The sequence below is a fragment of the Amblyomma mixtum genome, chromosome 2, assembly GCF_055824585.1.
Source record: "Amblyomma mixtum isolate Tamu chromosome 2, ASM5582458v1, whole genome shotgun sequence".
Lineage (NCBI taxonomy): Eukaryota > Metazoa > Arthropoda > Arachnida > Ixodida > Ixodidae > Amblyomma > Amblyomma mixtum.
In genome coordinates this window covers 302,600,351-302,742,789 of record NC_143013.1, presented here as the reverse complement: position 1 = coordinate 302,742,789, position 142,439 = coordinate 302,600,351, and the positions used below count along the sequence as shown (strand labels likewise).

Genomic DNA, 142,439 nt, shown 5'->3' with positions numbered 1-142,439 from the left:
CCCGCGGTGAGCCTGGCGCGGTTCGGGTTCCCCGTGGGTTCCGAGCTGGCCGCGGCGCTGTCCTCAGCGCGCGCAATGTTCGACACCAACCTGCGGGTGCGGGCGCTTTTCTGGAACGAGGTGTCCAACTCGCCCTACAAGGAAGGAGAGACGCTCAAGCAGCCACTGTTAGCAGACACGCTGGAGATCATCGCCAACAGCAGCGCCGCAGCCTTCTACCACGGCAAGACAGCCAGGGCCCTCGTCAGGGACGTCAGAAGCATCGGTGAGGACTGGAGCATTCAATTGATGTGATTTTTATTGTTTCAACGGCAGCTTGGACAAATGGCACCATAGCTAGCGTACTTGGTATGCACAAGGCGGGGTGAAGGATTTCGCCCTAGAGAAAGATGAGAACAAGAACAGAGAAAAGCTTGAACCCACTTCAAAACCAGTGGTACACGGTGGCAGTAGAGATCGAACTAGCACACAAGCCGGATGCCGAAACTCTGTTAGACGAGAACTGCGGCTAGAGGCGAACAAACACCAGAAAATATCCACGCCATATGAGCCGATTTGAAGACGATCACTTGAACTTTAACCTCCTCGGACTAAACTTCTCTAAAGCAGCCTTCTTTTAAGAAGGCTGGTTTGGTTTGGTTTATGGGGTTTAACGTCCCAAAGCAATTGAGGCTATGAGAGACGCCGTAGTGAAGGGCTCTGGAAATTTCGACCACCTGGGGTTCTTTAACGTGCACTGACATCGCACCGTACACGGGCCTCTAGAATTTTGCCTTCATCGAAATTCAGCCTCCGCGGCCGGGACCTAAACCGCGTTTTTCGCAGCAGCCGAGCGCCGTAACCGCTGAGCCACCGCGGCGGGGCCTTTTAAGAAGGCTGAACGAAATGCATGAGCTTTGCTAGCCGCTTTGGTCCCCTAACTTGCGTTGTCAGTTTATTGAACACGGTCATCACGCCATCACCTTGATTTTAGTTCTGACTGCATTCACCGGGAAGCCGCCGCGCAGTCGACATCGAGCAGATCAGTCTGAACAGTTGAGAACGTAGCGTAAATTCTCCTTTCCGCGATGCACAGTGCAACCGCAGTGGTCACTTTAAATTCTTTGCTGTCTTTTCCTGCAGTGCACACACAGTTCGGCTGTAGAAAATGGCAGGGAACTCGTATCAATGCCGGAATTATTCCATACACGCCTTCTGATTGAGCATAGCCAAGGAGATATTGCGTGGGTATAATTGGTGTTTTGAAGACAAACTGGACGGCGCAGGGTCAGTTTGTTCTGGTAAGACGTCAAGTTCCTTCGTTCCAATATGGCTTACCCTTGTACTTGGTGGCACGGGTGGGGTCATCCGACAATCGCCAGATGGTTACGGGGCCATTCCTTCTGCGCAGGCGGCATCCTTACGCAGCGGGACCTGCACGTCTACTCGTCCAAGTGGCGCGAGCCCCTCGAGGCGGAGCTGGTGGACGGCTCGCGGCTGCAGAGCGCCCCGGCGCCCAGCTCGGGGCCCGTGCTGCTGTACGCGGCCGCGCTGCTCAACCGCATGCGCGCCCCGCGCTCGCAGGACCTGCTCTTCCATCGAATGGTGGAGAGCTTCAAGTACGCGTACGCCAAGCTCAACGAGCTCTCCGACGAGGACTTCGTCAGCCTGTCCGCGGTATTTTCTGCTTCTTGCTTTCTCGGCCCTTCCGGTAACCGCGACGAGCTGGACAATAGTCATAGTCGCATGGCGATGCGCAGAAACGACAAGCCGCAGAGCGGCAAGACATGACAGAGGCTTTTGAACCTTTCAATGTGCTTTTTGTTGGGACAGCAACACTACACTAGTCGCCCACCAAAAAATTTCGTGAAGCCGTGGAAAGGTCATACTGCGCATGCGCGAGGAGCAGTGACGTCACACGGCGCACAGTGGCGCGACGCCGCCGTCGCTGCGCAAGTGACGCAGAGGTGCTCGCCAGTTGCGCATGCGCAGTAGCGGCGCATAGCTAGCGTGCCGGGGCCGCCGGCACGCCAGCTGTGCGTAGTGACATCACTTGCTCCTCGCGTATGCGCAGTATGGTCGTGCAAGAGCATGCGAAACGGCGAGACTGTAGGCAATGTAGCTCACTCAACAATATACGGCTACGCGCAGATGTTGCTTTAGCAATCCTCCAGGTTTGACCATAGCTAAACCCCAGCCAATTTTTTAAAGCTCGTTGAATGTCCTACTTCTGCAGTAAAATTACGCAAGAAGAGATGCCTGCACGTTGCGTGGTCCTGCTGTTCGAATGCAAGTGAATATTTGCACAAATATAGCTGAGCATCGGCTCAGCAGTTCGACTTAGTACTAGGGTCAAGGTCTAATTTAAACGACTAATATTTAGGACCATGTGCTAGCAAGGATAATTGTAAGGATTGCTTAGACGCGAAAAATTATTGAAGGAAGTGCAGAACCTCCTTCAGGTTACCTCAAAGCACAGATATATGCCGTGAAATCCAAGAATACAAAGTTCTCGAGCTGACATCGTTTCCGATCAACAGAATGCTCTGCCTGGTGCTTCGCAGAGCATGCGCAGCATCACCTCCCTGGAGCACGTGCGGCGCACGCTGAGCCTGATCGACGACCAGCGCACGTACGACGACCCCCGCCATTACGGCCTGCACCGGCTGGGGCGCATGCAGCACGGATCGTCGCACTTCGCCTTCCTGGGACCCTCGGGGGACGCCGTCTCCCTCACGGGCTCCCTGGGAGAGCAGTGAGCCCACCTTCTTCCCCACATCTTCTTGCATATAGCTTTGAACCGCCGCGGTGGCCTCTGTGGCGTTCACCATGTAAGCACGAGGTCATGTCTTTCATCTATAGCGTTCCGGTGCAGAGGCTCTCACATTTAATTTCACACGTAACCGAAAGACGACTGACCTGTGGGACATGTGAGCCCAGATGTCCGACATCGCCTCTCTTTATAATCTTAGGCTTGTGCTGTCAATCTCCAAATAAAAACTCGCCAAAGCAAAAGTTTCCTGTATCTTATCCCTTTTCCGCTTACTCAAAGCCCTCCTCTTGTGCGCAGCTTCGGCGCGCGGTGCGTGTCCCCGACGTTGGGCGTGGTGCTCAACAACCACATGTCGGAGTTCACGCTGCCGCGACCACAGCTGCCGGGCTACCAGCCCAACGAGAACAACTACATCGAGCCCGGCAAGCGGCCCGTCACCGCCATGGCGCCTGGACTGCTTGTCGACCGGCGCGGCGACGTCGTGCTCGTCATCGGCGCTTCCGGCGGGGCGCGCATCGTCAGCTCGGCCGCGTCCGTGAGTGGCTGCTCTGGATCAAATGCTGTCCGCGGCAGTTTCCTTAAACGGGTGGAATAATGTAGCAGCGTTCAGCGGTTCTATTCTTACCTGTTGCACTTTCTGACAGCAATTCCTTGAACACTACTTGTTCTCTTCTCCATCCCAGAGATGTGCTGTTAGATATATTTATACACAGAAATTCTGGAAAAGCGCATTTTTTCAACAGGAAGTTGTTTATGAATGCATTTTTCTCGCATATAGTAAGACTGCACAATAACAATCAATATATCCGCAAATTCCCCCTCGGCACCTTGTAGTTTTCTCCTATTTAGACTAAAAAACGCACCCATGTTTCTCTATAGCAGACTTTATCCATGCGGGCCCAGAACAAACTATACGGAGAATATTTGCTATGCATCGTAAAATTAGACCGTTCCCATATTTATGTTCATAAAAGTGTCTTAACAATATGCCATAGTTGCCTCGCAATCAAAGTGATGTCAAAGAAAGCTGGACTTCAGTCGATACATGTTGCATGTCTAGCTTCTAGAACTGTTTTTCCTACGGCCACCTTACACGAGCAATCCAGCAAGCGTTACAACTCGGCAGCTACTGCGCGGTCGGATGCTTACCTAACCGCGCTAAAAAGGAGTTGCCGTGTCTCGTGCAGGTGATCCACAACATCGTGCGCCGTGACATGACCGTGCAGGAGGCTATCGAGGCGCCCCGCCTCCACCACCAGCTGCTTCCCAACGTGGTCGTCTACGAGCCGCACTTTTCAGAGGTGCGGCATTCACACACTTATATAGTAACGCCTTCTCCTCGCTTGTCATCGCTACACAAGCGTTCTAGCCACGGGCCTGTAAAATGAATACCGCCAAAAGGTTTCATGTAGAGGAAGAACATTTTTAGAGCGACAGCTCTATTACTACATGTCTCCCAAGGTCAATCTTGATGCGCGTTTGACCTTGAGGCCCCGGAAGGCAGGCAAACCACGTGACTTGCCAAGCAGAGGCGCACCTGCGCGCGCTCGCCGGCTCCTCTGCTCTGATACCACGTGATTAGGAGAGGGCATGCTGGGAGAGGCGCAGCTGCGCGCGCTAGCCGGCTTCGCCGTTGTGATACCACGTGGCTAGTGTAACAGTTGCTACGTCGGCGGTTTCTCCTTCAGTTACGTCATGAATGAAGCGCGCGCCGGACTGTGTGTGTCAGCTCTGGCGCCGCCGTCAAGCCGCGTCCGATCATCCAGTCGATATAGTTCGCCGAGCAGGCGTTCTGCAGAGGACGAGAGCTAAACGATGAACCCGAGGATCAACAAGAAGCTAGACTTGTGAAGCAACGGAGGTATCACCGGGAGAGAAAGGCCAAACGGTTAGCGGTGGAGGCTGCCGCTGCTCATTGGAATTATAATTAGCTCACCAAGCGAAACTGAACTTTCGCTCTGTATAACTAGGTTTTGAAGAGTTAAACTTTAACAATTTTTTTAATTTTCTCCAATTCCAAGTGGTCTAGGAATGTTTCTGCCACCCTTCTGCGAGCACGCAGAGCCTGTGACTAGCCTTGCTAATTCAGCACACACTACCTAGATTAGCAGCGGCAAATATGTGTCGCACTTTTTTTGTTCATGGCGCGAGCTAGTTCTTCCAAAAGGTAGAATGCAAATCTTGAGAAAGGTGACGTAAGGTTCTGATATTTAAATATATGTCTGAGGGCACCTCCACATCATGTGTGCATTCGGTGTGTAGTCCCCGCGACAGGGACAGGAAGGAAGTCTGGTAAGCCGAATATTTCAGTGCATGCCTCTGCAACGTCTCACTATTGCACCAAGCCGGACTCATTTCAGTCATGCATGAAATGGACCCAGAAAAATTCAGCACCATCACACAGAGTACAACCAACGTAACGGGGAGGGGTTGCTCTAAACGTGTAGTAACCTGTTCCGGCATTCATGAAGCTTAGCACAGTTTTATGAAGTAAGAAACTGAACTGCTGGAGTGGACTACAAGTGGATGGCGTGCAAGAATTCCGGGGACTTTTGATCACTTTGAGCGGCATCTTTCGCAGCGCTTGTCCTGAATCTTATGCTCGTTTTCATGCGCCAGTTAACTTTTCTTCAGCTATGTTTCGCAGCCATCATCGCGCTAGAAACCGGACCTGGAATAATTGACGACTTAGTTGTTCTCCGCGTTCATCAGCGAACCAAACTCTATATCGTGTATTCAATTTCCGACTTTGTGTCAGTGCCTGTTCAGAGCATGAGCCAACGCCCTCGTCTCGCAGGAGGTGCTCGAGTCGCTCCGTCAGCGGGGCCATGTACTGAGGCCCATCGACCGGCGACCTGCAGCGGTCAACGCCATTGGCCGCGCGCAAGACCGCGTCATCTACGCGGTCGCAGACTTCCGCAAGGGCGGTATCGTCGACGGATACTGACTACCGGCGCCGGCCTTTTTGAACACTACCCCTGCTTTCCTTTCCATCCTATTAGTCTATTCCTTATTTCCTCCTATAGCCTTTCCTTGTCTTATCTTTCGTGTGCCTGTATCCTCCTTTTACACTTTCCTCAAATCCCTCCGCATGTTCGTCATGGTTCGCATGAAAAAAAGAGCTGTTCAAATGCCTTCGCAAGGACTTCGAACATTTTTTTTATCATTGTTTGATTTACTGTTTATTTGTCTGTTATTTTTTGCGTGACAATTCCCTCGTAGACGCAGTGGCGAAGTTTGGTGATTTAGCGAAAGCATTTATACGCGGCTTGATCATAGTGGTGTAATACTATGCAATTGTTTTCTGATACATTCGTCTGAGATGTTCCACAAAATAAAATTAACTTATGCATTGCACCAAGAATCTGACTCACTGGGTGTGGCGTATGAATGCGAGCAGCTGAACTTCTTGCATGAGTTCAAGCAGAAGTTGCATTAAAAGTCGCATTGCCAAAGCGCAAGTCTTAGATACTGTGGCTACACTAAACGTAACATCGAGGCCCTTGAAATGATTCAACGCAAAGCCGTCCGTTTTATTTTTTCAAAGTATCGTGTAACTGATTCACCAACGACCCTCATGCGAACTCACGGTATTGAAACATTACAGCTGCGGCGGAAAATTCAAAGACTGAAACTACTTTTCTTACTAAAAAACCATAAACTGTCTATGAATGCAGACCCCTTCCTCAAACCTAACACTACGCGCCAAACACGAAATCATCATACACAATCATTAATCCCTTACAGTGCTAGGATTAACGCCTTTAAATACTCATTTTTTCCACGCACCATTGAGGAGTGGAACAGGTGTCCGCCAGATCTCTTAACCAGAGCTGATTCTTTTGACTCTGTTTTCTTCACAGCATTTAATTTGAGAGCCATTTATTTCTACGTTTACTTTTTTGTATTTTGCATCTGAGCCTTGTATTTATTGCTGTATTTTGTGTTACAACTTGTATTTAACATTTTTCAATTTTGCTAAACCTGTTCTTTTTTTCATATATTATGTATTCGCCCCTCCTGCTTGGGCCTACTGTAGGCCTGCAGTATGTTCTAAATAAATAAATAAATAAATAAATAAATAAATAAATAAATAGATAAATACAATGTCGAGTTATTTGCCCTCGGTGAAATGATGTCGTAACAGGAGGAACATAGTGGAATCTCGCGAATTTCAATTCACATTTCGAACTTCGGCATATTCAACTGACTCTCTGGTTCAGTCAACATCTTGCGCAAATAGGGAAGCCTGGTTGGGTTTGTTTTAATTAGAACAAATCTAATACTCCCTTCGAGTTTGAATTATCGAGATAAGTCTGTAGAGCCTTGGCGATCCTTGGCATTTGAATGCGTTCGCATATCCGAGGTCAACACCCGAAATTTCTTTATACACGAGGTTAAGACAATTTGGTTACATTCGTTTGGTTTGGTTTATGGGATTTAACGTCCCAAAGCGACTGAGGCTATGAGGGACGCCGTAGTGAAGGGCTCCGAAAATTTTGACCACGTGGGGTTCTTTAACGTGCACTGACATTGCACAGTACACGGGCCTCTGGAATTTCGCCTCCATCGAAATTCGACCGCCGCGGTCGGGATCGAACCCGCGTCTTTCGGGTCAGCAGCCGAGCACCATAACCACTGAGCCACTTCGGCGACCTAGTTACATTCGTGGTGACATACGAAAGTTCATTGTGTCAAGCACAGCTCGTGACTGCGGTCGACATTTCGACTTGCACCCTCTCTTAATGTTAACACATTAACAACGTTTAAGCCTCCTATCCTGACAAAAATCAGCGGCAGTCCACTGCGAAATACTGCTTCTTGACACCCGCTAACATCTCATTGGCCTGATGTCCCCAGCCCCTTGATTTCACACAACCCAAGTGTGAATCGACTGCTGCCTGCGGAACTAAAAGCTGCGCAGTTTCATAGCTCCACACACGCACTCGTCATATCGTTGAAACCAACGGCATCCTTCTGTAAGGCTTACTCAAAGTTGCAATGCTGCAACATTTCCAGCCGCGCAGACACAACAAGAACATGTTTTTATTCGACGAGAGGAGCTCCGCCCCAGTGGAAGAGAGGGAATCATTTTGCGGCAGCTCCTTTGGCAGAAGCAGGAGCAGGCTGCGGCTGGTCAGTCTGCTGCCAGTGGTCGGGCGCGGTGGCCAGGCAGTGGAACGCGTGCATCCTTGACAGCACGAAGGCCTGCAACAGGAGTAAACGGTGTTCGGACGACAGCTTTTCTAGGACCCTGAGGTAGCTGTGCAGCCCTTACAATTAAACGCCCGAGCTGTGGGCGAAAACTGCGCGTGGAGGTGCGTGCTAAAAAGAATGGAGGAATGAATGAGAAGAAGAGAGGCAAGCCGCCGCTTCACGCTGCTGTCCTATTGCATCCTCTTCACGCTTTTAAACTCTGTCGTCACACTGACCTTTTTTTTTTGGGCAGCCGAGGGGTGGGGGGCGAAGGGGCTCACACTTAACCATAACGCTGCAGCTGATGACTATGTCTGGTGCTGATGGTGATGGGGGTGATGATATAGGCTTGTTATTTCCCACAATGCATATTGTGAACCTAACCTAAAGGGTAATGGCCACCCGAAAAGTCTCCAAAAGCAGAAGTAAAAAATGTACGACCGCGGCACAAAACAAATAACATGAAGCACTCAGCCGTGGAGTCAAAGCACCGCCCCTTGTATACGTAGGCACCTCGTACGGCCGTGACGTCGGTAGGTTCTAATGTGTTTTGTACGCTTGGTAGTGCAAGTACGGGCTTATCGCTGACACTGGTGGTGCTTGCAGTCATGCGACATGCTGGCCATGATTTATAAATACAGATCTTGACCACTGGAACACATGCCGTAAGTAAAAGCCAGTGTCTGATGATTGAATTCATACGCCACAAAATAAACGGCGAGTTAGAAAACAGTGTCACACGATCCAGTAAGTGGCATGCAACTACTAAGACCACGCACAATGGCCCTTATGTGCGCTCGAACTCAAGATAAAACTTATGAGCTCACCTCAGCAAGAAGCCACGATGTCGCGCTGATCACTCTTGTCGTGTGCGAAAACTGCAACACAAGGTAAGCAAGAATGACTCGCGTTGCAATTACGCATGTTTCACAAGCGAACCGTGTAATTTATGCATACTCACCGTGGAAGAAAGGCCGAGAAAGTTCATCAGGTTGTCGGGCTGCATTAAGTTTAAGAGACGGAAGCAAGAGTCATTGGTAGGAAACGAAAAGCTTAGTTTGGTAAAATGGCTTGCATTTCGAGATGGTAAATTTAGGACTTACCTAGGAAATCACTAATGAGCCCAGATATGCACATCTATCCACGCACAAGTGCGCGCACAAACAGTCGAACTCTATGCACTACATACATCAATACGCGCCAATCGTTGTGAGCTAGCGTACAGTGTGGAACGTTGAATAACGTTTGGGTGTCGACACGCGAGACGGAGACGTCCAGATTTCACACAAGCATAACAGCGCACGAGCAGAAAGGAATTTTATATAATAACTATGCCTCAGTATATCTCACAATCCGCTGTCAATAAACACTGCGCACCTGTCAAGGCTGAAGGCTTGCAAACTATTCTGTTTCAGTGCAAGAACCCTTTGCGAGTTGAAGGCAACGTTAAATTATCTAATTCTCTTGCTACGCTCCCCCTCCTTGTTAATGCTGCGTTTTCCAAGATGCCCTCTTCCCTGCTGTCTCTTTATCGTGGATCTAGTTCTATGGATACAATTATTATAGAACCGCTGAAAAAAAAAATTGGCAGTGGTTTAGCTCCCTGGTTAAACCTGGAGGATTGTGTAAGCAACGAGGAGAGAGGCGATGGAGAGCGCGCGGCAGCGGCGGCGGCAGCACCTCTGTGTCACCTGCGCAGCGACGGCGGCGGCGCGAACTGTGCGCCGTGTGACGTCCCTGCTGCTCGCGCATGCGCAGTATGGCCTTTCGTCAGCTCCGCGAAATGGCTCGGTGACTCGCGTAGTGTTGCTTTCGCAAAAATATATTTAAAGGCAGCTGACAGGTATGCGTTCTTCCAAGCTTCTGGTACTCTCGAGGTCACAAGGCATGGCGTATACAGGGTGGCTAGTTTTTGTAGCACAATCTCTCCTCCGTCCTTCAACAAATCTGCTGTTACCTGATCCTCACCAGCTGATTTCCCTCTTTGCATTGCTCCTAAGGCTTTCTTTACTTCCTCCTTCGTTACTCGCGGGATGTCCCATTGCTGTGCTCGACTGCCTCCCTCAGAAACTTGATGATTACATTCGCTACTGTATAGATTTGTGTAGAACTCTTCGGCTAATTCAACTATCTTATCCATATTGCTGAAGAAAAAAGCATACAACAGCTATATCCTACCGGTAGTCACCTATGGGGCAGAAACGTGGAGGCTAACAAAGAGGGTTCAGCTTAAGTTAAGAACAACACAGCGAGCTATGGAAAGGAAAATGATAGGTGTAACGCTAAGAGATCGGAAGAGGGCGGAGTGGGTGAGGGAACAAACGCGGGTTAGTGACATCTTAGGTGAAATCAAGAGGAAGAAATGGGCTTGGGCAGGGCATGTAATGCGAAGGCAAGATAACCGGTGGTCCTTAAGGGTAACGGAGTGGATTCCAAGAGAAAGAAAACGTAGCAGGGGACGGCAGAAAGTTAGGTGGGCGGATCAGATTAAGAAGTTTGCGGGGATACAGTGGCGGCAACTGACAAAGGACAGGTTTAATTGGAGAGGCATGGGAGAGGCCTTTGCCCTGCAGTGGGTGTAGTCAGGCTGATGATGATGATGATGATGACAGGTATGCGACGCTAAAGAGAAATCCCAAACTATGGTTTCACTTCCGTCTGGTAAGAATTGTTCATGACAAAAGCTACAGGCATGCTGCGGACACAATCAGACTGTTGTTGCCCTGGGACGTCGGTTGCAAGGTTCCCATTGTGTCCCTGCAGCTCCAGTGCTCTACACAGCAAGCAAAATGTCTCTAATGCTGTTCAGTGCCTCCAGAGGCCGAGAATCACTACTGGAGTCACATCTCAGGGACTGATCTAGTGACAGAAGCAATGATCGATCCTGGAGTTCTTGGCAAAGGATAGATAGTGCAGATAGCACTGCCTGGTCGCGCAGACAAGAGCTTGCGCTTCTGCAGCGTGCGCCCGTCAAGGTGTTATCTATACCGGTGGTATCAGGAGTAGTTCTTGGAGATCTTCCTTAGAAATCCCTGAGACTGCCGCCTTCAAGAGCACATACAACAGGCCTACCAGCCAGGGCCATGTTACCACCAGCCGACCTCTCCACCTTTTCCTCTCATTAAAAATTCTTTTCTCTCTCTCTCTCAACACCAAAGCTTGATGAGCCAGCCACATCAAAGGGTGCACCTTTTTCCTCACTTTGCACAAGACATAGAGAGAGAGAGAGAAAACTTTTATTGCTCTTTCAAGAGATTCGCGGAGATGAAGACATAGAAGTCATTTTGACATCACGGCTCCTATGTAAAACTGGGATAGCTATGTTATCTTGTTAAAAAAATAATAAAGCGCTTCATCTCACCATGATGACTGTTTCGTAGAGAACGTTTCCATAAGCATAGAGGACGTTGCCGACAGACCGGAGGAGGATCCATGCGAAGGCGACCTTCATTCCCTTTGTCTGGGCCTGCGTTCACAGAGAAAGTGTGCAGCGGTCTTTGTGAACAGGCTTCTAATTTTGAAAACCTCAAAGCCGAGATGAACCCGACATCTCTTATTCGAATTGGCCGTACTATATGCGGGCGGTCATTCCTTTCCAGAAAGTGTAGGCGCAACAATCGGTTAATGTTAACAAGCTGTAAGCGGGAAAAGAAAAAAAAAAAGAAACACAGGATGCGCATGATGTTCTCATTACATTTATCGCGTCGAATTTATACAATCATTTTTTTTATGATGGCAGTCTAGAGGAAACGAGTTAAAAAAGCAACGTACTTTTTTTCTGGCTGCAAACAGTAGCCAGAAGCAGAATTGTAAATAAATGCTCCACTCTTGTAATAACCGCTCTAAGGTTGGTAGCAGGTTGAAAATATAAAAAAAATTTGGTCAGCTAAAGGCTAATAGATCCCGACAAAATTTAACATCACAGTTCCTAATTCTCGCCAACTTTTTCTACTTTTCTTCAAAGACCGAAGTTCGACAAAAATTCGTGCTTAACGAAATAGATTCAAAACAATTGTCTTCAGACAATAAAATTACCAATTCACTACCAACTGAAGATTTCGCCGTGCGTGCTTAATTAATTCGTACTAAAAATGTGTCCACTCCTGCTATGTCTAGCGTATGAGGCAGCAGTATTTGTAAATAATAATAAATGGAAATATTTCCGTGCCCACTTTGGAGAATGAACACGTGCACGTTGCGACTTGCCTTGTTGGCCGACAGGATCCACCAACCGCACATGGACATTGTCATCACGCGCACGGTGGCATTGATACCGGCTCGAAGATACTCTGGCATGGTGTCTGAAATAGAGCCAAGGGGAGCCATTGAGTGACCATCTTGCTCAGTCGTGCCTTACCACACAAAAGACTGCCGTATGCATCACTCAAATCATAATTGGTAATTGGTTCGGATAAGTTTAGATGCTTCTCTGAGCGCACAAAAGTCTCAGAGCATACCTCCGCTTCTGAATTGAATAACTAAAACCCAATTTACTTACGGGTAGCGTCTAGATGCAAAATATATTTCACGTGTTTCCTCGTGTAACCTTGGTGTAACTACGCAGATAACAAGTGCAAGCCGTGATCGGAATGCGTTAGCAAAAATCGGACATATCTTTGGTAATCGCTTAAGCGGAAGCCTCAGTAGTGGTGTTGCCTTAACAAGTCTGTTAAGGCAACAAGGCGATTCAAGGCGCAGTGATTATTAGGCGTAGACAAGCAAGATAAAGTCACCTTCTCGTTTGCAGATTGTTAAACGTGCCTTGCTCTGCCGTCACATTTACTGTACTTAAAGAATGACCATAATTTGTCTTGTGTTCAGTAACTATGTACTCTCAATTTTTTTAGATATCATGCACTGCTCATCATTATGTGCAATGTGCCTGCAACGCAACTGCAAGCTGAATGAATCTGAACAAAGACTTGCAAGTATGCAAGCTTGAAATGCACATCGGTTAAAGGACTTAACCGGCAGTGCGGGAGGCGCTCCAGATGTGACCAGTCGCACGTTTTGATTATCTTCTGGCAGCGCTGACTTAAATGCATGAAACCAGCATGGGTAAAAATAAAGACTCCGTTAAGCCTCCGCACTTCAGTGGACGTGACACACTGTGAGGCTTCCATCCAGTCAATACCTACCTGCTCCTCTCATGTCAGCGATGGTTGCCAGACTGTACGTGGTCTCGCCCACCAGCGCCAGGAAGTTGGCAACCTTGAAGAAAAAGTAAAATAAAATGAAGACAACAGCGAAGTGCAGAGGGAGGACAGGCAGCACCAAAAGTGACTAATTATACCTATTTCAGAAACATCAAGGCAACCGGGTCTTCACGCTGTGCTTTACCAGATGTGGGGACTTGCCCCCGCTTTGTCCCCTTTGGTTTGCTTTCACGCGATGCACCCTCCCTAGCTATACTCCGTTTCATACGTAGCAGGCAACGCTGCGTAGGTTGCTGAAATAGTGCGGCCGCGAAACCATATTACTCCGCTACGTATCATTCGTTCTTATCGAAACTGCGGGCAATGCTTGGAGGAATACAAAGAGCAGTATAAAACGAAGTGGTAGCATTGAAAATCATAGTCGAAGCTGTGAGGCGCTCAGTGTTCGGGCTCTCTGGCCAGAATTTTCACAGAGTGTGAACTACTTTTTGGGCGCGGATTCAGAAAGAGCGATTCGCCTCTACCAACCGCGTACCATACCGCCACGTCTACTTTTTGCTTCTTGAAATTTCGAAGAGTCGCCGGACGAAAATGTGGCAAGAAGTAAAACGAAGTCCAGGAGGTGCCAGTCAAGGCACTTGAGATTTGTCGCTACAAAATATGCTTGTGTTCGCTCTGGTTGTGTGGCGAACTACTTTTTGCGTGCGGACTTCGCCTGCGCGAACAGGCGCGCTAGCTTTGGCAGCGTTGCCTGCTATGTATGAAAGGGAGTATAGTTACTTTAACTAACAATCAAGGGTGTCGGCGGCGCAGCGACACGAGCGCCACTGACGGCGTGATTGCTGCGCTCGCGCGGCAGTATGACACTCCCTATTGGGCTCGGGAAATGGTCGCGCACGGACGTGTCGGCTCGCGCCCCGCTCTCCGACAGCAGGACGAGGCCTAGTGGGAACTTCTCCCGCTAGCTCGTCCCGTCCGGCTCTGGGGTGTCTCCCCTACCCTAGTAAGGGCGAACGTTCGCTCGTAACCTTGCTGGTGATTCCGACGACCTCAATTCCTTAGCGTATTTTGTTGCTAGATGACGTTATTGTTGTTGAAACAATATATGCCTTGTTTGTGTCAGTATGTGTCGTTCCTTTGTTCCCCCTCGGAGTAAAGGCCCGCTGTGGTCGGCGTGCGCTCGGTGGCGCGGGCTATCACGGGGTGGAGTCGGCGGTCTTGAACGGTGACAGCCGTGGTTAGGCGGGGAAAACGTATTTATCCCCACAATTACAACCCCGCACAGTCCATACCAACTACTTTTACGTTTAGTATATCATAGAACAATATCCAGATTACTGAATGCAATTGCTGCGAGTCGTACACAACACAAACACAGTTAACGGGCTCACTTTCAAAGCCTACAGTGCAACACGCGCGGAGGAGATTGCCATCGCTCTGGCTCTCACTAATCCCAAGCCGAAACACATCATCACCGACTCGCGAGGGGCCTGTCGGAACTATGAGTTGGGCTGGGCTCCCCCGCTTGCCTGGCGCATACTGGAATATAGCTGTCGATGCGAAGATCCAGCTCCACGTAACCTGATTTGGGCCCCCGGTCACCAGGGACTCCAAGGAAACGATCAGGCCGCCCGCGCACTCTCTCCCCAGGCTATCTCCCAGTCCTTGGAAGCCTACTCCCAATCAGACAATCTGGTCCTTACATTCAAACACATCACCGATTACTACAAGGAGGAGCACCGGCGCTACCCGGCCCCTTGTAAGGGACTGGATAGCGCTGACCAGCGCCTCATCAAAATTCGCACTAACACTGTACTGTGCCCGGCGGTGCTTAAACATTTCAACACATCCTTTGATGGCGCGTGCCAGTTCTCTGGGGAGGTGGCTGAAACCTTCCACATGGTTTGAGTGTGTCAATCAAACCCATCTATCCCCCCCCCCCCCCAACCCCACCAGAGAGGACTGGGAGGCGGCCCGGCTCGGCTGCCAGAACCTAGACCAAAAAGGCTTGGTTCACCGGACGTGGGCGGCGTTGCTTGCCAATGGGGCCCCGGAATAGGGGCTCCACCTAGTATTGTGAGGGGAAAGGGCAAACGGGGCCTACCCCAATCACCTCTCTGTAAAAATTTAACACCCGATAAATGTTTTTCACCACCACCACCTGCGAGGTCGTTTCCATCATTTAAAGGTTAAAAAACGATGCTTCAAATTAAGCAACAGATGAAGACATACGAGCTATGACAACCACAAGTATAAGTACTGCTACAGTACTAGCGAAGGAGAAGTATTGTCGCCGATTTTTTTCCCCTAACTATATGCACTGCGGCAGCGAAGCTTCACCTTTAAAAACGCGTATTGCAGTTTTCCTTTGCAAAGCTTCGATTGCAGCCAAGCTTTCTTTATTAACGCGCCGCCAGCATGGAAATAGCTCGTGCTGCCTGTAGCAGCTTACTTGCTACGGCGTGACATGCCAAGATCAAATCTTTGCAAAATACAACTGTCAAACTTTTACTCGCCAATGATGTACCTTGGCTATGGGCTACGGCACAGTGGAGAACTCGTGGCTAATTTCGGGCAGCTGGGGTTCGTTAATGAGCACTGAAGCCTTGGGACGCGGGCACTTTTGTATTTTGCGCCGATTGGAATTGGGCTGAGAAAGCCAGGAGTCGAACAGGCGACCTCGTGTTCAATAGCACGCACACAGCCCTCACACCAGGTAACTTGCAATCTGTGTGTGGCCAACTTCGCACTTCATCATCAGTGGAGCTGACTCTAGTGGGAAAGAAAAGCAGCACTTACCCCGTAGACGAAAACAACCAAGCCCACATTGGGCATCTCACAGCAAGTCTCAAAGAACATGATGTGCTCGGTTTTGCTCGTAAACTGCTCTCGAACACAGCCTGCGTTTTCTTCTTCTTCAGCTGGTAGTCGGAATGGAAACAGCTGAACGCTATCCGCTTAATCACCGTTAAATGTTGAGAGTTTCCTTAATTCCGTTTAATTTTAAAATGCATAAGTTCCTGCTGTTATCTTGTGACCACCTTGCGTACTAAGTTCTGCTCTCTTTATTTCGTCTTTGTCTTTCTTTTATTTGCTAGTGGTGTGCATACTACGTACGTTCTGCTCTCTTTATTACGGCTTTGTCTTTTTCTTTTTTTATTTGCCTGTGGTGTGCTGCAAAGGTTCACAATATGTTTTGACCCTAAATAATTCACTCTCTGCTTCCCTTACTTTCTATGAAGTGTTCGGGTAGCGCTGCCGTGAAATCGCGCCGTCAATTTACGCGTTCAGGCATCGGTCTCCTTTGGAGCACAGCACGTGGTGCGTCGCCACAGGAATTTATGCACTGTCTTCACAAAAAAATTACCGACGATTACGTTGCTTCCTAATGCGAAATTTGAGCGCAGCAAATAAGCTGTTTCACCTTTTCGATAGATTGAGGCAAAGAAATCGAGCAACACATGTATGCGCTATCATAGAATTTTTTTTTTATTTTTCACACGTATTCCTTTAACAAAGACTCCACTAACAGTTCTTGACAGTCATGAAGGAAGCTTTGTGGTCGGAGAAATAGAGTGATATATGTTCGAATTGGTACACCAATGCTTGATTCTCAAAGACGAGATCTATACAAGTGCCTCGCGAGGTTGTCACAGCCGTGGGACGCGTTACGAGCGAGAGGAACGGGATGTTCTCCCGCATAAGTGTTAGGAAATTGCTGTTTGTCTTTATGTCAACATTAAAGTCCCCCACTACTAACATCGGTGTGGATCGATGGACGGTTAATGCGAGTTGCAGGAAGTGCACGACGTCTTTCGTGAGTGCGGTAGGGGCGAAGTAGGCAGCTACTACCAGCAAGCCGTTGGGCAACTTTGCGGCGCAAAGTTCGCCAACTTCATGTGACGTGCCAAACATTTCGACTGGTATTGCAGAGAGACCTGTGCGCAAGTAGATAGCGACTCCCGCCGCTCTGTTGTGGTCTCTGCGAGCACCACAGCAGTATAGGAAATCTATGATTTCGAGAGGCTCTTCGGGATCCATCCAGGTTTCAGCAAAGCAAAGTACAGAGGAATGGCGCAGAATGTGATCGTGGTGTACGTCCTTGGCATGTGCGGCAAGGGAGCGTACGTTAAGAATGTGGTTGTGAATGATGAATGAAGTGCTGCCAGCGAATGACGCGTCCATTGGCTGTCTGCGTGTGTTACTGATGTGTGGTTAACATGTTAAGCTTTGCCTGTAAGAGTGGAACGCGACAGCGTCTTGCAACGCTGCCAGGGAGTCCACAGAACGCCATCGCCAATTCGGCTGTACGCCTTGCTGGACGGTAAATTTATTTTTTGAGGAAAGGAAATGTATCTCTCTCGCATATCTGGGTGGACGCCTGCACCTCGCCGTAAGGGAAAGGGGGAAGATGGGAGTGAACGAAGACGCCGTATTAGCTAGACGCGCCTTTGTTCATTCCAAACCATTCAGCTGGCATTACGGAGTGGCTAGCGTGCTCGTATCGCACTCCGGAGACCCTGGTTCGATTCCCCAACTCGACCAATTTCGTTCTCGGTTTTATTGATTTATGCGGTCTAACTAGAAAGGTTAATTAAGCTATTTCATATTTATATTATTGTATTTCTATCCATCGTGTTCTGTCATTAACCTGTCAATTGTTGGAACTGTCTAGGATGTTCGACACAACGTATATGAAACGAGCAACGTCTTACTGAGTGGGGAATTGCGTGGTGGTGGAGGGAACGCGGCTTCGTACTTATCTGTTTTTTTTCAGCAGCGTCTCCTTCCGCGGACGCTGTTGTCGCTGAGGCGCGCGTCTTTCTTTTCTTTTCTTCTGACCTCTTCATTCTCCTCTATATTAATTAGGCTAATTGATTAATTAAGCAATTAACTAAACTCAGTCCAACTTAGTTGCAGCATCACTATACGATCCCTTTGATTGGTTGCATGGTTACTAGCCAAAGTACAATTGGCCCCATTTGAAATTCGCGCACTGTGACGTCACGAGCATTTCGACCAATTGAAAAGCGTGACATTGGGGGCGGAGCTGGTTACGAGGCCGACGCCGACGACGACGCGAAACCCAGGAACGGACGCCAAAGAGCTGCGCTCTAAAAAAAAATTGCATTACGCTTACGAGTGTGTAATGAGAATGTTTGAGCGCTAGCTGTGATGTGAAGGTAAATAATTTTTCAGAAACTAGCCGTGCCACTAGTGGCCCCGTGCCAACTTTGCAGGGGGAGCCATGTCAGCCAGCGCGGTCAGTGTAACACACACACCGCGCCGTTACTTCGCGCCATGCTAACTTGGCGTAACTTGGCGCGATGCCAAGTTCGACGGGCGAGCCATCGCAGCTGGCGCGTTCAGCATAACATAAACACGCCGCGGCGCCTATGGCATGGCAGTAATTTGGCGCGATGCCAAGTTCACCGGGCGAGCCATTGCAGCTGGCGCGTTCGGCATAACATAAACACGCCGCGGCGCCTATGGCATGGCAGTAACTTGGCGCGACGCCAAGTTCACCGGGCGAGCCATCGCAGCTGGCGCGTTCAGCATAACATAAACACGCCGCGGCGCCTATGGCATGGCAGTAATTTGGCGCGATGCCAAGTTCACCGGGCGAGCCATCGCAGCTGGCGCGTTCGGCATAACATAAACACGCCGCGGCGCCTATGGCATGGCAGTAACTTGGCGCGACGCCAAGTTCACCGGGCGAGCCATCGCAGCTGGCGCGTTCAGCATAACATAAACACGCCGCGGCGCCTATGGCATGGCAGTAATTTGGCGCGATGCCAAGTTCACCGGGCGAGCCATCGCAGCTGGCGCGTTCGGCATAACATAAACACGCCGCGGCGCCTATGGCATGGCAGTAACTTGGCGCGACGCCAAGTTCACCGGGCGAGCCATCGCAGCTGGCGCGTTCAGCATAACATAAACACGCCGCGGCGCCTATGGCATGGCAGTAACTTGGCGCGATGCCAAGTTCACTGGGCGAACCATCGCAGCTGGCGCGTTCAGCGTTACATAAACACGCCGCGGCGCTTACGGCGTGGCAGCAACTTGGCGCTCTGGAGAGATCCTCGGTGTGACTGCACCTGCCTTGCGGTAACCGATGAAACACCGTAAAACTGGTGAAAGAACTAAAGTTCTAAAGAAACCTTCACCTTGAAGCTGCGCAAGCTCTCGCACCTTCGTTCATTTGCTTCTTGTTCTCACTCAGTTCCTTTTATTTCCACTGGTTTTGCTCGATTGCCGATCTACGCCCTCCTTTTTTTTGTTTAACTCTATCCTTTGTTATAAGTCTTCCCAGGTTTCTTCCAATCATTACCCTTTTGAGGAGGAACAGCGACTCTGAAAAGCCGGGATGCACCTCGCGAACACATCTTTATTCACAATAACGAAATTTTCGGGGGGAAGTTTACACATGTCTAACATACACAGTGCCGGTAACGGGTTGCAACCTGGCCAGCCTGATTCTCATCTTTATGCGAGACCTTCGACAGGCGCTAGAAATAAACACAACTTTAGAATTCCGCTACGCTAATCAGCACAATGACGAAGAGATCAAATATGGATCCCAATCAGAGTGAAACTCGAGACTCTATCAGCCATGACGCAAAGAATATATAGTATACATGCTGTGCCCAGAATTCTTTTGTATGCGCATAGCCTTGGCTAAATTCCCCAAGCATTCCCCAGGAATTTCTCTCGTATTGTGTGTGTGTGTGTGTGTGTGTGTGTGGGGGGGGGGGGGGGGGATCACCTACGGCACCTTTCGAAGTTCCGCACGTCCACTGCATATGGCTCATCTGCAGGCCCTACGGTCTGGGGTACTTCTAACCAATGCTGTGCATTTCGCCCACACCCTCTGCAACTTCGCGCTGAGGTTTTTCAGAGACGGCATTGCTGTGGACGTTGTCTTTTTTTTGTTTTGTTCTTATTACATCTCTGTTTCCTAAACACAGTTCCCCAAACTGACAACGCATACCACAGGTACAACAAAAGAAATTAAGATAACAAAGCTGAGAAGAATATAAGGCGAGAAGCAGGAGAAGTGACAGTTATACAGTCGCACGTCTACACACGAGCGACCGCAGATATATGCGCGCGACGACAGGGTGTTGGTTCGCTATTTGCCAGCTCTGGAGTGCACAGGGCTCCGCTGCTCGTCGGGGCTGGTGGACGGGGAGTCGGTGGGCGAGACCTGCTGATCGTCTCGCGTCTCCGGCAGTGGCGACTCGAGCGGCGGCTCCGCAGAAGCTTCGTTCAGGTGCTTTGCGTACACGTGCAGACGCGAAAGGATATACACCTGCGAGATCGAGTACGCGTTCGTGACAGCAGGCACAAGCTAAATCATGGGTTGAAGAGTGAGTTATTGGGTGGGTGGGTTAGTGACTGAATTAAAGAGCGATTGAGTGAGTGGCTGAGGAGCGATTGGGTTAGTGAATGGTTGGGCGAGTGCAAGGATGGGTGAGTGAGAGAGGAGGCAACTCCTACATTCAGGCAGAAGAAAAGGCTACAAAACGTGATAACGCGCCTGACTTAGCGAGAGCGCGTGCCTGTCCGCTGGGGTAAACGGATCACTGAGTGGAAAATAAGAAAACACGGTAAATAAATTAGGACAGGAAGAGACTGAACACTAAAACTTAAACTAACAGATACCAGTCAGTGCGCGGAAGACAGAGAATGAGTACGCAAATCAGTGAGACACTGAACCTCACGCTCAGAAAGCCGCCAGCCACAAAGGCGAGGCTAGTTGCATAACAGCATTTTGCATACAAGGACGTTTCCGCGCGTTCCTGTTTTCGTGTGAATCAAGAAAACATCAGGTACAAGTGAAACATAAATAACGAGACAATAGACACGCAAACAAGCATCAAGCTACTCGCAAAACATTAAAATCGTAGTGAATGAGGTACGTCCGTATTGCTTTCGGATGCAAGTGAGTGGATGAGTGTAAAAGCAGGACAGGCGAATACAACAGGCAACACGACACTATTTTGGTAGGTCTGACGAGGAGAGTTGCTGGAAGAAACCGAAAACAGACGCAGCATGAAAATCACCATGAAAATACTTACACCGCCTCAAAATGCAAGCAGTGGAAGCACTTCAAGTTTGGTACCAGCGAAGCCCTCGAATTTCCAGTCTCCCATAAGCGCTAACCACATACTTATGATTCTGGACATTTGGGTCATATCTACCTGTTCGCATATTATCGAAACAGCGTTGACTCTGCATATGCAGTCATGGACAGAATTTTACGGCACGCGGTTATGAGAGTAGATTTATTGCTTCGCTGCCTCCCACCGAATCAGCAGGTATTCATTCTAGCGGTTAAAGCATGCATGTCCTCCTCATCTACCAGAATTTATAGTGAACAGGCTTGCTGTTCATTGATCGTCATTGAAAAAAAAAAAAATGAACATAGCGCTATACGACACGGACAGGCATGAAGGAAGGAAAGTAACAGTAGTGCGTCGCTTATTTTGTGTGTCTGCGTTCTGCACGTGTTTTTTCGTCGTTCCGATCAGCGTGTTTAACGACGAATGAGTGCCGCAAAACAGACCACCTGACCCGATACTACAAGGTCCTTCCTATATTATAAGATGATAAAGACCAACCTCGACGACCAACCAGAAGATCGCGTACCAGACGCGGAGGTCAGTCGGTATCTGCAACAAGGAAGGGATTCAGTAAGTCACCTCATTCGCCGTCCCCATCACGATCGGAATTGACCAACGTACTAACTGGAGGTCATAAGCTGCTAAAATAATCAAATAAATGAAATGTGCAGCAGCTATATCTCCTTCGCTGCAGCGTAAAATAAGAGCATTGTACTGAAGCGTTAAAATATACTTCCCTGAAGACAATAACGTGGCTGAAAAATATCAGAACCCGCACAGCGCTGTCACTACGAATGAAAAGTGGAAATGTGCTTTTTTTATTCTCTGTATAGGAACATAATGCGTTATGTACTACCACAAAATGAAAAGAAAGAACTGCAATTGGCCCTGAATTTGTTTCCAAAGATCGGGTGACGGTTTCCTTACCCAGCTGGCAATCTTAATAACGTTGACAACAGTTCTAGGCTGCAAAGAAAAGGCATGCGCTCGCGTCATGCAGCGTCCGTATGCTCAACATCACTTACTCTATGTAGCCGCTACAGTCAACACGATCAAGCAAAACTGCAGCACTTACTAAGATGAAGAATTCGTAGCACGCAATGGTCAAGGTGAAAATGAAGTTGCCGCAAGTTCTGATGACCATGGCGGAATAGGCGAAGGACATCCCTGGCATATAGTCCTGCGACGATGCACAACCACAGTCAGCTATGAACAATAATACACATGTGTGCTGCAGGTCGTCAGTGACGGTAAGGCCACACGGCCACTTTGAATCAGCATGCTCGTTAAACTCTCAACGGCTAAGAAAGTCGCAGATTTCCCAATGAAAAACCTCAACGCGTGTTTAAAGCAAGTTGGGATGTATTGCAGGAACAGAAAAAAGTAAACAAGAAACCGCCTAACGCGCGGCGAAGCTACATTATCTGTTGTGATGACACCATCAATAAACTGACCGTCGTGCGAGTCATGCGCGACATCTAATCCCTCCCTCCATCCGCGTCCCTTTACGATGTCCCCAAACGCTGGTGCAAGACATAGCGATATGTAGTCTTCTTGCGCTGCGTTGTCAGCAGCGTTGTTGAATGCGCCTCCCACACTCCCCTCCCCATTTCTTTTTGTGAAAAGACTATACAGGAACCATGATGAAAACACATAGTTTATTACTAAGGATCACGCAAGCTGGTGAATAACGGGTGAAGATGATGTTAATTTTCTTCCTTCAAGAAATCAATTGGTGATAGTAGTCTTAGGAGCGCGTGGAACGGAATTTTAGTTGTAATATGTTTCGACCAGAATCTCTGGACAATCTTGGTCCGTTCGTAACGCGACTTGTTTTGCTATTCGTATAATGTGCAATGAATACATTTAATGTGCAAGCAATACATACGCTCGTAATGGAGGCACGTTAATACCACCTCCTATTCAGCGCCGTATGTATGCTAGCTTGCAAGCACCATTTCCTTCCTCTACATCTGTTCTACTTGGCTACTTTTAATACGCATCTCAAGTAATTCTAATCTGCGTAAGTATAGTACGATGCCATGAGGTCGAACTCAGCCTTGACAGTGATTGTGCCGACTGAATATCTAACCTTGCAAAGCTGACGTGCCGAGACGACAGACCTAACACTTGACTCGGCTGCAGTGCGCGTTCGACTCACATGCCTGGCTGCGTTGATCCAATAGAGGCACATGACGAAGTGCACTGACTGCAGGAACACGTGGAGACCCAGCCGCGAGAGCCTGTCGGGACGGTCTGCGATTGCGGTAAAGAGGATCGTTGAACATGCTCCCCGCTAGGGGGCACAGTGATAGCGATATTAGAGACCTTTAGAATTGCATGGCCCTATCGGTTAGGGGAATAGGGGACTAGCGGGGGCGCCGGTGCGTAGACGCAGGACAATGGCCGGAGGGAGGGGCGTTATTGTCTTGCGCCTGCGCACTGGCGCCCCCGCTATTAATCTATTCCCCTAACCGATAGGACCACCCTATTCTGAAGGTCCCTAATGTTTCACAAGCTGCCTTTGAAGGAAAGCGATAATCAAATGAAAATATTCACGACCAATTTTTACCAAGCTTTACAGTACAACAGCAAAAAGCACTCTCCTCACGGTACGTGCGGCCCACAAAAATGGCGATCAGTTTTCGTATTTTCAGGCAGTTGTGTCTGCCAAGGTTGTCTAGAGTACACATCCTCACGCTTCAGTTAAATATAGAAGAGTAACGTGACGATCACCAATATCTGTGCTGAGCGTTTCATACGAGTAAGCAGGCCTGAACCTGAGCCTGACAGGTCATAAATGACCGCTGAGCGCCTCGGTTCCACGAAGTGCGCGTACGCACAGTGCCCCGGCTGTAAGACCAAGGTAGCGATTGCACTAAAAGGGAAACAGATGCGAGCTGTTTTTCTTAGTAAAATCAATCCTATGGCTCTTTCTGGATTTGCTGATGTCTGTCCCACCGCACAAAGACATCTATTCCGAGAAAGAATTGCACGGAAAATTTTCCCGCCACTCAATTCAAATTTTGAAAGTCACGACCGTTTTCGGCGCGAGGAGGAAAATAGCCTCGAACCGGTGCGCGCGCGCCGCCGCTTCTCCTCCTCCTCTCCTCCTGGTATGCGCGGGCGGCTGGGGCGCGTTGAGTGACGTTCGTGTCCCGCTGTCTTTTGCACGAGAAAACAGTTTTTACGTGTTTTGACGCTGACTGTGAACATGAATCGTGAGCCGAGGTCATCAGGATACCACTGCGCTGTTTTTGGCTGCACCAACAACTATCGCAAGCGGAAAAAATTAGCCGCAGAGCCATGTGCATAACGTCAACAGCCGCGACGTCAGTGCGGCTGCGACCTGTTCCATTTGCATCGCTTTCCGTCAGATGAAGACGAGCGATGTATTTGGCTGGCTAGCGATAACAGAGAGGATTTTGTGCCTCCTTGATGTCACATACTTTCTTCTCTAGCAAATAAAAAATGTGTGGCATCCGGACGTTTGGCCACTTCAGTCAGTGACACTTGGATGCCTGTAAAGCTTGTGATCTGCAGACAACTATGAAGGTCACAAAATCAGAGCAATGGAAGTAGATAGCTCAGATAGGCAGAAAAAAGACCTCTCCAAAGTTTTTGTTACATGCTAAATATTGTTACGAAGAAGAAGAGGGCAGTGGCGCGGGACGGAGCGCTCGCGCTAGGCCAGCAGCCTTTAAACCATATTATCATCTGTCATCATGTCGTCCTTTTCCTAGGCTTGCCACCTCGTAACATTTGGTGTGAGGTGCGGGGTACTCGTCGTCATACTGGTCCCTGGAGCATCGCCGCCGTCTGCTCGCCTTCGTCGTTGGCCGAGGGGACCTGGACTCCGCCGCCGGCTCAACCCGAGCCCGACCAGACCAGAACCGACCAGCCGCTATCCCCAGCCCCGTCCCCAGCCCCGACCACAAGACACGACGACCAGGACCAGACGAAGTATGACCCTACGACGACCCGAATCAAGACGGCACCCCCGCCCAAGCTGTCCGGCGAGTCCTTATACCCTGATCTTCGGCTGTGGGCGACCGACCGCTGGACCTGAAGCTCCAGGGACAACCGTTCACCAGATCATCTCGTTCATCTTGGTGGCAAGCCTTTCATCTACTTCTATCCTTTGTGATCATGGACATCGCCACCTCATCTTCGAGAATTTACGCAATCGATCGCGACGATCGCTCGGAGGACCCGGGTCATGTTACGAAGAAGAAGAGGGCAGTGGCGCGGGACGGAGCGCTCGCGCTAGGCCAGCAGCCTTTAAACCATATTATCATCTGTCATCATGTCGTCCTTTTCCTAGGCTTGCCACCTCGTAACAATATGACAGCAAATGATATGCGATATTACAGCACTGCCGAGTAAGCAATGTTGTTGCATCAGTGATGTTACCGCGAACCGGGCCTTGACAGAAGCAAAAGAGCGTGCTCACTGCATCAGTCGTCAAGATAACAAAGTCTGCAAAACTTGTGTGAAGACGCGTAGCGTGCTTAACGACGACCGCAAACACTCTTGCTCACCAAAGCACAACCGAGCTGCGGGTGGCGTGGCGAATTTCTACTGCCGCGTGGCAAATACCCAAGCAACCTCTCATCTAACTTTCTCTGTTTAGTGCGGACATTTATTTAGGGCCGCAACACTTTTCTTTAGACGAGTGAAGAGGGGACACGTACGCGAAAAAAAAGTGGCGAGGCAGCCAGAACGACCATTTCTCGCGCTCGCTCGGTGGCCAAGCCCCCAAGCAAGCAACGGTGACATACGTACGTGATGTCAACTAGCGTAGACAGTGCTTTCGTTCGGTGCCTGCACACTCTGGCTTAGTAAACATTCTCGCACCTACCACCTAGACCTGCTCGTAGGCGAGAATTTATCTCGAAGTTATAAACAGCTGAAACGCAGAGAGGACACCAGGCATCAGACGCCTGAATCCGGCACGACGCGTATCTCGCCGAGAAGCGAACTGTAGTACCTGCCTGAAATTGTGAAGTGTATACGGGTCAGCTTTCACGAAAGAAATTCATCACCGTGAGTGTTCCAACAATACAGTTCGCGTCTGCGCACCACGCACACTTAAGCAAAGTGAAGTGCGGCTAACGTAAACATTCATGAAGTGTCTTTGTTATGCTGGCGGTAATCGTAGTCTATCGAACTCAATCAGATAGCATAAAAGAAGCTTGGCGGCTGCCTGTGTCGCTTCTTCGACCGCCGTCGTAGATAGCGGTGCGACCGTTGCTGTGCACTAGAACAAACAAACAACTCGTACACAAATTTCGTTTGCATAGGTCAATCATTGGAACGACTGTGGAAGTGCCTCCTGCCCCATAATCCGATGAAGTGCCGGCCATCACTAAACCAAGCGGCGGCAGTCTTGCTCGAAAAGCTTTTCCCGTCACCCAGGCGCTTTTCTAACATACACACACACACACACACACACACAAAAAAAATCAGAAGCTCCGAAACGCCAATTTGCGACGCCGCCTTACTGCACCGTGGGCGCAGCACAAATGCGCGCGCGCATACCAGCATGGCGCTAGGGACAAGAACCGAACATAGACGGCGCCACCTCCCCAAAATGGCGGCGCCCTAGATGAAATGGTCTATACACCAATAAGGACTCCGCGATCACCATTTGGAAGTGAATGGCGATGTAGCCTGGCCTCTGGAATCCGCGAGTAAGACTGCATCGATGCTCCGAAATTTGCTTGCAAAAACTGCCGGTGATGGCGACACCTGCAATTAATTATTCTTTTGCTGATTGATAAAGCACCGTATTCGGTCACAGTAGCGTCTCTGCTGTTAGAACGAAATAATTCACCGATACAGGCCAACTTCAATCAGTCCTTAGTGTCCGTTTAATGTCAGGAAGAAATTCCTTCGTGGGGTGCCAGCTCAGGAACAAAAGTAGGATAAACGCCTGACGTCGCGTACCGACGAAGTAGTTCAAAGCCCTGGTAACTCACCGGAATAATCCGAAATGTCGTAGATGGCATCATAGCCGAGTTTTGCCTCGCTGACGGTTGCGACGGCAACGATGAGCTGAGATCGCAGTAAACGAAAATTCGCACAAAAATGCCAGTGCCACGCAAGAAAATGTTATACGAAAGACATCTAGGCTCAGTGGGCCGTCAACACCTTCGGTGGATGCTAAGAGAGTGCTGTAAGCTGATTTGCGACGAAAAAGCACCTGATTTCAATGCACACTAGCTGCATTTGAACAATTGTTAGCTGCGTAGAGCATTAAGTTAAGTCGCCGAATCCCTGACAAGTAAATGAACAAACATAACTCGCAGGCTTTCCAACACATATCCAAGATAATAATACGCAATTAGCACAGGAAGGCAACGTCATCCAACGCAGAATAGTGAAATGCTTTCTTCTAGGCATTATTTCTGCCAGTTTACATTTATTAGTAGGATTCAGAAGGCTCCAACTAATAAATGCAAACTGGTGCAAGTAACACTTAGAAGAAAGCATGCCACTGAATCATTCAGAATCGTTCAAACGGCTCTGCTGAGAAATAAACACGAACAAGAAGCAAACTTAACTGCATGCTCGAGTTCGGCACTTGGAAATAACAGCGCTGTTCACTTCAACTCTGCTTTCAAGTTACCAATTCTTCAGTTTTCACTTTTCACTCACACAGACTGCGAACTATTGAAGCAGTTAGAGCACCAGCGGCGGTAACTAAAATACAGAAAAAGACCAGACAGATACGATGTACAAATTAGGAGTTGGAAAATATCTGGCTGCCAGATGCAGTCAGATGATTAATTACCAGGTATACCCCCTAGGTGTGTGGTTGTTGACCCTAAACCCGCTGCCCAGATCAGGCGTCTGCGGGGGGGGGGGGGGGGGGGGGGGGGCAGAAGTGCTGCAGTACATCTTGCAACCCTCTCTGCGTTCGACTCCTGCCGATGTATCTTTGTAAGACATTAAATTGCTGTTAACTACATGTGAGAATAAAGTGTTCAACCCTTAAATCCAGCCACTTTGCGTTTCCTTTTACACCTCCCAGACAACACGTGCAAAAGCGTGTTCATCAACCTTGTTACTAATGAGCCCAATGTCAAAGTGCTTGCAGCAGCGTCATTTAGGGTGTACGTCCGTGCTCTGGACACGTCTTTTATTATGCTGCTGAAAGTTCACCCAAATGCGAATTAGGATTTCTTCTAAACGTCGAGACCATCTCAAGTCATTTCGCACTGCACGTCGTCACAGGCGCCACGTCACTGCCACCCGCTTTCGGAATACATATGGAAACGGACAGTGAAGGAGCTCACAGTGTAAAATATCATAGCCCTCGTCGTGCCTGGATTCTTGTTCCAGAACTCGGTAGCCATTGTTCCTGCGCAGATGGAAAGAAAATAGAAAGGCGGTGCCATAGACGAGTTCGCTGCACCACAATGCTTTTACAAGGCGCAAGATGCCCTTGGTTTCCTTGCCTGCATTTTGACGAATTTATTTCGATTAGAATACTTGTGTCAAACCGAAACAGCCCTAAAACCATCACGGTGTGTCTTATTGTCCGTATCATAGAAAAGCTCTGCAACTATAGGCGTACACAATTGACATTTTCGATGCAGCACTAGAGGCAGTAATTGTAGCTCGGTGCCAACTGTAGTTGCCGCCCATCAAAACATCGCTGGTGCTTCTATCGCGAGTAAAAACATAATCGAATTTCAGTGCGGATTTCACAGACTACGCTTAACGTTAGCAAGATGCATTCACGATACCGCCGTGAATACCGATGCCTGTTGCCTCAAGTCAAAGCGCGGTAGATGTCAACGTACGTAAAATACGCTGCAACGATGCAACAATATGTACACGTGTACTCAACTCACTGAGATCCGCCGCAATAATTTATTCTTGCTCCCGTGAAAGCCAGGAAGACAGCCAGGTTTTCTTCTTTTTCATTCGAGGCTTTGCGTACAATTTGTTCCTGGCCTCTTCTGGCGTGGCTCACGCCTACGGGTGGGGATAGGACAAGGTTTTATGAAGGGTGCCATAGTAAATGACAGTAGATATTTAGAGGCGATGGTTTTGATTTTTGGGGTTTAACGTCCCAAAGCGACTCAAGCTATGATGGTAGCCGTATTTTTAAATATTTTTAATATTTTTAATCAGGTTGGATGTAGGCCCTCAGGAGAACGTGCCCCGAGCGGTCATGTCCTTCATATGTGGACCCATAGCGCCATGTTCATCGTTTCCCCCTCACAGTGAAAAACTAGGGACATTTAATCGCACTAGCTGAAAGGGAAGTTGACCTCGCGAATACGTCGAGGTGTTTTTAACCTAACTTCCCGGGCATGAACCACCTACCCGCAAGAACGTACGTTCTACTACAGTTTCGAAAGTAAGGCAAAATCTGGCCAAGATCTGTGGCCTGTTTTCTGAGGTTAACAGATGGAGGTACCACCTATAAGCTGGGCAGTAAGTTACTGGAGCTGCCATGCGTAGTTTTTCCTCCACTATATTCGTGTTTTGGCCAGCTTAAGCAGTCCCCTTGAATGCCACAAGCGGCATGAGCGTGCGCTAACCTCCAAGTTTGTGGGGACGTTCGCAAATGACATTGTCCCAAAGCTCAGCTTGGTGGCGAACTATGCCGTTTTGAGTCTCAAGGTAAATTCCAGGGCGCTGCAGTGTTGTTGCGAAATGACGCATTCTCGGCTTGTCTGGGCATTTCAAGTAGTAGCCACTTCGTGTCCACAATGGAGGTCTAAGAAATCATTGTGATATAAAATGGCGGTTCCCAGAATAAAATGGCTGCCACGAGTCGCCACCCTAAATAGAAGTATCGAGGACTGGAGTGGGCCCCTCGAGGGCTGGAGGGCAGGGAGACGCGGAGGGTGAAGGAACTGAAGTAGAGCCAGTCCAAGCAATTTATTCAAAAAGGATGGCCCGCGGCCTCTATATGGAAAACAAGGGGTATGGAACCGGTTATACTTCTGGCGAAGTGTAAAGGGGTCATAAGTTTTCTTCTCCTGTAGGTCTTCGGATAGGTCGTCTTTGTAACTGGTGACTGAGAGGTTTTTTATGCAGCGGCATCTAAAGCATTCTGTGACCAGGCACATTCACAGGCGGTGTTTGATTTTCTGGCTCTCTACAAGTATCGCTCTCAGTTTTTAGTTCTCACAGAGGGCGAAAAGTGCAGGATATTTTTGTACAGGTGAGTTCTTGTAATTATTGTGTAGAATCGAGTCACGCATTTACTCTTTGAAGAGGGGAAATTGACATATTTGCATTCTTGCATCGCGACCGCGTCTGACTGAATCAAAAAGGTGTCTCACTATCAATCATGTGGGCGCTGTCACTAAAGATACACTTGAACCGGCTCTCTGCAGTAAGGCTTCCGCAACAAGTGCTTTCAAGCACTGTACACAGCATCATTCAGCGACAGGCCCATTAAAAAGTCCAGTCGCTGTCTTTTTCTTATTACTGTATCCTCAAACTTATCAAGGGAACACGCATCAGAACACATGAGACATGAATTTGAATTGATATGTATATACGCCGGCACGATGCAATGTTCACTTTTGATACACCGCATAACTTTACCTAGAAGACATGCTTAGTTGGTCGAAATAGCGCATGACAAGAAATTTCGCAGAAATCAACTTTTGAGGCAGCTAAATAACCCCTATCCCTTCAAAGAGATTGCTACAGAGTAAATAAACGTTTATCATACTGGCGTAGAGGCCTGCAAGAATTGGAAAGACTCGTCTGAAGCGGGAATGAAATTCACCATAAAAATCTGCCTCTCTCTAAGCGAATATTAGGCATGATTTTTTTTTTAATTTCAGCACAATCAGAGGACTGCGTATATAATTAAAAAAAAAAACAAGCCGACTCGGCTTGCGGTGGGCTAGTCGCAGTAACACCACATGGCGGGCACCTGCACATCATCCTAAGCGCGACGATCGATTGACGACCAAGCATACTATGACATTATTTCCCAAGACTCCCTGATCTGTTCTGCACCACACCTCTTCTTTCCTCTCTTATATATACGTCGATGGCTTAAGTGATCTTGTCACATAGTGCACTAAACAGTGGGGCTATCATTCAAGACGCCGTTCCAAAAACACTCAGACTAGGAAAGCTCTGCTCAGAGCTTTTTTTTTCTTTCGTAGCAGAAACAGCCTAAGGCGATGGAACACGCTAAGGAAAACACGGGACGGGTGCTGTGTATTGTGAATGTTCCGTCTTGATAGGCTAACTAATAGATATCCCCAATTTTGCAGCCTACTGCGTTTCTTAACTCGAAGGCGCCCTTCTCTGGTGGAGGCCACAATCTTGTTGATTGACTTTACCAGCAGAGAGGCTTCTTGGGCTAAATAATGCCTAAAACTCTGATTTGTTCAGCACGAACCCAAGAATGATAAGAATACGAGGGGGTACCCAAAAGAAACCGGACTAAATTTTTTGGTCGGCAAAGCTTCTGTGGAACCGCGTTTTGCCACTAGGAGCGCATAGAACGAACATTCCAGAGTCAGTAAGCCGAGTGCCGTCGTTGAAGGAGGTCAGACTAGTTTAGGCAGAGTTTTAGAGTGACGACTGTTTTGTGTGAATGTCGTTTTTGCAATGCCTGATTTTCGTGAACAGCGTGCGCCGGTGAAATTCTGATTTTTTCTTGGAAAAAGTTGAATTGGAAACTCTTGAAATATTAAGAAAGACGTACAAGGGCGATGCTATGGGGACAACTCAAGAGTTCCTGAATCGAATCCTGAATCAAAGCAACAATCATGCCAATGGAAAACTTCAAATTCACCTCGCCTCAAGAAAGCTCGTCATGTGAAACCAAACCTCAAAACAATGCTGATTTGTTTTTCGACGTGAGAGGAGTCGTCCATTGAGAATTTGTTCCGCAGGGTCAGACAGTTAGCCAGGCTTTCTACTTGGATGTTTTGAAAAGATTGGGCAACAGTGTGCGGTGGAAGCGGCCAGAATTGTGGCGGTCGGGTGTCTGGTTTTTCCATCATGGCAATGCCCCTGCTCACACAGCCCGGTCTCTGCGACAGTTCTGGACCAAAAATGGCATGACCCCTATTCCTCAACCCTCATACTCTCCCGACCTTGCCCCGTGCTACTTTCTTAGTTTCCTAGAATGAAAAAATAGGTGAATTGAAAGCGTTTCACCGATGTTGCTGAGGTGAAGAAAAAAAACGACGAAGGCACTGTCATGCATCACAAAAGATGAATTTAAACAATGTTTTGAAAACTGGAATGAAAGATTCGACAAGCGTATCATTGCAAGTGGGGAATACTTTGAAGGAGTTTGAAGGTCTGTGCTTAAAATGTGAACAAATAAGTTCAAACAAAAATAAGTCCGGTTTCTTTTGGGTACCCCCTCGTATAGTACAAAACAGAGCAAGTATTCTTATTTGTTGGTCATGGATGTCAATTCTCCAGGTATTAGATTAGTCACAGCGTTAAAGTTATTCAGATATTACGAAGGCATTTACTATACTGGAAATAGCTGGGTTTGTTTATGGTTTATAGGGCTTTAACGTGCAAATTTCATGCGAGTTCTAATGTTAGCGCATACGCCGCCGCTTTAATCGCACTGATCGTCTGCGATTTTTTTTTTTTGTGTGTATGTGTTGCGATCCCTTTTGGAATCGCAGTGTTTCAGTCCTGAGAAGGCGCTTATTCGTTTTACGGAGTGCTCACTGCCAGGCTCTGCAGTGAGGCTGTGCAGTAGGCTAGTAATGTTAGTCGTAAGTTTCCAAACCTGTTATGTGTTATGTATATCCCAGATATTTCCAAGCCGCACGGTGGCTCAGTGGTTATGGTGCTCGGTTGCTGACCCGAAAGACGCGGGTTCGATCCCGGCCGCGGTGGTCGAATTTCGATGGAGGCGAAATACTGTAGGCCCGTGTTTTCTGCGATGTCAGTGCACGTTAAAGAGCCCCAGGTGGTCGAAATTTCAGGAGCCCTTCACTACACGGCGTCTTTCATAACCTGAGTCGCTTTGGGACGTTAAATCCCATAAACCAACCAACTCTTAAACTCCACCAATAGTACCCCTAATTCTACAAACCACAGTGCACACATTGTGGAGAAATAGCTACGACATTTCACATGGTGTGGGCATGCCAATTCAATCCCGCTGTTCACAAACTTCATAATCCCAATTTGCAGCAGTGGGAGGCCATTCTACACAACGAGGACTCCGACCAGCAACGAGGACTGGTTCGCAGGGCCCACGCTGCGGCACAGGCCAAATGAGTGGCCGGAATAAACGGACCATCCAAGGCTCCGATAACTGCCATTCTTTAAATAAATTTTCAATCAATCAATCAACCCTACAGTTCAGTAAAATTAAATTTAGTCAGAAAAGTTTATTCGCGAGCATAAAATAGTTCGACTATACCAAGACATGGATCAATATCGCTGAGAAAACGTCTGACCTTTCAGACTGGAAAGCATATTGTTGGCTATAGGATTCGTAATCTGCAGCAAAAATGCCTTCAGATTTCTTTTTTTTTTTCACTGAGGAGATCGAGCAGGCAAGAAACACAAGCGGAGTGTGCTCGGACAGCGCGAATGATTCCGCGAAAAAAACGCGTCGCTGTCGCGCCGTCTCGCTGGCGACCGAAGTGCAGCGAAGATTGATGTGCGTGAAATAATACTGACCACCGTTCGTGGAAGATAATGTTTTCTTTTTAGGGGTTCAGCCTAGCTAATTACTTTCAGGACACCCTTACTATAAGGAAGGGCAGGGTCAACGTATATAAGGAGCGCGATACTGTCGGCCGCCAGTCCGCAAAACGATGGAGATCAGACCATTTCTGATTGGTAAGGCTGTTACGAAGTTGATTTTTGGAAAGCTAATTTTAGTGGGGCTATGCGAGCAAAGATATTGAGAGCCTAGCAAGAGCAAAGGTGTCACTCCTTAAGCCCTTGTTCGATGCCATTAAGAAGTCCCGCCTTTCCAAGAAAGTTGTCTCCACATGCCAACGAAATCTGGGTTCACGCCTACACGCACTATGTATTCGTGCCATGGTTTTGTAAAGCACCAGGCTTCTCCTTCCAAGCATGAAGTCGTAGGTACCTGGTGGTGGTGAAAACATTTATTCAGAAGGGACAGGAGGTATGTTAGGATCAGCCCGTAACGGACCGAACCTTACAAGCACTATAGGTGGAGGTCCCTAGTTTGGGACCCCAGTCGCGGTGGCCGCCACCCGGGCGGGCCCGACTAAGGCTTGTTGGGCCTGTAAGTCGTGGCAGCCGAGCAGGGTCGCCTCCCAGTTCTCCCGGGTTGGGTTGGGGATGGGGGAAATGGCCGGGTTGGAGGGGCAGGCCCACACCATGTGATAGGTGTCCGAAGACACCGCACTGCAGTGCGGGCAGTTGCCGCTAAAGGAGGGCTCGAAATGTTTTAGTGCTGCCGGGCACAGCAATGTATTGGTGAAGAGGCGGAGAAGGAGCCGCTCATCCGCCTTCCTGAGGCCTTTACATGGGCTAGGGTAAAGGCGATGGCTATCTTGATAGTAGTTTGTGATATATTTGAACGTATAGACCGGATTAAAATCGGGTTCCTGATCAGGTGGGGAGGAGAAAACAGCCCGGTGAGAGAGAGTGCGGGCGGCTGCGTCTGCTGCCTCATTTCCTGCCAACCCCTGATGAGCAGGGGCCTATATAAGGTAACGGTGTGCGGGGTCCGTATCCCGTATGCAATTTTGGTAGATTCGATATGCTAGTATCGGAGCGCAGCCTTGTTCGATGTACTCATTTCGGTCGAGAAAAAACGCAGTGATGCTCCTGCCCTAAAGCCTCTATGCATATTCCGGAACTATAGATCATATAAATTAATGCGCAGCTCGAGAAACGAGACAGAATTGGTTTTTTGAGGAAAGGAACTGGATTAGTAGCTGTCCCACATATCTCGGTAGACACCCGAACCGCGCCGCAAGGAAGGGATAAAGGAAGGAGTGAAAGAAGAGGTGCCGTAGTGGACGTTTCCGGTATAATTTCGACCACATGGGGATCTTTGACGTGCACTGACGCCGCACAGCACACAGGCGCCTTTTGCGTTTAGCCTCCATCGAAACGCGGCCGCCGCGGTTGAGTTCGAACCCAGGTACTCCGGCTCAGTAGGCGAGAGCCCTAATCACTAAGCCACCGCGGCGGGTCATAACGAAGTCTCCGTTATCCGGGCATGGCTTTAGCTGCAGTTTCGGTGATAAGTAGCCAGGCCGGCATGGCTGCTGTCGCACTTTCAATGAGACTGTTAATGTAGTTACCCACCGGCGTCGTTGATCCGCACTAGATGGCGCGACAAATTTGATGTCCTGTAACATTATAATGAGGTCTGTGCATGAAAGCTATTAACAGAACCGTAATGTGCGGCCTTTGTCATAATTATAGAGTCCAAGCCGTCTGCATCGGAGCCCTGCAGCGCGGCTACTCTTGCATACTCGGGGACCTTAATCTCACGAAGGCGGGAGGAATTTGTCCTCAACCATCCCAAGCTTAGGACTGTCCAGTGTTCTAAACAGTCCCGTTATACGGCTTGGAAGCGGATGCATTGGGCTGTATATTTTTGACAAAGGCTGTACCATACCTGGTTACAGTAATACTGGACTTTATATTCCGAGGGGGAAATAATTGCAGCGTTCTAGTGCACTAAAGGGTACAAAAAGGTGCCGTTGACTATACGATGTGTTCCTTCACTTACGTTCATGGAGACACGTGACCAGCGCTGGCTTTTGCGGCAGGCCGCTACATATATGCAGCCAATGTCACCAACTTCAAAAATATCCCTTTTTTATTCATTCTTGTTTCGTTTGCACACATCGCTACTCCAGCGTGCTTTCTGGAAGCGGTGACGGCAAAGAACCCCTTCTATGGTGATCCACGCTTGAAGTGCATCTCACGGGCGCCAGGAGACAACCCGGGAGAAGTTCACGTGAGTAAAGCAAAGGAATGAGTTTGGCAACTACGGAAGCACAGAAGCCATAATCACAGGTATGTGTAGAACTGGCCGCACACTATGAGCACTGTGTGGGCCACTATCAGCAATAACCATCACTGTCGCTTTGTGGTGACAGCAGGCAGTTCACAGAGAGACAGGCAGGCTTGCGTAGGACTTGCATCTGTTTATTCAGGCAAACTTGCGCCCTATAACGAAAGATATTCAGCGGCGGCGACTGCACTCGGCAGCCTTTGGCAAGGTAACGGCCACAGCTTAGTCAAGCATTACTCGCAAGAGTCTAGACGAAGGGTGCACGTCTTCGTGAAAAGTCCTCGTCGGGGCTTGTGCATATCAGCTCTGTGTGATGCAATGCCAATAACGATTAACCTAGAGGTTGAGCTGCGTAACCGAACAGTATTTCACGCCACAAAGCGTTAAAAATAGGCCACGCTTACACTGTGCTGCTTATGTCGCGAAACTCGGCGACAGCAAGCGTGAACGTTGGTATTTAAGGCGAAAGCCTTTAATGGCTCATACTGTCGTGATTAAGACGTTAGCAAATTTGTCCGCGCTTCAGATTGGTCGAAATGGTCGTGACGTCACTGCGCGCGAATTTTGACGGGTGTACACCGAAATATGTGAGACAGTTACTGCGCAATTTCCTTTTCTCAAATACAATTTTCGACTGGTGTCCATCGAGATATGTGAGACAGTTACTGTGTAATTCCCTTTCCTGAAATACAATTTTCTTCAGGAGAAACAAGTTTTGGCAGGTTTGTGAAATGTATCATTATAATGCATACATGAGCATGTGCTCAAGTACTCTTTGCACTAGATCTGTGCTTACACTGTTTGGCTGCCAAGCGTGAGGACACAGTTTTAAATACCGGCGCCAGTGGCTGCGTTAGGATCTCCAGGTGGTCGAAATTAATCTGCAGCCCTCCACTACGACAGCCCTCGTTCTCTCCCTTCAACCTTCCTGACATTGTGGTTGGGCTGTCAACTGAGAATGTGGCTGTTACTTTGCGTTTCGTTTCCTCATAATTAATCTACATATGTGTGTTGAGGTGTACTATGAAGTAAAATACTAGGCAATGCATTTAGATAAAATAGCTTATCTCTTACTTTTTCAGTAGCAGTTCAAGCCTAATCATCAGAGCATTAGGCTGACAGAAATTTGAAGATAACAGGAACCTGTTTTCTCAGCAGTTTAATTGTGTTTCATCTAATGCAGATCACTGCACTAATTATGTTGACATTTCATCGATCACAGTGTGTTCTGCATTATGAAAACTACTAGCAGGGCTTGAATATACAGGGTGTCCCAGCTAACTTGGACCAAGATTTATAAAAAAAACTAAGCGTTCTTCAGAACTGAAATCGCATGGATGTTGTTGAGGTTTATCTAATGTTACAGCACCGTTTTTTCGCTCCTCCTATTTGAATAATTAGTCGAGATAAATAAATTAACTTTTTAAATATAGCTTGAAACGTTCAGGCGTCAATAGGAAAGTTGTGGAACTCCACAAATATCGTCCAACCCAGGCACTTCCAACGAGATAGACATAGCGTGGCCATTTTTATTGGGGAAAAACGAAAGCCCGCGGAGTTTAAAGAGTACCACGTGACAGTGCGCTCCATGCTGCCCAAGACAGGGCTTCGCGATGTGCTTGGTTCCAAGATGAGCGTTAGTGGGTTCGGGCGGGAGTTGAAAGAAAGCGCGGCTCCCGTTTCTGCGGCAATAACTGCACACTCACGTTAGCACAATGCATGCAGAGGAACGATGACAATCTCATGAGTTTGAAGTTGGGAGCAAGATCCCAAGAAGCAAAGACGCATATAACAATCCTGATAACGTCGTTTGAATTACGCTGAAAAACAGGAGCCGCGCTTTCTTTCAATTGCCGCCCGTATCCACTGGCGCTTATCTTGGAACCAAGCACATCGCGAAGCCCTGTCTTGGGCAGCACTAGCAGCACGAAAGGCCTGAAGCAGGTGATGTTTCTTAACGATGAGAGCGCTGTAATCGCGGCGCACCGGGCGCACGGAGCGCGCTGTCACGTGGTATTTTAAAACTCCGCGGGCTTTCGTTTTTCCCGAATAAAAACGGCCACGCTAAGTCTATCTCGTTGGAAGTGCCTGGGTTGGACGATATTTGTGGTGCTCCACAACTTTCCTATTGACGCCTGAACGTTTCAAGCTATATTTAAAAAGTTAATTTATTTATCTCGACTAATTATTCAAATAGGAGAAGCGAAAAAATGGTACTGTAACTTTAGATAAACCTCAAAAACATCCACGTGATTTCAGTTCAGAAGAACGCTTAGTTTTTTTATAAACCTTGGTCCAAGTTAGCTGGGACACCCTGTATACCTATAATTACGGTTTGCAGGCATTTATGAGCTTGGCCGCATCCTTACACTTTTTTGCTTTGTTGTTGTGCAACATGTATCCAGTGCACAAGCCACCATGAGTTTTTGTATTCTGACGATATTCATTTTGCATTGCTGTGAAAACGTCAGGGATAGAGCAAGGCAATAATAGAGCCACCTTTTCATTTTGCAAGTCAATAATTTGAGATGAGTGCACAAGAATTGGAGTGCAATCAAATGCTCTTTATTTCAGTGACCATGCAGAAATGCCCCTCGAAAACGAACGAAAGTTCATTGTTTTTGAGAGGTGCCTTCGGGAGCTGGTGGGCACCTGCCGCACCTGCTGCCAAGCGTGTCGCAGTGAATTCACTGTTGTGGGCACACTACTCAGGGTGCGCATGGCATGTGCACAGAGGCACGAGTACACGTGGAACAGCCAGCCATTTGTGGGTGACAATGCGGCTGGCAACCTCCTCATCGCTGCAGCTCTTCTCTTTTCGGGCTGCCCAGTGGCTGCAGCATTGCGCTGCTTCAAGTCGATAAGCATCCAGACCATCAGCGAGCGCACCTTTTATAATTACCAGCGTGGCTACTTGCTGCCTGCCGTAAATGAGGTACGGCTGCATGCTTTCGTATGAGCACGTTCTGAACAGCTTCATAAACACTGCAGGTGTGAACAGTTTCATCAGGGAAAGGCAACACAGGAAAAATGATGTATCACTCTGCAATACTGTAGGCCTTTCTTCAGAAAATCTTACATGAGTTTGTTGCCATGCAGGAATTAGCATGGTACAATCTTACTTTTCAAAATTGTGTGTGTTACTACATTGAAGCAGTTAATACTAAGAGTCTGTAAATGCAGGGCTCCATTAGGTACAGCAGCAAGTGAGCCATCACATATCCAGGTTCCACTATGCATTTAAACTCAGTAAGGCGGACCACTGTCTGCATCAGAAAATGTAACACTGTGAACATAAGCTTGCACTTGTATGGTTCTGACATTGCAGTGTTTTTTTGCATTCCTACAATGCCACTGTCATTGTTATGACAATCCAAAAGTTGGTTCTCTTGAAGTAATTTAAAGATTAATACATTGGTATTTATTTTAGCAAGACAAATATTTGCACCAGTCCTTGCAGCTACCATTTGTAGCCATGACTGTTAAGCATTAAAACATGAACTTCTTAAGACAGAAAACAAAGCTGCCATATATTTCTAACAAGTAACCTGCCTAATAATTGAAGGATAATGAATGATTGTTGTCTTGCCTGCAGCTTTTTCAGGAGCAGCAGGCCATGCTGGCAATTGAACTGAAAGGGGCGCAGCTTGACCTGGCCGGTGACGGTCGCTGCGACTCGCCCGGGTACAGCGCCAAATACCTGACCTACAGCCTGTTGGCTGTGCAAGCCGGCAAAATTGTCCGCTCTGAGCAGGTTGTGGTGAGAGAGGTGTGTTCTTATTACCTACAAATACAATGCGTAATGCAATAATTGTGCAGCATTGCCATAAGAATAGAGCATCTGCCTTGCATGCAGGACTCTCGTGGGGTAAATAATAATAATATAAAACTGACTTTATTTGCGTTGCTTATACACGGTTGAACTGGGAAGAGCTGGGGATAAAAGATAGTGAAGACAGCCTCAGTAATCTGATTTGCAGATGACGTAGCTCTGTAAGTAACTGAGGGGAGGAACTGTAGTGCACGCTAGAAGACGAAGACAGGCAAAGCAGAAGGATGGGTCTATAAAATTAATATGAAAAAAAACAAAACAAAGGCAATGTTCAATAGTCTCAGAAAGGAATAACAGTTTAATACAAGTAGTGCGGTATTGGAAGTAGAAAGTCCTCGGTCTCGGCCAAAATGTGATTGGTGATAAGGAATACAAGAAAGAAGTTATCTAGGTAATAAGATGTAGCTGTAGAACACTTGGAAGGCTCGCTCAAGTTATGAACAGCACGTAACTGATATCTTATCAGAGTAAGGCGAAATCGTGAAGGGAGAATGGGCAGGGCATGCAGTGTAGAGACGTTAAAGAGGAAGGCGAATGTAGCAGGGGGCAAGAGGGATGGGTGGATGAAATTAGGAAATTTGCGCAGGGCAGAGTTGATTGGATGGATACAGTAGAGGCCTCTGTCCTGAAGTGGACATAGCTAGGCTGATGACTGGAGCGAATGAAAGGAACGGCTACAAGAAGCTTCATAATGTAATTATTTGTTTCCTTTGCAGTCTGAAGCAGTGCCAAACAGCGTGGCAATGGAAAAAGAGGGGCTGAGGAAGTGCCTGAAGGGGCTTGAAAATGCAGGCGTCGCCATCTGTTCACTGCTATACACTGACATGACATGAAAAGCCATTTGGAGCTTGGGTGAAACATGCATTGTGAAAGCATAGAGCAATAGAGCATTCTATCCCACTGTACTTGTCACATCTCAAAGAACAGCATTGGGACTATGCTAGATATCTGCTACTAAGCTGTTGTTATAAGCTGATTTCAGTACTAAGCTTCTGGCATGGCGGCCGCTTATTTTTACCATTTTAGTTTTGTTAGCCATCTCATTGCAGTTGTGGTATAATCAGAGCATAATGCCAGAATCAGAAACATAGCACTACTTAAAAACATCTTCAAACTCAGGACACCCTCAACTTGCTACAGTGGCTCAGTGGCTTTGGCATTTGGCTACTAATGCCAGTGTTCTGGGTTTGATCCTGGCTGTGGTGGTCATTATCTGATGGAGGCAAAGCACACAAACATCTGTTTGTTGTGCAGTATCAACACACGTTAAAGAAGCCCAAGTGGTCTAAGTTAAAATCGGAAGCACTTCCTTGCGACATCCCCATAGCCTATGTGTCGGTTCGCAACGTTCACTCCACAATCTACAATTTATACAAAGACAACCTCTTCTGTTTTGTTGCTGTGATGTTCAGCTGGTCCCATCAGAGAATTCCTTTCTGAGCAATCACACTGCCTTGCCTGTTCTTGCTATCCATCTTCAGACCGGCATCCTGGTGTCGGGCGTTTCTGCAGAATGGAAAAGCCAGGAATAAAACACTGGTTTGATGTATGGCATGTTGCCAAAGGTAAGTAACTAACACCCTATTATTGTATTACTGTTAGAGGGCTTTGTGAGGCTTTGGAAACCTGACATTCTTCAACTTGTTCTAGGCCTCAAGAAAAAGCTGTCGGCCTGCAGTCGGAAGCACAGAACGACCGAAGGGTGGATTGATGGCATCATCAACCACCTGTACTGGGTGGCCGCTATGGGCATGGGGAACGGGGACTTGGTGGTCAGCATGTGGATGAGCCTGCTCAACCACATCTGCAACCAGCATGCTGGCCACGAGGGGCTGTACAAAGAATGCGTTCACGGTCCACTTGAAAACCGAGAGTGGATGAGACCAAGTAAGAGCTACTGTTGAATGCCGTTTCTTGAATGCTTAGTCAATGTTGCATTCTAGGCTGCAGTAATGAAATGCTGATTTGGCTTGTCCATTCCTTCCAGATTCAAAGGAATTCCAGGCAGTGAAAAAAATTGTCGCCTCCCCTTCGCTGCTGCGCGACATTCGTCAGCTGTCCCCGGATGTCCAGACGTTTTCGTTGGAGTCATTGCACAGCCTGCTGAAACAGTTTGCTCCCAAGGCTAATGCTTTCTCGGAAGAAGGGATGCAAGCAAGGTACATCAGCTTTGACATGCGGAATACTAGAATGGCAGGCTGGGCAAGTTAGTAGGCTTCCATAACATAAGCTATACAGGCCTGTGTATGAATGTAAGGCTCCTGTAACATTTGAACTGTTCGAAAAAGAAATCGACAAACCTAGTTGAACACTGTTTTTGGTTGACACAAAAGTGTTGTTTACTCATAATGAACACTGCATTTCACATAATAAGCGAAGGTAGCAGGTGTATTAGGTTGCCATTTATAGCCTTTTACGCTGCTCAATAGTAGATAGCAATTCACGATAGCGATCCATGTGTGCTTTAAGTGTTTTCAGCATTGACAAGTGTGTCTAGGATGACAATGCGCATGTGCGCAAGCTTGAGTATTGTATGAAAATTGATGCTTGCTTTCCTAGAAAAAATTTAGTGCTGTCTCTGTCCACTTCTATGTCCCGCGTCGTCTGTTGTGCTGCTTAAAAAAAAAGAACGCGGCATGCAAGCACATGTCTTGACCACTTCTCTTGACTCAGGACTCAGCTGGCTGTGATGCACTTCAACGAGAACACCATCGGGGGCAAGTGGAGACGGCGGACGGTGAGCAGCGCTGGAAGGTGGAAACCTCGAAAGCGAGAAGGGGCCACTCCACTGTCACTCCGCTAAAAGAGGAGCCAACACACGGTAAGCAAACAATGCACGACTCAACACACCAGTAACATCATTGCTGGGTCATTCCACGTGAAATGTCCTAGATGCCAAATACGGCCACCAATAATGTAATGTGGACATTAACCGTTGATGTAGCATGACGTTAGTGCAGTTCACTCTGAAAGAGATATGTGATGATTGGCGTAGAGTTCCAATGAGTCATGTTCTTGCGTACTACCTCAAAACTTCTTGATCTGCTGTACTTACAGAACGACAACTCAGCATGGTGCACAATGTCTTGCCTCTGAAACCTCTCTAGTCAATACAACGGCCTCAAGGCAGTCATGGTTATCTTTCATCACAGGCCGCCGCGGTGGCTCAGCGGTTATGGTGCTCGGCTGCTGACCCGAAAGACGCGGGTTCGATCCCGGCCGCGGCGGTTGAATTTCTTTGGAGGAGAAATTCTAGAGGCCCGTGTACTGTGCGATGTCAGTGCACGTTAAAGAACCCCAGGTGGTCGAAATTTCCGGAGCCCTCCACTACGGCGTCTCTCATAGCCTTAGTCGCTTTGGGACGTTAAACCCCAAACCAACCATCTTTCATCACACAAATGTATTGTCGTAAAATGTGGCTGCAGGAGCACCAACAAAAAGACATATGAGATTGGAAAATTTAATGCCATTCACTGCACAGAAAACAACATTCCAGAAAAATGGTGGCAAGTGCATGTTCTGCAGCGAAGAAGGCAGTTTAGCAATATGTATTGAGGAGACTCATTGTGGATTTCGAAAAATTTTTTTTCTCCCCTGAGACAGAATTTACTTTAATGAAAATCTGTACATTACAAGCAACCAAGTATGTGTGCATTTAAGCAGTATCACGTATTTTTTTTTGGAGGGCCTGAATTCTTAATTTAGGTATGAATCTCAGTAACTTAATAAGTCACTTTTGCAAGCTTCGGGAGCAATTTTCATTAAAACTATAGTGTTTAACAAGTTTAACTTATTTACACCGTATATTACAGCAACAGGAAAAGCAAAAGCAAAATGATTGTGACTGAGGCAGTAACATTGTTTGTGTAAAAAAGTGATAGAACGCTACCATTTTTGCCTTTTTTACTGAACCAAGGAAGCGTAGAAAATTCTTGCATGGCTTCATTAATGAAGTCAGATGAAGGAACACCACAAGCGAGATATTCTAAAATTAAGATTTAGCATTGCACCTTGTTTTGCATTTGATTTTAAAATTTTTACTCCAACCATTCTTTTTGGAAACTGTAAAGAATGCTGAAGTGTGCAAAAAAAAATTTTTCAAGAAGAATATTTTGTTGATATAGCATGTGCACCATCACCAACAAGTCCAATTTTTAAAAACATAATCAGAGGTGGTCGCTTTCGGGATCTGGAACATTTTGGATGGAAGGATGGAATGACTGTTATAAAAGAATTTATTTAAAATTTATTCCCTTATAACATGGTTTTACAGATTTGCAACAATATCAGAGGACTCACTAGCGTTTGGGTTAATGCAAATGCATGTTTTATTTATCTAGCAACTTGATGACGATTAGGCCAACTGGCATAAACATATCTAATACTGCTGTTGTGTACTTGAATGGTTCCCACTTTGTTGCTTTTACCTGCAGACTACGTGAACACCCTACTGAAGGATGTGAAGGTTCTCGAGCTCGTACACGATGCCAGTGGTCACATGGATGCCTCACGTACGTTGGCGAAGCTGCAGGAGCGTTATTGGTGGCCGCGCATGGCAGCCACAACACGGGACTATGTTCAGGCCTGCCAACTGTGTCAAGTGTACAACCGCCCTACCACACGGTCAGTTGGTCCCATGTTTTATGCCGACAACAGAACTTCCATTCAGTGCAATAGCCTTAGATCACATCACAATGATCCCAGCAGAGGACAAATATATACATAATGTCATTGACTTTTCAACGAGATATATTGTTCCAGCTGCTGTGCCTACAACCTCTACAAAAGATGCCTTGAAACATCTCCACTCAGTGTTTTACAGGGTCGGTGCTCCTGACGACTGTTTGTGTGACCATGCCAAGTCATTTGAATCACACCTGTTCAAGAACTTCATGCATATGCATGGTGTGAACATACACTTCTCAGTAGCTTACAGGGCAGCTAGCAACGGACTGGTGGAACGTGCCAATGCCACACTTGTGACTGTCCTCCGAAAACTGTGCAACAATGATCAGGCACTGTGGGTCTCCAAACTCGATGAAGCAGCTTTCGCTGTCAATGTAACCCGCCACAGAAGTACAGGATTTTCGCCATTCGAGTTTCTGTTTGGATTTTTGCCGAAACTCCCATATCAGAAAGTCCGCACAACGCAAGCCGCCGACATTCGTGACAGGCTTATGAACTTGCCAGACCTTCGCAGTGAGGCTGCGAGTAACTCCCAGGAAGCTCAAAGGAACCGCAAGAGAGTCTACGACCACACCCACCGCAGCACCTCATTTGACGTCGGAGACTTCGTCTGGGTGCAAAGGCAAGAGCCAGTACTTGGCGGAACTGAAAAGCTCGCGCCAAAGTTCAAGGGACTCTACCAGGTGACACGGAAAAGGACACCCGTCACCTACGACTTTCTGCGCGAACTCCGCCACACCCTCACCAGATGCGCGTACAGTGCACATAAGTCAAATGAAACTGTACCACCCTCCGTACTTTGACCCAGTGCTAGTGGAGCCCACATGCGAAGCTGTGCAACCTATCCCGAGTCCTGATGAAGACAATGCTGAGCAAATGCCACCTATGACCAATGAGCCAGATCAGCCAACTGATCAGCCAACTGGTTCAGCGTCACCGTGCACCACCCAAGCAACTGCTTGACTGCGATTTTGCCTTAGTGGACTAATGTTCCTGTCCAAGAGGACTTGGACTTGCAGGCAGGGTGGGATGTGAGATGCAAGCCACTCGCCGCCTGGAACAGCCAAACTCAGGAGTAGCCTGGCAACCCTGACGGGCTCCGCGCGTTCCTTCTCGGACCGAAGCGGAAAGAGAGAGCCTTCGGCCGCGAGCGGAGATGCCGCCAAGCGTCTTTCAAGCCCTTTGTTTTGTAACTGTTGTTCAACGGTAAAATAAATGCATCCGTGCTCACAGTATAAACACGGAACTCAACCTAGGGAGCGACCACTCAATACTGAAAACTACGGTTGAAATCAGGAGCAAAGTCGAAGGAAAAAGTGTTTCCAGACGAAAATCACAGACTGGGACCGGTTTAGAGAGATTAGGGGGAACAGAGACATAACAAGAATAGGAAATTTAGAGGACTGGTGCAAAGCGGTAAAGAAAGACACCAGGAAAACAACTAAGACGCTAGAAGGAGAAAAAGCTCCGGATATAGTGGATGCTCGACTCTTACACATGTGGGAGGCCAAACAGGGCATGGAACGTCGACTTAAAAGGCAAAGTAGAAACAACAAAAATCTCAGAAGGCTGGCACGTCATAACAAAGAAATGGAAGATTACGCCTTTAAACTATGTGAACAAAATTGGACTAACAAATGTAGCGACATGGAAAGGAATATGAACATCCCCCAGACGTGGAATATCCTAAGACATTTAATAGACCCTGAAACGTCCAAAACACAAGCACGAGTCAAAATGGCTAAGGTTAGACACTCATGTGAAGAGCAATGGCCCACGAACGTTGCTTCGCGACGAAGATTATTGTGAATCGTCCGGCGGTTACCGTGACGCTTCTTGATTCTGCTCTTGTTGGGTGTTCCTCGCGAGAAAATTTCGTTTATTTCTAGTTTGCGTGAGGTGCGCGGGCAGCGAATTGTGTTACCGAAGTACGCAGCACTGTTGGAATAGCGTGAAGATTGCAGACATTTGTAAGTGCGAGAGGTCGGCCGCTGAAGATAGAAGACCTCTTGGCATTGGAATCCTGTGCAGAAGTTGGGACCCTGTCCGACACTTCTTGACGACTTCTCGGAGGCAGTTTTTTTACTGCGAAGAGCTTTGTCATATGTGTCGAATTACACAGAAATAGTGGAAAATTACAAACTAAACAGGAGACTCTTTCCTCCCCCGGACAAAGAGCTCGCTAACACAGAGGCTACGGCTTGGAGGAGACTACAGGCTAAAAATTTCATACACCCAGTGTGGGCATCGGATGTCTTAAAAGATGAGGATATTGATGATAAGTGCAGGAAGTGTGGGGAGAGGGGGACCCTCGACCATGTGATTTGGGATGTGCAGATTCTCCAGGGTTCCGAGAGAAAATTGAGAGTAGAGACGCCTGGGAAACCCTTCTGCAAAGCACGGACCTCGTCGTGCAGAAGAAAGCGGTCCATCTGGCGATAGCTGCCGCGAGGAGTCAGAAGCTCCTTGCCTGTCTCTAGTCGCGGAGGTCCTGGCCCCTGCCCCTCGGCCTGCGTGCCGGAGGTAGGGAGTAGGGGGCCTCCATTCTGATGGAAAATAAAGGTTTATCAACAAGAACAACAAACCTACTAACAATTTTTCGTCAATGTTCTACCTGGCCAAGTAGATGGATGACAGTACCGGCACATCCGACTACTACCGCACCAGGACTCTGCTGGTTAGAGGTTGGTTGGAACTGTTTCGCTACGCATTTAGCACAGCATTCTGTATAGCAGCTTGCAATCTATGTGGATCATGAAGGTCTTTCGTGACATTTCATTGATTTTTTTTTTTGCTTAAGTTAGCCCATACGATTGCTGAGAAAGTGATAATGCGCACGTGCACTAGATTTTGTTTTTTTCATGCGAGGTCTTTCGTGACATTTCAGTGATTTGTAGCTCAATTTATCCCATATGATTGCTCAGAAATCAGTCACTGTGAACTGAGCGGCCGAGTGCACGACGTGAAAAATGTTCCAACTTGTTGGAACTACGTCACTCTGTTTGCTCGAGTTGCCACGGCCGCTAGAAACAGGTCTATGCACCGCTGCCACGGAATTCGCGAGCGTTTTCATATTTCCGCTTGCATCTGACATAGGCTTAATGTGCACATGTAATCTAGGTACTTTTCTTCATGCGCCATGGTCTTTCGTGACAATGATTCTGCTTAAATTATCGCATACGATTGCTGAGAAATTAGCCAATATGTACCCGCGGCGCATAACGTGCACGTGGTAATCTTGATTTTTAATGCTGACAAGTGCATGACGCATACATAAAGCTTTTCTAAGTGTCTAGTACGCACCGTGCATGTGTGCCACCCACGGCAGTTTGGCATAGCGCAACGGATTCATAAAAAAAAAATGCCGCGAACACTGAAATTTAGAAGTTAGTATCTAATCAAGTGACAGCTTATTAAGCAGAATATATGCCTTATTGCTTCTAAAAAGTTTCATATATATAAGTATACTGTCTGGAACTGTGCAGATCTAACCTGACTGATGGCATAATTTAAGTGCATCTTGATTCAAACTTGTAGAACATTTTTTCCCACCATGATTTTATTTTCTTTATGGCTTATGCACCGCCTCCATGAAGCAGTAGATAGTGTACCATTGCCATTGTGTGACTCATCGTTATGCATGCCATGTCTAGACTCTGAAGAGGACATCAGCGAGCAACTGAAAAATCGGCGAGTGCGAGTACTGCGCATACTGGAAACAGAAAGCGAAAGCAGCGAAGAGGATGCACCCGTACAGGTTTGTTATGTCCAAAGATGTATTCCTTACACTTATTTTCACGTCAGGAAATTAACTCAGTAATCTGGCTGTTGCTTTTCAGCACATAAGAAAAGAAGCTCCCCATAAAGAGCTCTTGGAAATTCTGAAAAAAAAAAAAAAGCATGTGTGCAGCCCGACAGCCTCAATCAAAAACCTGGGCATTCGTCAGAAAAGCTAGCAATGCTTGAGGCAAAAGTGAGGCTGTAGGACAGAGAGTTGTCCACTCTACGAGACCTCAACTGCGAGAGAATTGACTTGGAAGGTAGGATTGTGGTATCTCTTGGAATGATCAAAAGTGTTTGGTGCAATATGAAATTACATTTAAGACTGGATGTGCATTTCCTTAGATCCGTATTTTATTACTCTGAAGCATTAATCAAGCAGTGACCTTACTATCAGAAGGAATACCATATTTTTACGTACAGGTGGCTGTGCTCAGTATGACCGGCTACCAAATGCGGTAGCAGCTGCAATAGTTGCAGCTCAGCCATCATTAAGCAGAGTCACTGGACGGGAGAACGAGCATCAAGCCATCATCCCACACGAAACTGCACTGCCAGCACCTCAACCACTTGAGCTGGACAGCATGGTAAGTAGCAGGGTAGATAGCCTAAAGATTCTGTGAACAGAAATTCATGCTGCAAGCCTGCTGAATGTTACTGGCTCAAAATTTCATGGTCCTGCTGCCAGTTAGGCTGATTGTGCACCAATTCATTTGTGATCAGGTGGACATTGGAGAAGGCTTGAAGATCTCCAAAGACGCATGGATGAAAGTGCAAGCCGGCGCAAAGATTCTGTTTGTAAAAGGCTTGCTCCAAATAATCTGGGACCCCGCCACATTGCAAGAGTGCTCTTTGCAGGGTAACTTCAACCCCTGCATATTTCAACATTACTCCTTCGTTGCACTTTCGTCCTCTGCAGTGCTGTGCTCACGTTTTTATCTTTTTACTTTCTAGGCAAGCACTGCCCACTTTCCCCCCATCAGGCCAAAAAAGTACCGTCGACACCATGGAAGGTGGTTGTCATGTGTGGTATGTAACTGCACAGTTCATTAATGCAGCATTTTTCTTATTATGTGTTGCTTTAGCTGTCTACACCTGAATGTCCAAAATACTTCCACAATTATTTGAGTAGTACACATGGCAGCCTCAAAAAAACAATGCAGTGCACATATCTAGTGCTTGCATCAGAAAAACGAGTGACCATGTGTCTGATACTCTTTCGTAGACACTGAGGATACCCAGGAGCTTTTCCTTTCGGAAGAGCTGACAAGGCGGTCTAGTACTACTAATGTAGCATCTTGTGCATGCAAAGCAAACAGCTTATATTTAATACATTTGATTCTCATGCTTCCTTCTACTTCCAGAAGTTTCAAGCAATGGCTTGAAAAAGGGGGCTGGACTCGGACCATATTCCGACTGTCATGAAGCAGTTTAACCATTATATACCGGAAAAGCTTGCCGACATGGACAAAATGGCTAAGAGGTATGTATTCTAGGGTACAGACATATTTTAGCAGCTGTTGTACAATAAAATTCTGAAGTACTATTACAATGTAATATATGATACTACTAATTTTGTCGAAAAAATATGCAATGTTTATGCTTTAGGGAAATTGTAACCTAACCTTCAGATGCTGCTTGCGCCAGAAACTGCACTGAAGTTTTTGAGCGTGTCACAATGCCTTCTCATTTAGTAGATGTTGTAGTATATAGAGCTACCTTTTTACCGCAGACCATTTTTTTCTGCCATTACATTTTCAGAGCTACCACTTTGCATAGCAGTGCCAGTGTGTCCTAAATCCAATGAAGCTGCAACGAAGCAGAACCTCATCAGCAACAAAGCAGGACCTCACCAGTATTTTTTTTTTTTTCTACAGTTCAAATAAACCTACGAGTTCCTGTGTTTAATATGAAGTTCTATCGCGTAGCACTTATCGGCCACCATGCCATGCGTGGACTTGCATAACATATGGCTTGAAGTATACAACAATATTCCACTTTGAACTGACTGCACTCCAGTGAAGCCAACTGGAATTGGCTGGTTGCATTCCAGTTAGTTCCAGCTGGCTGAATACCAGTTGATTCCAAATAGTTCCAGCTGGTTACATTCCAACTGGGTTCAGTTGGTTCCATCAGTTCATACTGGGCTCAAAACACAACTGGAAAATTAAATGGTACCAATTGGAAATTTCCCAGTTGGAGCCAACTGTTTTTTTCAACTAGGACACCTTTTGCTGTGCTGCATTGTAGAATCCATGCCATAATCAGCAGCAGAGAACAAAACTTTTCTGCATTGTTGCAGATAGTTTCAGAGGTGCAGCATGACCTCACCTGGACAGAAAGCCCAGATGTCAGCCAAGGAACACGTGGTACGTGAGCATCATGTATTTTTTCTCTTCTCTCTCTACTTCTTAATTTATTTATGAACAGTGCCTGTCTTTCTAGCTCCAGTTTGCAAGTGGATCGGAGGGGAGACTAAGCTGCCAAATGATCGCTATGCTGCTTTCTTGAGACAGGCTGGCCCACTAAAAAATTCTGAAACAAAAAAGCAATGTTTGAAAAAATTACCGCCAACTCCAAAAAAGGCTTGGAGTTGTGAGAACCAGTGAGCAGTGTTGAACAAGATACAAGACTGTATGCAAAAGAAAAAGAACTGCCGTGGCCGTCAACAACAAATTCGGCAACTCATTGCAGGGTGTTCCATATGAAGACGAGATAGGAAAAATTATACAGCTAGATGACAGCCTTGAACCTGAAGTTTTAAGAGATGCCATTGGCATTGTTTCTAAGAAGTCTCGCCCTGAACCCTCCAGATTAGGTATGCGGATACTGACAGACAAAAGACCCCAAAATTATGGACAAGAAGAATCGGTCACTGAAAAACAAAAATAGACCAAGCACAGTAAGGATGAGGGGCATAGCTTTATCTTTTACGAAAAATTGAAGTAGAAGAGCAGAAGGCAAAAAGGCATGCAGAAAGAGAAGCAGCAAGAGAGAAGAAAAGGGTGTTGAAGGAAGAAAGAAGAGAGCGAATGCACAGAGAAAAAATAGAGTTGCTTCACGAGGCATCTGGATTACACAAATAGCAAGAGTTAATTCATACAACCTTTTCCCAAGACAAACATGAAAAGCTTTTTTCCTTGTTTAGAGGCTCATGGCTCGCATCACTGCCTCTCGCTTGAGCTCTCCTTGACAGTGGAATTCAGCTTTTGTGGCTCTCAATGGGCCCTAGCCCTCACTTTTAACAAGTGGGAGGCTCTCCCATTCAGCATTTAACGAGTCATCATCGATAACCGGTGGCACAGTAGTGCCCCTTGGGTTAATGCACAGGTTGTGCAAGACACAGCATGCCACAGTGAACATGTTCATCTTGTCCATAATGAAGAATTCGACATGATATAACTGGCAGAACCTACCCTTTAAATCAGCAAAAGCCTTTTGTATTTGGACTTGTGTTGCAGAAAACTTCATGTTGAATAGGTTTTGCCTCTGGGTCAGGTTTCCATAGTTTCAGAAAGGTCTCAGGAGAAATTCGCGGAGTGGGTAGGCTATGTCACCAAGAATGTGGAAGTCCCCTTCTCCAAATCTCTGCAAGCTTAATTGCAAGCGCAGACTTTCGAAATATTCAGGAGTCATGGATCTTGTTTGGATTTCATGCGAGCACATCCGGAAATTCTTAATTATTGTCGCACACTGACCACGAGGTCAGAGAGATTTCAATGTGCCTGTTGATATAGAACCCATCAATACACCTGATGGCGCCTAGCACGCCAGACACCTGCATTAAAAAACAAAAACAAGTATAACTTACTTAAACTGCTTACCTACCCACAGGCTTATTGTTGTGTAAAATTCTTCTTGACACAATATATTTAAGATATTTGTTGTGTCTTGGGTCACCGGTGGGTCAAGTCATTTTTTAATGCTAAGCGGCCGCGAATACTGGATCACACAATGAAGCTGTGGGACAGATTTCTTAGCGAGGTCCTCCTCCTTAGACCCCACAATAAAACATGACCTATGGCATCATTATGCGAGCCAGAATTCGGGGCCACGCAGCATGGATAATTCATGTTCTAGCAAAAAAACAGCAAAAACCAAGACACGACCAGAAGGCACACACACATCTGTTGCCGGTGGCAGTGTATGTCTGTGCCTTCTTCTGGGCCTGCATCTTTTTTTTCTGGTTTCAATCTTGGTTTCGATCATAACAAGATAATCTTAACCCGATATACGCACACCCCTTGCGGCAATTATTCTACCCTATTTAAAGAGAGCATTTTGGTGTGATTTCATTGCGAACAAGGCCCCCGTTCTGGAAGCGAAACGACAGACCTTTTTTTTTTACTTTTACTGCTCAGCGTCACTTTTTTTTTAAATGCATTCCCATGGACAGACGGGACTTCATCATACTCTAGATATGCTGAATATGTGTATACAAACACATTAACTAACGCATTATTAACAGGCAGTGAATGGAGACATGCTCAGTTCATGGTCATTCTCGATGATAGTGGGTATACAGCCAGAAATTATAGCCCAGTTTTGAAGCATTTAGCTAAGTGTCCCTAAACATTTTGAAGAGTGTGATGGCATCTGCCACGGCAATGTGTTTTTTTCTGAGAGGTGCCTGGCTAAGAACATTATTAAGCTGGTGTTTCTAGGAGGTAATCTGATAATACTACAAGCACTCTGACTTGTTTTTCAGATATGAAAAAGTTCCTGGTTGCATTCTTGTCACTTTCAGATGTCACTCGCAATAGTGCAGTTTGTTAAAACTGATGAAGTCAAAGTTGTTACAGCGACGTGGATTGATGATAACATTTGTGTATAGCCCGGTGGAAAAGCTGACAGAGTGAATAGATAAGTCAAGTCCTCTGCAAGAGCCCAGGATGACTGACAGCGACACGTGGCCTGCCTGAAAAGTCTCTTTTGTAAGTTCTGGCACTTTTCTATAGGTGCAATGAATGCATGATTTGAGCATGACGGCATCAGCTGATGGTGGAACATATATTGAAACTGACTGTCAAAACCACTGAAAAAATAGCTGACAGTCGCTTGTGGGGTTTAATGACCTAAAGCCATGCCTGAGCTTTCGAAAGAGGCTTATACTAATTCACTGTGCTTTGGTTCATGATCTGTTACTAGTGTTGTATGAAACAGCCAGGAAGAAGCTGGGTAGAGCCAAGGTTACATCAGAATTGGCGTCTTCGGAGGAAAATGAAAGACTCCCAGTCACCAAACCAAAACAGTTCCTAGTAGAGTCCGATGAGTAGGAATAAAGTCCGCTCAGGAAAAAGACTGAGAGGACGCAACCGAGCACATGGAAAATGTATCCTCTAGTGCCACAAAGCTTCCTGGCACCATTCACTTTAGGTCTGTGGGAACAGATTTTTCAGGCGTTCAAAAGCGAGAAGTTCCGAGTATCACGAAAGCATCTCCGAACAGCAGCTCATCCAGAGTTGGAAGAGGCCTTGCATTGGTGGGCGGTCAACTCGCGTAACGCAAACCTGCCATTGAGTGGACCCCTCATCATGACGCAAGCTAAGAGGTTTGCACCGATGATGCACATCGATGTATTCAAAGTATCGAAAAGATGACGCGAGCACTTCAGAGAGAGGCGTGACTTCGTTTTCAAAACTGTGTGCGGTGAAAGAAGTGCTATCAACGAAGATGTTGCCAACAACTGGAAGAACACCAAGATGCTTGAACACATCGCCGCCTATGATCCAAATGATATTGTAGCAATGCGCACGGCCGGCACGAGCCACGTGTTGAAGAGAACAAGGCAGCGCCAGCACAGGAGATAAAGAACGCTGTCGGACTTTGGACTCAGCCGGACGCTCTCACCACCAGCTCGCATCAATAAATGTGAACGCGGTCACCCCTTCCCGGCAACCTCAACAATATATTTAATGCTGATGAAAGAGCACTTTTTCTTAAGGCACTGCACTACAAGACTGCGACTATGAAAGGAGATCCGTGCATCGGTGGAAAAAGGAGCACGGAACGACTGACTGTTCTTTTAGCCACCAACATGACAGGGACAGAGCACTTGTTGTCATTGGAAAGGCACAAAAGCTGCAGTGCTTTAGGAACATGTCTGCTTTTCCGATGGAATACCAAGCTAATAAAAAGGCCTGGATAACGTCGAAAATTTTTCGAGGCTGGATGCAGAAGTTACAGACAGTTTTGCGCGAACAACCGCAAGGTATTAATCGTGCGGGACAATGGCAGTGCACTTAACAGTGCCGCTGGACTGGACAAAATTGAAGCGTTGAGTCTCTTCAGCCAATGAGCAAGGGCAACATATTCAAAAATGGCATGCAATCGGTTTGGGAATCGTTATATCCTAGGGTGCGCGCACAGCAGCAGGAGAACCACCACGTGACACCCTCCCACGCGTTTAATGGGTCCGACACACGGTGACGCACAATTCGTCGAGCGGTCGTTCATTTAGTGCGGTCTGCATTCATCGGTGGTTTGCTCTGAAGAAGCACTATTCTCATCAGCTCAGGTGTCACCGCTGAAAACTCCGTGAGTACTGTTATTATCTACGTGGCAGTGCTTTTCTGTTAGACCTGTAGAATGCATTACAGTCTTGGAGACTGATGGACCAAGGAATAATTCAATGCCAAGACTAAATACCGTAGGCGTGTGTGCTGGAGTGTACGCTCCTGTGCCATGAAGTCAACAAGCAGTACAACGTAAATCTTTTGAGCGCAGTCAACATTCTTGCATATGTTTGGCAAAACACACCCACGAACATCATCGTTAACTGTTTTAGACACAGAGGCTTTGTTGTGCCTCAGCCTTGCGATGATACAGTGGCCAAAATGTCGCTAGACGACAGTGGAGATGACTTCCAGGATTTCGGAGGTGTTCTGCCGGATGCGGTAACACTTGTTGATTACGCTGGCATTGATGATGGCGTTGTTACAGCTGGCTCTCTTACTGATGCAGAAATTGTCAGAGATGTGCTGCACGGCGAAGATTCTGAGAAAGAGGGGCCACGAGAGGAGTAGCCTCGGCTCCTTTGCACTGTGAAGGAAGCCACGGAGGCCCTCGTGTTGGAAGAATTTTGTTGGGACACTGCAGACAGCACTCGAGATGCTGAGTGCCTGGAAGGACTTAGAAAAATAGTATCCGCGCAAGTCTTTGTGGGAAAGCAGACGAGCATCCTCGATTACTTTGAGCAGTAAAGGTGTGTTGATGAAAGTCGAGCATTTATTGTTTGTTTTTGTCCACTCGATAATTCGGACATATTTTACGGTCCCTGGAGATCCGAATTGACAAACTTTTACTGTAACTGGGTGGTGTTGAGACATAACAAGTGAATAAGTCAAGAACACTAAAGAGGCCTGACAAATCAGTAGTGTGAAATTGGTTATCAATGACTGTTACATCTCAATCAATTTGTTTTAGGTAGTGCACTACATGCCACCGAGTGAACTGGAGCTATCGGTATGTACTTATTGTGGTATTTGTGGACTGGAACAATTCTGCTGACTAATGAATCTACATTTTCAGATGTGCAAAACAGAACTCTGGCAAACCAAAGTGAGCCAGGTTAGTTTTAGGCGGAGCTATTTTAAAGAAAAGATTTCTGTAGCCAGCATGTTCTTTTATTTCAGGAGTGCGGCCACACACCCCTCCGACAATTAGGGATCTCATTCCTTAAGGATGAGTTCTGTGGAAGCCTTACAGCCTGTGTTCTCTTATTCCTGCTCCTAGAATTTCAGAGGCAGGTCCTAAGGGAACTCCGTGTGGACAGGCTCATACTTGAGCAGGTGTTGGACCTGATGGTAAACATGCCAACAGTGACAGCAGCCGAAAGAAGTGGTGCTGCACCAGCTTTAATCCCCAAGCCTTCTTTGGGGAGCTGAAAAAATTTCAAGGAATTCGATGAGAATGTGGAGATTGTGGGGAGTGTGGTGAGCTTACTACGTGCTCATGAACTTTGCAGCAGTAGCATTTTATGCATGTGGCAAATGCACAGTATCATTCAATGTGCACAAATGGCTCGGTTTCTATCGTGCAAACCTCCTAGTTTTTAAGACAAAATATGAGGAATCAATTCCTAGCTGTTACCCCAGCCAGATTTCTATAGCTACTAACCTTCAAATCAACTTTTACCATATGTCCATAAGTTCAGTTTGCAATTGCAAAATTTAATTCTGTATTATTGCTCTTTTTTACCTTAAAGAACTGAAGTCCCTTGGTAGAAATAATGTAGATTCTGCAACAAAGAGGATGCTCACCATTGTAATGAAAGATTCAGTTGGAGAGCATTATAGCTGGATTGGTAATAAGGGCAAACAAAAGTTCAGGGATCATCACACCAACATCATACATCACACCAATCCTTATAGGTGTGTAGTTCACCGAAGGTTTTTGCTCCAAGATACGAATTAAACTAAGTTGTGCAAACTCAACTTTCTGTACTGTTAGTAATGTGTATAGCTGTTGCTTTGAAATACAAAAAATTCCATATCCACAACCCAGCCAGTTGCAAACCTTATACTCAATTATCTCCAATGTATGTTGTAGTTTAAAATCCTTCTTGTGTCTGTAAAGCTTTAATTGTGTCCCTTCATACCAGGTTCTGTTTGGCATCCTATTTTAGCAGTGTGTTCTTTATAGCATAAATATTTTTGGGGGGAAGATTTTGGTATAAGCAAGTAACTTTTGGTGTAGCCAGTAATGAAATAACAGCCATTTTCAGCCTTACTTAAGTGAGAATGTGAAAGTAAATTCAATTGTGTTCTTGCTTTCACTCAATTGCCAGTTATCATTACAGAAATGCAGGCTTGTGATATCTATGAAGTGTTAGAACAAACGCACTGAGCCACAAAATGGTTTTGCTTGATGTTGTGAAAAAGTTGGGGCACTTTCATTTTTGCAACCAAAAGTGCAACTCTTTCTTTTGCGGAAGGTGTGCCCAAAATCACTTCAGTGTCTCAGGATCTCGGTGGCACATTTATCAAAGACGCACCAACCTAGAGCAAAAAAACACTGACAAAATTGTAAAGGCGACATGCATACTGCACAATTTCCTCTATTCGGTGAACAGTTCAGCTAGCCACTGCTGCCCTCCAGGCTATGCTGACTGCACTGACACATTCGGAAATATTCACGAGGGTTCCTTGCAAGAGGCAGCACCTAGCTCTTCCACATTCCAGTTGCAGAGGGCAAGGGCACGCACCTGAGCACAGGGTGCGACTGTTGTGCAATGCACATTCATCTATTTTTTTCAATAACGAAGGCAGTCGACTGGTTGTCAGTATGCCATACACAGCTGGCAGTGTCTCAACCATGCGTAATTAAAGAAGTACATAAGCTAATTTTAGTTCCATGTTTTCTTCTCTGTATTAATCCAAAAGATATTAGTAATCATGGGTTACCATGCAGTATTTGCCTATGAAGGGAAAAAAATTTATAATGAATTGATTTCACCAGCAGTTGCAAAACGCCGCCACCACAGCGATGCAGTCTGGGAGTTGTGCTACACCGGCCGGCATCCGCGTCGGCGCGGCGCGTGGCGTACACATGAAAAGTAGTCATGCTTGCATCACCACACGATGTTTATCTGCACGACTGCTGGATTTGTGGGACAAGTGCGTTCCCCTGATGGCCGTCATGCGCTCCGACAGCTGCGCAAAGATGAGGGTCCTGGGTGTTTTGTATTCTTGAAAAGAAGGAAAGGTCCCCAAAAGAAAGCGCAGAAGCTGGTCATGATACGCAGCTGAAGAAGCTCTGTTCAGCATATTAAGCTGTCTTGTCCCTGTCAATCAGAGTACACTGACAAACAGTTGATATTCAAGGTCTAAAGTTTTGAAAAGCCTTTTGCGTGCCGTTCAGCTCCTCTGAGGGATACCCTTCATGCTTGACCAAATGTTTTAGGGGAATCCCCCAAGGTGGAGAAGATTTGTAATAAGGGAGTAATTACTCATTGACATCCACCCGAGCGCAGCCATACGGCTACAAAGGAAAGCTATACAGCTTTCTCAGAAACTTTTAAGAAAGAAAGAGTTAAAGAATTTTTCTTTAACTACGAAGTATCTGAGAAAGCTGTATAGCTTTCCTTTGTAGCCGTATGGCTGCGCTCGGGTGGATGTCAATGAGTAATTACTCCCTTATTACCCTTCGCGCTATTTTGTCAAGCCGTCTATATAGCGATTACTGCCCGATGCAAAGCTGCAGGCAAAGAAATTGCGAAGCTTTACTGTCATATGCAAGAGTCCGCAATGCGCATGTATTTCATGCCTGTATTTACATCACGATACCTCAAGCTGCCATAGTGGCAATAGTGCTTTCTTTAATTCATGAATGAGAGAGAGCGGCTGTAAGACCATGGAAACGTGAAACAATTTTTTATCTTTTCTTGCACGTACGTCTTAGAAAATATGCAATAATCCATTTCAGCAACAGGCTAGTTTGTGCTGGAGCATCAGCCACGTCTTACTCAGGATTTCAAAAAAAAAAAAAATTGTCATCTAGTGTTTACCCATCAGTTCTGCGCTTTCAACTCTCGCTCATTGCCTTCGCACTTCCCTTTCGAATTTTTTTTTGTCACAGAATAAAAACAGTCTGCTTTGAATCTCCACGCTGTCAGCATGTGCCCCATTCTATATCTCAGCTGGATGAAGCCCTTGCTGCACACCCATTAGAAGAAAAAAAGACAAGCTACTTATGCAACATGAGCAAACAAGGACATGAATTTCACCGCTGCGCACATTACACAAATATACTCGGGTAGGTGTGTCCTACTCCAAGTGAGTAAATGAGGCGATTTACTGGCCCCACTAACAGGGCACAGGATGATTATTTCTCCACATCTCTCAGATGGCATTTGAAGCGCCAGCCTGAGCCTATTTTAACACACATTTGACAAGCAAGAACTAGAAGGACCGTAGCCCCACCAACTGTTGGCCAGTACGTCAAGCTCAGCCTGCCAAATGTCAAAGGTTGAGCTTACCTCGAGAAGGCCATTGAGAAGCTTGGCCTATATTATACAAGCATACCTCCCAGGATCCTCCTGTGGGTCCTGTGTTCCTGCCAGCTACCAACTCCCAGACGGCATCAACCTTGACGAGAGGAAAATGATCAGTGACTGCAGCCTCAGCTGCCCTGGAACCTGCTGTGGATACCACGTTCCTGCCGGCTACCAACGACCGGACGCAAAGGGCACCCTACCCTCGTACCTAGGGGCTGTGGACCTATGAAAGGAACTGTGTTGGTGGAATGCATCAAGGATGCAGGTGCATTTGTTGATTGGATTGTTTGTGACAGCCTCAGAACAAACCGTTCTATGTGGACAAAGTTTGGTGTGAGTGGAGAGCTAGACTCAACAAAGAACTAGTTCGTAAGTCTGGCTTGTGAGACATAGAATGCACTACAGAATGCACTACATCTTCCGCAAGTACGCGCAAAACTGACTTTTGCAGCAGAAAGTGCTTTGTGTAAATGGTGCCAGTGTTCTCTGGTCACAATATGACAAGCTCTATTTTGCAGATGCCAAACATAAAAGGTAAACTGAAGGTTTATCGTAGACTCTCTTGCTACGATCTATACCCAACAAATGCTGAAAAGATGCGGGGTGAAATCAGCTACACAGCTGTTCAGCCTGAGCATCATCGATGCCATGGAGTTTTATACTAAAAGGGGTACATCAGGTCTTGAGGATGTCAAGGGCATCGTTGATTTTACTGTAAAACTCAAAAACCTGTCTGATACATGAAAATTAAAAAATCCAAAGGAAGGTTTAAGACTGCACAGTCGAGACTTTGTTGTACTAGGATCTTTTTTGAAGTGGCTCAGTGAAATGGAAAAAGAAGTAAAGGCCAGACCAGAGAAATTTTCTGCCAAAATCAACTGCCCAGAGCCAAAGGGTGACCATTCTTTCAAACATAAGAGCTTTCCAAGTACCTGCTGGAGAAAAGCAATTTCAAGTATGTGCTGACCGCGAAGTTTAACCAAGATGTGCATGAGGACCTTTTCGGTATCATCTGCCAAGCAGGTAACCAAAATGAGCACCCGTATCTGCCCGCTTTCTTGCAGTTGTACAGCATGCTTTCTGTCTACAGCTTGTTAAAACCTCCAAGGTATGATAACTGCCAGGTCCAGGACAATGAAGAATCACTTCTGATAAGCCTATCCAACATGACTAGCGCTCAAAGATGGGCCTCATGAGCCACGTATCAATGAGCTGAAGGCCAAACTTGATGGTCTTGTCGAGAGCAAGAACAAATGCGAGGACTTCCTTTGCAATAAACCTCAGAAGATTGAATAATTTATTATTCGACCAGGTTTCTATGCAGGAAACTGCTGAAATACACTGAGTGCTCGGCACGCAAAACTGGGCTCGTGGCTCCTGCAAACTTGACCAGGCCCAAAGCAGCCCTAGTTTATCAGAAAACGGGAAGAGGGCTGCTACATCCGAATGTTGCCATATTATCTCTGTTAAAAGAAATAGAAGTTTCAAAAACATGCTTCTGATAAGAATGTCTATGACATCACTGTTTACAACATTCTTGACAATTACAAGGTGTCATTTCCATGCAGTGCGCATGGAAATGACGTACATTATTACATAGCAATGAAATTGCATCAGTATTAAACAGAAGAAGAATGAAGAAAACAAGAGACAGAGCTGCGCAAGCTCTCGAAACTGGTTTACAACTTTGACTGTTTTTTAGAATTTTGAAAGTCTTCATTACATTGCCGCCGAGTGAAATGTTGCCCGCGGGACGTGTTTGCTATTCGAATTATGCCATGAATAGGTGCGTTTCGCTCAGGAATCTCGCAGTTGTGCGTGAAGCTCAAGGGAGACATGATGCAGACGAAGGTAAATTACTTCAATCCCTGGATTGTAACAGTGTTCAACTCAAACATGGACATTCAAGTGATGCTCGACGCCTACACCTGCACAGCATACGTCATCAAGTATGTGAGTAAGGCCAACCGAGGAATGTCCAACCACCACAAAGAAATCAAAAACATTATCCAAGATTCCAAAGATTCTGAAATCAAATACAGCAAAGCCCTCAAATTAATCTAAAAATACCAAAAGCTGTTGAGATGTCTGCACAAAAGGCCGCATGGTTCCTGCTACAACTCGGTATGTCCAACAAGAGTCATGACGTCGTCACTGCCAACACGCTATGACCCGAGCAACGCGTATGAATCCGCAAAACCGTTGATGAAATGAATGCAGAGGATCTCGATGAGTCCAGCACCGACGTGTGGAAGTGGTCTGCCAATAAACAGTAGGAAGACAGGGATGAGCGTCTTCACGACATCACCTTGGCCAACTGCCTGACGATGTACAGTCGTGGGTAAAAAAGATTAGCACAGATCACTGGCGATCAGAATTCGTATATCTCACCACGTAGCGCTGCGGTACGCAGACCTGCCTAACGGGCCGTTTCCATATTTGCAGGCTAGGGGGGGGACGGCAGGATGTAAGCTTTATCAAGCGTGTACCGCCCGAGCGTTGAAGTGCCGGCCCTACGTGACTGTGCTTGCGGCATTTATTTTGGCTCGGTTATCATAAGCAAAGATGGCTTCTTTTTATTGCTGTCTTTTTTTGTCCGCGATGGTTTGTCAAAAGGAGCTAGCGGGAACAATAGATGATAACGCTGCTTTTAGCCATTAATTTTGCTGTCCGTGGCAGTCCGCTGAACCCCCCTAATACTGTAGAATGGGAGTGGCCCGGCACTCTCGTTATCAGCCTCTTTGCCACCCGCAGCGCCACGCATTGTCATTCCGGCACTCTGGTCTTCCGTAATGTGTGCTAATCTTTTTTACCTGTGACTGTACAGGCCGCCGAATGATATGTTGCACAGAACAACGGCAATACTTTGGTATCGCTGCTATCCAGAAGATGACGTCATAAACTACAACCATGAACACGTCCTGTTTTTCCACCTGTTCGACAGAGAAGTGGACATTCTTGATGGCAACAAATTCATCGCCATCTTCAACCAACACGAGGTATGCTGCCATCATGAATGAGACAAAGAAATACTCGCACAACAATGATATCCACAAACTCTACCGAATGCGTTAGAAGATCACTGACAAAGAGACCCATCTACGTGAAGCTGCAAAACATGCAGCTGAATGTTGTCGTCCTCCAGATGGATCTCCCACGGTCAGACTCGTCAACACAGCTGACAACCTGGACACTCTCTTAGACACAGAGAAGTCATGGCAGTTGCTCCCAGATGCCTGGCCGTTCAGACGCGGACAAACATTCCGCCTCCACATATCTTCCTACAGAAAATGAGGCTGACAAACCGAGGTCAATTCAAATCTTGCACAGAGTCGTTCATTGTCTCACAGCGCCCGGATCAGCCCCGTTGCAAATCTTCATGGGTGTGGCTGGCTGCAGAAAGACCTTCATGCTGCGTCTCATACTGGATATATAAACAGAAACTGCAACGTTGGGGATGCAGATAGAAGTCTGAATGCACACACTGCATGCGCAAATAAGTGCAAGGCGACAATGGCACTGGGAAGAGTCACGGTGAATTCGGCAATCAAACTGACCATAGCAGCATGGAACAGACACAGGACTGAGCAACAGCTACCTCAATACCTTCAGAAATGTATTCAGGAACATCAGATGCATAATCATCAAAGAGACAAGCATAACGTCTGCAGACACAATGGTCCTTGTTGACCAGTGCCTCCGTAGCATTTTGATGCACATTACCGTGCCATTCATAGGCTACGATGTCATTCTCTGTGGGGATTCGAGGCAGATGCTGCCAGTCAGAGCATCAGAAGTGTACACGAGATCCTCGGTCACGAACACCGCCTTCAATACCGCAAGAGTGCCCTGGCACTACCTCTCATTCTACTGTCTCACGCAAGTGGTTCAACAGACAGACACACATTCTTGTCATTGCTCATCATAATTGACAATGGAGCTCCTCTGGAGCACACCGAAATTAAACTCCTTGAGAGCAGATTCGTCACTGTCGAAGACGCTCTGAAGAGGTGCCCCGGCGGCGTCCGCCTCTCCTTCTCCAATGCAGATCCGGACTGATATAACGCTCAAGCCACGGCTACATATGATGGTGTTGCTGAGACATTGTTGCCACCGATAACATCCCTAGACACCGGTCAGACAAGGATCTGAGGTTGGACAAAACGAAGATCGCAGGATTCTCAAAGATTGACAAGGGATCATTGTATGCAAAACTTGGACTCTGCATCGGCCATCCATGCATGATTGTCCGCAACACTATTGTCACCGTCGGCCCAGTCAACAGATCAGTAGTAAAACTTTGCTTTGTGCAACATGACTTGCATGGAAGAGTCATCAGCCGTGGCTACAATTCCCTGATGGCATCGGCATGGTTGCAAGAAGCAAAGGCCAACATCTGTGGATGCACGAGGCTGCAATTTTGCCCACTTGAGCACCAATTGAACTCGTTCACTTCGGCTGCCACCTCAGAGGGAAAGGCGTTTCCCACATCATACTCAAACAAACTATATTGCCAGTGTCACAAGCATATGCAATCACCATCCACAAATCACAAGGAGGAATTTGATTCGGTATTAATGAAGTACGCCCAACCGTACTGTCAAAAAGTGGTATATGTCACACTCACTAACAAGAAGGGCGAATTCAAATTCTACGACGTCAAGGAAAACCGCGATCAAGCTCTTGCAGACGGATTCCACGTACTACACGCGAACACTCACTCCCTACCATCACAAAAGAATGCGATGAAATGCCAGAGGCTGCAAAGCTATTTGTCGCATGCCTGAACTTGCGCTTGGTGTCCAAACACAAGAACAATGTGGCGCATGACATCAATGTCAATCAGGCTTCAACCTGCATCACAAACCTGGATGAACCCCAGCGACAGCCACGAGATACAGGGATACCGATATGTCTGCGGTGGTCAGAGGCCAAGCAACGCAGCGGCACGAGTTGCAATATACATCTTGAGAAAAAAACAGCGCAGGAACAGGGACACAAGAAAAGAAGACGACGGGACAGCCGCTGCATGCGATGTACGAACTCGCTCAACTCGCCGTTTTACTGCAATATACATCAAACACGACTTCGAAGTCACTCCACTGCAACTCGGAGAATGGTATGAACACGGCGAAATAAGTGCAGTCGCCCTTGCCACAGGACTCGAATTAAACGCATGAGTGACCCAGCCGGCATTTTCCGACTCTCAGGGCTACAAAGTACACTTCGAGAGTACGTCTTGAAATATATATCGTTTTTCGTGCGGCTTCTGAGAACTTCGGAGTCCAGAGCTTAAAAGATCGCAGTTCGCGTGGCTGGACATATGGCAGAAAACGAAAGCAGTGAAGAAAGCTTACAAGTGGTCAGCAAGCCGTGCACGGCTTCTCCTCTTTTAATAATTTTTTTTTTTTTGGGGGGGGGGGGGGGGGGGGGTGTGCTTAATATAGCCTATACTTAGTTGGTTTTTAACAATGCCAGAATTCCATGCCGCGATCTAGACGCGTTTATTCTGAGTCTTATAAACTGGAAAGCTGGATATTAGTTGTCTCGCATAAAGAAATCCGGTCTTATGCCCCCGTTTTCAGTTGCTTGAATACCAAGCAGCAGTCGGGTTTTGTTGAAAAATATTTGTAACATATGCATTGTGGCAGGCAACATCTGGGGTGCTTTCTTTCCTGAAAGACTGCATACGACTACGAAAAGAATAGCTGTTTTTATGGAAAAATTTGAGTTTCCTGTAGCCAGGCAGAGACTAGAGCTCGCAGAATTGGAGCTAGGAAATTCTTCTGGCTGCCAGCAGAATAGATACTGCCTTGCATTATCCTAGGTCTGAAAGGCAAACATCTCTTTTGCACAGAGCGGACATTGTGGTGTCCATGAAAGCACCAGTTCGGAACAGCCGGCGCCGCAAGCGCACGTGCCAGATGACAACCTGGCATATATGCATGGGCAGCAACAGTTCCCGGTAAGCAGTGCAAATATAACCTTATTTCGCAGTATATTTGTTTGATGCTTCAAAGTCCTTTGTACACTCATAAATACTGTGCCTGCATTTCTAGGAACCTCTTCTCGAAAGGGAGCTGCTGCCAAAGTCCCCAGATCATGTTTATGATCACGATTCTAATATCTCAGGTGTTTCAAGTATAGAAGATCTACCTGTAGCCCCAGCTCCCTCAAGTATGGAGGACCTGCCTAATCAAAGAATTTTAGAGCTTTTTAAGAGTGCAGTCACTGAAGAAATTGTAATGTCAAAAGGTGACATATTTCTTCTAATTCTGAAGTACTCGCAGCGCCATCACTTGACATTAACTGGTCTATAAACCTTGTTGAATTAATTAATTTAATGTTCAACCAGCCAATTCTGCCCACGTCAAAGTACCTCCTTGAGAAGTTGCTTGAACAAGGTGACAGAATGTGGTTGCATTATTACTGCCCTACGTGCATTGTATATTTTGGAGAAGTTGGAGAAGACCCTGCGAAGGTCTTGTAAAAGATCGCAGTATCAATAAATAAATCAATAAATAATAAATAAGTTGGAAAAAGAAAGCTGTTTGAGTGCCCTGTGTGCAGCAAGGAGTGGCAAGTCTCTGAAGCACCTTTCTTTGTGATGTTGGATGTTGTTCCCCAACTCAAAAAAGTGTTGAAAGACTATGAGCTTCTTGATCTCACTGAGCCCTTACCGTACACTGACGTGCTGTCTGATATTTGTGATGGAGAAATGCACAGGGAATTTGCTGCTGCAGCTGCTGATGCTGGCCATAGGATCAGCTTTACTCTGAATGCTCATGGCGCCCCACTGTTTAAATCTAGTAACACCTCAATTTGGCCTGTTCAGCTTATAGTAAATGAAGTTCCTGCTGCAGAAAGGATGCGAACGCTTGTGGTGGCTGCTTTGTGGTTTGGTAAGGAGAAACCATGCATGGAGATGTTTCAAAATATTTTTCTGCAGGATATAAACAACCTCTCCATGAATGGCTTCTTGCTGAACTACAAAGGTCAGCCACAAGTTTTCCATGCCTTCTGCATTTGTTGCTCTGTTGATTCAGTAGCAAGAGCACCAATGCAAGGTGTAACACAGTTCAATGGGTATTATGGCTGCAACTGGTGCCTCCAAAAAGGTGAGAGAATTGGGAGGGCAACTAAATATCCGGTAGTAACCAATGTTCCGGAGCGAACAGAGGAGCAGATGATGGAAGACATGGAAGCTGCCATTGAAGAAGGAAGACCTGCGAATGGTGTGAAAACTGTTTCCCCACTTGTCAACCTGCAACACTTTCATATAGTCTGGAGCTTTGTTCCCGACTATATGCACTGTGTTCTTTTGGGAGTGGGGAAACAGTTTCTATAGATGTGGCTTCAGTCTTCCACACATCCCTACTACATACGCTCGGAGCAACAGCTTGATAAGAGGCTTAAATTAATAGCTCCTCCAAATGAGGTAAGAAGATTACCAAGGCCAACTCGTGAGAGGAGGTTGTGGAAGGCCAAGGAGTGGGAAAACTGGATTTTGTTCTATAGTTTGCCAGTCCTAGAAGGCATACTAGGAAACAAATACTTGCATCACTGGGCTTATCTTGTTGAGGCCTTGCATACTTTGTTGCTGGAAAAGGTGTCATTCCCAGACCTTGAAGTTGCTGAAATGCACTTGGTGACCTTCCATGGCTATGCACAGCACTTGTACGGTAAGGAGTGCATGACGTATAACATGCACCAGCTTCTTCACCTGAGAAAGAGCGTGTGCCAGTGGGGTCCACTCCGGGCTCATTCAGTGTTTCCTTTTGAGTCTGGGAATGGCACCTTAAAAGAGGCTGTAAAGGCTTCAAATGGCATTCCTCATCAGATATGTCGTGTGCTACAAGTGGATGGCTTAGTCCACAAGCTCACTGAGGTCACGACAGCTCCCAGTGTTGCTTCCTACTGTGCGGTTCTAGATTCGGGCTCTAGAACACAAAAGAGCCTTGCTATTCCTGGAGAGACTTGGTTCTTTGGCAGGGGCTCGCCATTCTTGCCACTGTATGAATTAAAGAACATTCAAATGCTGCCTGAAAGGCCTGTGCAGTATGCACGAACGTTTAGAAATGGCTGCATTTTTACGACAAATAACTCATTTATTTTACTGTCCGACGGGTTGTACGGCATCACAAGGAACATTCTTTGCTGTGGCAATACTGCATTTGCTGTTGTTCAGATACTAAAGCGTGCACCTGCAAAGTTTGGTGCTGTAACTTCACGTCATCTGCTGAGAGTAGCAAGACGTGAACGTTTGCTCCCATTGCTGCCATTCGCGCAAATTGAAAAGACTTGTGTGTTCATTAACCTGGGAGACACATACATCTCGGCAGTCTCGAGGTCTTTGAATCTTTAGAGAAGTAGGAACATCAAACTTTTGCTCGCTTCTTTCTTTGAATGGCATGTAGGACATCAATAGGCTTGAATCATTGTGTGAAATTTTCTTGTGCCGGTTGCTTTATAACAAATACCTTCTCACAGTTGTATTGATTTGAACAGCTGGACAGTGACTATAATGTCACAGACTGGTCAATGTAGAACTCGCACAAGGAATACAAAAGGCTGATATATTATCACAGCATTATAACTCAGCGATTAGATGCTGTGTGAAGTAGCCGATGTAGCGACTGAAAATGAGTCCTTTCATAAAATGCCTGAGACCGCCTGATACAAGCCTCAAAGTTTGGTTTACTGATCCAGAAAGAGGTATTAATGTACAGGGAATGCTTGTGGCATCGAAAATGCAGAGATGCCACATAGATCTGAACTCAGGCCACGGAAATGAACAGCTTTAAATTTGATTTCCATCAGAGAGAAATCTTGCATGGCTGCCAAATTTGGTGGAGGTAAAGGCAAACAAGGAAAAAACCTATTGTATTAGTTTCATTAGGAAATGCTAACCTCAGAACTCCACCGGAGCTGCCCTTTAAGGAAAGGTTAGGTTTAGGTTTATGGGGTTTAATGTCCCAAAGCGACTCAGGCTACGATGGACGCCGTAGTGGAGGGCTACGGATAATTTCGACCACCTGAGGTTCTGTAACATGCGTTGACATCGCACAGCACAAAGGCCCTAGCGTTTCACCTCCGTCGAAATGCGACCACTGCAGCCGGGATCGGACCCGTGTCTTTTAGGACTTTAAGGAAAATTTTGGCCTTAATTGACACATAGAGCCACCGTGACTGGGATTCTATACCACATTCTTGGGCTCAACAGTCTAACTTCATAGGCACAAAGCCACTAATAGCAATTCAGTGCAATGCCTTACCCATGGCCACGTCATCAGATGAGATGCCTCACAAAGTCATTGTGTGTTTTTCCATCACAGTCAGAAGTTCTAACTCTGCAGCTAGTGGTATGTATGGTGTAGTGGTATTCATATAGTCCTTTTCCTTTTGTGATTAATTTGTCTTCGAACACTGGGAAACTGCTTCTTATTTTTTGCCATAAATTATGCTGCGGGCACTCAAACAGCTTTATGTTCACCTTTTGTAAATGCTGATATGTTTATGCTGCAAGAATTTTTAATTGAGGTTCTTGCTGGTATGTGTAGTGTCAGTGTGCTATGTGTTGAAAAAGAGCAGAAGTCAGAAGTGCATGCCTGTTTTCTTGTAGTGTTTGCACTGTTGACCTTAGCCTCATATGAGGACTTGAAATTCGTATCTTCAAGAAAGATGTTGCATAAGACATGAGCTATAAATAGCACTCACTGAAAGCATTAAATTAATGCTGTATCTCTTGCGATTATTTGTTCTTGTATCAATGTTCCTGCAAGAGGTACCTTGGCAGACTACTTGTCATTCCATGCTTTAATTCATGCTGCGTGCACTCAAACAGTTTTTGTTCACCTGCTGTAAATACTGTCTTTTATATTTTGTATATACTGAAAGTATTATTACTTCACATTTTGCATGTGCTATGTCGAGTACAGTGTTTCAAAAAGACGTCATGATGAACGCTTTTTTCTTGTAATGTTCGCTGTGTATATCTTCTGCCTCTGTGAGGGTATGCATCCAAGATTATAGTTACTTGTATGTTCAAGTGATGTTAAGGTCATAGTGTTCACAGAATAATCTGGACATACTGTGCTCTAGTTATTTTATATAGGAGACTCTCTTGGCTTTGCTACAGCAGTTGAGTGCTGAGTGTACTCGAAAGGTGCTGTTTCAATACCAGTGTTAGTGTCTCATTCTCTCGTATGCTACTTCATGGACATCTGGACAAGGAAGGGACTTGAGCTAGCATTGTGACTTGAACATTAAAATGGCTTATTTTCATGCCCACTTGTTTCTGATGTTGCTGGACATTTTTGTTGTGCAACATGTCATCTCATTTGCTGAACTGTGTGTTTTAAATGATGTGCTTGTAATGGATAATTCATTTTATATCAAATTAAAAATGATAATCATACAGGTACACAAAGCATTAAACCTGACATGTGAGAGCATATTTATTGCAGGAATTAACATGTAAATGTGATGATTTTTTGCCAGCTAGATGAAGGGAATATGGTAAATTCTGAAAATGGAAGAACTTTTCCCAAAAACTCAATTCTGGCAGAACCTTTGCTCCCTGCTACTAAACTTAAATTGGGTGACACAAATGAAATATATGACACCAGTTAGGAGCTTCAAAACCAATTGGTGTGCCCAATTGGAAATTGCAGAACCATTTGGAATATCCAATTAGGAGGTGATATCCCATTGGAATCTTGAGAACCAATTGGATGAACGAATTGGGGAGATGACACCAATTGGAATCTCTGGTACCAATTAGGTAATCCAATTGGTAAAACCAATTAGAGTCCTGCGTCCAATTGGTTTCACTTGGGATCAGTTGGTTCCAGTTGGAACCAATTGGAATTCCCAATTGTTTTTTTTTTTTTACTGGGAATTATATCATTGCGTGTATCTCACACTCAACACTTCGGAACACGACGCTGCCTAATTCGTCATGAACAAACCTCTCGAAATCCGATCGAACGCGCTTGTCTTTCTAGGAGACTTCAACCAAGGCGCTCGAAGCAACAAATTTCTCAACATTCTACTGCAAGTCCTTCAAGCTGAACTCGCTAACTCCCGCACCGAAATCACGGCGGCAAGAGGCACATGCATCGATCTGGCATTTCACGATAAGGAATCCATCAAAGATCTCAATTATGTGTCTACGCACTTCAAACATCATAAAGCTATGGGACTCTCAGCCGGCCCGAGCCCGTCACCTCCGCCGCCAGCCTCATGAAAAAATAACATTAGTTTACCATACAGGTCGAAGCAAGGCGGTCGCAGAGGGCTGCAGGGTCGGACTCCGGTGAGCCGACGACCGGCAGCACGAGCCAGCATGTCCATGGAATCAGTCGATAGCCGCGCTGGGCCCTGACACTCCGCAGGCGCGTCCACCTCACTGTCGGTTGTTACAAAAGGACTGGTTGCATGGTTGTGTCAGTGGCCTCGGGACAGGCCGATAAAAGGCTTCACTTCATCTAGCGCACAAAAAACACGGACGGAGAAACGCACCAACAGCTCGTTTGTGGTGTCAATCTGCCCATCAGTGTTCCGTTTTTAGTGCGCAGGGCTAATGGCCGTTTCACATGATGCGACGCGAACGAAAAACTTCGGTCCAGTCGCAGTGTCGCAGCGGCGCCAGTCGCGACAGCCCTTTCACATGCTTGCGGCGCCTGCGATTTCTGTTGGTGCGGCACGAGCGGCCCACGCATAATTTTCCAATAATAAACGTAGAACACGCTTAAAGTTTCATTTTTTATTGAATTAATGTGCTGTTATTAAAATATCAAGTACTTTATGCAAATAAGGTATTCTTAAGTTTTTGCTTTTGTACGCAACTACGATGAGCAGCTCGTTAAATAATGCACGTGACATGTTGAGAAATCAACAGACCCGAGCGCGTGGAGGAAAAAAAGGTTTTTTCTTCCTCGCCCGAGCGCTTCCAAACAAAGTGAAAATACCTCTGGTGCAGTTTCGACGTCTTCTGCTACGTCGTTTCCTGTGATGTCACACTTTTGAATTCTATTGGCTGACGGCCGCGTCGTTCGCAACGATCGCTGCGACTGTGCGGCGTGCGACCAACTGGTTGGAAGCCTGCCGCAGCCACTTTGCGACGGGAGCGGCGTGCCTTTCTGTCGTAGTGCGGCTGAAATCGCAGTGCGCTGTGGCAAGAATCGCACCATGTGAAACGGGCATAAGTGAAACCGCGGGAAAGTTGAGCTAACCCACGTGCCCACGTCCCACGTGACTACAGCGAAGTGCCCAGCCAAGCCAAGTCACCAAGTGATTTCAGTAAAAACTTGGCTTGTCTCGACTTCGAATGCATCGGCCCAGCCATTTCCGTCTATGTTCATTTCAGCATGGCGGCACACAGTACAGGTGAGAGCAGACGCGTGGTATTCAACATGTTGTTGATTACGCTTGCTAACTGGCGACATCAGTTTGAAAAACTGTTTATTGCTGGGCGCAGTGTTCTTTAAACTGTCAGTGTAGTTTAGTTTTTATTGAATCGTCGTAGTTCTTCAAGGCAGCGCAAAAACGAATCGTGTGCCAGCGAACTGGCATCATCCTTCAACGTCTTTGCATTTACTGCTTTGGCATTTTCTGGCAGCTGTTGCATCGGTAATGCTGTCGCCTTCAATAGAGAGAACGCCTGGCTTCTCTTTCTTTTTTTTCTCAGAGTCGTTTGTCTAGCGCCTTTGTTTCACTACATTACATGTGATGTAAGTACTACGAAAGTACTTAACATGCTTTCATTTATTTATTTGTCCCTTAAAGGCCCCGAAGGCATTGCAGTGCTTTCACATGTTTGTTATTTTTACTGAGAATTCCATACCCGTTGAAGTTAACAAATTTTCCTTCTCCTCAGATGATGAAGTTGAGCATAGCGCCGACGAAGATCGACCGGAGCTTGCCAGCGGCTCTGACGAGTCGGCTGCCGAGGGTAACGAGGCATGGGCCGACGTGCTTGGCAAGCTTTTGCACACCAAGGCACCAAGAACGAAGACACCCATTCTTTTCAAGGCCAAGAAGGACGGACAAAAGCGCCAGAAGCCGGCCACAGTTCTTGAAATTGTCGATGACCAGGGAGAAGTAAAAGAACGAGAAAAGGAAACTATAACTGACGAGCCAGAGGTCCTGTCTAAACGAGCCCTGCGGGAAAGGAAAGAGAAGGTTTGGGCTCGCTTTTTAGTCGTATTGAGTAGTATGTTGTAACCTTTCTGATCGTGTGACCACATTGATTTCAAGACCAAATTTTTATCAAGCTTCAGAAAACTAGTTAGAGGTAGGGTGTTGAAGTAATACTTCTGTGCACAGTAGAATTATCAGTGCTGTGGAAATGCTCTTAGTAGCTGTAAAATTAGCAGTTCATCAAGTGCCTATACCTACAAGATCAGCAAAATTGTTCCGGTTAGAATTTTGGGCTGAGCACTTCAAATTTTCCTTTTGTCTTTGGAGCTGATAAAATAAACCTTGTGCTTTTTTGTTGTGGTTGTATTCATAACGTGGTAATTTTATCGTTTCTAATTGCTTGGCGTAACATATTATAGAACCGTGATCGTGAACCTTGCATAGCTTCAGCAGTGCAGGCTAGAACAGGTTTCGATCAGCGAATTATATAAACACGCAACTTCTTGCAATGGTGCTGGTTCGCTAGCATTGTGGCTGCTGTGATGTTAGTGCAAACTATGTATGGCAGTTTTCATCATGGCATTTCTTTTTATTTTATTTCAGAAACGACAATGGGAAGAGATGAGCAGGGTCAAACCAGCCCAAGATGAAGTTGAAAAGCGGCTGGCACGTATTGCTACAAAGTGAGCAGCATTTTTGTCAGTGTTCTCAGCCTCTGACGTTAAGTGGTGTAGATGGCACGGCAGAACAGAATCCGCGGCAGTATCTAGGACTTGGCTGAGACATATTTTATCCAGTCCAATTGGTGAGATTTCAATGTTCACATTGCTTATGTGCTAACTGAATTCATCATGAAGGGTCTCGAATGGTGTGGCAAATCAAAAGATGACAAAGCCCGCAAGTTGAGCTGTTGTCATGGCACTTGCGCCGCTGGGCCAGTTGGTTCATTTTGACTTTAAGAAGGCGAAATGTAATACCCGTGCCACACGCGCACAAGAAATGGCAGTAAATGCTTAAGGCCTTAAGTTTGTTAATGCCATTATTTCCGGAGTTGGTGCTACACGTCCACATTTAATGCCATTATCGGAAGTGACGATGGCGATAACGCTTGCAAAGTAGTTAAAAGGTTCATCTGAATATAAACATTCTTAATGAGCACAATATATCGGGAATGTTGTTCAAATGTAATGTAAAAACGATTTTCCAGAAAATACGGCAGTTCCTGCTTTACAAGTCGAAAAAGTAGCCATAAACTCGCATGTCAGCACATAAGTCGAGAGTACCTGTCAATAAGGCTGTTTAAAATAGCGCTCTTCGCATCGAAAATGCGGTATAGATGCCTCATCTGACTGAAAGTTAAGAATTAACCATTTACTACTGGTTAGAAAGTTGTTACTAACAAAGCTGCATGCTTTTCTGCATGTGGAATGGGAACGAGAGTACGCGTTGCACGGGCGAATGAGTTGTGGCGAACTCAGTAGGTCGCGAATGGCAGTAAGGCTAATGCCATTAAATTTATGCGTGTGGCACCGCATGAATGCCATTAAAACTTAAGGCAGTAAGCACTTAATGGCATTAAGTCTGTCCGTGTGGCACGGGTATAACAAGCAGGGCACAAGAGAGGGGTTGGGAAGCACTTATCCCATCCAGTTTAGTATGTCATCCGTCTCTTACTACGTCTGTAGCAGGAAGCCTATTCTTATGCACCGGAAAAAGGCTTGTGTTTAGCCTTATGTGGCACTCATTGTTTGTGGTACTGACTGCTAATGCTAGCTGGCACCATTTTTGTATTGTATTTTCATGGGCTGCACTGCCTCGCTCTGTTCCCAGGCACTTTCTGTGAAGATAAAGAGTGTATTAGGCAGTGAAAAGCACTGGTACTTTTGGGGGCGCATACACTAGCATTGCTGTTAATGAAGAAAGAATTTGCATCTGCTGAATTCTTTCTGTTGGCTGCACTGCTGGACAACATTATTTTTGTTTCTTTCTCATCTGCCCAAACCAATTTTATGTTGGCTGCTCCTGTAAAGCTGTACTGTATTTGGATATCCTCATCAACAGCCCACATTGCTGCCTCCGCATTGGAACATTGAGAGTAAAGTGCAAAGTATGAGGTGCTTGTCATAGCGGGTGCTTCCTCTCAAGCATTCCTTTGTGTATGCAATGCATGTACCTTATGCTTTAATAACTATCTTCTGGGCCACCAAGTGATGTTCGGCTGCATTTTATTTTTAATAGTATTCTTGCTACAAAACAATATAACTGGAAACCCTATAGTTGGGTACAGGAGCGCAGCTGCCCATCTTCCAGGCTGGTTTCCATCATCACCTATGTCAGAACTGAATCGCAATGAAAAGTCAGTATCTTCAGACTCACTGCTGCATTAATGTAGGCAAAGTGGAGTCCCGAGATTTGCGACATTTTAGAGCACAGGTCACGCATGTGGAGGCTGCCAAGCAACTTTGACGCCAGTGCATCTTCGGAGCACATTAAACAAATGCCGCCTTGCAGGAAAAAAAGAACTACATCGAAAATGAAATTTTATTTCTCTAATTACAAGTCAGATGATGGAGCGTGCCCGTAAGCAACACAGAAGGCTCCGAAGTCTAGCTTTGAAGTCGTCGTAGCGGGCAATGAGCGCAAAACTGTGTCCTCACAGTTCATGAAAAAAATGCCATCTCGTGGGGGAAAAGCAAACTACATCGGAAATGAAACTTCGATTCTTTGTCTACAAGTTTGATGCACAGCGCGCCTGTAAGCAACACAGAAAGTTCCAAAATTGGTGCACAAACAATGAAGCTGGCCAGTATCAGTAGGGTACAGTGTTGTAATGCCAGAAAGGCTGCTTTACTAAAAATGGAGGGGAAAATGTCCCGTATTTAAATTTCTGCAGTAAATTAGTCTTCTGCTGCCTAACAATCATAGATGTAGCCAGAAAAGCCCATATACGTAGTCAATTTCTGCTAGGAACAAAAATTGGATGGAGTTTTCCTTATTGTCCCTTTAAAATGCACTGTGACAATTAAACTGAAATGCTTTTTCAGGGGTGTTGTACAGCTCTTCAATGCTGTCAAGACTCATCAAAAGGAAGTCGAAGAGAAGCTGCGCTCAGCTGGTCGGTCGGAGACCAAGCGTGACAAAGTCATGAAATCATTCAGCAAAGGTGCATTTCTGGACATGCTCAAGGAGAACAAGGTGCAGTAGAAATCTTGCTGTTAATTTTCCTTTTTGAACTTTGCTCTGTAAAGTGTTGAAACATATTGGAAAAGGCAAGACAACTCTCTCTCTCTCGAAAGCAAGCATCTTTTCTCCATTTTACTTTGTCTGTTAGGTAATATAATAACTCTTAGAATGGCTGCATTTTTTTCTAGTTCATAACTTTACTCGTTTCTATTTGCTTCAGGAGATTTCTGAAAGGGGTATATGTTATAGCAAAGTGAAAATGTGCTTGCTGCGTCATGTATAAATGCAAAGCAAGGCAAATGATTTCTTTTAATGAAAGTCTACTTTACTTATGAGCTGAATTCTTTGTGGCTGTCAGCGATACAAACTGCTTTCACTTTACTCTCTTGCATCTTGACTTGTCTGTGCTCGTGTAGAAAGTATTTAAAGGGACTGACTATTGCTCAGCCAGGGGGGGGGGGGGGGGGGGGGGAAGGGGGGGGGTTAGTGCGCCACACGACGGTGGCGCCACCAAGGCGCCAAGTGCATGCGCAGTGGGGAGCGGCACGGGCAGCGCCGGCCACGTGACGATGTCTAGGAAACGTCAAGGAATGTCTTGGATTGGTTACGGCATACTATGCCGCGATGAATTCAATGATTTTTGGTTACGGCGTATTACACCACTAATGACGTCATCACGATGACTGGCAGCTATAGTGTGACAGTTTTCGCGGGCGGACAGCAATGAGCCGTTAAAGGCTTTCGCCTTAGAATTGCCGTGGGCTTCTCCCGAAAAAAATTTCTGGCGACATGCCTGCAACTGAGCATAGCGTCTGATGAGATTACGATGGAAATGAAGAAATCTTACCTCGTATTGTGAAAATTGAGCACTGTAATATCAAAAATGCGATTTATTACTTTCTTTTTTCATTGAAAATCGCATAACACAAGCTGAAGCAATATCCTACAGTGAAATATTTCCATTATTAATGTATCCAGCCATGTGACCACATCTCAGTAAAATATTACTTGTATGTTGTTAAGTGCTTTCTTTTTTTCTTTCAGAAGTGTTTGTGGTACTGTTGTCTTATAGTTTATTTTATCTCTAGTGTCCCCCTCAATGAAAAGCAATTCTCCCTTCACCTCGCCAATGAAGTGCTTTGAGGTTTTGTTACTGTACAATAGCACCATGTTTTGCATTCCTTGGTTGAAGCAGTAACCACATTCCACTAAACTGTCGTCGACAAGGCGTACATCACTATGCCATGATGCTACACTGTGCTAAAACTGCCCAATTACTTTCTGGCAGCTGGGACTATATTAATTTTTAGTTCATCGCTTTTGCCAGTCTGCAGTTGCTATCACGTCCACTGATCATGGTTTCCAGCATCAGGATACAAATAAATGAGTGCAAGGCTGAGATCTGGGCGAGTTGGTATGCATTCATACTGTCTTGTCTTGTCTTGTTGTTGTCCCGCCTTTTTTGCGCTGTTCACCAGTATAAATAAATGAGTGCATCTACTGATTGAAAAATTTTGGGTAAAGATTTCCTACACCACTTCTAATAAAACCATTGCAGAATCGGGCACCTTGCACCTTAAGTTTTCCATTGCACTGAAAAAAAAATTGGCTGTGGTTTAGCTCTGGTTAAACCTGGTTAGTAGCGAGAGACGCCGAACTCGGTACGTCGTCTTCGGCCGTCGCAGATTCACTGTCGGAGGCTAAGCGAGCTCGTCTAACCGCGTAATCATTACAGTGCTTATCGAGACGTTTGACACGCTCTTCTTCTTCGGTCTCTTCGGCGTGCTGTCTCCTCCTTGTTTCGTTCCTTCGCCGAAGTCTGGCTTCTTTCAGCCTAGCCTACTCAGCGCTCTCCATAACGGCTCGTCTCCTGCTACGCCGAACCGTTTATATATATATATATATATATATATATATATACACACACACACTGCGACACCCCCTCTCCCTCTACTACGCATGCACACAACTGGTGAGGCGAGCAGCGTCTGCTCCACAATGAGTGCAATGGCAGTGTGATGTCATGCCAGACGGCGTGGCGTCCGCCACCTGCGGCGGTTGCTAGGCAACGGCTCAAGGTCGGTGTGACCACGGCCGAGGTGTAACCATGGCGAAAGTGCGACCGTGCTGAAGAGGCAAAGCGGCTGGCGTAGTGTAGCTCTCGCTACAAAAACTGAGTGCTTACGATTCACCTGTCTGCCCTTTTAACAAAACACCGGAGTGTCTCATCTTGCTCAGCTATTGGCTGTGTTATGCTGACTATTCTATAATTTCATCTGCCCTGTTGTAACCGCAGAAAGTTTGTTTGCAGGACAAACCGGCGGAAAAGCAGCAGTCATGGGGAGTGCTTCGAGACGATTTCATGCTTGGTGCTGAAATGAAGGACTGGGACAAGGAAGAAGAAGAAGCCTCCTAGCTTCTTTGCTTCTTTACAAGCAGCACTCTGTACATAGTGTATAAAATCAGTTTTGTTAAAACCTATTCTGTGTGCTCTTTCGTTATACTGGTAGTTCGACGCAGCGCCAGAGAAGTAGTCTTCTTTTTCCCCCTGCAAGATGGCAGTAATGAGCATGCCCTGCTTGACCCACCCCCCACAGGCTTGCATTATTTCTGCTGTTGATTTTGTATTCAAATGCAAGCCTTTGCATCCATGTCAGCTAACACATTTGCAAAGTGGTTTGATTTTCACACTTCTCAGGAGTTCATACAAACAGTAAAAGCAATTCTAATATTGTTTAATTCTTCACTTTATGTATTGCATGACCACCTCAAAGTGTTGGGAAGTCCAAGCCGATTGAGGTGGCATAACCATTGATTCAACATGAGCTTTTCAGGCTTGATGTATTTTGGTATTATGTGTGGTGTATTGTTTATTGAGCTAATAGAAAAAATTAGGTTTTTATTTCTGTCAGCATTGCCACAATGTGTGCAGTGCTGCAGTGATCCGCTAGAACCAAGGGATTGATGCAATTTAAATGAATTTTGGCACAAACAGAATGAAGATGAGAAAGGTATTTAAAGGCGTATAGACGCCTCTATTTAGTTGCATATTATCTTCCTTATAAGGATGCATGAGATATTAGAATACATGGAGCATTATTTTTTCTTTGCTTACAATCTGAATAATTTACAATGGAATTTCTTTTCTCGTGCAGTTTCTTTTAGAACTGAACGATGGCTGTGGCGTCAAAGGTGGCTTTAGGTCATGTGATACACAAAAAAACTGCAATATAATCACCGATGCGTCGTCATTTTGGCTCTTGAAGCACACTGGCTTAAGTGTTGTAGTGAATTAAAGCTGCGTATTGGCATTTGTGTTGCACTTTTTTCTTGCCTTGCATGACCTAAAGCCACCTTTGACGTCACAACCATCGTCCGGTTGATGAAACCGAGAAGAAATTCAGTTGTAAATTATTTAGCAGTCATAGGCAAATACCACACGGTAATCCGTGTATTCTGGTCGTCGCGGTGGCTCAGTGGTTATGGTGTTCAGCTGCTGGCCCGAAAAATGCGGGTTCGATCCGTGCCGTGACGGTCAAATTTCAATGGAGGCGAAAATCTAGAAGCCTGTGTACTGTGTGATGTCAGTGCGTGTTAAAGAACCACAGGTGGTCGAAATGTCCGGAGCCCTTCACTGCTACGTCCCTCATAAATTGAGTCACTTTGGGACGTTAAACCACCATAAACCAAACCGATATCTGTATTCTAATGTTTTAATGCATCATTACAGAGGAGAAAACATGCAACTAAAACTAACTGTCTGTACTCCATTAAGCGTCGGGTGGGTGCCAAATGCCAACTGTTTATTCATAGAAAAATTGCTCTACATTATACCTGCCTGCCCATCAGAACAGACAACAAAAGTTAGGATGTAACTGTCTAGGATAGCCTTAAAAAAAAAAGTTTCTTTTCACTCATACGAATATACGAGGTGCTTATGCAGCGAGCACAGAATTTATGAGGGCAGCTTTGACCTTGTTTTTTGTTATTGCCCTGATGGATGACGCCTCAATTTGTTTGAGAATTTCGCTTAAATCTGTCCATAATCCCTGAACTATACAACCTGATGTGTCGTGTGCACCCTTTTCTTTGGCCTGCCATGGTTGGTGAAACATTTCATGCTTGAAGACCTTGTAGAGCACTAAATAATGAGGACTAAGTTCCCTTCTCAGAGAACATATTATTGGCCTGTACACACTTGGTGCTGAAAGATAATTGTCCTCTGTAAACAAGCGTTAATTCTTTGCCATTTAATGATTGCACTTGCTAATGCACTCCAGTTTTTGTCTCGTGTTCCTGTGTGCTCTCTGTTTAGTGTAGCTCATCTTGAAGCTTCAAACAGTTCAAGTTTGGCAAGCTTCTGCAGAGCAGGAAAGATAACTAATAAATGCGGTGCGACAGCTGTTGGTGCTTGTCTTTTTTTTTTTTTTTTGAATTTCTGCTACGGACTGGCATACTGCAACAGGGACCAGCTGCTGCGAAACGAGCTTTCTGCACTGTGACGGCAGCAGTCCTTCCCCAGCGACTCAATTAACCCCACCCCCATCATTTCCTACACATGCCCTCAGTTAACAGATGCGGGAGGCCAGCGTTCACCGCGGTGGAGTGCTGCGGCATGTCGAGTCATACAACGCGCACGTAAAGGACGCAGTGATCGACCAGTCGAGACATAGAGAAAGTAGTTTACTTAGATCAGCTGCGGTCCAAAAAGCCTGCAGGGGCGGTTGGAAATTTACGAGCATGTTTTATAGCGTGGGGGACGAGACGGAATGGCAAAATTACGTGCACAACCTCAGAACTACTACTACTCTTATTACCCTAATGTCTCAGGTTTTAGTTTGGCTAAAATGGCCAAAGGGCACGTTGAAGCCATTTTTCACTGATCTTTGCTCTGGATTGCATAAAATGCTTCTTAAAAAACAAAGCATTGATGTGAATTTGTCATATATACATTTCTTCACTGCATCCCGCTATGGTACCGCAATCACGCGCAATCGGAATAAAAAGTTGTCGCTACCCTAACGTCAGTGTGACAATCGGAACCTGTTTGTTGGTTTCAATCGAGGAAAAAGTGCAGCGTGGCTTTGTTTTTACTTTCGTTCTGCAGGTTGCCACACTCTAGACGGATAGAACGGAGGCAGTACAGACATCGTAACTCTCTGCTCGGCGTTCAGTGTGATCAGAGTTGAACGAGAGGGCAAGGCACTCGTCCGCTCGCGATGTCGTCGGAAGATGAAAACTCTGCATCTGTGCTTGAATACATGCCGTCGTTCCCCCCGGGACCGCTGGACACTTATAGGAAGCTGGCCTCGTTTGACTGGAGAAAATTGAAAGTGGCTCTCGAGGGCGAAGACATCATAAGGTTCAAGGTATGGTGAAGTGGCAAGCGATTCCACTCGTAAAAACTTCTGTTGCGCGCGCGGCTTCGCGCAAGCTTCGATTTCGAACAGGCCGCTTTCACCGGACGTCAGCGTTCAAATGAATTTCTTGAATACAGCGCAGAAACAAGCAGGGCTGACCAGGAAAAAAAATAGCATCGGTTGGTTTCGTTTAGTACCGATGAACTTTCCTTTTGTTTCACAACCGTGCGACCTTGTGGCATTGGCGAGTAGCCGTGCAATGGTCCGGTTTAATGATGCATGCAGGAATTTTCCTGGTCTGAGGCCGCATTTGTGGCAACGCCGCTATTTCCAACGTTTAGCAGTTTTTTAAATCGGGGATGCCTGTAAGCAGCACATATCCTACGCAAAGCACTTGAAAGAAAAAGAGTGTCATGTTGACAGCAACCCGTATATCTTTATCATATCGAACCGATGTTGTCTCGCACAAACAACGCGCACAAAGTGCGATCTGTGCGCGTTCATTTGTGTAGCAATGTAGCTTAAATGCTTCATGGCTGTTGGCAGCATTCGTCATACTGTTTAAGTTCTACAAATGCAAAAAAAGAGGTAATGCTATTTCTATATTGGTTGCCTGTAATCTGTCCTGCACCGTCAAACCATATAGTTTTCGAAGAGTTGAAAATGGAAATGAAAGCACGAGGAAAAACGTCTGTGAAAATTTGAAATTTACTTGCATTTAGTTGGAGAAGAAAACAGTGTTTTTCACTCCATAATTTGTAAGAAGCAGCTTGATGGAGCATTACAGAATATAGTGTGCAACACACAGGGATGTCGGCAATTACTTCATGAAGCAGTGCACACCCAGTGCACTGCCAAAGAGTTGCATGTGCCTGGCTATCATTTTGAACGATGTAGTTCCCAGGAATGTTTTGGCATATTTATGGCACGGTACAATTCAAGAGCACATTGCAGGTCATGTTGAGGGTCACTGCACACCTTTATGGGCCACTGTTTCGGAATCTTAAGCAACGAAGTCTTTGCAAGTACAGTTTAAACCTTGACATTCAAAAGAAGGCACCTGCATTAGGCATTTGCATCTGCCTAATATGCTCGAAACGAGAAAATATAATCGCGTGTAAAAGCACAGGTCTTGTTCTACATAATGTGAGCACTCTTCTAACGCTTTGTTGAATTCTTGGTTATGTCATTAATAGGGATTGGTGTCTTCTTTGATGATGCATTCTACGTAGCCCCAATGAAAAGTCCTCCTGCTGCGTCATTAACTTTTGAAGGGACGCAGCTGTTTGTGTTGCGAAAGTTAGCATCACTTTGTGTGCTAAGGTCTCACTTTTCAGTGCTTACATTATGTGTCCACTTGCGGGTGTCACAACAAAAACAAAATGCATACAAAGACGAGACAGGAAAAATGAAATGGGGCTGCTGTCGTGTATACCCTGTGTCTGCCTTGGCGCCATCTTAGTTTTGTGCATGTCTAATTTCACTCCTATAATATACCAATTTTCCTTACAAGGTACGTTATAGCCAAGGATGATAGTAGGGTATGCGTAGCAGGGCGGCGCAGAGAAGAAAAGGGTAGTGGGCGAGGTGAGGCAAATTTTTGGTGCCTGTGTGGCACTTTGCTCATAGAGGTAAAAAGACGATGGGACCTAATAAGAAATGTCCTCCTTGTTAGTGTCTCAGGGAAGCGCTCGGAAAATCTTTGGTGTAGCCCGACAACTTTTCGGGATCGCACCTACCACTCCTCGCCTTCCCACGTTGTCATCACTGCTAATAATGATTTCAAATCTGCTTGGTTTTTATTTTACCATGTTGGTTATTAAGTTTTGGAGCATGACATGTGATACATAAATTACTGCTTATTTATTATGTTTTCTCTTTTATGTCAGTGATCCTTAAATGTGTCAGTTGTGTGTGTTCAATAAATGTTTGTAATTGCCAATTTTGATGCTGGCATAGACTTTAACTGTTGCAAATGTAGGATAGGCCTGGAAGGGCAATTTAGTTTTTCTACTCAAGTTTGCTTACTAAAGTTTTTTAATCTAAGTTAGTATGTAGCAGATGCTTGAATTTATTTGAACAATTCTTGAAACTTTCCTTTGTTGAAACTTTTTCAAACAATTTATTTTCTGTTCTTTGATGACACCTATAAGTGAAGCGTTGCACATAATTAAGCTTTTCAGAACAGATGATATTCAGGCTTAAAAGGGGCTCGAGAAACAGGCAACAACAATAATGTTGCATTTTTGCACTGAGTTCATGAGTGTTCCCACTCTTGCTTCTGCACCCAGGCCAAGGTGTTCAATACCCTAGAGAAAGACCCACTGTTTGCACGCCAGCCTTATGACAACATCACCTTGGAAGAACACCGCCATCTATGCTTCAAAAGGATGAAGCGCATCTTTGAGTACCAGTTCTACACACAGGAGGAATTCTTCCAGAATCCATATCTGTCGTTGGCTTGCAACAACTGCATTGGTGCTTACGACTGGTCACTCTCTATCAAGAAAGTCCTGTGCTTTGATGTAAGTGAGGGTTTTTATCCTAAACTGTTGCTGTCAGCCCTCAGGAAGTGAACTTGGTTTCCTCTCAAGTGATGCTTGCAATGTCTGTTGCTCATAATGTTTATAAGAAATGTCATCTGTGAAAATGCTAGATGTTGCACTTTAAGGATTGTATTTTCCTACTGTGTGTGTTTGGATGATGTTCTGAATGTGCTTATATTTTAATCTTTCAGTTTATCAAAGCTGAAAATCGTCTCGGTATGCAGCAGGCCCATCATCTATATGCTTTCTTTTTTATTATTCGATAATGTAATGGCATTTTGGAATTCAGTGACATCATAATTTGATCGAGGCAATTTGTTGCCGAAATTATGTTTATTTCCTGCTTTTTTATTTAGTGGTCCTGACCTGAATCCAGCTAAAATAAAAGAAAAAATTAGAAACTTCTGTGTAGTCCTGACTTGGTGTGTAACAAAGTTACTGATTTCCTAGTTATGGTTCTATAACAATGATCTGCACATGGAGAAGTGTTTAACCCTTTAAAATGCTTTGTATACACAGTTTTGTACAAAAGGAACTCATAGCTTTTTATGAGAAGATACTGCATCTAGCAGCGATTTCTTTGTTTCAGGTGAATTTAGCACCCTTCGTGTAACAAATAAGTTAGTTTTTTTTTTTTATATGCTGCTGCCATGGTGGCTCAGGGGTTATGGTGCTCGGCTAGTGGCCAAAGGACGTGGGCTCGATCCTGGCCGTGGCGGTCCCATATCGATGGAGGCGAAGTGCTAGAGGCGTGTGTACTGTGTGGCGTCAGTGCACATTAAAGAATCCGAGGTAGTCGAAATTTCCAGAGCTCTCCACTACGGCGACCCTTGTAGCCTGAGTCTCCTTGGGACGTTAAGCCCCAGAAACCCATAAAACAAACATTTTTTTTTATGCCATAGGTATAGCAAATGCAGTAAATACTATTTCACAAAACAGTGAACTAGGCAGCACGTCTTTCACCATTTTTACGCTGACAGATTTTTCCACTAATAATTAAATAAATTTTTCTTTCTCAGTTTATTCAAAAATTTGCATCTCCAAAAAAAAAGAAAGTGATTCCACGATCCCTCAGGAGTTTACAAATCTTGGCTCTTGTTACCATTCAACCACTGTGAAACTTTGTATGAAATGTAGCACAGCCCTGTAAAAAATTAACCACAGATATTTTTCAATGGAAAACTAACAAGCTGTTTTTCTTGAGTTATTATTATGCTATTTGGGCAGAAAAATATTGCCTTTGGATGGGAACAAAATTAGTGCCTGACAGGATTAAAAACAATGTACCCATGGGTGCCCTTTAGGAAAGAAGTCACTGGTCATTATTAAGGCGGAAGTCTTTAATGTCTCATCGTTGTAAGCAGCAGTTGTCGACAGAAAATGTCACGCTTTTCAATTGGTGGAAACGGTCGTGACGTCACAGGGCGCGAATTTCAAATGGGGCCAATTGCACTTTGGCTAGTAACCATACAACCAATTGAAGGGATCGTATAGTGATGCTCCAAGTAAGTGGGACTGAGCTTAGTTAATTGCTTAATTACCCAATTAGCCTAATTAGCTTTACTAGTCAGGCCATATAAATAAATAAAAGCGATTAAGAAATTGGTCGAGCTCAGGAATCGAACCCCGGTCTTCGGCGTGAGAGAACGAGCACGCTATCCACTCCGCCATGCCTGCTGGATGGTTTGGAATGAACAAAGGCGCATACTTGTCTTCACTCTCATCCTCCTCCGTTCCCCTAGGCGCATATGGTGTCTTCACTCTCATCCTCCTCCGTTCCCCTCCGGTGAGGTTTAGGTGTCCACTGACAAATGAGAGACAGATACATTTCCTTTCCTCAAAAACCAATTTACCGACCAGCGAGGCATAGAACCCAATGGGCGATGGCGTTCTATGGACTCCTTGGCAGCGTTGCAAGACGCTCTTAGGGGCGAAGCTTAACATCTTAACCACACATCAGTGACCACACTTTAGGTACAAAAAGTGCCCTCCTGAATTTGACGGAGGCAGTGCGTAATTTCCTTTCCTCAAATACAATTTTCATTTTCCTTATCTTCTTTCACTCCCACCTCCCTTCCTCTACGTGCAGTTCAGGTGTCCACTGAGATGACAGAGAATTACTGCGCCATTTCCTTTCCTCAAAAAGCCCCGCTGAACGGGTGGTGGGGTTCTGTGGACTCCCTGGCAGCGCTACAACGCGCTGTCGCGTTCCACTTCTAAAGGCGAAGCTTAAGCGTCATTAATTAGCAGTTAATTAGTATTCAGGCATTAATCAGTAATTAAGAATTAATTAGTGATTTGCCATCACTTAGTAATTAGTACTCAAATATATGTGACGCCACCAGTGCCACAGAAACAGCGAAAGTGGTGCGGAAAACGCTTCCGCCTCTACCCACTTTAGACAGTCAAAGTGCCCCCTGAATTTTTTATTTACTGTGCTTGCTTGTGGTAGATCTGTGTCTAGTACCATCATGTCTTTAATTAGTTAGCCCATCACGGCATGACAGCCTAGTTTTTTTTTTTTTGCAGCTTTTAAAATATGGGCTGTTCTGAATGGAATAACCGGTACATATGCACGCCAGACTATGAGCTCTTTAATTTGTAAGGAACACTTTAGAGTGGGAAGAGGCAGGTGTAAAAAACGTATTACATGATTCTTTTAGCTAGTTCACGAAGTGCATTCTGAGGTCTCTTTAAAATATAACTCATTCAAGGCATATAGATTTTTACTTGTCAGGAATAATTTTTAAATATGTTTCAGACTTGGAGAGACTCACTGGTTGGTTTGCCTGACAGCTTCAAATTTCATTTATGTCATACTAATTTGATGTTTTTTTTTATTTATAGATGTTTATAGGGGCTGTGAGAGGACTGGGCACAAAGCGGCACATGAAGATCTTTGACGAAATACTAAATTTTGAGGTAAGGCCGTCAGAAAACGTCTTAGTAGAATCAATTTGTACACTTCGTAACTTCCTGCTAATGTGTGTCTCCTTCTGTTAATAGGCAGCTGGTTGTTTTGCCTTGACTGAACTTAGTCATGGAACAAACACAAGAGCAATGCGGACTGAAGCAATATATGACCCCTGGACTCAGGCAAGTGGCTGTCTTTTTGTACTTGTATCAATTAAAATTTGCTTTCATTTGAAGGCTCGTTTCACCAGGGTCTCAGAATGGGTTCAGTGGAACCGTTTGGTTTCTTGCAGTGCATTTTGGGTCCTGTGAGCACCTAAGTCCATGCATACCTTGCCATTGACCTCCTTGGAGTCTCGGAACTGATTATACTGTTGTTTATGACAGACTGTTCTGCCATACAGCCATTCATTATTAATTCAGTTTGGGCATCTTTTTATGGGGCTATGCATCTGCATGCCGATTTTTGCCTGCCAAGTTAGGAAGGGAGAGAATCAAATTTTTTTCCTGAGGCTGTTTCTCTGATGTGTGCAAGTTTTGAGTGATAATTTAGAAGCATTAGTTGTGAAGTTCCGTTTGCCTCTCTCCGATTAATGTGTTTAGAGCAGCTCAGGTCGGGATGTGTGTTGACCAGTGCCATGCGACCACATTTCATGAAGTAAACCCTGTAGTAGTAACTCCACGTATGGTAGGATTTCCATTGTCATTAACAGAAGCACCATTCATGATTAAATTCTTGTGCTTTCTGCAGGCAGAAAACTAAAGTGGACAGTCAAACGAGAGTATCTGTGTGATGAACAACACTAGGTACAGTAGTGATTCTGTTAAATTAAACGCCTGAAACACGCCCCCTTTGAATAGCGTCAGTGCTGTTACAGTCAAATTGTTAACATCAGAAACTGGCATATCATTACACATAGGCCTATTTTTCATGAAAATTTTCAATCCACAAGTGATGACTAGATCCGGTTTCTGATTTGCATGCTTCCCTGTCATGAGAATGCATTAACATCTGGAAAGTTTGATTCCTGTGTTCATCCTCAGCATTGCGTAGATGTTACGTAGACTCTCAGGAAATGCAGCTTTCCTTTGCTTGCCTATACTCAGTATACATGGAGATAAACAAGCTTCTGGTGAATGGAATTCACAGATAAAAATTTCCTGTGTGCAGAAGTTCCGCGGCAGATGCTAGGTAGATGCATATGACTTTTTCCGCATAACATGATGTGTCTCTCCCATTTGTGGAGATCTTTAACACTGTATTGAAAGAATAGTGAACACTTGAGCCAGTTTCACTGAGTATGTTTTCTGTGCATGTTTTTTAGATTGAAACAGTGTGCACATATAGAGCCACTTATCAAATCAAATCAAATCAAATGCAGTTTATTTTCCGTCAGAAAGAAATCAACGGAGGAGGCTCGAGCAAAAAGTGAAACATGTTCACTTGATTGCGCTCAAGCCCCCTTTTACATGGCATGCAGTGACGACACACAGGTGGACATTATATAAAACATACTCGTGGAATATGGAAATATGAAACAAAGCAAGCAAAACGTACAAGGTTAAACAATATAGAGTGGTTTTGCAAAGCTCTCTTGTGGAACTTAAACAATTTTTTATATGTACAGCAAGTACGAAGACAAAACAAAATAAACTGTAGTAATTTACAAACAGAATGGAAAGTGCATAGGTACATATTCATAAAGGCAAACGGTTTTGCAACAGAATTGCATGTTATTATTTCAGGTGCACTAATTAGTATGGGTTGTCTGATGCTTGCTCCGACAGGAAATACCTAATTTTTGAAATACTAATGTGGTTAATGTCAATTCCGTTATGTTCAAGATTGTTTAAAAGTGTTGGTAATGAATGACGTAGCATTTGTTGCCCATAATTTGTCCGGGAATAAGGAACTTTCCAAGGTTCTGAAAAGCGTGTATCACGTACATGTGTTGTTCGAGTTAACTGTGCCATATATTTTAACTCTTGCTGGCTGTTACGAAGCTGTTGTGAACTTTTGCTGAAACTAGGTGCACAACCAGCTAACGAACACTGCACTTGTGTAATTTTCTCACACATCACAAAGGTTAGAAGCCTGTGATATTGCACTTGAAAACCACCTGTTTTTCAGCAAAGAGCTTACAGTTGAAAGGAGGCATGATCATGGAATTGAAGGTTGTTGTTATGTCAAGTCAGAAAACCAAGCTACACAACAACTAGGCTCCTTGTGTTGCAGTGGTCGCAACTGCTTACAGTGTTGTCGGTAGTAGTTTTTAATTTTTGTGGAATTTTGCTGAGCGTAAATTTGGAATATTCCGGCGTGATTTCTTTTAATGGCAGGAAAAAAAAAGTGTTTCAAGGGCCAGGAAGATACTGGACAGATCTGTATGTGCACATCTACATTGCATGCATTACATGTGTACATGCTATCATGGCGTTTGAGCAGTTACCCACACCTTTGCACATTACATCTGTTTTGATGATGCACAAACCCTAGGAGGTTTCGGCATCACGCAAATCCTTTGGTGCCATTTTAACTTCCAGGAGTTTGTTCTCAACACTCCTGACATTGAAGCCATCAAAGTGTGGTCGGGGAACATGGGTCAGACAGCTACGGACGCCATCGTGTTTGCTCAACTGCTCACAGCTGATGGGCAGAACCGAGGGCTGCATGCCTTTGTGGTGCCTATCAGGAACCGCAAGACGCTGCTGCCATTCCCAGGTGTCCTCGTGGGAGACATGGGTCCCAAGCTAGGCCTCAACGGCATTGACAATGGGTGAGCCTTCACATGCGTCGTTTACTTATTTCTATTAATTTTTTTATTTACTCTATCTCGCACACATACATACTGTGCTACTAGGTTGCATGGCTGTATTTTCATTTGGGGTGGGGGAAATGTGAACATCACTTTTATGTTTTTATACACATACTACAAGTTGACAAAATCAACCTAGAGCCCTCCTGTACTGCAGCATTCCACCCGCAGTGCATTTTCAAGATGAGAAGTTGATTTTTTTTTGTTCTTTAATACAGGACTAGGTACCTTTGCTCATGAGTTCATTTTGCCAGGGCTAAGCCAGGCTCAAACTTGGCATGTTTTGAAGTCCAAACACTTGCAAGTCCAGGTGTGAGCTAGTTTTGGTGGATCAGTTTTTATGTTTCAGCCAAGTTAGCCACAGTAGTTCTCACATTTACAGTGATCTTGAAAAGGTATTAAAAAGGATGAATGTTAAGCAGAAATACATAGTGAGCTTTCACATGCAGTGGCTTGGCAGCAGTGTTTGGTGAATGGTTATTATTTTGTTATCTGTCATATGGCCATTATTGCATGCATACACACTGTGTGTAGCTGGAGACAGGCACTACTGAGGCTGTGTTCATTTTATCATGAAATTTGGTTTTTCTAGGTTCCTCTCTTTCCACAATTATCGCATTCCTCGGGAGAACCTGCTGAATAGGACAGCAGATGTGACACCTGAGGGAGAGTACGTCACACCGCTGAAGGTAAGAAATCCTGAATATTCCACCGCGTGCAACTTTACTGGCTAAAATTTTTGTTGCTACAAGCCTCACAGAGAAGCTTGAGGGTATTTCAGAGCACTAGAGCATCAGTAATAAATTGTCCAGTGCACCTTGCTCTGAGCTACTACGAAGTCTTCCGTTTCCTTAAAGCAGATTGGAAAACCCTCTGCATTATTGTGGCTAATTCAAACACTAACGTGCCTATACTTTATTCCTCGACTGTGAAGCAAAATGTCTGTTTGCAACCAGTTGATGAATGTCCCCTTTTGAGGAAGCTGTACATTGAAACATGAATCGCTCTGTTTCCTTGCTGCTAGTTCAGCTGAATGTGAAAGAAAGGCAAAATAATGTGTTTTGGTTTACAAGCAATGTTTGCTGTCATTCGAGTCTGATTATTATGCACTGCATTAAGCCAAAAAGGAAAAGATAATTTTCTTGCATGAGTTAGAATCTGTTGAGAAAGCTAGAAAGGCTTTTTTTTTTTCCAAGTTCATATTTCATTTTTTAAAAGCAGCAGCAGCTTTGCTCTGACTGCTTTGTACGTTCTTTTTGCTACTCCCTCTTTGTGTTTTGACCATGTGCTTCACTTCGTGGGGGTGTTTAGGACCCAAAGAAGAGGTTTGGAATGACCCTGGGCTCCCTGTCGATGGGGCGCGTGAGCATTGTGGGCATTTGCACCACAAACCTGATCAAGAGTGTCGTCATCTCCATTCGCTACTCAGCAGTACGTCGCCAGTTTGGCCCCGAGAACCAGGAGGAGCTGCCAGTCATTGAGTACCAGTTGCAGGTACATCAGCATTTTCAGCACTCCTCAGCACTCTCCATATCGCAAATGGCATGAATGCAGCTAGTAATATTTCTCAAAACATAATGTCAACACCACGTCCTTTGACACAGTCATGTAGACAAATTTTGCAACCTGTAATAACATAATTTTAGCCTTGGCTTCATGCACCATATGCTATCCGCCACAAAAGTTTACTGTATGCGGACATGTGCATCTTGTAAACTTTTGTGGCCGGTAGCACATCTTTGAAAAAAAAAAAAAAATGGAGCCAAGTGATTGCGCAACCCTTTGAGTGCTTATCTAACGTATTCTGGTAATTTTGACTTTATTTTGAATTTATGTGTGGCTGAAGCAACCACCTTGATGTGCAATTTTTCAGTGGAGGTTTGGAAGAGTTGCTGCAGTGTTGCGTGCCCGACTTATCGCAGTCTCTTATTTTTCTTTTTTGCAACCTTCGTTTTCAGCAATGGAGGTTGATCCCATTCCTCGCAGCAGCGTACGTACTGAACTACTACTCGACTGCATTGTACAAGGAGTTTGTCAGCTTCCACATTGCAGTTCTGTTTGGTGAAAAGTCTCCGGAAGTGGTGAGTGCCCAAATTCTTTTCCTTCAGTGCCACTAAGATACAGTCGAAGCTCGGTATAACAAAGTCCTACTTTTAGCCAAAAAGTTTATTAAATCTCGAGTTTCGTCAAGTCAAGATTCCCATGTTTTAGCAGTCTAGAGTTACAGATTCTTGAACACTCCTGCTCGATGGCATCTTGTAAACACAGTAGAACCTCATGATACTATTATGGTTGGTTAGAATTTTGCGATGGTACAAATTTTAAGGATGTCTTGGCTATGATGCATTATAATACAATATGTTACGCTTTGTGATGACGCGAAAAATTTCACAATGTGTGGCGGATGATACGAACATGTGAACCACAAGGCGCACCATGGATGCCTGGTGATGATGACGCCATTCAAAAGAGACTACCTGGCGACATATCGAGGAAAAATTGTCCACAAGGGCATTGCGGACTTTTTCATCCTAATATAAATGAGCCCCTGTCCTCCCCCCCCCCCCCCCAAAAAAAAAAAAGAAAAAAGGTATAGAGATATCGAACCCCCAGCAACAAAGCAGTGCTCGCACTGATGACAAGTGGCAGGTTTCGCTGCACTACACTAGTGGCTGCACTACACTAGTGGTGTTTGGAAGCGGCGCCTATGATTGGTCAGATTGTAGATATCATCAAAATGACATCTTGGCAGTTAATTTTTCGCAAGCACATTGAATGTTGAAGAGTTTTAGGACTTTCATTTGTGATTTCTCCGTAATGCAGCCACCTTTCCTCACAGGAAAAGCATAGGTAGGGTTTCCTGGGAATAATCTGTCTGGCTTGCTTAGTTTAATATTTCTCTTTAGTGTCCCTTTAAACGTCATGGTGGAGCATAAGTAAATGAGAATGAATAAGCAGATGCTTTGTTAAAATTTCGGGCTTTTTGTTCATGCTTGGCCATGCTGTGAGCTTTGAGTGTTCCTAAGAGCCTCCTCATACATTTCCTGCTTGCAGTCTGAGCAGGGTGTGGAACTGCACATCATATCATGTGCTGCCAAATGCAAAGCGGGCTGGTTGGCAAGGGACGCCATCCAGGAAAGCCGGGAGGCCTGTGGCGGCCATGGGTACCTCAAAGGTGCGTGGTGACTTGTATTGGTTTTTGTGCTGGTCACAACCTAGCCTCATGATGTCAGCAAATTTCTGTGCAAGCGAGTGTTCCACCCGGGACATCTATTTCTACTTTCTCGAACATACTATAGTAGCAGATTTTCGTAACTGCCTTTGGGACTGCCATAAACTAACTTGCTAAAGGCAATCTCCTTTTGTGACGCAGCATGACAGCCAGCAACAAGCCTAGCATTTTTCCTGTTTGTCTCGGTTGGGACGAACATGTGGTGATGTGCTGCGTTCATATCTTTCATTATCTGGGCATGTCTTTGTCCTAGTGCCTCTTTATATATATTTTTTTGACCACCTCTTTCACACCGACATTATCGTAATGCACCGTATTAGCTGACTACTTAAGGGGGGACACTGGCCTTGAAAAGAAAATTTTATTAATTTAGTCATAGTTATGAAATTTTCAGGGCACATGTATTTTTGTGCGCTGATTCTAGATATGTCATTTAATTTCATGTAAAACAATTCCTTGAGCACTTATGCACTTTTTATGCAAGTATTTTGCGGAGAGTTTTAAAGAAAATTTGCTGCAGGAAACTCGCTGAAATGTATGCCATTGGGTTCTCTTGCCACCAAGGAATACAATAAGGGTAAAATTATCATCCTGGCTCTCACAGAACTTGAGTAATAGGGTACTGAAGCTGCCACTTCACACACAGGAATACACATTTTCCTTCTCATTTCTGAAGTGACAACTTCAAAACTCTATAACTTAAGTTCTATGATAGGCAGGAAGACAATTTCACCCTTATTGTATTCCTTGGTGTCAAGAGAACCCAATGGCATACATTTCAGCGAGTTTCCCGCAGCAAATTTTCTTCAAAACTCTCCGCAAAATACTAGCATAAAAAGTGCATAAGTGCTCAAGGAATTGTTTTACATGAAATTAAATGACATAATTTAGAATCAGCACACAAAAATACATATGCCCTGAAGATTTCGTAACTGTGACTTCATTAATAAAAAATTTTTTTTCAAGACAAGTGTCCCCTCTTAAGGTGAATGATTACTGCCTAGATGTAATTTTTATTTTTCCTCTGTATATACTCTGCAAAAGGCTTCTGATCATTTATATATGATGTGCTAGTGCAGCTGCTTTATGTGTGTAAATCAGCATAGCGATGGCTTTTATGGCACCGACCACCAATTCCGCAATGTCAGTGTAAGCTTGCGCACAACAACGAAGGAGTGTGAATGGGGTAGAAGGAGATGTTATGTTTGCAACGTTGCTTCCTTCTGTTGACAATTGTTTTCGTTGCATATGTAGCACTGTGTGACAGCTGTTGCATGGTTCTCGTATTATGCAACACAGTGCAAACATTTTTTGTGTGTGCAGACACATTAGTGGCCCAGAGTCAAAAGTTCCGAGTATATGTTTTTCGTTTGTTTCATAAGTTGTACGCACATATCATGTCACTGACGTGTTGTGTGGCCCTCCTTGCATGGCAGTGTCAGGCCTGGGCGATCTGCGGAATGACAATGATGCCAACTGCACCTACGAAGGAGACAACAACGTGCTTCTGCAGCAGACGAGCAACGTGCTGCTGTCGTTGGTGCAGGGGCGCAAGGCAGGCCAGCCTCTGCCGGCTTCTATGGCCACCATCCAGTTCCTCAACGACATGGAGGCCATCCTGCAGGGGAGCCTCCAAGCCACCACTGTGCGCGAGATGACCGACATCAATGGTTGGTGGTGCCACCTGTAGGCAGAGGCCTGCTTCTTCTCTCCAGACTGCCAAAAGGAAAAAAGTTTCACTCGGTCCAGTCCTTGCTTACATGTGCCCAAGCCTTGCTGTGGGAATACATTTTATAGCCCTCGTGTTTCGTTTGACAATAGAATACATGCCATTTCTTGCCTCACCTACCTGGTAAAAATAGAAAGAAAAAAAATGGCCAACCACCAGACAGCCATCTTAGCAAGCGTCACCTGGAAGATGGCAAAATGAATACCACAGAGGGCAGTGGCAGAATTGCTCATTACAGTTTAACCTCATTAATGCAAATCCTCTTAATTTACATTACCAGTTAATTTGAAGTGACGCTTCGGTGCCATCAATATCAATTATATTAAAAAGGCTCGCCTATGTAATTTGAATAAATTTGCGACCCTGTTCGACTTGAAGCGATTTTGAACAGACTGTACATCTGTTCCAGAAGATGGGGATGCCTGTTTACTTGCTGGGTCGGGGCTCCCTCTGCAGCAGAGGTTTAATTTCTGTCGGGGAAAAGAGGCAGGTACCAGTGCCCAGATCATTTAGAAGAAGAATAAAATGCAAAATGCATTATCAGTGTGAGACTTTGATGGTTGTGAATTGGAATTCATGTGGAAGAATTTTGCAATCAACTGCTGGCCCAGTTTCGCAAGAATTTTCTTCAGGTGTGTGAGAGCGGTCCGTGGGTTAAAACCATCACGGGTCCTAGTCTTGTCGAGCAGCAGTCAATCGGCAAATGTTGAAGCGCACTAGGGAAGTTAGATTGCTGGCAGGAGTCTCTCACATTTTAAAATGTTCGGTGCCAGCCAGCATGCTTCAAGCAAAACAAAGGCTGGGAACAATGCTCCCACTCAGACATTCGAGACCAGGCATTGTGCTTGTCATGGAATGCCAAGAAGTTAGCTTTTTTAGTGCAGGAACTGGAACCAGATGTGAACACATTCTTTAAGGCACTGAATTAATGAGTACATTAGGCTTATGATTTCTGGTGTTCTGAACACTTCACACTGTGCAGATTTGAAAGTAGATGGGTCATGCATCCACACGCTCTGGCTTATTTCTCAATGTCTGCTTTAGAGCTTTCTTCTAGCTTTGCTGGTGATGTACAGTGGTGAGCAGCCTTGTCTAGAGCGCTTGAGCAGTGCGCACTTGGTAACAAAAACCGAAATTAGAGAGCAGCCCCTCATTACAGGGCAAAGTTTTCGTGCCTGCTTTGTTTACGAGGCTATCTGGCGCTATTTCCGTGCAAGCGTTGCAGCTGGACCCTAGAGGCTGCCACAAAATCTGGATTTGTTTGCAAGGAAGTGCACCGCCCGAGCGCTCTAGACAAGGCTGCTCACCACTGTACCATTCGGGGAGTTTTTCATTTTTCAGAGATTTTGAAAGGTAAAATTTGGCTAAAAGGGAATTTTTACCGAGTTGCATGGAAATTTAAGTACCGAAATTCTCTCCATTTTTCCAAATTGATAGAGTTTTCTAGCTGCTGCAGGTAAGAAGGGACAGAAATGGGGGATTTTCGGTCTGATTGATTGGATCTTTGACTGCAGCATGGAACATCACTGGGCTTTGCTGTACTATGCTTCCTGAGCTTAATGTGATTTCGTTACCCATGCGCAGTGATCTTGGCGGCGTACAAATGGCTGGTCTGCTACCTGTTGCGTCTGAGTGATGAGAAGTACACCGCACTGCAGTCCCAGGGAGAGGACCAGTTCTCGGCCAAGAACAACACACAGGCCTTCTGCCTTCGTGAGCTGGCTCTGGCATACATTGAGGTGTGTCATCATCGACTCATTCATTGAAGCAATTCATTTCCGCGGTTCGTCTGTGACGGCAGAGCATGAGCAATAACTCGCGCTGAAAAGGTCATGTACGAGAAATTTTTGTTTTATTCGGCTCTAGAGCAAGTAAAATTTTTCTAGTTTGTGAAAAATCTTGAAGCAGTCTGGTGTGTGAAATCTGAAGTGGTACTTGTTGCACCCCTGATAGCTTTCGTTTTTTTTCCTGGGAATCGTACTGTAAACATTTGCGTGATGCTTTCTGTTATGCCTTCATGTGGAGGTATTTGGTGATCAAAATGGTGCCATTGACAAGCCTCAAGGCTCATCTTGGATGGAGCTACAGCTGGTTTCCCATGCTCTTGTGTGTGTGTGTTCACAAAACCACGTGAACAATCTTTTCAACTCCTGAAACTTCAGTCTTTCTGCAGTGCCATGGCAGTGTTCAAAAGAAGCGGCGAGATAAGAATTTTTTTCCTGAAATATATTTTAAAAACTAGTGAGTTACTGTTGTCGTCTGGTGTGAAAACTACTATCCAAAAATAAGCAACCTAGTATGAGGCACCATCTGTTGATGTGTAAAGCAGATATTAGCGGTGGCGAATCGCCGTCCTTGAAAGCAAATGGGTTAAGCAGCTTGCTCAGAGAAGTAAGAATTGTTTGTTGCTTTTCACCAACACTAGAATATTTTTTATTCTTGAAAACATATTCAGCTATACTCAGTGACAGCTTTGCTTCACAATGAAGGGGTGTGTGCAAGGGAGGAGCATCCGCAACTTGTCATTCCGCCAAATAGTGCAGCCACACGGCAGTGTGCATGGCCACTTTGCACATCGCTGTCTCAACGGTAACTTCACTTCGTCGCTGATGTAGGTAGCACTATTTCTGAAAGCTTCTTATAATAAGATGTGCCCTAGCAAATTGATTTTGGTTTTCTAACATTGCTAGTTGGCAGTTGTGTTAGAAACACCACTTAAGTTGCGAACCTCCTAAGTTTGAAGAGAAAACTATTGACTGCAAGCAGGGACTGTGCAGTAGAATCTCGATGATATGATCATGGTTGGTATGATTTTTGGGATGATAGGAATCTGTGAAATTCCCTGGCTGAAGTGCATTATATACAATGCGTAGAATTTCTAATGTTCTGAGCACGTGAGCCACGACTGCACCCTTGCGCTCGTAGTGCTTCGAGCACATCACCGGCCCTAGAGCTGCCGTTTTCCTGGTACACAATGCGAGCAATGAGCTGTAGCATGCAGCCTTACACATCACCAACAACACAAGTGAGAGGTGGTGCGCTGCCCCTACATCACCATGCGGCCATAAATAAATACCGTCATCCATGAAAAGGTCTGCCTGAATCCATTTCCCGTACTTCTGTTAATGGATATTGTTCTTTTCAGGTTATATGAATTTCAGATGATACAAATATTTTTTGCAACCCCATGAGATTGAGATTCGACTTTATTTTGCTGCATGGAAGTTAGGGCGTGTTTTGGTTCCATAACTACTGGTCTATTGCCATAAAGAGGTTTTTTCAGAGGATATTAAAGGCACTAACAGTTATGTTTGCATTCTTATATCACAAATGTATCTCTTACAACCTTTTCGACTTCTGCGAAAGGTGGAGGTAAACCTATTTTTTCACTTGATGCATTGACAGGCCTGACAGGCCTGTCTCCTTCATTTCTGAACTGACTCACACTAGTGAGCAAGCACCAATAGAGCTTAGGATTGCTACTGTCTTGAACTTCCTGCTTGCTTTTATGCCCGGAGTTGTATTTACTCTTGTGTGCACTTGGTTACACAATGTGTGCCTACTGAGCCAAAGTTTGGTGCCTTTTTTCTTGCCTGATATTTGTGGTAGTTGTGTAGTAATGAGAGAATTGTGCAGAAGTTTATATCCATATGAAAGCTGTTAGGTGGGTTATACTTTTCTGCAATAGAGTGACTTTCATGTTGCCATCTCATGAATGCTAATCTTTGTTGTTTCTTCTAACAGCACACAATTGTGGAGAAGTTCCAGAATTTCATTGCTGACCTGAAGGATCCCCAGCTGTCTGTGGTGCTGCAGCGACTCAACACACTTTTTGCTCTTTGGAGCCTGGAAAAGCGCATAGGGGACTTGTATGGGGGTGAGTTTGAATGCTGTGTATGTTCATGCGCAGCGTGCATCTTATAGTGAATTTTGTATGCACCTACACGATGCGTCACAAATTTTTCGCAGGAAATCGGAATGCCCAAAACATGATTGAGCAAAATACTTTTTGTTGCTTATTGTGATATATTCTGAATGGTGCATGGATTTTAGAGCAAATACTCCACAAGAGAGCACAAGACTCTTTCTAGATATGTTTGTGGAATGCTGAAATATTTTTCTTTCTGTGAGTCATAAATGCACCCGTGTTAGCACTAATTGTTAGTGCAAGGCATTTGACACACCTAGTGGGCTGTTCAGACACCATTATTTGGACAGAAATGAAACTTTTCTATATTCACTAAAATTGGAAAATTAAAATGAAAAATTTGCCACCTGTAGCACAGTGATATCAGCAAGTGCTTTTTGCTGCTGTAAAGCTGGAACCGCATGGCGCGTTTTTGGGCGCGATTGCCGCGTGGATGGTGGGACGCGCGCGTCATTCTGACGCGTGCCCAGCGTAATCCAACAAGAAATCGTGCCGCCGCGTGGTTCTACGCTTGTAGAAAAAAACGCCTGGCGCTGCGCGTCCACTGATGTCACGGCCGGTGTCCACCAATCAGCGTGCAGGCACGTGTCATTTTGGTTTTTCGGTTTGCCAACAGATGGCTCTGCTCTCCGCGCATCTCGGCGGCACCTTTTTGGGGTAACTTTGCTCTTTCCTCGGAGGAGCTGGCTTTACTGCTGAGCACGTCCAAAGAGCCACGTGCATTTACGCATCGTGTTCGTTCGCGCATAGTGTTCGGCCAACATACACAATACAGCCTTTAACGAGGTATAATTACATGAAGATTGTTTTTATTGTAGTGTCCTGTAATTTAAAGGGCATATTATATGTGCGGTAACAGATAATTCACCTCGTTGGCAGTTGTGTGGTCTGGCAACCCGAAAAAACGCTTCATTTTTCTCGTGCAGGTGCTCACGCGTCGGCGGCAACGCGAGCATTTGCCGCGTGTCGCGTTTTTCGCTCGTGAAAAACGCTCCATGCAGTTCCAGCTTAAGACAAAGCAACAGCTTTTGCATTGTGTGAAGTGTGTCATAGTCAGATTGTTTGACCAGCTGGTCATTTCCAAGCATGACCTCTGGTTGCAGTGGAATGGAATAATTGCTGTTTTTCATTTTGTTTTCATGTACGGGTTGTGCAAAAGATTTTTTTTATTTCTTTTTAAATTTTACGTTTCATCTTCCCTTCACAAATTTGTTGTGTCCACTCTCCATTTCAGGTGGATATTGCACAGGTGAGGCAGCAAAGAATTTGATGCGTGAAGGCATTCTCCAGCTGTGCCGGGAGTTGAAGGATGATGCTGTCGCGCTGGCGGATGTCATCTCGCCGCCTGACGTCGCCCTCAACTCCATTCTCGGCTGTTCCGATGGACAGGTGAGGATTGAAGGGGCACCGAATGCAAAGTCGTACCATAGTTACAGATTGCTTCAGAACCCTGCTAGTGGTCTTTCTCCCTGGAATGGTGCCTTTTCAGCCGAGAAAGTCACTATGAGGCCGTTATTGAAATCTCCTCCGCGATGCACCATGTAAATTTATTCACAAGTTAGTTTCCACCATTTTAGACAAATTAAAAGCACCGTGGTCTGGGTGAAGAGGGCTTGGAAACTGAGTCAGTGCTACAACAAAAAAAGCAAACGGGAGAACAGTGTCTTTGACTAATTTGTGTTTGTTGTGAAGACATTCTCTATGTAGTGAACTTTGCTGCTACAGGTGTCCACAGAAGTTTTCAGAACATCTAAACCATGAGAAAGCTACATTTCCTCGCTGCCTACAGGCGTGGGCAGGCATTGAGGGATGCTTTGTGCAGGGCGCGCAGGGAAGTGTTATGCACATCTTTCAGATTGCGGCTGCTTGCTAGACTGCCAAGCAGTTAAGTATTTTTATAATTTTCATGTTCTGAAAGCCTTTCTGGGTGCCTGAACATTATCAGGCACTGCTGTTGCGCAAGTGCTTATAAGATTCGTTCATGCTTCACTTAGGGACCATGTTTACTTTCTCTTCGAATCCACTCCGTTATCCTTGACCGATAGTCCTTTAGGGTAAAGGATTGAATTCCAAGATAAGGTGAACATAGCAGAGGGCAGCAGAGTCAGGTGAGCAGTTGAGATTATGAAGTCTGTGGGGACAGGGCAGCTGGAGCTGGCACTGGATGCCAGTGGGAGAGGCCTTTGTCTTGCAGTGAACATAGTTATGCTGATGGTGGTAATGGTGGTGTGGTGGCAAGCATTTGTTCTCTTTATTCCTTCCCCGCCCTTCATTTGCTGCAGGTCTACAAGAAGCTGTTCCAGTCCTTCGTCGTTTCTCCTGGAGGCACGCAGCGTGCTCCCTGGTGGAAAGAGTTTCTCGACAAACCTGTCATGGGCTCTCTGCTGGCAAAGCTCTGAGTTGAAGCTCACGTGTCGCCAACAGAATGGCCTCTGCGGGAGAGCAGGCAGCTCTCAACGGGTTTGTATTGCCAGGGGCTGTATTCTCAGGCAACCACTTTCAACGACAGTTTCACTTTTCATCTGGTGTGACGTGCAGTGTGTCAGGATGCAGCAGAGGCAGTCTACTTAATATTTCCTCTCATTCCTTTTGACATGTTCTGTTATGGAAGGAGCATCATGCATGGTGCATGCTTTTGCACACATGTGGCCTGACCATAGGCAAAAAAATGCAGTTGGAATGGTTTCGTGGTTGAATGAAACAGGCGACAGTAGTGATACTATTGTCAGTTGAGAGCGGCGAAGCTTTGTTTTTTGTTAGTTGGCATGCAGACTATTGGAGAAAAAGAGAAGTTGCCTTTAATACATTACCAAGCCTGGTGTTGAGGGTGCAGAATTGATCTGCCAAGTTTAATGAGCTTCTTGGTGTGTTTGGCAAAGCATACATGGTGTGGGTCAGTTCCACAAAATAGGGCAGTTTTGCACTGGGAATTCAGGACAGAAACCGGATGGGAACCGCTTGGATGTGTGGACAGTCTTGGAATGTGTGAGTATTATCGGGGTAGCCTCTGCAGTGTTTGCAGCGGGGCATGTGGCAGTTGTTTTGTGTCTGATGTATATAGTGGTCAGAGAGCAAGGTGTGAGTACAAGTGAGCCCACCATTTGGGCTGTTCATGGTTCACAAAAACGGGGGCTGTTTGACTGTATCAGCAGAATTGTAATGGAGGAGACTGTTCCATTCTTCTTTTCTAGTGTGAGTGCACTCGACAGTTTCTCCACCTGTTATCGCTAACAGAAAGTGTGCCTGTTTGGGCATGCATTTTCAGCTGGTATGTTTATTTGGAACGATATCTTCAAAAGTGATTGTCTTGGAATACAGCCCCAGGTATATTACTAGGCAGTTATACAGAATCACCCATGGTTTTTGTGATTCTGTCCAGTGCTTGAACTCAGTGTGTTTAGCTTCACTTCCAGTGCCTTAGCAGTCATCACCTGCCACAAACCATGAAGAATGAGATGCTGGTGAGTTTAAAGCTGCCTCAAGTCGAGTCGCTGTCCATTTGCCAGTTGATAATTACAAAGGAAAGGATCGCAAATGCCCTTTTACTGCTAAGAGCCTTTTTAAATTTTTAGAATAATTTTATACATGTTGGCTGCTTTATTTTGGAGAAGCTTTTAATAGCTTGAAACTTTTGTTGCTAGCCCAACCTGTTTCTCCCTTTCGCTGTTGATTTTTTAATTTTTTTTCGCAACCTGAGAATGTACCTATGTGTAAGAAACATGAGGTGATCTTACTCATTATCTTGTCATTCAGAACTATCAACAGTTTAGCTGTTTTGCGCGATTTGTTAATTTGCATATTAATAATTTCTCGTTAATTGCTGGCTGCATGCTGGCGGTGGGTTATAAATACACTGTCAGCACAGCTGTCTGGCTATTGGTTAACCGCACCTGAATGCTCAACTCAACAATTTCTACCTTTTTAACGATGGATCCAGAGTTGTAAATAGCAGGCATCTGATTTTACATCGGTAATGAAGGTCACATTTAAAGGCAATATGAGAAGAATAATGATTCCTTGCTTTACTGATGTAAGATTATGTGTTCTTTATGCGACATGGAGATTTTACGCTCTACTTTTAGAGCTCACTACTAATGCACTTTGCTAAAAGCACCTATTTTAAGCCATATGTGAAACAACTGTCGATTTCTTTCTGAAGCTAAGTGTACTATTGCTTGCTCCTTTTATTCTTGCTTGATAGCTTTTTTTTTCTTTTTTTCTCTAAAACCACATTTGTACAGTGGCTGTGCAATCATAGCATTTTTGGGGATGAAATGGGTAGCAGTCTTAGGTGAATTAATTGACTGATGCTAAGTGCAGTAATACTGCTTGACACAATATATTTCAAAAATCTTTTGAAATTAAAGCATGTCTCATCATACTCATTGCTTTGTGGCTTGAAGTGACTAATGGAAAAGTTCATTGCACACTGAACTTCATGTGGCACCAAATAAGAGGTACTTTTGTCATGTTTTTGTGACGTTTGCCTCAAAAACACCAGAGAAGGTGTCATCATCTCGTTTTAAATGAGGAATTCACTCGGCATGCTTCCGTCATGTATGTCATAACATGCACCTCTTTCCTTCCTTGTCTACTCAGTAAAATGGTAGTACTAGTATAATATGCATATACAGTCAAGCCCAGTTATAACGAACGCTCGGTTACTACGAACAAGGGTAGAGCTACCGTCAAGTTATGTATTACGGCAATGGCGCTGCGTCTCAGATATAATGAACAGCCGCGGCCTCACAACTCTGTTAGAGTGAACTCGAAGGCGCCATAAACTCGACCGCGCTGTTGAAAAATTCGCCCTTACCGCTGACGCTCCATTTCGGATCTCTTTGTTTGATGCTGTGGGAAGGCTTATGGCCTCTTCGATTGAGTCAACAGCGGAGAGCATCGTGAATTGTTTCCGTAAGGTGGGCTTTATGGGCCCAGGAACGACGGAGCAGGTTGTCGAACAGTCTTGTGACCTGACACAAATGGATTTGTGGCAACGCGTCGTTGACGTGGCCGTACCTGATGTTGCTTGAAACGACTTCGTGGGCACGGATGATGACGCTGAGATAGCAGAGCCATGCACTGACGAAGCCATAGCGCGTTAAATTCGAGCAACCGAAGGCGAAGACTCCGACAGAGACATTAAGGATGATGACTTGCCGCTAGTTGCCGTGAGCGCTTCAACAGCGGTTAGTAACATCGTGGCCGTGAAACAGTTTGTTGCCAGCAAGGGCCTTGGGGAAATAGGGTGTGCTTTGAAAAACCAGACACAGGTCACAGACTTTTTTAAAGAAATGAACGCTGTCTTTGATCGATTTTGGATTTTCGTCTGTATAATATGAGACGGCCACTTACTACAAACTTTGGCTATAATGAACACAATCAGCGTGACCGTCAGATTCGTTACAGGTGGGCTCGACTGTATTGACGAAATACAGTAAAACCTCGCTGATATGGTTTTAGACATTATCAGAGGAAAAACTAATGATCCAAACCACCTAATTTTGGAAAATATCTGTTCAAAGCACAGAGGCATTTATTGACAATTTTACTTCATAAAAATGTCTGAACAGCTCTGTTTCTTATGCTCACATAATTCAGTCCGCATTTGCGTTGTCCATAGCACAGAAAAAATCTCCACAACACATCCGGTCCCTCACTGGCAGTGGTAAAAGTAGCTGGGAAATCATCTTCATTTTTGGGGGCTTCGCCCCCCTGCACCAGTGCTGTGCGGTGAATCCGCCATGGTGGCTGACCGCCGCAGGATTTTTGCTCTTCATGCTGCGTTCAAGAGTGACACTGGGATGTTGGCATTGGGGTGGCGCAGAGAGCGGGAGGTGTGGAGTAAAATATTTAACTGGCATGATGCCTTCATGGTTTTGCTTGTAAAGGTTAATGAGAACGTTTGCATCAGCCACAATTGAATGCACATGATGAGATGTTTAAGGCACTTAATTGCTGGTGAATACAACCGCATTGTCAGAGATAGACGGAAGCACCCGGAAAATTTTTGGGGTGGCTTCTTCAACCCCTTGGCTCCCCTTGGCACCGTCGGGGGCTGCGTTCTCTGACCTGGCCTGCTTGTACATAAGCGCTTTATTAAATTCTCAGATGTTTCGCCCCTGGCCCTTAAGCATGGTGAAGAAGCCGCTGCGTTCGCTTCGTATCGCATCCCCGCCGGAACAGCCCATTCATATGTTAGTGTGCTTTTTTTTTCTCTTATGCTTTGCCCCTTTTGTACCTGGACACTGCAGAGGAGCCACCATGGCCAGTAAATGCCGCAGCATTCCCGCTCATGTCACTTGCCCCCTCCAGGTTCGGACTACTCGTAGTGTCCACATGTATGTTTGGGCGCTGAACATATTATACAACCAGAATTTGCCTGAATTTTGGACATAGTCCTAAGAAAATTAGTGTAACTTCATGGGGTACATCTACTGCCTGCGATTTTGACCGTATGAACACAGAACACATCGAGGTTTTACTGTACTATGGTCTCCCACTGCCCATTTTATCTCCTACCTCTTTTTTTCCCACATACTTAGCAGTGAGCTGTGTACTTTGTGTCGTGTCTTTCACTGGTCTTTCTGTGATGCACTTTTCTTTTTAATTTTATTGACTTTAGGGCCCTGAAGGATGCTGTTTTATTATGCACTGAATTTCAAGCGTCTTGTGGGCTTTGTGTTCTTTACATGCTACGCCCCCTTTAGGGTTGACGTTCTGAGAACCACTTGACTGTGTGCAGGCATTGGGCATGTATAGATGCCCTTCTGCCAGCTGATTGTACCTTCCGAGAGTGAAGGCACGGGTAGTTACAGTGTATATGTATAGGCATAGAGATTATATAATATATATGTGCAGATATGAGCTGTATTTCATTTGCAGCGTAACAACCTATATTTTTTATTGTTATCCCATATACATGTTTCATTTCACTGCTGGATACCTCTCGAGTTTCTCTCATTGCACACGTCTCTTGTGTGTCTGTTGCTGTCAGCATTGAAAAGAAAAATAAAATGTGGTGAATGGGACAATGTTTTGTTTGCCTCAAAAGCTAATATCTTCCCTAATGCATTATGACCTTCCTCATAATGGTTTTTGCAAGTGTTATGTGTATAAAATTGCATCACGTATAAAATTGTGTATAAAATTGCATCACTTGCATCGCGAACTCATGACATAACAGTGACTCCAGTGTCGGAATCGGGCTTCTAAATTGAAAAATTGTGAAATCTGGCAACTAAATGTAGTCACTACTGCAGCAGACGAACGCCTACCTGGTGGGACAGAAAGCTATCCCTTGTTGTCCATTCTACCATGACAGGAACTTAGTAATTAGGTAGTTCTGCAACCATGTAAAAGGGACACTGAAAGGGACTCTTTCTGGCTTTGTTTAGGTTTGTACAGCTGCAAAAGAGTCATTTGTTGGCGCCAAAATTTGATTTAAAAATCTTTCAGCCAGTCGACTCAAATGCTTTGATATCCTTACTAAAAAGGATTGATTGCCACCATTTTGAAGTGAATTGCAGTATGCTGTAGCCTCTGAGATCTGCACACAAAAACTGACGTCGACACATGCATTTTACTTGTGAAATCAGCCAGTAGTAGCACCCCCTGTATTTCGTGTGTTGGTATTTTCTGCTTATAAGAATGCCATTTTCGATAAGAGGTGTCTTTGTGATATGAACGCAGAACCCTATCAATGCAAGCTAACTTCTATTTATCCTCGGTGTCCGTCAAAGAGTGCATGTTGGACCATGACATGCTCAGTGTTATGTCATCTGAATATCTGTGACCAGTGTTGGTGCAGGTTAAAGATACCCAGGTGGTCGAAATTATTCTGGAGGTCCCTCTCTTTCTTCTAACACTCCCACTTTCCTCCCTTCCCTTATTGTGCCACAGAGATATGGGAGACAGATACTGCACCATTTCCTGTCCTCAAAAACCAATTTACCAACCAATTTTGCTTGGTAAATTATAATTGTGGAGCCATTAATGTGCTATTCAACATTTCTAATACAGGTTGCATCACTAAATCCAGGCACATATCATTAAGAAAAAAATAGACATGCACATGCCAAATGCTACCAGTCTTATACCAGGGGTTTCAGTGAACTCTTTCAAAAATTCCTAGAGGTTAAAAGTTAGAAACAGAAAATCTTTTTATGAACAAGCTGTCAGCTGTGGCAGATGTCAGTTACTAAAAAATTAATCCTAATCAGGCAGCTAATAAGCTAAAATTTGAAACTAACTTTAAATTAGCACCGATGGTTAGTGCGAGTGGGGAGATCGAAGGCATGGGCAAGGCAATGCGATGTCAGTTTTTTAAACGAAGAAAACATAATTTTTTGAAGCTCTGTAGCACAATGAAATCTGGCGCTCTTTTCTGCACCAAATTGGAACTTGGCACATCAGGTGTGAAGGGAACTGAGTGCAAATGCAACGCCTGCCAATGATGTAATGACTGTGGTGTCAAATTTGAACTGCCTGCGCCATTGTACCACGGCATGCACTTCCTACGCGCTTCACGCACTCAGTTTCACTTTTGTGCAAAAAAAAAGTGCCCAGTTTCCTTGTGCTGCAGAATTTTGGAGAATGTCTTTTCTTTGTTTCGGAAACTGGTATGGAATGGTCTTATTGATGGCTTCGAACTCCCCACTGTCACAAACTGCCCGACTATACTAATTACATAATAATTAGTGAATTTTAGTGAATTACGAACTTAATTTGGATGATTTTTATAGCTGACATTCCTGAAAGGATTTCCATCGTTTTTCGAACTCCTTATTTAAAAAATTTTTATTGTGTTTGCTGAAACACTCAGTATTTTGAAGGGTGTAGTCTAGATCAGTATTATTTTGGTGTGGTTTGGTAATTCTTCCATTGATGTTTTGATGAATTTTCATGCACTTTAGCCCACCGTGGCGGCTATTTTAAATACAAGTAATTTACTAACTTTTAATTATTCGATTTAACTGCCGCGATTTAAAATCGATAAGCATGCGACAAAAATGTTATAAACAACCAGTACGTTTTTTTAACGATTTGGTTACAAAAAAAGGCCCGAGAAATTAAAAAAAAAATGCCACTCGAGTATGCATTTGCTCGCCCCTGATTATGCTGACAGGTTGTGGTTAGTGCGCGGGTACCCGTCTCTGCTGCGATGACCGTCTTTCGTGAAGTAACGCAGACTGCGGCTCATGCTGAATTGATTATGCATCGCTCTAACTTGTTTATAAAGGGCCGACATCCGCGTTTCCTCTTTGAATTCTGTGAGCAACTTACCTCCGCGATTTTAGCGCGGCAACGTCGAAACCAGCATCTCTATTACGACCGGCGCGCATATATTTTGATATAGTGACCATGCCTGCAGCTGGTCCAACCCACATGCCAAACGCCGGGCTGCCCAGTAACCCGCCACCTAGAAATGGATTGTCCAGCGCATACAGCGACATGAACCAGGATCAGCGGCTACGAATTATGGACACGCGCTCGCCGGTTTCATTACCAATACCTTTAATAGCATCACAGACATTCAGAAAAAGAACAAAAGGATCTATCCTCCTCCGGATAGATCGCTTAGCTCGGCTGAGGCCTATGACTGGAGAAGACTCCAAGCTAGAAACTTCGCATCCCCGCTCTGGAGGAGCTGGACAGGAGGTGACACGAGGGAGGATGCGGAGGTGTGCGAGTTCTGCGGGCATACCGCTACACTCGAACGCATACTATGGAGATGCCCCAGTGCCCCAGGATATGGCAGAATCAATAATGCAGAGGAATGGGAGACCATACTCAGAAGTGCCGACCTTAGCATACAACGATACGCTACCCGCCTGGCAGCAGAAGCTGCGCGACTATACCGTTGCTAGTCTTCCAGCTGCGACGCTGCCCCTCCCCGGACGCCTGCGTGCGGACCCGGAGGGGCACGGGTCTTCTTCTGGCGGAAATAAAGTTTCTTCACTCACTCACCGCCGCTGCCACGCGTCGCACGGAAGAACTTTGGAGGGAGGGTCATATACGGGACAACTTCTATGTCTAGTCATAAAGTGAGAAACTCGGCCGGATGTGTCAGCCCATGGCGCGTTCTGTTGGCCGGCCAAGTCTCGGCCCTGCCATGGGGCCGACTTTGCCGTGCCCGTAAAGAGAAAGAAAAGAAAGGTTTGGTTTGGTTTATGGGGTTTAGCGTCCACTCGGGCTATGAGGGACGCCGTAGTGGAGGGCTCCGGAAATTTCGACCACCTGGGATTCTTTAACGTGCGAAAGAAAAGAAAGGAAATTCTTCAGGACAATTAGTTGGCTTGCGGAGGCCGGCCGCATAACGTATTTCTTTCCTCCGTGAGCCTGGTTGCTCCGGTACGCTAACTTAGGTGTGGCGGATGAGAGAGAAAAGGTCACCTGGCGCGTGCGCCACCGAGTGGAACACGAATACGCCTATATGGGAGTAAAAAGGGAGTGTTCTTTCTTCTAGCGCACCTATAAATGGGAGTGCGCTAGAGGACAGCTAACTCCCTTTTTACTCCTTTCTGAGTGCATGTGCTGGTAAGTGCAGTATAGATCTGTAGCTTTGTACACTCAACACAAATACAGCAACCGCCACGCGCTCGCCCATAGCCTCCTCTATTTTTCGCCGCGGCATCTGGCATGACGTCACACCGCGCGCCTCGCCGCGGAGCCGCCGCCGCCGTTTGGTATGACGTCACACCGCTTGCCTCGTCGTTGTGCTCCCTTCGCCAGCTATGTCGCATACCTGCTTTCGCTACGTATATCTTGGCATAGCCGAGCTAAGCCACTGCCAATTTTTTTCTTTCACTCCCACCTTTATCCCTTCCCTCACTTAAGGCGTCCACCAAGAAGTGAAACTACTGCGCCACTGCGCCTTTAATTTCCTGATAATCGCTATAGGTATATATTATGAAACGTATTATGAGACGTAAATTGGAGAATAGAAATGAGCATAAGGCAGCTCCCTAGCGCCGCATGTATGACAGCAGGAAGTTGTGGGTTCGATGACGATGCAGCTTTGCCGGGCTGGTGTATTTTCCCCTGAGTTGTATAATTTCACACCACAGAAAAGTGTCAACAACCATACATTTTCACACCCGTGATAGCCATGCATATACTGAAATCTTCCTCTTTTTTTTTTAATCGGCAGCCCGGCGCCGATCGGTATTCCTGGCAAAAGGCGCATATTTCTGGCTGGCTGAAGGCGTCATCGGCGCGCGGTAGAAAGATCGGTTATTCCTGGATGAGGGCAAAAAATGTCGAGGACATCATTGGGGCGGCTAAATTAAGCGCGCGCCGCGTGCCGCGAACACCTCTCGCGCGACGCCTTCCTCCCGCGCGAACACATATTGGCGCGCCTATCTATCGGCCCCGTGTATTTATAAAGGCCCGGTCGGGGTATGGGCGAAAGCGCGCCTTTTAGTTTCTACAGGTCTCGAAGCCCGAGTATACATATTACGGCGATACTGAAAAAAAAAGAAATGGGGGGGGGGGGGGGGGGGGAGGGTCTATGGGCTGCGCACCGATAAATGAACTGGGAGAGAAAAAAAACTCTTTTTCCTTTCTCGCGTTTCCCATGCGCATCCCAAAAATTTTTCCTGCTGGATGTAAACAGCCTTCAGCCGCCGCGGTGGCTCAGAGGTTATGGCGTTCGGCTGCTGACCCGAAAGACGCGAGTTCGATCCCGACCGGGGCGGTCGAATTTCGATGGAGGCGAAATTCTGGAGGCCCATTTACTAGGCGATGTCAGTGCACGTAAAAGAACCCTAGGCGGTCGAAATTTCTGGAGCCCTTCTCTACGGCGTCCCTCATAGCCTGAGCTGCTTTGGGACGTTAAACCCCCATAAATCATGTATACAGCCTTCAACGCCCACAGACAAGTCCTAAAGGAGCAGGGAATACTTTCGAAAACGGCAACCGGCTTCTCAATGGACTACGTATACATCGCATTCTATGTGTACTTACTTGTATTGTTGAAAGAGCTTACAAAGTAAGTGTTGGCATATGCATGTTCAGGTTTATGATATTTATTCAAAAACGGCTCGTGAAGCCCGTAGTCATTGTGCAGAGTTGAAACCAGCGAGAAAACTTTTGCGTGAGAGTCGGGGATGCAGCTTTTGAAACCGCAAGAAAAACTCGCGTGTTTAGTATGGAAAAAGATAGTGCTACCGGAGACGGTGGGCCATTCAGACAACAGAAGAGCAGTGCATTCGACTGCAGAGGACGCTGTGATGCATTCGCAGTGACGGTACGGATTACAGATTTCAAGAAAATCTTGCTGTTTAGCATGAATCGGTGCATTGTAATGGGCAACGGATTCCTTTACTATTCGTGGATCTCGCTGGCCCCCGGCTAATGTATTATTGCGTGCCATGTTGCTCGCTGGGCCTTGCGTAAGGTACAGCATTCGAGAAATGTCCGACGCGCTTTGCACTGGTCAAACCTGTTCCGGGTGTAACCCTTATACAAGCTCGGCGGCTCTCTCGGTCCGCGTCTTGATTGTGGCGCCAGACGCGATACAACGAGGAAGTTTTCAGCTTTGTCTGTCACAAAATAGCACCCTTCAAAGCGGTGGTGGAACTCATGTCATCTGAAATCCTTCTCTGCGTCCAAGCTAGTGATTATGCTGGACGCAGGTATTGTTTATGACGTCTCTGTCAACCACTTATTTGTCGAGCCTTCCGGTTGTGGGAGCGTCTGTGGAAACAATGGTACTTTATTGCCTGTCGAGAACATTGTACAGAAGAGCCTTCCGTTTGTGTGAGCGTCTATGGAAACAATGGTACCTTATTATCGAGAATATTGTTAAGAAAATACTCTTAAAATGTGCGCTACCGAATCTTGTAACCGATACGATGGTTCAAGCTAAAAAAACTGTTCAAAACCAGCCGATGACACACCGGCGCTGACTGCTAGGTTGTGTGGCATCTGTGAAGGACTGTATGAGTGTTCATGTCATCACATCCTGTTTCTCTATCTAAATATTAAGGCTAGAGATGTAAGTTTTCTTATAGTTTCTTCTATCCGAACAAAGTTGTCATGCCTTTTTAATTTCACGAAAGGGGCTCAAATATATAATGACCGCATAATTTTTTGCCTGCTTGAGATTACTGGTAGTGCTAGTGTCCCGACCATGCGAAACCATTTGCTTTTCATATTTTATGACCACCAACCATAGGTTTGAAGGTTCAGACAAAAGGCTGTCATTGAATCTTCGATGACAAAAATTTGCGAGCCTGAAGAAATCGCGACCTGTTGAAGCTGTACCTTTATTGAGACGTGGTTGTGGCGGTCACTAATATTTTGGCCGAAAAGGTTTCAAAAATAAGAGACTAGAGCTGTCCGAGCCCCCACCCCCCTTGCTGGGTGCAAAAAATCAGCTTGGGCATCTCTCAGAAACAATTTCTGGCCGCTTTCCCGGTAACCGAAGGTATGTTTTCTTGATCGCTAATGAACATCAATGTTAGCAGTGATCATTAACAGAGCTCATGTGTTGCCAGCGATTGCCTCACGGCTTGCCTATCCCTGCGATGTATTTGTTGCTGCTACGTGGCTATAACTAGGAAGCATTTCAGCGTTTACACTCGCTCCCGGTGAGAAGGCCGTCGATTTCTGTATATTCGTTCAAGTAGACGAAGCGCTCTGTATATTTGGCTAACATTTTGTTTATCCTGCCAACAGCACTCTGCCGTGTTTACTGCCGCCACCTAAGTGCGCGCGGACATGCGATCTAGCGCAGCCCTTTCAGCGCGTATGGAGAGTTTGGTCGAACCAGTGCTGGCACCACTTCGCCGCCTTACCGTTATTTTGCAGGCCAAACGTCGCAGTACTCTTCTCCGCATGTCATCGGCAGCGCGGAATGTTTGTATTTTGTCACTATCACTTACTTGTTTATTGCGCCTTCGCATCTCCTTTTATAGACACTGGCTCATATTTAGGAGTTGTAGTTTTCGGCTTAAAAGGCAGTTAAGAGATCGGAAGCGGGCGCAGTGGGTGAGGGAACAAACGCGAGTTATTGTCATCCTGGTCGAAATCAAGAGGAAGAAATGGGCTTGGGCAGGGCATATAATGCGAAGGCAAGATAACCAACCGCTGGTCCTTGAGGGTAATGGAGTGGATTCCAAGATAAGGCAAGCGTAGCAGGGGGCGGAAGAAAGTTAGTTGGGTGGATGAGTTAAGAAGTTTGCGGGGATACGGTGGCCGCAACTGGCGAAGGACAGGGTTAATAGGAGAGACATGGGAGAGGCCTTTGCCATGCAGTGGGCGTAGTCAGGCTGAGGATGATGATGATGTTTTGAGGCATTGCACAGCTATTTTACTCAAACGCCGGGTGCATATACCGAGATGCTCCGCAACCCCTTCCAGCTTCGTCAGCTACTCACAGATTGCCAATACTTTAAATTATCAGAGCCGTTACATGGCTAAGGAGTTTTCTCACCGCATGTAAGGACGCTGACAACGCACGTCACCTTCAACGCTAAACCGCGCATAAGCGCCACGAACAAGTGTCATGTTCTTTGTTCTCGTGAAGCGTTGCTTTCAATGTGTGTTCCCTGACTGAAAGAGTGAGCAGTACGTCGCAAGTAACAAACGTTCACCAACAAAAGTTCACCGAACTTTCAGAAAATAAAAGCTGAAAAGTCGAACTCCTATTCGTATATCTAAACAGTGACGTCACGGTAGCCACGTGAGGCGCACACGAAACATCGATACGGAGCGAGAAGACGAAACGGCGACAGAAATGCGTACTTTAGAGCTCTGTAAAATAATGCGTGGCTAACTGAGTTTTGCAGTGATGTGACAACAGCTTCGCACAAGATGTCTGCAAAACACTTATCTGCATTTAGTGCTGCCTGGTTCGCATTCTATCTCATCAGGTACAGCTGATACGTCATGACTGGCCACAATGTAACAACTGCCGTAGCGCCTTCGTTTCCTGGCATTCACTGGCTGCAGGTTTCAAATAATTTGTTGTTCACATTGCTTTTGAGCGATAAATTGGGCTGATTGATATGATTTGCCGGCGGCGAGCTCCGCCTCCGCGGGCTGGCCATTCGCGGAACCCAGCGGCGCGACAGGCTATCCGATCAATCACAGCACGAGTTCGTTAAGAACAACTTATGTGAGGCGGAACTTTTTGTAAAGAGCGCCCATTTTCAATTACTGTGGTTGCAATGCCATGTTTTCGAATGAAATTTTCGTTGCCGTTCAAACAGTTATGTGCAGTCCATCGCAGTCACCATATTTACTGGTGGAGACACTCTCATTAGAGGCTTTCACTTGTTTCGCTATCGAAACTGACCGGCTACAAAGGGCGGCGCCGTGCTGTCGATGTCGTCTCGCACCACTCGGTAAACAAAGAAAAGCGCGAAAAGGAGGCGCTTTTCTTCTGCCGCGTACCAAAAGGAAGCCGCTCTCTTCCTACCATTACTTCAATGGAAAGAAGGAGAAAAAGAATCTCGAGAAGAAAAGTGGGCGGCTACACGACGTCTTCTTCGCACTTTCCTCTTCAAGCGGGCTTCGCGGCACGCACAAAGCGGCAACCCTCTTCCGAGAAAAAAGGCTCGTCCAGAGCCATTCTTCCGATGGTGCTCATTGTGCGGGCTAGTTTTCTACAAAGACCTCGCAAGGCGTTCTGAAGGGGACCGGTCAACGTTTGTCACCTCTGCGCGCGCGTCCCTACCCGCTGTCCTCGCCTCGCCGTCCTCCAGGAACAGGGTGGCGAACGGGACAAGCGGCGGCGTCTTGTCGCTCGTGCATACGTGCCTTGCGGGGCAGTGTTCACGCGGTGCTCGTCGGGACCACTCGCCTCACGAAAGGAGACGGCCGTCGTTCATGCCTTGTCAACGGAGCAAAGCCGATCGGAGTTTTCCGCTATGAAGGTGAGCCGAGAAGAGCCGCTATGGGCCGTACTATCGCGCTTACTGTAACCTGCAACGCGCGTGGTCTAGCTGGAGGGAGTTCAACTTACAAGGCAGCGCGGGTGCGTATGCGAGGTGTTTCCATGGAGGGTGTTTGTGCTAAGAGCACAAAGGTGATTGTACCTTATATAGTAGTGTAACCAATTGTTTTGTAATGTCTGTCGCAGCAAATGTGCTGATATATGGAAGAAAATTCGTGGTGCGCTCATAATCAGCACGCTTTTATTGATTTATAATACTAAAGGCAACTGAACTCCGAACAAGAGCGAGCAAAGGAAGAGATATAGGATAGATGACTACGGAAGCCGATACACCGGAGGTATTCGTTCCTTTCAAACTACCTGTGCACACTCAGCCGTACTTCGCGTCGCATTCTTTACAAAGTTAAGACGCGCCGTTTTACTTCTGTATACTTTACTCATGCGTTGCATGCTTTGCCAGTTAGTGACAGCATATATGCCTGCATGTTTTGATATACTAAACGACACACTATTCGCGTGAAGAATTCAGCAAGGCTCTAGCGAAATCTATGCAAATCTGTGGGACACTTACAGGCATCATTACAGAAGAAACTATATCCATGTGTTTAGTGCGTGCCTTAAGCTGCAACATCCTATATGATTGTTATGACTTGTTGTGGAATCACGCTTTGAATGCATGCTGGCTTCGCTAAGGCTGCGTTAAGTTCATCCATGCCCATTTAATACGTGGAGTAAAAAAAAAAAAACTTTCAACAAAATGAGCTATTTTAGTCGTTGCGCACCACCAGCCATCCGATCAGCAGAAGGAGACAACACTGTCTTCACCACCGATGGGTGCATATTGCGAACAAAGATTAGGAGGTATTCACTTGCAGCCTAAATATTCATGAAATTTCGCTTAGACGTGTTAAATTCACGCTATTTATTTTTATCTAAACACTATGCTAGCACATCTTGCAAGCTTTAGACATTCTCTCGTTGCCTTCGCGCTCGCCGTCATCTTTTCCCCTATTCTTTACTATTGGGTGAAGCATATGTGGCAATAACTGCACACCAGGTTTACTCTAACGAGCGCTGAGGCAAAGATGTGAATACAGAACTGACTGCGATTAAAGATTTGGTTTATTGTTACTTATTGTTTGCGTTTTGAAGAAAACAAAAACAAAAAGCACCATGGTGCTTTTTCAGAAATGCTACTTAGAAGACACCGACCAACAGCCGACAGACACAAACCTCGAGTACTCTTTCACTCCGTGCTAACAACGTATCTTCTTTAATGTTAAACTGAGCGGCACGCAACAGGCGACCATTGAGAAACAAACGGGTAGCAGAAAGTGCTTAAACTGTGGGTGTGTTCCTTAACCTGCGGCCTGTCTTGGTATGCAGTGTTTTGTGACAATATCTTCGTGTTAATTGTCCTCTAATCACGCGCCTTTTTTTTTTTCCGCAGGCAGTGGCGACGTTATTTCTGGCCATGACGGTGACATCTTTCGCTCATCAAAGCGTCGCCTACTGGTGGCCCAGCCAAGTATTGAAACGGTATTTCGGGAGCAACGATCAAATCACTCTTCCCTCATCCACAGCTGCGCTATACGAGGCGAACGGCGCTCTGCACACCACCACCTCGGCTCCAGAGACCGCGCCACCGACGAGAGCGAACCTAGAAGTGGCTGATTCCGCAGTGACGCCAACGTTAGCGACCAGTGAAGCTCTCGACGGAGACCCTGTTTCGCAGCCTTTATTCGACAACCTGGTGGCTGGTGCAGTCGTTAGCACCGACCTCACGTCGCAAGCAACAACTTTCGTACCAAAAGCCATGACACATGTGCAATCGACGGAGACAGTGACAGCCTCCTCTACGCGTGTTTTCGCACCTGTTAAGACATACGTGTTGGCTTCTGATACAGATTCGCCTCACGATGGAGCTTTCAAACCACATACGGATGATCTTTCTGTAGCCCACACGGTCACTACCTCTTCGGAAGCCACTGAACCTACGCCAACAGTCGAATATATGACTACTCTATCAAATCCTTCTCTTCTGGAGCATGCCCATGCTACAATGCCAACCACTGCTTCAGGATTTATGGATAGCACTGCATCAGCGGCTGCAAATGAAGTTCATTTGGACATAAAAAAGACTGATGTTGTTCAGTTAGCCACATCACCTTTTATTGGGGGTGCAGAAACTTCTTCACCTTCTCATTTCGCTACTAGTGATTACGTAAAGCCTCTGGAGGATGTACCCAATTCTGTTGCCGAGAGTCAGACCAGTGTTCCCATGACGTACACGGTTCCTTATGCTTCTGACGCTAGTTCAGCTCCAAATACCTTCTCAACAGACGGAGTTGGGACAGGGTCCACGATGTTCTCTCTGCTGACATCTAATGGTACGTTTCTGACACCCATAGCGGACTATAATGTTGCCACTGCAGAAAGCTCGACTTTTGCTGCGGATATTGTCACACTTACATCAGCCAATGTACTGGCTACTGCTTCGCCTGAACCTCTGTCAACATCGACAGATATCGAAGTGACAGCCATTGGTTCAACTCACTATGACAGTAGCACTTCGACTTCAAATGGCGAAGACCCTTCTGTAACAGAGCCGGAAGCAGGCTATACGACGTTCGCTACCGCATTATCAGCTACTCGCCCTGGGATGATGTCTACTGAAGAGCTTGGTCAAGTGCTACCTGCAACCACTGCTCCGAGTGCCATTTCCACAAAGATGCATACCATCACGAGAGCCTTTCCCACTAGCGGGACTACAAAGCCTGACAAGGTTACGCCGAGCGAAGACGTAGACCTTTATGTTACATCGTTGGTGCAGCAACCTCCAACTAGTTCTTCACTGTCGTCTTCATTGTCAGGACAAATCCACTCATCTCACGAGGAAAAGAACTACGGCACTACTACTACAGCTACCACCAGTACAACCAGGCGATACAAACCAGTACACGTGCGAAGGTTTACGCCTTGGATCATCACACGCTTGCCGTCGAGTACGCATGTAGTCACTGAGAACCCGAGCGCTCTTACAAGTGCGGCTCTCATGATTGTCCGTCCACAAGGTGAACGCGACTCCCTCGACACACAACAGTCCTCCACGATTGAATCCGCATCGAAGCATGGAGTGACTCTTATGTACGAGTCTAAAAAGCCCGATGCTGTGCACGGTGCGTCGGTTTCATCGACAAGGCGTACCACCAAGCGCCCGCCATCGGACAATTTGGTGGTTCCGGAAAGCTTCTTTGCCACTCGAGCTCTGTTTAATCGATTCGGTCGTCCATACTGCCCTGGATGCGATGCTCTCTTGATTAAACTTCCAGATCGGTTTAGCTTACCGCGGCTGCCGCCCTCTGTGTACGGCTAGTCGATGGCAGACTTGGTCACAAAGTCTGCAGTGCCATCAGTTCCATTGGAAAATGGAATTGATTACTCAGGAATGCATCGCTCACACGCTAAGAGGTTATTTCATCAAAATGATGTCGCTGGTACACCGAAACAGCAGAACTGACAGGAAATACCGAGATGTTCAAGTTGAGACAGAGCTAGCGAACATCGGAGCGAATAGAATGTTTTTAAGCCATCGAATTGTACCCGTGCCATGAATAAATGGATGGATTTCAAAACTTGCCCTTGAACTGTAGTGTCGCCGTCCAAAAACCTCAAAGTGACCGAAACACTGTCGGGATGTTCTGGTGAACAAATTGTTTGAAACGATGCCGTTACGTGATATTAGGTACGTATAATCTCGCGTCCTCATTGTGCTAGCTGCTTGTGACAGCCGGCATTCGCGGACATCAAAAGTGTGCCATACCGCCAGAATTTTAACGAACGAACGGCACTTTTCAGGAGTTTTTTTTTATGCGAAAGACAAATGCTGCAGCTATATGAATGGTGCTGCAAGTGTGCCCTAACAAACCACGGCGCGGGCTATGCGAGCTAAACAGCAGGCCTCGAATTTCAACCTCAACAAGTCAGTCCATGACATGAAATTTAAAGTCCTTGTGTACGAGTCTGGCAAGTCGAGTCTGGCTCTATAGGCTGCAAGGCTGACCACCGGTCAGGACACTTGGGATGTTCGCGTACCAGCTTCTACGGATTAGCGAGCAGCTCGAACGGCTTTCGTTTTGGTGTCTATGAGCCCGACAAGCCTTGTGAAACCACTGCACAAATCCAGGTCGTTCCTTCACCGCCTGGGGGGTCAGAGACTGCTTTCCACGGTAGACTTGGGCTTGGTTAGGCAGTATTTGCAGCACCGCATTGATACACGATAGCTGCCTTTGCAAGCTTCTGCTGCTGTTCTTACACTAAGCATGCAGAGCTGCACGACTGCATTTCATTCTTTACGTGCCCCCTCGTGCCAGACGCAAATCTTTTGAACGAAACAACATCGGTTGTCCTGGATTTTAACCGGACTCCTTGCTAAATGGGATAGCCTTATGGCCCACTCAGGTTAAATCTTCCTTGGCTCTTTACGTGTTCAATTTATTCAGCACCATTTCTGGAGGCCGGAGTTTCGGCAAAAAAAAAAAAAAAAGGCAATGAAATCGTTGCCTTCACTGGAACCACGCCCCCTTTTCTGACAGCAGTGGCGACTGAAGTCACTGGATCTAGTGACTCTAGGTATAGTGAACAACTAGATCTATACTCCAGGGGTGACGGCAGCAGCGCCGTAGTTTGTGAACAGAATCGGAGTAGGCCAGGAAAGTGAAAAAAAGAAAGAACGAAAATTCGAGCATACATAACAATAAAAGATTCTGAGAGTGCAGCTATGTAAAGGAATGGGGTGAATGTTTAAGGAGTGTATTTTATTCAGAGTATTACTGGGTAATGATCTGAGTATTCATTACACTCGGAGTAGTATTATTTAATTAATGAAAGTAGGCACGGGATGTGAGCAACCACAGTATATATCATGCGCTGCTGGTGCGTGCCTTGAGAGTGCGCAAGATGAAGGAAGAGAAAGAAGGAATCACCTCGCGGTAGTGGGAGCGCGGGGCGTCTCGAGAGACCGCTGTTCAACGCATCCTTTGAGGTGAACAACAACAACAACAAGTCCACTGCGGCGGCATCCCGGCCAGGTACTCGCAATCATCGACTCAGGTAAGACTCATTCGACCCGTGCCTCCTGCATGGCCTTGGCCTATGGCCACGTAGTGCGTTATTCCTCTGTGTCCGGCTCGACTAAGCGACTGCCGGACGCTTTGTAAAGCTCTCTACGGCTCAGTAGGTGGCTTCCTATAAGTTCAAGCGCCTTCTGGGTTGCGCGGGAAGAGCTGCAAGTCCTACTACTCTTTCGAGCCCTCCTGCCTTCTCCATGCTGATCCTGTGGACGCGGGTTCGACACCAGCCGCGGCGGCCGCGTTTCGATGGAGGCGGAGCGCAAAAGAAGCCGACGTGCTGTGCAATGTCAGCGCACCTTAAATAACCTCAGGTGGTTGAAATTATTCCAGAGCCCTTCACTAGAGCGTTTCACGGGATCGGGCCGGCCCAAAACCTGGTCCCGGCCCGGTCCGTGTGCTAGGCCGGGTCGGAAAATGCGCTGTTTCTCCGCGCCTGGGCCGGTCCCGGGATCTATAGTATAGGAATCGCGGCGCTAAAATCTTTCTAGTACTACATTTCTGTTGACGAGGCAGCTTACAGGAAGAATTGGAGAAAGACCGAGTTTAATCAGCATCACTTAAAGTGCTATGTATAAGTAACTTCTGGCGCGCATGCCTGGCCGCATTGAAGACGCAGGATAAGTTAAAAAGAAAACGAGCAAAATCCAGCAGCGGGGTGCACTACAGCAAGTTGAGCTTAATTACCTGAAGCACGGCCTAATAGCACGAATGGGTTTGCCCATCAAAGTACACAGCGCGGCTGGCTTGGGCTGCTTCAGCTGTCAGCGAGCACACGCCGTCGATCTACCGGACGGCGTTCCACATCTGCTCGGTTTTGTGTTACCGTTCACTATTGGGCAGTTGGAAGTCTCAGAGGAACCGCTGGAGAACGATCTTCATTTAAATGCCGGACAGGCAGCCGTCTCTTCCAGGATAGTCTTTGAATGTCTGCATTTGCCTAAAAAAAAACATACGCGTATCTCTACGCTACGAGAAGCGTCATTGACGAACTTTCCGTTCCCTCGAAAAACACATTTTTTTTAAGCAACGAAATGAATTTGTGGCGTAAGGTGAGGACAAATTGGTGCAAGAGTTTTAACGTCCCAAAGTGACTCAGGCTATGAGGGATGCCGTAGTGGAGGGCTCCGGTTAATTTCGAACACCTGGGAGTTCTTTAGCGTGCACTGACATCGCGCAGTACACGAGCCTACAGCATTTCTCCTGCATTGAAATGCGATCGCCGCGGCCGGGATCTAATCTACGTCCTTCGGGTCAGCAACCACTGAGTGAACGCGGCGGTTTGAGGACAAATTATTCTCTTAAAGGTTAACTGCAACTTTAACTACATGTGCGGCCGCATCTTGTATTTTTCCGTCGCAAGATCACCAAAGCTCGTTCTCACGTTCCCTCGAACAGCCACTGCGGACGAAGGAGACCAACCACCATGATGCGTCGCAAAGACCAGGCGTCGGCCGTGGCGTTGGCTTCCCAGGGCGAGGGCGAACACCATCGCGGCGAGGCGGTCAAACAGAGCTCCACGTTCGGCCTAATGAAGCTCGCCGTCGGATACATGACGCCTTTCTTCCTGCTGCCCATGGTCTTCGTGTTCGGCACCAAGGCGAGCACTGCGCATGCGTGCAGACGCGGCCGCGATTAACGTGACATGTTTATGCAAAAAGCGTACTGGCGCTAAAAGACAGACAACACACACAAGACAGGTGCTGTCTCCGTCTTTTGGCGCCAATGCGCTTTTTGCGTAAACATGTCATGCTACAACCAACTATCTCAAAGTATTGCCGCGAGTAACGCTAACTTCGACGGAAAAAAGAAAAAAAAAAAAACAGGATAGTCCTGTGGCCGCAGGTAAAACCTGTTGTGGGATGCATGTATAGGTGTGTGTATTGCCCACTCCGTTAGGAATCCCACTGAAGGCCGAATGAACTATGCAATCGAATCAGAAGCCAATGTTTGCCAATACATGTACAGCTTTTTATCGGGGTGTCTTCGTCGCAGTGTCATCGCGTTTAAAGGGCAACTCCAGCGATTAATGTGTTCACATATGTCAATGAAATTTGTACTGTAAGTTCTCGATTGTGTGTGCTAAACGACACGGCTGAGAACAGTACAGTTTCCTCGCAGAATAATTTAAGATGGGACCGATTCGTGCTGTCAGGCAACACACTGTTACGGCCTACCCTGTGGGTAATGACGTCACACGCACTCCCTGCAACGGTGCAGGCGGACGGCGGCCCGGCAACAAATAGGTTTCGCGGGTTCGGCTGTAGTCTTTGGGTCGCAGTTTTGTATCGTGGTTGCTGAAGTGATCGCACTCACTAGGGGTGTGTTGTGGGAAGCACACGAATCACTCGACGAAGACGACGGGAGCGCCTTTGTTAAACGACGGCGCTTAGCGAAAACCGAATTTATTCTGTCCGGCGCCTCAGCATTTCGCGTGGGAGTGCCACGAAGACAACGTATTTCTGAAGGTTGTTGTTCGGGTTCGCGACACTGTATTGCAGGATGTATGGCGATTTCTTTTGTCATTATGGTGATTTCTTTTGTCATTGCGAACAGAACATGTGGATCCGTGGCATACGAGCTGTAAAACGCATCCTGCGATAAATGGGGCGCGAGGGTTGCTTAAAATCGAAGGCTGTGCCTGGCCAGATGCTTCAAGCGGAGCCTGAGCGCTTGGCGGAGTGAGTCCGCCTCAGTGTGAAAATATTTGCGGCGTTAGTAGTGGGAAGGCTGAAGAGGGGACATGCGTTATCTTCCCATGCCAGATATGCCGCGGATCCCATAAATTTCCTCAACGCAGTTACATGAACGGGAACCAGCTGACAGCGTGAAGACAATATTCTCGAGTGTCTCGTATCAAGACTTTCGAAACTGCGGGAAGCAAACACAAGGCTTGCAGTATACGGCCACTTCCATTTGCTTCTTGAGGTTTGACCATAGCGCTGTTCGGATGTAAAAAAAAAAGTCAGAAAATTGTTTCGCTATCACTGTCAAACTCATCTCGTTCATTTTAATACGAAACAGGTTCGCGTGGAAAGTGATAACTTAATTTGATTGCACTGCCAGTTGAATTGCAACTCGCCAGTAGCAGGGTACAGTATGGGTTATTGTGCTCTCCACGCAGCCCATCAAGTGCATCTACATAATGACCGTGATGATCATGCTGTGGATCTTCGAGCCGGTGCCCTACCAGATCACTTCTTTCTTCCCGCTCATCATGGGGCCCATGTTGAACCTGACCACCACTCGGTACCTGGCGAGGTACTACTTCAACGTGAGCCGCCTTTCCTTGTGCAATACTTGCGCTGTCTGCACTAAGTTTGTGATGGCTGAAATGAGCTCGGGAGCCCAAGCAAAGCGGTGGATCTTCCCTCATCTTTCCCTCGAAAACTTGGCAAAGCTCTTTGGCAAGCCGTTTTGCCTAGTCTAAACTGCGGCAGATGCCTTGGTAGGTGGTAGCCTACCAAGTGGCTTCATCTGCATGGATTTCTTTTAGGATATATTACCTTAGTAGAACGATTTTTTTTTCTGGATTTCTTCATGCTTTCTTCGATGCTGCCTGCGAAGCTCTCATATAGATGATTGTTTATCTATGTTTCTCAAAAAGCTTTAAAGATTTCACGGTGAACTGCATCGATCTTACATGAAAATTTAAGAACTTGTATTTAACGTCTTGAGTGAATACTGCTGTGCGATCTTCGTGCGCACAAGAAATCTGTGAAATGCCCAAACGAACGGAACCCGTGACGCACTTAACAAGAAAAAAAATGAAGAAGGCGAGCCCAGACTTTTCTTGCAAGTCATGCCCCTCCCCTCCTCTTCCCGCCTCCGATTTTCCGGCGTATTTTTCGCTACAGAGCTTTAGCATAGTGGAGGCGTACTAGCGCAGACTTATAGAAGATTATCGTATATAGCGACAAGTGCGCGGCTAAGTATACAGGGCACACATCTGCTTGTGCTCAGCACGCATACGGTAATCCGACATACGTATGAGCTAAAAAGTTCCCGCTATGGTGAATCTCTCCAAGGTGTGAGCTCAGGGATGTCCCTGTGGTACTGCTGTGTTGACAAGGCCTAACGGATAGCATAAATGAGCGCGTTCCTTGTCTTTTTTTTGTGTGTCTATGTGCGTGTTGCTGTCTTTGACTACGCGAATAACTACATTACTATACACAGCTAACCGAGCCACGTAGTATGGCAGAGTCTCGAGGCGCTTACACCTCCCTCGCTCTACTGCTTCTTCTTCGGCGTCAGGAGCCCATCGCCAACTCCATCGCGGGCCTGACGGTGGCGCTGATCGCCCAGAACTGCGGCCTCAACCGGCGCCTCTCGTACAACCTGATCCTGCTCGTGGGGCCCCGCGTCAAGTGGCTCATGCTGTCCTTCATGAGCATGGTCTTCTTCCTCTCCATGTTCATCAGCAACGTGGCCGTGACCAGCATGATGATGACCGTGGTGGACACCCTCATCTACGAGATCTCACAGAGCAAGCTGCGCAAGCGGGTCAACGAGCTGCTCCGCAAGCGGGAAAACCAGGCCGACGGTAGAGTCTTTTGCGACTGTAGACTCTTCCTCTGCCGAAACTCACTAGATGGGCTGAAAAAAGATAGAAAAAACTAGCAGAGGTTTAGCGCTTGTTAAACCTAGTGATACAAGCGAGAGCTCTGTTACATGGTTACGCATGGTTTGGCGCCAGAGATGGTCCGGCGCGCGCTTTCTATTGTGACAATACTGAGCGACCGGGCGCCAGCGAAGCAGCTGTTATACCCAGCGCTAGTCACGTGGTACAGCAGCGGTGAGGCTCTCTACAGTGAGTCACGTGCTATGACGTCACTTGCCACATCTCCGCTCCGCCGGATCAAGGTCAAACGCCCACCAAACTTGACCTTGGGAGTTGCAGTGCGAAGAGTACAGCTTTCGCTCTAAAGGAAGTGATTGGCAGGGGTAAATCGTCAAACTTGCATAGTGGGCCGTTCGACAGTGTTTGAATAGCTAGCTGTTAGTCCAAAGGATTGCAGAAGTTCAGAGTCTGTCTCCACTAGAAAATTTAGAAATTTGTTTTGGGCTTTGGTTGATCCACTATGGCAAGATAGTAAAACGGCGCAAAAGACGAGTGCAAATGGAGGACGTAAAAGACAATAGCAGCCGTCCGTCTGTTCTGTGTCCTTCCCATTGAAAAACTAATCATGAATTAAAGGCTGAAGTTTCAGAAAATGCGGCTCTTAATTTTGCGCGCGCGTAGGACGTGAATATGCGCGTTCACTGATGCACATATAAGCTCCTGCACATAGGGACACACCCGCGCGTAAGAGTGAGACCATGACGTAAGTTCATATTTAGGAGTAAAGGTATAAACAGGTAATCTTGCTTCGTAACTTTATGAAACCGTTTCTAAACTACTAGGCGCTGTTTCTGCGATCTGCAGTCGCCTTAACTCTTTCGCTACCGCGCCATAGGCGATCGTTCGCATATGATCGATTCAAATCGCCCGCGCAAAAAAGCTAATTTTGGAGCGTTGTGGACGTGCTCCGCCATCTAGTTAGCGAGCTCAACAACTGCTCTTTCGATTGCAGCCTTGGTTTCAGTGTTTTGACATGAGGGGGCGCCGTGAAAAATAAAACTTTGAACGGCCGCAGCACCGTCAGCCGGAGAAAATGGCGTCCGCGTCGCCGCGCGCTCCTCGGAAGCGAAAGCTGACACCGAGCACGTCGGCCGGTTTAAGTTTCGTTTTTTGCGACGAAAGCAGCGGTTATTAGTCGGGCAACAATGTACAAACGTTGGATTTCGGTTTCGGCAGCAAGACTTCGCCTCGGGAGCCTGGAACGTCAGCGCGTACTTGCATGTAAGTTCTGTTTTCGTTCGCTGTGTGTTTTCTGCGGTGCTTACGGTTTGTAATTGATGACAGTGGTTTATTTTTGTGCTTCAGGGTCTTGACAACGTATGGCGAAGACAGTTTGCCAAATGCTCAAGGTCGCGTCGCGTTTTTCAACCAAGACGACAGCTAGGTGTCCATATCGGCACATCGCTGCGGAGCGGCGCTCGGAGATTCGCTCGAGTTCTCGACTTTTTTTTGATGCTCTTCACGGCGGAAATGATGAAGATCGTGTGCGGAAACACTAATAAGTATGCATGGATGAAGATTTTCAGCAAATTCGGCGTGACGGCTCATGGGAAGACGTGCATCTGTTGGAGATTCTGATGTTCATTGGAATCATCATATACATTGGAATTGTTGACCTGCCACGACTGTATCTCTACTGAAATACCAGAATAATCTATTCTGGCTCTCTGCCATCAAAAATCTTTTCTCAAAATTGGTTTTTCGCTTTTTTTGTTTTTGTTTTTTTGCACGTAACGGACCCGGATGATTCAGTGGCGGCAGCTTCTATTGGCAACACTTGAAAAGTGTCCTGGCTTTTGAACCACATCGATAAAACTTATTTCATCGATCCTGATGTTTTAGAGCGTGCCTAAAATGCCAAATTTTATCAGCTGGCTTTCAGGGAGCAGCTCATTCAAGAAATCTTCGGGTATGATGAGGGAAAAGAAGTCCACGCCCCCAATCCTCTCATAGAATCCATTCAACACCAACCGAAAAGAATGAAAAAAAGAAGAAACTACAAGCTCGGCTATCAGAGAACAAGGGAGGAACAAAGATAAAACCTTATGTGAAGCACTTGTCAGTCTACCTCTACTTCACATCTTCACCTCTGACTGCTCTTCACAGTGGCACCACAGTCATGACCCCTGACTTGACAAGCCATGGAAAGTGCAGTAAATTTTTCTCATAGCTGAAACTGTGAATAATGACAGCTATAAACATGTGCAACAGTTTGTATATTCCAGTTTTCCTCTAATCAAGTTCGGGCTTAGTGCAGCCGGTAATTTCTGTTTTTGCTATTTACTTTTTTTGTGTTTTTAGCAAATATCACAAATAAATGTTCATTTACTTTTGCACACACAACTCTGGTGTTTGTTTCATTCAGAAGTGTAACTAATAAGCTACAATTTCATGCATTGCAATATGTGCTGGGTGTATTAGTTCTTGAGAAAAAAAATTTTCTTTCAATACGCTCCAAATCGTGCATTTTTCCGCGGTAGCGAAAGAGTTAAACGCGTGAAATTCAAAGGCAAAACTGCGAGCAACAGTTTTTGCCATCTCGAAAATTTATAACTTGAGGTCGCTCATGTAACTTTTTCTACAGCAGCGATCCTTTTTTTTACGTGGAAATAATACCACGATTTAATTTATAAATTGAGGGTAAAACTGTAAGAGAGGTGCTGTTCGCTTTACCTTAATGCAGCCCTAGGAAAGCCTCTATAGAACCTATGCGAACCATATTTCCTACAAAAGTCTTGATTCGATGAATCGTCAATTATGAAGTCAAAATATATCAGCAGTTTTAACTTATCCGTCGCTAAATACAGGCCGTCGTAGTTTTAAGCCAGTTCTCCACAACTGCTGAGGCAGAGGTGACCATTTTGTGATCTTCAGGATTTAAACAGATTAAATCAGGATTTCATTAGCTTAAACAGCGCTTGTTCTCGCAACTTGTAGCATATTGCTGCCTTCTGCCAGACAATCGCGCTTAGTCGGCCGAGCACGTGAAAGTTGAGAGGCTACTTTTTGGCCTAGATATCTGAAAACGCACTTGATGCCTCATTCTACTACATATCAGATTTTTGTTTCAAACCAGTAAATTTTCATCTCCAATGTGTGGAGGTAACGCGAAAGATAACCAGGACCGTGTGTTTGCTTTCTTTCTGTTGCAGAACCCGACTACGAAGAGGTTGTACACATAGAATCAGTGTACGTATCACGTCGAAACTTTTACATTTCGTCGCCTTCAGACATTCACGTGAAGACACCTCCTTTTTTGAGATTTTCGTGTCTGATTATGAAAAATGTTCGACGTAACATATCAAAAGTTCAACCTGACTACGCCCACTGCAGGGCAAAGGCCTCTCCCATGTCTCTCCAATTAACTCTGTCCTGTGCCAGCTGCGGCCTCCGTATCCCCTCAAACTTCTTAATCTCGTCCGCTCGCCTTAATTTCTGGCGCCCCCTGCTACGCTTCCTTTCTCTTGGAATCCTGTCTGTTACCCTGAAGGATCATTGGTTATCTTTCCTTCGCATTAAATGCCCTGCCCAAGCCCATTTATCCTCTTGATTTCGACTAGGATGTCATTAACCCGCGTTTGTTCCCTCACCTACTCTGCCCGCTTCCGGTATCTTAATGTTACTCCTATAATTTTTCTTTCCATAGCTCGCTGCGCTGTCCTTAACTTAAGTTGAACCCCTCTTCTTTAGCCTCCACTTTTCTGCCCCATACGTGAGTACCGTTAAGGTAACGTGTTGTATAGTTTTCTCTTGACGGATATTGGTAAACTGCCAATCATGATGTAAGAGAACCTGCCAAATGCACTCCACCCCACTCTTATTTTTCTAGTTATTTCACTCTCATGAATTCATAAGTCTAGACAAAGACCGACAGGCGGTGCGCTGCACCCCATTCTTATTCTTATTGTTAATACTCTCGTGATAGTGGTTAAGTCAACCAAAGACCGACAGGCGATGGCAATACACATTAATGGGAATGGTGTTCGATGAGAGAAGAGCTATCACATGCCGCCTTTAAGTGGCGTTTTTACGATTTGAGATGGAATCGCAGAGAAATCCAGGTGCTGATGGCGTGCAGTGATTATTTTAGTACTGACATAGGCGGGTTAGTGCGCGAAAATGTGCTCAGTCAGAGGCACCGTTGAACGTGCATTTTGGTAACCAGCGAACCCGCGATAAAAACGTCGTCCTCATCTTTTGCGTGATATGTACTGGATTTGAGATCAGGCATTTGCTCTGGTTATCTTTATTTCTTTCTCCATGCGTGCGTTCATCTTGCCCCCTTTTCATTATTCGTGCTCACGCGTCTTACTTCTCAGATAACATTCTCTTGATTCTCATTGCTGAACGCTGTCCATTACGTTTGCCCTCAGACTAAGGACTGCTTCGTTTGTGACATTATCTTGTTCTCTCACGCGGAGGAACATTGCCTTTCCTCCGTCTTATTTTTGCTTCGCTCTCTCGACCCGCAGTAAGAGCAAACAGCTACGCAAGACTTTCCTGCTCAGCATCGGGTACTCGGCGACTCTCGGAGGCATCTCGTTCATAACGGGCAACCGCATCAACAACGAGATGACCAGCCGCATCAATAGGTGCGTCTTTGAATTGTGCACGCCGGTTCGCATCGATGGCAGCGGCGGAAAAGTTCATTACGAACATCGCAATGCGATTTGCTGTTAAAGGCAGGGATTATTCAAACGAAGTAGTGTCGACGAGGCCCACCTGGGCTCACTAGCGGCAGTTAAAGTGCATAAGTGGTGCAGGTTGGCAGCCGGTATGCATTCCTGCTTTTTATCTTCCAGTGAGGAGTGCATGGACGTGTTGCAAGCACGCCTGTTGTATCGAGATGAACTGCTGTCACGAAGATCGGTTGCGCATCGCTGCTAGGGCTTTTTGCGTTTAATCATGGACGCCATCTTCCCAGCTGCGCCAAAGACACTTGCAGTGGAGGGCTCGAGCTCTGGCGCTGGGATTCTGAGCTCTATTGAATTCATACTCAACAATTCTGGACAAAATTATTTTTAAGCGGAAAACCGTTTATGAGCGCGATTTTTCCATATAATGTAAAATTCCACTGCAAGAATCAATATATTCGCTGATCACTCGACAGCAGTCATGCATTTTTTCTCTATTAACGTTTTTGCTATCGTCAAAATCGTTCCCCATTGGTTTTTAAGGCAGTCTCAACTGTTCGATGCTGTCAATAGAAACACTTAAAAAAAAATATTTTGCTACATATCGGAAGAATGGACCACTTCCATAAGAGTATCTTACAATTTTCGAATTCAAAATTTTCAAAAATTTTTGCACGAGAATGTTCGACATGGAAGCCTCTTATGCCAGCCGCCCTTGAGATCAGTACTTGGCCGCCTACTCGTGGTCCATCGTTGACACCTGCGGCGCCGTCTCGTCAGAGCCGCGTTTACCTCCCGCAGGGTGGCGCACGACGACCTGATCACGTCATTCACGTGGATGCTCTACTGCTTCCCCGTGGGCATGATATCCATGCTCATGGGATGGGTCTTCCTCTACACCGTGTACCTCAAGGAATAGTGAGTGCACTACTTGAACTGTCCCCGCGACGTGGACATTGGTAGTTTTCGTGCCTTTACGTGTATCGATCAGTTGTCAACGCTTTCGCGTTATTATAGAATATTCTAATTCGCCCTATATATCGCTAACGCCATCCGCCAGCTGCGCATGAGCAGATATGGTCCCAAAGGACCAGGTACTGGCTCTCCCCAGGTGCGGACCCACTTAGCCATATCTGCATGCGCTGTTGACGGATGGCGGTAGAAATGTATCTTGAGGTGGGTCACTGCGCATGCACAGCCAGCATATGCGACATTCCTCAGCTACTAGATGGCCCTACTTATGCGTGACCCTGTAGTAGCGGTATACAGCATCCTTTAAGCATAGGGGATAGCGCCGCCACCATTGCGTTCCGCAAGCCGCCAATAGCAGGAAGGCGGAGTCGCAACATTGCCTTCTCTGTCCTACACATGATCCCAATTTAGGACAGGCGATATATGCTAAACCACTAAACGACCGCCTTCCGGACTGTGCTGATTCAGAAGTATCGCACGAACGGAAGTTTGGCCACACATTGTGGAGAGTGTCTTTGCGCACATGACTTTTCTCTCGCCAATATTGCGAGAAGATACAAACGCCAACAGACAAAAGATACATTGGGGTTCACCCCGTTCCAAACCTTAGCTTTTCCAACTTTTCTTTCCGTTATTCTTTTTATTTGTTAGGCAGTTGGTACTTCCACTGGTGCGCACACTTATCGTGCCGATTCATGCTCTCCTCTCGCTCTAGTGAGCAGCAGTCGCGTCTGGACATCAGGGAAGTGAAAGACGTCGTCAAGGACAAACTTCAAAATATGCCGCGGACGTAAGTGGGAAAGCTGTTTGTTTCCATAGTTCGGCTCACGTTACCGAGTTTCAAATTTCGACGTAGGCGGCTGTTTCAGACTAACCCTTACAGCCTTTCTACAATGCGCTACAATAGTCAGAGCCGTCACCCTTTTGCTTTATTGCTTTGGTTGGCTTAAAAGTCACTTACTACTTCATAGTATCAGCTACCGTAATTTGTGTTGCTTCTGCTTCTGTGGCAGCATGTAAAAAGGCTTGTGATGATGCTTTAGAAGTACTGAAGTTTTTGTATGCCAATGCTACTGTTCCTGTATACAGTTAAATGACAACAAGGTTGTAGCGCAGTTAACAAACTTAGTTTCGTAAATTTAATGCTCCTCTTTCTCGTGCAAGTATCGGGGGTCTCGGCCACGAAACCACATTTTTAATGCGCTAACACTGCTGGCCGTGATGAGCGATTTCAGCGATCTGTGTGTGGCCCTCGATCGTCACACATAGAAACCCTTATCGACGACAGGCGAGCACGCTTGTTGCTATGGCCGCCACCGATTTGGGCAAGTTGGTATTGATTCAATGTTATTAAATTACTTGGAGGCGAAAGTCAGTCCAATAAAGAATCTCTTTTGGAAGCCTTTCGATGCCTTCCTCACTGCCGGACTGTTGTGACCACTACGTGACAATATCGTTGTGTCCAACCCCGCAGAACACTGCATTAATCGTAACTTTTAGTAGGTGTTTTCTTTACAAGTTTGAGACAAATTTGCAATCATAGCGCAGCTTAAAGACATATATGATTCAGTAACCTAATATTGTCTTTCTTTGGACACAACTGACTGTAGCGACACAAAAATATTTCATCGTCGCCCTGACCAAATTGAAGAAAAAAACAGACTAATCATTTCCTCCTCTAATAATCATATGGACAGCCATGCTGAAGTCCTGTCCACGTTCCTCTTCTGCCTGTGCCTGTTCCTGTGGGCCACCAAGAGACCTGTGTTCGTCCGCGGATGGTCTGACTTTCTTGGACTCGACGAGTCAGTACTAGAGCTACTTTCATCGATTTATTCCGAGCGATTTCTTCGCTTGTGAAAAGTGATAACTTTTAGCAGTTAAACAACAAACTGGGGCTAACAGTTTAGTCTCATTCAAGAAATACAAAGCGTCGGAAATACTTTGCAAGCAGCGCGCGCTATGGTATCGGCGCAGCAGAAAATCCTCCTTGCAATTTAAAGATGCCCAAAGTTGGCCTTAATCGATTAGTTATCGTGTTTTAATGAAAATAAATTAACTATTTTCAATTAAACGCAGCTTCTATAAGCTAGAAACGATCAAAAATAAAATATAGGTGTCGCTGTTGACGACCGTTCGCGGTTCAAGACATATTTTCGCGGTTCTCTGAGGCTAGGCTACACCACCATTCATTTCCCGGCGGTGATCACGGAGTCCTTTTTGGTTTTTACGTCACTAGTTTGCTTTGAGTGGCTGGAAAATATGTGTGTCCAGTTTTTTCAGCTACGAATTCGGCCTTTTCTGTCCGACTAACATCAACACAGACAGAGCTATAGCAGACAGAACTTTTTTTTTTCTGAACAAAAATTTGATGGTTACCCTGCGTGTCCTTTTAATATCGCGATTTTTAACGCATAAAGGTGCACAGTGTGCCGTGATTCAATATGCAGTAGCCTACATCTAGATGCCTATCGGGAGCGTTCCGTCGTCAACGAGAAATCTTCGCTGGGAATGAAGAGCTAGGTTTCCGGTATAACCTTCGCCTGTAGCATTGCTTTATTTGACGATTCCTGGAAATCCTGGCACTTAAAATACTTACGTTGACGTTCTGTTGTATGTACAGAAGCTACGTGACGGACTCATCGGTGGGCTTCCTGATCGTATTCATTGCGTTCATGATCCCGGTGAAGAGCTTCAACTTCTCGCTCGAGCACCGCCTCATGGAGTGGAAGTTCATCCAGAAGAACATGCCGTGGGCCATCATCTTCATCATAGGTGGCGGATCCACGCTCACCGAAGTTATCACAGTACGTTCACGGAAACGCTTGCTTTCCTTATTTTACAGCGACAACTGTTAAGGGCGCGTTTTACGGTTCTCCGGTGTCGGCGTCGTTGGCGTAACAGACTCCACGCTGATTGATCAGCATCAGCAACGCGCCGCACTAATTGGTCAGCGTGCAGCGATTTCACGCATGACGTCATTGTACCGCTCTATGCAGAGTGGTCCGAGAAAAAGGACGTCCCGCTAACAGCTGTCATTGAATCTCGCGTTACAGAGTGGTAACCATCCTGTGAGCTTTTTTTTATTGTTCGTTGCAAAATTATGTACGCAACGTAGCAGACAAATTACTTTACTCGCTTCTTTAAACAGATTTTCATCATCTCTCTGCATAGGTTTTTTATCAAATGATATCTTATTTCTTCAAACCCCGCACGGAATTTACGTTTTAGATTAACGGCAGAGACCTAACTCAGGCGGGCGTTTAGGGGCTACACACGGCTGTGAAGTCATTTGGGAAAGAAAACATACTTTGTGCACCTAAAGTGACGCAAATTGCAATGCTGCCGACGTGCACAGTGCAAGTTATGTGATTGCAACTATGGTGGAGGTCAGTGCTTTTTACTTAGCACTTAGTCGGATTTTTTCCAACTGTTGGTTCCTGCTCGACTACAAGGTGTGTCACATGACTTGGGTTGTAGTTTAAGAGGGCTTGAATCTGGGAGTGTAGAACTGGCATCATTGGTGAATGACCGCGCGTTTAACTTTTTGTGTCACCGTACTTCCAACTTCTTGTGTATCTTCATTATTTAAAATGTGTAGTTAGACCATAATGTCAGATTAAGTTGGCTCATTAATTAGAGACCTGCCGTGATGACTCAGTAGCTTTTGCGTCCGGCTGCTGATTCCAAGTTTTCATGTTCAATCCTCGTCGCGGCGGGTGCATTTAAAATGAATACAAAAACTCCCGTGTGCTGCGCGTTAACAAGCTTAAAGGGATCAAATGTGTGAAAGTTGTAGGTAAAGTATGTGAAGTCATTTTGTTGTAGCATTTCAAATGGGGACGTAATCGCTGTATAAAGACACGACGGGGTTCAGGCTTCTCCGTAGCGCGCAGTTCCGAGTAAGAGGCCCCACGATGATGTCATCTACTGCGGCAGTACACATTCAACCCGAAAACGGTTCCCTGAAGGAAAAAGAACGATGGGAACCGAAGGTAAAGCACGCCAAGCGTTGTTCGGCTGCGTCAGACGACGCATGGCAGGATTTGGGCAAAGACAGCAGAAATCGAAAATCTCTGGAAACAATGACATCATTATTAGGCTTCTTTGCACATCTCAAAAGTAATGAGGAGAAGCCTTAAGATTGTTGCGGCTCTAAAGGGCAACCGAAAAGGTTTTAGAATACGATGAGTTTAAAGGGGCCCAATATGTGAAACTTGCAGGTAAAGCATGCGGAATCTTTTTACGCAAGCACTGACATGGGGACGTAGTTGCCGAAAATTACGGAGGTCACTTAAGACTTCTTACGTGCTTTGAGTGCGAAAGCATGCATGCGGGGTGTGTTCGGCCGCGGCGATGGCATACTACTCTAATACAATGGTGAGCTAAGCTGATCTGTTCTTGCCGCCCGAATGCAAGTTTATGAAGACGCCCTTACCCAAACCCAGCGCTAGCGATCGGCAGTTTAGCGCGGGGACGTGCTGTGATGGCGTGGTGACCGGCAGTAAAGAAAGAAAAGTGATGGCGAAGGACCACGCTATCACAGTCTCCCTTTAACAGTGTGCCGTACCTTAGGCGTACGCAGCCTTTTCATTTTATTTCTGTTCTTCTTCTCAACAATTAATATCCGCGTCTGCAAAAACAGCGCAGCACGCTGTTCTACGACGCAGTGAACGCGGCGAGCGCCGTCAAGTTGAACCAGGTGTCCAACCTGTTCGTGGCCGTGTTCATGAGCTCCGTGATCAGCGAGTTCACCAACGCGGAGATGACCCTCCATCATATACTGAACATCGCCGAGACCAAGGTGAACTTAAGAGTCGTGAGCGTGTCTCCGCGGCGTTGTATGGACGCACCTCAGGCTTTAGAGTCGACGCTGAGGACGACTGTACCCAGTTTCTGCTCGTACTAAAGATCGATTGGATGAATCTGTGGCTATTTTGTTGTTTTTGGCAGCAAAACAAGCATATATCTTAGAAGACAAAATTGGTTTAAATGTCCCAGCACCAAATTATAACCCATGACTTCAAACCCTTGACGTCAAATGACTCCACGATCACTTGTTTGGAAGTGAATAGTGGCGTAGATTGGCTGCAGGGATCCGAACAAGAAATTTATCCTTGACGTTACCGCAGTTTGCGAAATGGGTCTGTGATGGTGACATCAAAATTTTATTTTATTTTATTTTTCTAGCTTATAAAACCCCCGTTTTCACTTAAAGTAGCCTCCTCTTCTTTAAAACGCGCAAATATGTCGATACAAGCCAACTTCATATTCTCCTCAGTGTCCCTTTGAAACAATATTCAAGGCGACCTGTGTCTCCAAGAATGGTGCTGTTGTCGCAAACTCACATTATGTTATCAAACCTTGTCTTATTTTACCAGTCATATGTTCGTTTTTTAATCACTGGGCGCCGTGATCGGATTTCAGTGAAGGGTCCAAGTCACGCAAACCGTCCGATATGTAAAGGCAGTTGTTTTCTTTCACGCGAAGGAACTCGTACGCTTGAGCCGTAGCTGGCATATAATGGAATACATCTGAATGCGAGTTGCATCACTGAGCTGCTGTGCAAAAAAAAAAAAAAAATTATACCAGTCAATGCCTCGTGGAGCCTCGTAGCAGAACTGAGATCACCAAGTTATTCTAGAAATGGGCAAACGCTCTTGAACTTGACAGTTGTTGTGCAGTCCAGTGGATGCCGGATTAAGTTGCTAAGAAGTTTCCACTAAACAGAACAGGAACCATAATAATGGGCACATGTTGAGTGTTCATAATGTATGCTGTTTTTAGTTGTGGTTGGCGCGTTCAATTTCTTGCATAAGAAATGACTTCTATCCTGTGATAACGTTTGTGTAACTTAAAGCTTTCTGGCAGCAGTGCAGGCGTGCAGTTATGTTTTCCGGCACTTCGCCTCGCGAAGTATCAAATCAGACCAAATCAAATCAAATCAAATCAAAGCAAACATTTTATTTCAACATCAATTGATGTTGAGGGGCATAGTCAAAAAGCCAGTGAGTGGCTTGATGTAGACGGAGCCTCTTTACAATGCAGTGGTAACGAACGCATCAAATACATTGTCATTTACTGACTTTAAAAACAAAATAAAACTCGCGGCAACTAGAATGTACAGGACCAATAACAAGAAACGCATGCTTCTCAGTGAGTTTCCATTGAAAAGACAGTGCAGATTTGTATCAGTGGCTCTACCAAAATGACAGCGCTTGCGTCGGCCTTGTGTCCTCTACTTAAAAAGCTCCAACAGAGCTGTCGACCATGAACTCGGGCGTAGCAACAATAAAACCAGTGGTCCCGAAACAAGAATACCAGAGGCAGAGTACCGTCCCCCGTCTTTTAATTGTCACCGCTGACATAATTCCCATTTCGCCGTAGCCCGTACACTTTCCCTCACGCTTTTACACTTTACCCCTTCTCTCGTATGCAGCAACGCGAGACCCGCACCAACGGCATGTACTTCATGCTGCCCATGGGCCTCGCCAACAACTTCGCCTTCATCTTACCGTCGTCCGAGGCCTGGAACGCCATTGTCTTCGAGATCGGCGGCCTCTCCGTCATTGACATGGTAGTGCTGATCGCGAGCAATGCTTCGTAACTATAGTATGGGAAGGGAAAGGCTATGATCTCAGTCGCGTCGCTTTTAGTGCGGGAGGGAGAGAAATCGACCGTACAGGAGGAAACTCCTACTGGCGACTCTCTAACTGCCTAGCGCAAGACTGGCACGGAAACGCGTGGTACTTTTTTTTTTACTGTGAGTGGACAGTTGAACCGCGCCGCGAGGGAAGGGATGATAGGGAGGAAATAAGCATAGAAATTAAAATCATGGTCCGGGCTGGTCGGTTACTTATCAAGAAAGCTTGAGGACGACGAATTTTTCTACTTCGCAATGTTTCATCCGTCCCTCTTGCAGAAATGAATGCCTCAGGTGAACTTCAAATGTATGCGCCTGTTGAAAACTGGAGTGGACACTTAAGTCCCGCCTTAAGGGTATGGTGTGATGGAGTTAATGGGTAAATGCCAGTATATATGCGGAATTTGTAACTCTACTTCGCACTCTTAGATCGCTGGGAGTCCTCGTACCAGTCTTGGCGCAGTGTGCAGCGGCTAAGCGATGCGCCTTAACTCCATCGCATTATAACGCCTATTTCGTGCCTGGTTAAACTCGTTTTGTCCCTTTCTCAAAACCAGCGATACTAGATGGAAGCAGTTACCGTTAAACACGGAAGACGTGCGTTGTAGCCCCCGCACTCACAATGCGCTAGTCCCTGTAGTTTTTCGAAATACCTCCAATGTTCGTTAAGCCGATGTCTCTTGGTTCAACTGTCGGCGCGCGTCTTTGTGCAGATCATCCCAGGCCTGTTCATGAAGACAGTGTCTCTGGTGCTCAGCATGGTCGCCTTCTTCACGACGGGCGTGGTGCTGTTCCGCATCAACGACCCCTCCGACAACTCGTCGGTCTTCAATGCGGCGCGGCTGAGGAACGCTTTCCCCACGCCGGCGCCCCTCGCCGCGCCTAGAACGACCGAGTGGCCCTTCTGACGCCGTCGCGAGCGTCATTATGCAGCGCTTGTATATAAAGTGTGATTGTGATCGTCATTACCCTGTGGCGTCGGAAATGACCATGCACTTTGAGGCGCAATTTATTAGTTAGTCTTCAAGCAATTTTCGGTAGAAAGCGAATTCGGTACATTTCCAACGGAAAATACCAGTGGTTAATTTGTTACGCGCGCATACAAAACTTCTCTAAATAGTTGTAAACTGCAAAAATAAAATGCCGGGGTTATGGAATCAAATTCTTAGGTATCATACAATCATTTCTGTTTTCAACGTACACATGACGCAAGAAATGCAGAAAAAAATGCATTTGTCCCAAAATTGTGCAAGAAACTGGCGGAGGACGTAATATCAAGCTGACTGTCATGTGAAATACTTTTTCTGCGTCCGCTAGCTGGCATAAAAAGCATATTTGTATGGCCATGGATGCTAAATTTACTGAAAAGTAAGAAATTAGTGCTAGCTAAAGCACTCACGAGTTCGCAGTGTGCGCAGTTGTGTGCAATTGGTTAAAATCAATGTTCGCGACGAAAACATTCTAAACAATGTATCAGTTTTTTCAAATGCTCTGTCCGAAACTGTTGCTCGATGGTAAGCGTTCTCTTGAATGAACTAGCACTAAGTACGAGGAGGAGGGCTTACAGAACGGAAAGGCGCACCCGTTATCAGAAGCCAGCTAGACCTACGGAAATAAAATATTGTCGCGACTGCACCGCACCTGGGTTTCGAACCCGCAGCGGCGTGAACAGATCAGCTTCGCTGGCCACTGCACAATAGCACTATGTTATCGCCGCTTTTTTTTCTTTGTTGCCCGATATGCTATCTCCACAACCGATCACGCCTCATGCTTAACTGCCACTTTCTCGCGATGTGCACTGCACGTCGTTGTCTTCATCAACTTCCATCCGTGCGCAATGAATTTAGAACACACCGCTATCGCCAGGCCTCTTAAGGTGCGTTAAGCGGTCCGAAAATTTTATAGCGCGCTACCATTATGGCCCTCAATCACCGATTTCGCTAATATTTGTCTGGAGCACGATCATGATAGCCTAGCCTCTAACCGAAAGCGGAATGGAACGCGACGGGCTAGCGCACAAACTTCGCATTTGGCCAAATAAGCGAAATAGGCTGCAATTTTTTTCCTGGATCGGCGTGGTCTAGTTTGTTATTTCAGCGCTTCTGTTATGGTCTTTTACGCCGTCTTTGTTAGATGAATTGCTTTTTCCTCGAACTCATTTCTGGCTGGACACCTTGGTCGTGATGGAGGGAGTATGGACGTTGGCACTCAAAACGGGAGGTGATATTTTGTGTAGATCCGTCACAGTCAGAAAATGGATGTTGGTATAGGAACGCGAGATACCAACAAAACTTGTATCTTGTTCCTTTTTCCAGGTGCAAAATTTACGAGCGATGCGCCGTTTGCTTGTAGAGTTGCGCGACGTCTTCAAGCTTCAGTTGTCACACGAACTAGGTTGCGTCCAGCCGTTGCTAGAAAACAACGTCGGTGACAACGAATGCTGTTTACTCAAATCCGGAGGCTTTCACATGGCGACCACTGTTAGGCAAGCTGTACCTCTCGACTCCATCCGGAGGCAAGCTCTTGAAGTCATTTCCCTGGACGAGAAATAATACGCGGGTCGTCAGCTTTGCCTCTTCGGTTCGCCGCGACGCCTTCCCGACACCTTATTTGGCCGGGTGGATATAAGCGTCTCCGGTGACCGAACTCCAGCTCTAGCTCCGGAGGCGGCCCGCAGCATTAGCCGAACGCGCGTCGCACTGGCGACCGCGCCGCCTAATGGGATTGGGACCGATGCCGATCTGCGCAGCGCGAACCCCCCAGCGACACGCCGACTTATCTGTGGCGCGCCGCGGCAGCTTTCCAAGTATCCGCACCGCGCCGCTGGCGCATGCCTTCGGCCAGGTCGCGCCGGCTGCGCAGCGAGCCGATGGGGCTCGAAGATTGTCGCCATACCGCGTGGCATTCCGGCCGTTCTTGCCAGGGTGCCACGCGATGCTCGGTTTCGGTCCGCCGCTTCGACGACGCGCGCTGAAGTGCATTGTCGTTCGTTTCGCGCACTTGGTGATGTCTCAAGAGCCTGCAAATAGCAACAACTTTAACGTTTACTGATAATTTTAGAGAACGATAGAAAGCAAGCAATGCAACATACGCAAAGGCTGAACACTACCTTGGGACCTTGGGCATACCATAATGGCTCTTCTGCACCCAACAGTTTTGTTTGATACGATAGTGGTGTTGGTGAGTCCTCGTGGGTGGGGTCCTCAGTACAGGTCGCCAATGTAGCTTCCGCTATCCTGCGAGCCTGCGCAATCAGCCGTTGCTGATTGCTGGCATGGCTGGACAGAGAAGGTTTCTATGAGGAGATACTGGTGAACAGCGCAAAAAAGGCGGGACAACGACAAGACAAGCGTTGTTGTCCCGCCTTTTTTGCGCTGTTCACCAGTATGAATGCATACCAACTCGCCTAGATCTCAGCTTTACTTTCTATGAGGAGGTATACTGGGGTGCTCTACAGATGGAGCATAGGTTCGCGCTGCCGCGGGTTCGAAACCTGTTCGCGGCCACAGTGTTTTATTTTAGTTGATTTTATTTGAGGTAAATTTTAGCCAGACAGACAACGGCTAAATTGGTGAGTGGTGGCCTTAGTGCTAGCGTGCCAAAATAGATTCAATTCAGTTCAATTCAACTCGATTCAATTCAAAGCGCGCGTAAACGCGGCTGGTTTGGTTCTGGCCGGGCCAGGTCGGGCTGGTGATCCCCCAAGACGCTGCTCCGCAACAAGAGATGTAAGCTTCGCTCGCTCAGTGCTTCCCCACTTCGACGCCTGCTTTCGCTTTCTAGGCCGGCCAGAAATGAGCCAGCGAAAGCGCGGATGGTTCGGAATTTCCCAGCTCATCTTCTGATTAAATCGGTTTGTGTGAGGCTCATGTCTTTTTTTCTTTTGATACAAAGAAGATGTTTTGCTGTTTTTATTGCGTTAGTACTAGAAGGCCCACCGTAAAAAAAACAAAAGGTGTCCGGCGTCCTTTTTTGCAGTGTTGTATACACTTGCCACCTGCTGTTGTTGGCGTGTGGCAATGTGGAGAGGAGCAAATCCCCTCTCCACATGTACTGGGGAAAGGAGCGAGAGGCTTGAAGGTGGTTGCAACGGGAAGGACTGCGAATTACTGAGCGAAGAGCACAGCAAAGTTCAACAGTGTGCTCAGCAAAGTTGGGCGAAATAATGACAAAAATGTCAGCAACGAAATAATGACAGTGTGGAAGAAATACGAAGAGAAGCAATGGAAAGCAGGAGACCTAATGCTAATGCATTGTCATTGCATAAGGATGATTAAGCGCCACTGTAATGTTTGCTGTTTCATGTCTGCCTAGCTTTTGTGCGCTGTCGCTTGTTCCCGTCTATCGTTTTCTTTCGACTTCTATTTTCAGAGCGAAAGCTCTACTTCACGACCAAAGCTGCAAAAGCTGGGCCATCACTGTAGGCCTGACTTTGACTTTGAATAAATAAATAATGCGTCGACTGGGATTCGAACCCGCGGAACCAATCAGTTTCGCCTGCCACTGCACGAGATCTGTGCGCTGCACATCGTCGTTTTCATCAACTGCATTCTGCAACGCGAACAGATCAGATCAAGCGTATGACAAAAAATGGTAGAGTTTTAACGTATTTAAACCGAGTACACGTGAGAAAGCATGTGTTTAGCCTGATTGACTCCTGTTTTTGCTTTACTGGGTCGTCGGCACGTCTGGCGACGATAGCAGACTCAGGTTAAGCTCTTTTCGAGGTTGCCATTGTGTATATTTTGCATCAGACCTAAAACTAGGCTCTGAATATTTGTCTGAATTTTTTTTGTACAGTTTTGAATGCAATGCTTAGAACAAAATGAAATGGTACGTTATAGCATGGTACGTTACGGTCCGGTACGGAACGTTGTGCGGCGTTTAACGTCCTTAAACTGTGCGTGGGATAAGAAAAAAGCCGTAAATAATTAGTTTCGTCCACCTGGGTTTTTTTCACTCTGTGCCGACATCATACAGAGCACGGATTTAGACTCCATCGAAATGCGGCCTCCGCGGCCGGAATTCAGTCCCGCTATTCTGCAGCGCTTAGTAGCAAAAATGCTAAAGCCACTGAGACACAGGTGGCAATAATATATTTTTAAGCCTGGCAATGCTGATGAAACGAAGGAAAGAAAAAAAGTCATTTCAGAGAACGAAGGCCCGAAGTCGTTGGCAGGGGATATGGGATATGGACATGGAATGGGTTAAAATCAGGTTGGTTAGGATGGTTAGGTTAGGATTGAGAAGCTTTTGTGTCGCTTGGGTTGATTCAGGGGCCTCCGTCATGACGTAGTGCATGCATACGCGAAGCTCTGTAGACTCGTGAGTGTGTCGACGGGGTTCTTCGAAAAAAAGTATCCGCTGCGTGCTGAGGCTCGCGAAGGTCTCGTTGTGCGGCAAAGTGGAAACAATGCCGCACTACGCTTGCGACGTTCGGCGTTGTTTACCGTTTCGTTCGCTTCGCCGCCCATCTGTTCTGGAGCCCATTCGGTGCGCGTCGCCACGCGCGAGCGGTTCTTTGGAACGCCATACTCGCGCAGGTGTGCGCCGGCCTGCGTCGTCTTGCACGCAGTGATCGGATTTAGCAGCGGCCGCAGCCATCAGGGGGCGCATCAGGGGCAAGGAGGTCTGGGGGGAGGGAAGGGGTGCCCGATGAAGAGGAGAGATTCGGGCGCCCCGCGGCGTGCGTTTGGGACACGGGGCACGGCGGCTCTATTTTGAAAGCGCCGGCGGCTGCGACGACGACGAAGAACGGGCGAAAATAACCAAAACGACGCCGGTGGGGGAGGTGAGGGGGCCGCTGCTGCTGGGGCGGCACAAAGGGCAGCAGCGGCGCGACAATAACGCGAGGAGCTCTTCTTCTTTCTGGCGCTTGCGGTGCCTGCCTGCCGCGGTGGGGCAACACCTAGGGAACGACGGGGCGACAAAATAGCGTTTAAGTCGCTGGGCGGAGACGCTTAAGTTTAGCGTTGCGCGTATGTCATTCTCTGTTCAGTAAAAAAAAGGACTGACTGGCATATTGCGTGACTTTGAAATTGCTCGCTATTTGGAGTAAAAAAATGAAGGGTACAACGTAACCTGTAAAATACGCGTATATTATTTAAGGGTTACGGGGATTATGGTAGTGTTTCCAGCGCTTGTGATGTGTTGTATTTCCTCGACCCTTGCGT

At 46.0% G+C, this 142,439-nt stretch overlaps 7 protein-coding genes and 1 pseudogene across 7 annotated transcripts; 7 read left to right on the top strand and 1 right to left on the bottom strand.

Annotated features, from left to right (window-relative positions):
• Positions 1-1,396: 1,396 nt before the first annotated feature.
• Positions 1,397-5,795, top strand: LOC149364728 (scoloptoxin SSD20-like). The gene is made up of 5 exons (XM_089570179.1): positions 1,397-1,656; positions 2,544-2,734; positions 3,050-3,287; positions 3,940-4,053; positions 5,550-5,795. The coding sequence occupies exons 1-5, from the start codon at positions 1,543-1,545 to the stop codon at positions 5,697-5,699; spliced, it is 807 nt and encodes a 268-aa protein (XP_089426305.1). The 5' UTR covers positions 1,397-1,542; the 3' UTR covers positions 5,700-5,795.
• A 2,045-nt stretch (positions 5,796-7,840) lies between these two features.
• Positions 7,841-28,593, bottom strand: LOC149364727 (uncharacterized). The gene is made up of 10 exons (XM_089570178.1): positions 28,532-28,593; positions 23,392-23,486; positions 22,306-22,410; positions 21,729-21,779; positions 13,087-13,159; positions 12,155-12,249; positions 11,310-11,414; positions 8,910-8,948; positions 8,776-8,826; positions 7,841-7,960 (listed from the first exon to the last, which is right to left on the bottom strand). The coding sequence occupies exons 2-10, from the start codon at positions 23,422-23,424 to the stop codon at positions 7,841-7,843; spliced, it is 672 nt and encodes a 223-aa protein (XP_089426304.1). The 5' UTR covers positions 23,425-23,486; positions 28,532-28,593.
• Positions 28,594-41,564: 12,971 nt separating this feature from the next.
• On the top strand, positions 41,565-42,857 carry LOC149364726 (uncharacterized). Its single transcript, XM_089567517.1, has 4 exons — positions 41,565-41,616; positions 41,702-41,938; positions 42,039-42,210; positions 42,725-42,857. Exons 1-4 carry the CDS (start codon positions 41,565-41,567, stop codon positions 42,852-42,854), a joined length of 591 nt encoding a protein of 196 aa, XP_089423643.1. The 3' UTR covers positions 42,855-42,857.
• A 23,208-nt stretch (positions 42,858-66,065) lies between these two features.
• Positions 66,066-68,710, top strand: LOC149364725 (uncharacterized; annotated as a pseudogene).
• A 3,124-nt stretch (positions 68,711-71,834) lies between these two features.
• Positions 71,835-78,320, top strand: LOC149364724 (RRP15-like protein). Its single transcript, XM_089574663.1, has 5 exons — positions 71,835-71,903; positions 72,394-72,698; positions 73,260-73,339; positions 75,701-75,851; positions 78,151-78,320. The coding sequence occupies exons 1-5, from the start codon at positions 71,885-71,887 to the stop codon at positions 78,253-78,255; spliced, it is 660 nt and encodes a 219-aa protein (XP_089430789.1). The 5' UTR covers positions 71,835-71,884; the 3' UTR covers positions 78,256-78,320.
• Positions 78,321-80,876: 2,556 nt separating this feature from the next.
• Positions 80,877-105,397, top strand: LOC149364723 (peroxisomal acyl-coenzyme A oxidase 3-like). Its single transcript, XM_089574662.1, has 14 exons — positions 80,877-81,208; positions 83,491-83,724; positions 86,593-86,667; positions 86,752-86,841; positions 89,203-89,435; positions 90,067-90,163; positions 90,786-90,968; positions 91,433-91,555; positions 92,529-92,649; positions 94,143-94,376; positions 96,020-96,174; positions 98,180-98,312; positions 99,598-99,752; positions 100,646-105,397. Exons 1-14 carry the CDS (start codon positions 81,059-81,061, stop codon positions 100,760-100,762), a joined length of 2,100 nt encoding a protein of 699 aa, XP_089430788.1. The 5' UTR covers positions 80,877-81,058; the 3' UTR covers positions 100,763-105,397.
• Positions 105,398-113,719: 8,322 nt separating this feature from the next.
• On the top strand, positions 113,720-118,380 carry LOC149364722 (uncharacterized). The gene is made up of 2 exons (XM_089568745.1): positions 113,720-114,247; positions 115,718-118,380. The coding sequence occupies exons 1-2, from the start codon at positions 114,242-114,244 to the stop codon at positions 117,641-117,643; spliced, it is 1,932 nt and encodes a 643-aa protein (XP_089424871.1). The 5' UTR covers positions 113,720-114,241; the 3' UTR covers positions 117,644-118,380.
• Positions 118,381-120,822: 2,442 nt separating this feature from the next.
• LOC149364721 (Na(+)/citrate cotransporter-like) lies at positions 120,823-137,218 on the top strand. The gene is made up of 12 exons (XM_089568744.1): positions 120,823-120,996; positions 122,485-122,670; positions 123,651-123,939; positions 127,170-127,206; positions 128,490-128,609; positions 129,453-129,569; positions 130,339-130,413; positions 131,321-131,428; positions 132,247-132,430; positions 134,269-134,427; positions 136,063-136,200; positions 136,980-137,218. The coding sequence occupies exons 1-12, from the start codon at positions 120,823-120,825 to the stop codon at positions 137,172-137,174; spliced, it is 1,782 nt and encodes a 593-aa protein (XP_089424870.1). The 3' UTR covers positions 137,175-137,218.
• The last annotated feature ends 5,221 nt before the right edge of the window (positions 137,219-142,439 follow it).

What these genes read in the sequence shown, in the direction of transcription:
- LOC149364726 (XM_089567517.1), top strand. Translation starts at nt 41,565, where the DNA reads ATGGAAAAGCCAGGAATAAAACACTGGTTTGATGTATGGCATGTTGCC. An exon ending in TGTATGGCATGTTGCCAAAG is followed by an intron (nt 41,617 to 41,701) that starts GTAAGTAACTAA and finishes AACTTGTTCTAG; the next exon opens with GCCTCAAGAAAAAGCTGTCG. An exon ending in GAAGAAGGGATGCAAGCAAG is followed by an intron (nt 42,211 to 42,724) that starts GTACATCAGCTT and finishes CTCTTGACTCAG; the next exon opens with GACTCAGCTGGCTGTGATGC.
- LOC149364727 (XM_089570178.1), bottom strand. Translation starts at nt 23,424, where the DNA reads ATGTGCCTCTATTGGATCAACGCAGCCAGGCAT. An exon ending in TTCTCGGCCTTTCTTCCACG is followed by an intron (nt 8,827 to 8,909) that starts GTGAGTATGCAT and finishes CTTGTGTTGCAG; the next exon opens with TTTTCGCACACGACAAGAGT. An exon ending in CATCGTGGCTTCTTGCTGAG is followed by an intron (nt 7,961 to 8,775) that starts GTGAGCTCATAA and finishes CTCCTGTTGCAG; the next exon opens with GCCTTCGTGCTGTCAAGGAT.
- LOC149364728 (XM_089570179.1), top strand. Translation starts at nt 1,543, where the DNA reads ATGCGCGCCCCGCGCTCGCAGGACCTGCTCTTCCATCGAATGGTGGAG. An exon ending in ACTTCGTCAGCCTGTCCGCG is followed by an intron (nt 1,657 to 2,543) that starts GTATTTTCTGCT and finishes GGTGCTTCGCAG; the next exon opens with AGCATGCGCAGCATCACCTC. An exon ending in ACGAGCCGCACTTTTCAGAG is followed by an intron (nt 4,054 to 5,549) that starts GTGCGGCATTCA and finishes CTCGTCTCGCAG; the next exon opens with GAGGTGCTCGAGTCGCTCCG.
- LOC149364721 (XM_089568744.1), top strand. Translation starts at nt 120,823, where the DNA reads ATGATGCGTCGCAAAGACCAGGCGTCGGCCGTGGCGTTGGCTTCCCAG. An exon ending in ATGACCAGCCGCATCAATAG is followed by an intron (nt 128,610 to 129,452) that starts GTGCGTCTTTGA and finishes TACCTCCCGCAG; the next exon opens with GGTGGCGCACGACGACCTGA. An exon ending in CTTCAAAATATGCCGCGGAC is followed by an intron (nt 130,414 to 131,320) that starts GTAAGTGGGAAA and finishes TCATATGGACAG; the next exon opens with CCATGCTGAAGTCCTGTCCA.
- LOC149364724 (XM_089574663.1), top strand. An exon ending in TGCGGGAAAGGAAAGAGAAG is followed by an intron (nt 72,699 to 73,259) that starts GTTTGGGCTCGC and finishes ATTTTATTTCAG; the next exon opens with AAACGACAATGGGAAGAGAT. An exon ending in ACATGCTCAAGGAGAACAAG is followed by an intron (nt 75,852 to 78,150) that starts GTGCAGTAGAAA and finishes GTTTGTTTGCAG; the next exon opens with GACAAACCGGCGGAAAAGCA.
- LOC149364723 (XM_089574662.1), top strand. Translation starts at nt 81,059, where the DNA reads ATGTCGTCGGAAGATGAAAACTCTGCATCTGTGCTTGAATACATGCCG. An exon ending in TATATGACCCCTGGACTCAG is followed by an intron (nt 86,842 to 89,202) that starts GCAAGTGGCTGT and finishes TTTAACTTCCAG; the next exon opens with GAGTTTGTTCTCAACACTCC. An exon ending in AGTACGTCACACCGCTGAAG is followed by an intron (nt 90,164 to 90,785) that starts GTAAGAAATCCT and finishes GGGGGTGTTTAG; the next exon opens with GACCCAAAGAAGAGGTTTGG.